The sequence below is a fragment of the Salmo salar genome, chromosome 26 (genome assembly GCF_965601325.2).
Source record: "Salmo salar chromosome 26, fSalSal1, whole genome shotgun sequence".
Lineage (NCBI taxonomy): Eukaryota > Metazoa > Chordata > Actinopteri > Salmoniformes > Salmonidae > Salmo > Salmo salar.
This window is the reverse complement of record NC_138316.1, coordinates 45,907,540-46,051,718: the sequence shown is the minus strand read 5'-3', so window position 1 is coordinate 46,051,718 and position 144,179 is coordinate 45,907,540. Positions and strand designations below refer to the sequence as shown.

Genomic DNA, 144,179 nt, shown 5'->3' with positions numbered 1-144,179 from the left:
ACGTGATTAAACGTTCACATGGAATTTGACTGCCTTCCTGACTCGTGACAAGCTTGGCACAAAGGCACTTAGTTTTGGTTTGGGGCTTACTCATAGAAAATTGTGTGACTGACGGGTAAGGGTGTGACTGACAGATAAGGGTGTGACTGACAAATAAGGGTGTGACTGACAGGTGGACAGTGGAGATGGAATGATACTGTGGTAAAATACAGCATCCGAGAGGAATTCACCACAGACAGGGTGCTTGTTTCAGAACATGCAATCATTTAGAACTGGAGATAAGATGGTGCCTATATTTTTGGCCTGTTTTCCCAGACCCAGATTAAGTCTAATCCTTGATTAAACCTAGTCCTTGATTAAGCCTCTTGAGGATACCCTAATGCCACAGCGCATTTTGAAAAAAAATCGTTCCCATTTTCAACGGCCTACTAATCAAACTCAGAAGCTAGGGCATGCATATACTTATTATATATGGATAGAAAACACTCTAAAGTTTCTAAAACTGTTTGAATGGTGTCTGTGAGTATAACAGAACTCAAATGGCAGTCAAAACCCCGAGACCGATTGAAACAGGAAGTGGAATTCTGAATTGTGGACTCGACTTCTCATCTTTCCCTATAAATAACACCGTTAACCATGGTTCAGTGAGCACTTCCTATTGCTTCCACTAGATGTCGCCAGTCTTTTCACAGTGGTTTGAGCCTTATAGAGTCAAAACTCAGTGAATGAGACGAGTTGGAAATTGGTCACAGGGGATGGGCCATCACCATTATGACGCCGGCGGCCATGTCTGCCCCCACCTTTGGAAACGGTTTTAAAGGCCATGAAATCATCCCCCTCGAATCTTATTGGCTCTCTTGGTGTTACAGGCCCTGAAGATGAATGTTTTACAACGTTTGACATGTTTGAACGAACCTACAGGCGGGAGAATCTCATTTTATCCGGAACTTCAGCCCTGCGCTTGGAGAGAGCCATAGGACGCGCTACCAACAGCAGGCTAATGGAACGTGAAGTATGGACTTTTTGACCGAAAATACATCTGTTGTGGACCTGGGATGCTTTCTGATGAAGACAACTAAAGGTAGGCGATTATTGACAATATTATACAAGATGAGATGTGACATGCGGTTGTTTCCAAGATGGCGCCGAGCTCTGTATATTAGCTCATTTTCTGAGTATCGCATCTCCTTTTATCGCAAAGTGTGATTACCCAGTAAAGTTAATTTAAAATCTGGTATGACAGGTGTTCTCAAGAGACATTCATCTATAAATGTTAGATTAACAATATAAATTTAAAAAATCGTTATAGGATAGTAATTTTGGGAAATGTAGCATTGTTTACCGGGACGCATTTGAGGGGAAATTATTTATTCAACGTCAGACAGAGATGTAAAATGCTATTTTTATATATAAATATGACCTTTATTGAACAAAAGAATGCATGCATTGTATAACATGATGTCCTAGGGGTGCCATCTGATGAAGTTTGTAAAAGGTTAGTGCTGCATTTAGCTGTTTTTTGATTATATGTGATGCAAGTGGTTGGTCGGAAAATGGCTATGAAGCTGCTTTTTACGATGGACTCATCTAACATAATCTAATGATTTGCTTTTCCTGTAAAACCTTTTTGAAATCGGACGACGTGGGTCGATTCAGGAGAGGTGTATCTATTAAAAAAAAATATATATATTATTATTATTTATTTTTTTATTATGATTTTTTTTTAATGCTAATTGGCGATATGATTTTTCGCTGGATTTTGATCCCGCTGACGGGATGAGACGCTGAAGAGGCTAGTCCTTGATTAAGCCTAGTCCTTGATTAAGCCCAGTCCTTGATTAAGCCCAGTCCTTGAGTCCTTATTCTTAATGGAACATCTCCGTTGAAAGGGTTTTAAGGCCAGGACAAAGGCTAATTTATGTTGGGGGACAAGGGAAGATATGAGTGTTGTGTGGTAAGTTTAGATTTGTGTCTTTTCAAAATAAAAGTATCTATTAAGTCTATATTCAGTGCCGTTAGAAAGTATTCATACACCTTGATTATTCCAGATTTTGTTGTATTACAGCCTAAATGTAAAATGCATTTTGATTTTGTGTCACTGGCCTACACACCATAATGTCAACGTGGAATTACGTTGTTAGAAATGTTTACTAATTAAGAAATAATGAAAAGCCAAAATGTTTTGAGTCAAAAAGTATTAAACCCCTTTCTTATGGTAATCCTATATAAGTTCAGGAGTAAAAATGTGCTTAATAAGTCACATAATAAGTTGCATGGACTCACTCTGTGTGCAATAATGGTGTTTAACAGGATTTCGGCACCCTACATACAGTACCAGTCAGAAGTTTGGACACACCTACACATTCCAGGGTTTTTCTTTCGTTTTACTATTTTCTACATTGCAGAATAATAGTGAAGACATCAAAACTATGAAATAACACATGGAATCATGTAGTAACCAAAAAAGTGTTAAACAAATTCAAATATATTTTATATTTGAGATTCTTCAAATTAGCCACCCTTTGCCTTGATGACAACTTTAAACACTCTTGGCATTATCTCAACCAGCTTCATTAGGTGTTGGAATGAATTTCAATTAACAGGTGTGCCTTGTTAAAAGTTCATTTGTGGAATTTATTTCCTTCTTAATGCATTTGAGCCAATCAGTTGTGTTGTGACAAGGTAGGGGTGGTATACAGAAGTTAGCACTATTTGGTAAAAGACCAAGTCCAAGAACAAGAACAGTTCAAATAAGCATAGAGAAACAGTCCATCATTACTTTAAGACATATGAATGTCAGTCAAGAACTCTGAAAGTTTCTTCAAGTGCACTCGCAAAAACCAGCTATGAGGAAACTGGCTCTCATGAGGAACGCCATAGGAAAGGAAGACCCAGAGTTACCTCTGCTGCAGAGGATAAGTTCATTAGAGTTACCAGCCTCAGAAATTGCAGCCCAAATAAATGCTTCACTGAGTTCAAGTAACAGACACATCTCACTATCAAATGTTCAGAGGAGACTGCGTGAATCAGGTCTTCATGGTCGAAATTCTGCAAAGAAACCACTACTAAATGACAGCAATAAAAACAAGAGACGTTCTTGGGCCAAGAAACACGAGCAATGGCCTGAAATCTGTCCGAAAACATGATTTTTTGTTCCAACCACCGTGTCTTTTTGAGACGCAGAGTACTGTAGGTGAACAGATGATCTCTGCAAGCGTGGCTCCCACCGTGAAGCATGGAGGAGGAGGTGTGATAGTGCTTTGTTGGTGACACTGTCTGTGCTTTATTTAGAATTCAAGGCACACTTAACCAGCACGGCTATCACAGCACTCTGCAGCGAGACGCCATCCCATCTGGTTTGTGTTAGTGGGACTATCATTTGTTTTTCAACAGGACAATGAACAAAACACACCTCCAGGCAGTGTAAGGACTATTTGACAAAGAAGGAGAGGAATGGAGTGCTGCATCAGATGACCTGGCCCCCACAACCACCCGACCTCAACTCAATTGAGATGTTTGGGATGAGTTGGAACGCAAAGCAAAGGATAAAAAGCCAACAAGTGCTCAGCATATGTGGGAACTCCTTCAAGACTGTTTGAAAAGCATTCCAGGTGAACCTGGTTGAGAGAATGCCAAGAGTGTGCAAAGCCCTCATTGTAAGAATATTCCTCCAAAAATGGGGCAATCACACATCAGCTGATGCAATCCATACATGATGATTGATGAAGATTGATACAGGGGTGTGGATAGGCTCATTTGAACAACCTATTTTAGGCCTAGATGTTATTATGCAACTTGACTCTACATTGAACATTTCTGAAGGGAAGGTTACGTGACAAATTAGACAACTGCAGGGATCTACAGTTCAGAGCCTTGCTATATGGAATACAAAGAAACATTGGTGTGGAACTGGATATGGAACCAGTGTGCTTGCCAGGTGTTGCCCCACCTTGCCCAAAACAATATCCCATCAAATCATTAAAATCCAGACAGAAAATATTTACACAAGAAGCAACCTATTATCACACAGGTTAAGTTTTGTATGACAGATATTCATAAAACACATCAGACAGTAACTGCTATGTCAACAGGATTAATGGTATAGCTCAGTATCTGGTCTCCTTAGAACCGTCCCTCCCTGGTACGGTATTGAACAAAAACACCATTTCATCCAATGGCATATATCAATTGTCAACTCTAGATACTCCCATCTCAAGCAAACCCCCTCTTGACCCTACTCCTGGACAGGCTCACTGGGGAGTGAGCCTCTAGGCCATATATTATCACAGGATAAGTGTGAGATTTAAGAGAGGACATACAAGGGTCCAGATACTGCCATTAACCTCCCCACAATAAACAAAAGGAGGGAGTGACTTGCTCACAGACATTGTGGAGCCAAGTCATTGGTTCCCCATTAATCAGCCATCCCTTCCCATGGTTTAAGCATAGGTAAAGAGACATTCACATATAAAGACAATATTTCATTCTGTCCTCCTCTCTTGCTGATATTCTGCAGAGCAACAGAGACAAGGAAAAGACAAGTCTGACCTCTCCCCTCTCTGGGCCCCAACTGTCTGAGTCCCAGCTAAGGGAGACGTGCAACTGAAAAACACCAGAGTCCAATGGACACTTTCTAATGACAAGTACATCAAATAAGCATATTATATTAATAAAACATCTTAATTATCTATGTTACCCAACTAATTCGGCCACGACACCGGTCACCATCGTTACGCGTGTCAGTGCCTCATGACACTCACCTGGACTCCATCACCTCCTTGATTACCTGCCCTATATATGTCACTCCCCTTGGTTCCTTCCCCAGGCTTCATTGTTTCTGTTTCATGTCTGTGCGTTGTTCTTGTTTTTTGTTTTCATTTATTTATTAAATGATTCACTCCCTGAACATGCTTCCCGACTCCCAGCGCACACATTACAGGCATGTTACCTGCAGGGACATCAGCACAGGTGGCGGAATTGGTGACTTTCACAGAAGCATGTTGTGGTAAACCGTGGTGTGTTGGGTTGAGCGTGCAGAGATTGACACAGAGAGGCTTTAGTCTGCAAAAACAACTTTACCAAGACAGAAAATAAACATAACAAAGAAAATCCCTTAGGTTTGGCTCGGTCCTTCTTCTCTACTGTGGCTTGGTGTCGGTCTTTCCCAGTTCTCTCCCGCGGTGTGCCACCGTGCTCCTTTTATTTGGCCTCCACGGCTGGTTGGCACTTTCCTCTAATTACCCCCACTTAGAGCTTTCCATGTCGGGGTGCCCAGCTCCCGTATTCCCAGCAGAGGGAACCAACATCGCCTCATGTACCTCCCCATAATACCATCCCCCAGGGTAGACCTCCTGGCATACACCCCCCCCCCCCCCCCCCCAGGGCTAGGTTTGCATCCCTCCTGGATAGGGCGTCCGCATTGCCATGTTGGGCCCCCGACCTGTGGATGACAGAATCGCTGTACCTCTTGCCATCCACACAAGGGGGGCATGGTCAGTGATCAAGGTGAACTTCCTCCCGAGGAGGTAATACTTGAGGGTGTCCAGTGCCCACTTCACGATGAGGCACTCCTTCTCGACAGTCAAGTATTTCTTCTCCCTCGGGAGGAGCTTCCTGCTGACATATATGATGGGGTGCTCCTCGCCTTCCCACTCTTGGGACAAAACAGCCCCTACCCCTGTGTCAGACAGGTTTGGACCAGAACGTTTTTTTTAGAAGTCTGGGATGATGAGTACCGGGTGCAAACATAACGCATCCTTCAGGGCCTGGAATGCCACCTCTGGTGTAGTTGTGCCTTTGTTAAGTCTGTGAGGGAGAAGCTATTGCGGCAAAGTTGGGTACAAATCTACCCTAGTACCATGCTAACCCCAGGAATGACTTCACCTGCCTCTTGGTTGGGTTACAGGCCATCCCCTAATGGGAGCAATTTTTTTCTTGGAGTTTCACATTTCCCCTCCCGATCTGATAGCCCAGGTACTCCACCTCGGCGTAGCCCAGCTTGCACTTGTGGGGGTTCGCGGTCAGACCTGAATCTTTTAGCGCATCAACCACGGCCTGTAACCTACAAATATGTGACTCCTGTCACAGGCCGGCTCATAGCCTGTGGCAAAAATGAGAGGACATCAACAACCGGTATAGGCCAATTCAAAAAGTTCTTTATTCTAAAACAAAACTATTAATTCTAAACAAAGAAAATGGAATGAGGTGTGGAAATGTCATAATGTAGGGTGTATGTAGGGTGCATGGATGCGTGAATATGTGTGTGTAAACATTACTGAGTGGAAACTAAATAAACCAACAAAGGAACAAACAAAACAGGATCATACCTGGAGGAGCAGGGAGAGAGAGAGCAAGCCAAGCGAGAGAGAGAGTTTAGTGGAGCAGTTTGTTAAATACCCTGAGCCCAGGTGGATCCAATCACACCAGCTCCGATCACTAACGACCCTCCTCTGCCTGCAGGAGGAACCACCCCTGCACTGCAGAGGAGGAGCCGTGACACTCCCAACTGTCACTGTGCTCAATTATGTCATCCAGATAAGCAGCTGCATACTCACTGTGTGGCCGCAGGACGCGGTCCATGAGTCGCTGAAAGGTTGCTGGTGCCCCGTGGAGCCCGGTAGTGGTATAGCCCCCCCCCCCCCCCCCCCCCCCGGGTGGAGAAGTCAGTCTTCTCCTGGGAGGCCGCTGCAAGTGGCACCTGCCAGTACCCCTTCGTCAGGTCCAAGGTGCTGACGTATCTCGCCATCCCCAATGTCATGACGTTGGCCTCTTTGGGTACAGGAAGGACAGTTGACCCCCTCCCCTTTGTACCATTCCCCAACCGACCTTCCCCCCCAACCCAGGCCCTGTGTGAAAGGGTTGTAAAAACCCTAAGAGGAGAATCTCCTACCACATGTTTCATAGAGAGACAAAGGAAATTCTTCCAACTCATAGAATTGGAGAACCGAGCGACATGTGTGTTCTGGAGAAGGTATGGAAGATTGGTGAAGAATCCAGCTACGAACTGGTCCGCTTGGTACAATTTTGTGATACTCAGAAGAGACAATATAGCCATATTACCATAAAACTGTTTATATAATAGCCTCAGCTTGAGACTTGCATCATAATTGTTGTATAGAATGTATTAATAAGGATAAAGCTTTTATAATACATTGAGATGCTATGTACTGATGTTAATGTGATAGAATTGTATTTCTGTAACCAAGTCTAACTCAGTCATAGGCACGCCCCCAGGGACACATACAGGACCAGGCATCATTTGACAAACCTGTTCAAGGGTCACTATAAAACCCACCCTGATTTACATTTCTCCAGACCAGGCCTCCACTCCATGGCCAATAGGTTTTACCATCCAATTCCTCTACTGAAAGTGAACCATACCACGTGGTTAACTTTTAGACTATTGATACCGACAGAATAAGAACAAGTCTTTGATATTAATTATTAGTCTGCAGCTAAGTAAATTATATCATCGAACGCGAAGACCAACGAAACATCCATTCTATGACGACATTAATGAATGTCGCTTTGAAAGATCCATTCTAACCGAGAGAGAGAGAGAGAGAGAGAGAGACAAAATTCTCCACAGAACGACGCTCCAACAAAGAACGACGACACATGAGCGTAAATATATATTGATTGCAATTGTTCCCGAATGAGCGAGCCTTCAATTGTCAATTGTTAATATTAATGAACTCTGTGTACCTTCTCAGCTGACCGTTTATGACCCATTGTCTAACAGACCAGCCATGCCTGTTAGCCATTAGCGCACATTACTATACCAATCCTTTGTGACGATAATTACTGTTTGTATGTTTTCTGTTAATTACTTAGTGTAGTAAATAAATGATTTTAAGACCATTGATGTATGGATGATTTTAGTAAAGACTGGGTTCGTGCAGATACAACAATTTACGACGTTTGGAATGAGACTGAACACGAGATAAAATACACCATTTAAACCAGAAGATAATCGGCCTATATTATAATAAAGGAAAGTTATATTAGGAAAATTATAACTTTGTAATCTGAATATTTTCCTTGGTGCCCTGATCTCCTAGTTAATTACAATTAAACTATTAATTAGTTTAATCGCGTGATAATAATTACAGGGAGTTAATTGATAAACATGTCTTCAGTTTAATGGTACCCCAAAGACACGACACCAAGCAGTCGATTAGTTCGTCCACCCGGGGCATGTGGTAGGCATCGAACTTACTGACCTCGTTTAGGCCCCGGAAGTCATTACAGAAGCGGACGGTTCCGTCCGGTTTTGGAACCAGCACTATGGGGCTAGATCACTCACCACTCACAGTGTTCAAATCAAAGTAGGCCTTCTGGGCCTTCCCAGAGAGGTAGGGTGCCAACAGGCTGACCCACTTGGGCTTGGGCCATCATTCCCTCTGTGCCATCCCCTCGAAGGTGCACATATATGACTCCACGCCATCTTCCTCCCTTAACTGAACCAGGAACTGATTCGGGCCAGACTCCTGAGCCCTCCCAACCTTCAACTGGGCTACCTCCACGGTTTTGTTGGTGGTGCTCCTCCAGTGCTTGCTCCTGGAGAGCCTGTTGCTTCTGCTGGCTGAGGATGAACTGAGCCACCAGCTCCTCCATGGTAACCTCCGTACGCTCGACCCCACGGCACCCAAAGTTACTGAGATGCCCGAATTTTGCTCATAATGAGGTCAGCAGTAAAAGTCCAGGGAAAATCACGATGAATACATGTCACTTATTGCAAGGTTGTCCATTTTGATGACAAAGCGGAGCCTGGAGAATAAAGAACTGATTGGCCCCCGATTGCTAATCAATCTCTGTTGAAGCATAGTAAGATGATCAGAACTTGAACAGCTTCTGTGTTGTACACCGCAGTCATCATATAAGGTATATCTAGGTGAAATGTCCAACTTCTTCCTGAAAATCGGGACATGCTTACTTAGAGAAATCTATGTCAAATATCAATTTCACTTGAAACCAGGACGTTACTTTATTTTTTTTGTTTCCTTCGTTACAGGCTATGAGAATCTATCGTCTGAAGATGAAGCAATACCTGAAACGATGCAAGATCACCGGTGAAGTGTTCATTAGAGAAGTCCTTATCCACTAGTGGAAAGGAAGAAGATTTCCGCACTACCGGCAGACTGTCAGAACATCATCTTTAATAGTTATCTATGTGGGACTGATACCAGTGTGGAAGAGATGGTCACTTTTAAAGGACTTGGTGAATGAGTACCTTGCCAATAGGACGATTGAATATTATTGTCTTGTAGACAATCATTTTTTGGGTGAGTTTCCTCCTAATACAGGATGAGGTAGGAATCGTAAAGGACATCATTATTACACCTGTTAATACTTATTTTCTGTAACTTTGTTTGAAATCTATTTCTTATTTCAACAGCAAGTAAAATATGCCCTTTGTGTTTTATAGAAATGCAAGGTGTTTAATGTGAATGACTTTATGATTAGTGCTAATATTTTTTTATACTGTCTATTTCCCCGCCAGTGCATTTTTCGTAACCAATTGGATAAAAATGATTGAAAATTGTCATGCAATATGTAAGAATTGCCGCAGCAAAAATCACAAAGAATGACAGGAATTTCTGGAGGGATTACTTGTCATGACAAACATGTATGTTATGACAATGAGTGGCAAGGAGTGGAATGTTAGCACAAACATAATTGTTTGCATGTTATGTTGGCAAGCAACTGATTGTAAAGCATTTAATTAAGTGAACAATACCTGTTCCAGTAAACACTGTCAAAATACCTTTGCTAGGAAACGATGTCAATAGATTGACATGATTTACATCGCTTACCTGAAAATGTATTTTGACACCTCACTGGAACAGGTACTTCCTTGTGCATCCAAGAATAGAAAAGGTTGTCCCTCACTCTCTCTCTATCCCTCACTCTCTCTCTCTGTCCCTCACTCTCTCAATGCCATACAACACTTCTTCCGTGGCCTCCAACTGCTCTTACAGTTTTTCTCAATTGCTAAAACACTAAAGCCCATTGGCTGAACAAAGTTCTCAGTTGACTGGACTCATTTAGTTAATTATGCAGTCTGTTGTCAATACCTTAAACCATTTCACATGGTAAAACACAATTTGCAAATCTCACTTAGACTTTTCAGCAAAACTCTAAACACATTCTCATTCTCAAAACACATTCTGCACTCTAATGCACATGTCATCCATACTGGTAAATACAAGTGGCAACAATCAAATACAAATACAAATTGAACACAACCACTCAAAATTGATTTAACCTGTTTCAAATGATGCGACACAACCAATATAAGCCAGTTCAGTATTGTATACTGTAGTACAGTGCATTGTAGGCTGTATGCTGTACAATGGACAAATTGTATGGCCCTGAACATTGTGCTTTCCATTTATTAACAGTACTGATTGCTCAATAGATTTTGACTGGTTGCAGGTTCATATCAACAAAGAACAAGAATTACAGTATCACAGAGACAAAGGACAAGTTTGTGAGATGCAGGGTACTGTACTGTAAAAATAGGGGTACAAGGAGGAGGAAGAACAAAAAACCAAAGAGCAAAGCAGAGTAGTAATTTCTGATCAATTTTGAGCTACTATGATAGAACATGTTTTCGTTCATCAAAAGACAATGACGGAAAAATATGAATATTTTTTTAGATTAAAAATGTACTTCTCCCTGAGAATTGTATGTTTTGAACAATGTGTTTATCTATTTTTCGGTGTATTGTTTACTGACTGCTTGAGAGTGTATATCATTTTGATCACTTTGTTTATGATTTGAGAGCAGTGTTTGATTTTGAACACAGGTAAAACTGTTTTGAGGCGAATGTTTCATTTTGCGAGAGGAGTCAGAGGTTATGTAAATAGTGCTTGAACATGAGGTTTTGTGTTTAATGTTTTCAGGAAATGGAGCAAGGTTTCAGAAATTGTGTTTTAGCATTTGAGAAAAACTGTAAACGCTAGTAAAACCAAATGCATGCTTTTCAACCGTTCGCTGCCCGCACCCGCCCGCCAAACTAGCATCACTACTCTGGAGGGTTCTGACCTACAATATGTGGACAACTATAAATACCTAGGTGTCTGGCTAGACTGTAAACTCTCCTTCCAGACTCATATTAAACATCTCCAATCCAAAATCAAATCTAGAATCGGCTTTCTATTTCACAACAAAGCCTCCTTCAATCACGCCGCCAAACTTACCGTAGTAAAACTGACTATCCTAACGATCCTCGACTTCGGCGATGTCATCTACAAAATAGCTTCCAATACTCTACTCAGCAAACTGAATGCAGTCTATCACAGTGCCATCCGTTTTGTTACCAAATCACCTTATACCACCCACCACTGCGACCTCTATGCTCTAGTCGGCTGGCCCTCGCTACATATTTGTCGCCAGACCCACTGGCTCCAGGTCATCTATAAGTCTATGCTAGGTAAAGCTCCATCTCAGCTCACTGGTCACGATAGCAACACTCACCCGTAGCACACGTTCCAGCAGGTATATCTCACTGATCATCCCCAAAGCCAACACTTCATTTGGCCGCCTTTCCTTCCAGTTCTCTGCTGCCAGTGACTGGAACGAATTGCAAAAATCGCTGAAGTTGGAGACTTTTATTTCCCTCACCAACTTTAAACATCAGCTATCTGAGCAGCTAACTGATCGCTGTAGCTGTACATAGTCCATTTGTAAATTGCCCACCCAATCTACCTACCTCATCCCTATACTGTTTTTATTTTATTTACTTTTCTGCTCTTTTGCACACCAGTATCTCTATTTGCACATCATCATATGCTCATTTATCACTCCAGTGTTAATCTGCTAAATTGTAATTATTTGCTCCTATGGCCTATTTATTGCCTACCTCCTCATGCCTTTTGCACACACTGTATATAGACTTTCTTTTTTTCTACTGTGTCATTGACTTGTTTATTGTGTTATTGGCTTGTTTATTGTTTACTCCATGTGTAACTGTTGTAAATGAGAACTTGTTCTCAACTAGCCTACCTGGTTAAATAAAGGTGAAATAAAAAAATAAAACAATTATAAAAAATAACCTAAAACACAAGGTCAAATATACACTGGTGTTGCTTACCAAAACGATCTTGAATGTTCCTGAGTGGCCTAGGGACAGTTTAAAGTGGCTTGAAAATCTATGGCAAGACTTGAAAATGTCTGTCTAGCAATGATTAATAACCAACTTGACCTAGCTTGTACAATACTAGTGTGCAAAACTCTTAGAGATTTACCCAGAAATACTTGCAGCTGTAATCGCTGCCAAAGGTAATTCCAACATGTATTGACTCAGTGGTGTGAATACTTATGTAAATTAGATATCTGTATTTCATTTTCTATACTTTTGTAAAACTTTTCTAAAAACATGTCACTTTGTCATTATGGGGTATTGTGATGTCATTATGGGGTAATGTGTGTAAATGGGTGAGAGAGAGAAATCAATTTAATCCATTTTGAATTCAAGCTGTAACACAAAATGTGGAATAAGTCAAGGGGTATTGGGATGGAAATATTTATGTTTGTTCTTTTCTAATAACCAATATCTGTGTTCATGCAAGTGACTGATTAAACATGCCTGGGAGAAATCTGCACTGTAGTATCTGCAATTTGGCAGTATCCCCAGACCCTTGTTTTGAGATCAATATCTTTGTTTCAAGGTCTCAGCTTGGAGAGAAGAAGCCTCGTGAGGTATTGGTCGGTCATATGATTACGAACAACGAATAAGCTAAATCATGCAAATATTACTTTCTGTGTAAGTATACAAGAGAACTGCTGATGGACATATGTACTTGGTGCATTGAGTTGGTTAGAACCTCTCTATCGCACTGATAATAAAGGACGATTCATTTACAATTGACTTTGAGTGTCCCTGTGTAGAATTTCCACGACAGTATGAATACTTTCTGAAGGCGTGATTCTTTGAACAGTAAAGCGGAAGCATTTAAAGTATGCTGTCCTTTTCTTATTTGCCTGCATGTTGTCCTCCTACGATGGTCCATCCTCTAGAGTGAAGGGTGAAATTCCTCTTCAGATCTTTTCTTGCCTCAAAACTCCCCACTCAAGGGCTCACATTACTGCAGGTGTCGCTTAACTATGTATTCAAGTTTCTGTTATTTAACAGTTTTGGTGAATTAGTGTTTATTCCCGTGGCACTTTTAACATAGTCATTTGAATTAGAATATTTACAGTATTAGCAGACCAGTGGTAGAAAAAGTACACAACAGTTATACTTGAGTAAAAGTAAAGAAACCTTGAGAAAACAACTCAAGTAAAAGCGAAAGTCACCCAGTAAAATACTATTTGAGTAAAAGTATTTGGTTTTAAATATACTTAAGTATCAAAAGTAAATGTAATTGCTCAAATATACATTAAGTATCAAAAGTAAAAAATAATTTCAAATTCCTTACATTAAGCAAACCAGACGGCCCAATTTTCTAGTTTTAAAAAATTTACTGATAGCCTCACGCTCCAACACTCAGACATCATTTACAAAAAAAGTTTGTAAATTTGTGTTTACTGAGTCCGCCAGATCAGAGGCAGTAGGGATGACCAGGGATGCTCTCTTGATAAGTGCATGAACTTGACAATTTTCCTGTTCTGCTAAGCATTCAAAATGTAACAAGTCTTTTGGGTGTCAGGGGAAAAATTAGGGAGTTAAAAGTACATTATTTTCTTTAGGAATGTAGTGAAGTAAAAGTATAAGTTGTTAAAAATATAAATAGTAAAGTCAAGTACAGATACCCAAAAATCTTACTTAAGTTGTACTTTTAAAGTATTTTTACTTAAGTACTTCACACCACTGTAGCAGACTCAGAAACAAACCAATGGCGAGAGTGGCAGATAGTAGAGGTCATGACATAAACAAACAAATTCAGAGCTTGGGACTAAAACGCTCTACCTGCATAAAGATGATTCTGAGATAATTGGCTTTACATTTTCCTCATTGGTTTAAATGGTGTCAGCTATTTTGTGGGCCAAATGCTCACAAAGTGTAGATCACTTGACATATCAAGTCAGAGGAACTGGAAGTGGAATCATCTCTGTAATTACACTGTAACAGCCTGGTAACTGAGGTCATTTAAACCTGCCATTACAATAATGATGATTAAACACAAGTCATTCCCTCATTTTCCTGTCTGTCAATTGTAAACAAGGGCTTAAAACCTCTTAAGGACCGAACCCTTTTTTTAAATTTTCTACCTGAAATGACATACCCAAATCTAACTGCCTGTAGCTCAGGACCTGAAGCAAGGATATGCATATTCTTGGTACCATTTGAAAGGAAATACTTTGAAGTTTTAGGAAATGTGAAATGAATGTAGGAGGATATAACACATTAGATCTGGTAAAAGATAATACAAAGAAAAAACATGTTTTTTATTTTTTTATTATTATTATTATTCCAGCCCAGGCGCAATGTAGTTTCTGGCCACTAGATGGTAGCAGTGTATGTGAAAAGTTTTAGACTGATCCAATGAACCATTGTATTTCTGTTCAAAATGTTGTATCAAGACTGCCCAAATGTGCCTAATTGGCTTATTAATAACTTTTCAAGTTCATAGCTGTGCATCTATCTACAACAGGCAAAACTATGACGGAAGATGTGCTTCTGCATTGTTAAACATGCTAAATGGAGAAGACCAGGCTCCCTGCCCCTGTTTTGGTAAAAAGCTGAGGGACAGGGCTGGAGATATGTAACCACCCTCAAATTCATAGACGGAGCTATAGATGCAAGGATCCATAGCAAAGAAACATGATTTGAGGCTATATAGTTTGTTTATATTTACTTTGTTTAAAACATTGAAGTAAAACAAGCTTATACTTTGGGTTCTGATGGGGGTACAACACTTGAACTAAACTCATGAGGAATTTATAAATATTCAAGAATCAATAAATATCATTCATTTATTAGTCATAAAATGATTGCCCTTTTAAAGCAGTTAATCATGTTTGAATGAGTGGTGAGGCAGAGAACAATAAAAGAGGACTTTTGCCTAAAATGTATTTAATAAATACAGACTTATTTGCATAACAGGATTCCCAACAACAAAACATTTCTTCCACTTTCTTGATTCAGGAGTATCAAACAGTTGATCCAAATGTGTATATCACAGAAAAGTGAATAAGAATGAACCAAGTACATTTGTGTAGTAATGTTACCATATTCAGTATGTAAACAAGTGTTAATTTGTCTAGTTAATGTTACCGTATTCAGTATGTAAACAAGTGTTAATTCGTGTAGTTAATGTTATTGTATTCAGTATGTAAACTAGTATTAATTTGTGTTGTAATGTTACCGTATTCAGTATGTAAACAAGTGTTAATTCGTGTAGTTAATGTTATTGTATTCAGTATGTAAACTAGTGTTAATTTGTGTAGTAATGTTACCGTATTCAGTATGTAAACTAGTGTTAATTCGTGTAGTTAATGTTATTGTATTCAGTATGTAAACTAGTGTTAATTTGTGTTGTAATGTTACCGTATTCAGTATGTAAACTAGTGTTAATTTGTGTTGTAATGTTACCGTATTCAGTATGTAAACTAGTGTTAATTTGTGTAGTAATGTTACCGTATTCAGTATGTAAACTAGTGTTAATTTGTGTAGTAATGTTACCGTATTCAGTATGTAAACTAGTGTTAATTTGTGTAGTAATGTTACCGTATTCAGTATGTAAACTAGTGTTCATTTGTTGTTTAAAGTAAATCTGATTGTAAAACTAAAAGAAAGGTGTGCTTTACTTTTGGTAAACCAGAAGTGCGTTCAGTCACATGACCCTGGTCAGGCACAGCACAAATCCAGCTCCATTTCTCTAATCATATGCAATGAGAGCCTTGTGTTCTTCAGCTCTGCTCTTCTTCAAAAAATAGACCACGACCACAGCCAGCAGCATCAAGGTCATGATGAACAGCCCGGCGAAGACTATGGTTCCCATGTCCGATCTGAGAAAATGTGTAGCTTCCACATCTACAACAGGAGCGGCAATCAACAGCAAAAACAACCAAATAATGTCATCAGAGTAATGGGAGTTTATATTTGTTCATTTAGGAAAAAGCAGGCAAGGAAAGGCAGTCATGAAAAAGTATTGGGACACAGTCCATCCAGTCAGCAGGTTTAGGGTTATGTTTTAGGTCTGGTTAACCCTATAACCTAATCCTAAATGCTTCAACATAATTGTCTGGGACATACTGGTGTTTCTCTGGTCTAATCCTGATCAGAATGAACACTTTACTAAGAGGGTGAACGTTATTTATAATAACGTTTACATGGAGAAAATCAGACCACTCTGAAATGAAAATGGATGGCCCTCCATTCAGCAAAATATACACTACATGGCTAAAAGTATGTGGACATCTGCTCGTCGAACATCTCATTCCAAAATCATGGGCATTAATTTGGAGATGGTACACCCTTTGCTGCTACAACAGCCTCCACTCTTCAGGGAAAGATTTCCACGAGATGTTGGAACATTGCTGCGGGGACTTGCCACAAGAGCATTAGTGAGGTCGGGCACTGATGTTGGCCTATTAGGCCTGGCTCGCAGTCGGCGTTCCAATTCATCCCAAAGGTGTTTGATGGGGTTGAGGTCAGGGCTCTGTGCAGGCCAGTCAAGTTCTTCCACACCAATCTCAACAAATCATTTCTGTACGGACCTCACTTTGTGCACGGGAGCATTGTCATGATGAAACAGGAAAGAGCCTTCCCCAAACTGTTGCCACAAAGTTGGAAGCACAGAATCGTCTAGAATGTCATTTTATGCTGTAGCGTTAAGGTTTCCCTTCACTGGAACTAATGGGCCTAGCCAGAACCATGAAAAACAGCCCCAGACCTTTATTACTCATCCACCAAACTTTACAGTTGGGACTATGCATTCAGGCAGGTAGCGCTCTTCTGGCATTCTCCAAACCCAGATTCAACCGTCGAACTGCCAGATGGTGAAGCGTGATTCATCACTCCAGAGAACGCGTTTCCACTGCTCCAATGGCGGCGAACTTTACACCACTCCAGCCGACACTTGGTATTGTACATGGTGATCTTAGGCTTGTGTGTGGCTGCTCGGCCATGGAAACCCATTTCATGAAGCTCCCAAAAAACTGTTCTTATGCTGACGTTGCTTCCAGAGGCAGTTTGGATCTCGGTTGTGAGTGTTGCAACTGAGGACAGACGATTTTTACGCGCTTCAGCACTCGCCGGTCCCGTTCTGTGAGCATGTGTGGCCTACCACTTCCCTGCTGAGCCGTTGTTGCTCCTAGATGTTTCCACTTCACAATAACAGCACCTATAGTTGACCTTTAGCAGTGCAGAAACTTGACGGACTGTCTTATTGGAAAGGTGGCGTCCGATGACGGTGCCTCTTCAGTAAGATCATTCTACTGCCAATGTTTGTCTATGGAGATTGCATGCCTGTGTGCTCGATTTTATACATCTGTCAGTAACGGTGTGGCTGAAATAGCCGAATCCACTAATTTCAATGGGTGTCCACATACTTTTGTACATATAGTGTATTTTCAACAATTTCAGTTATTTTACTGAGTTACAGTAAATCAGTCAATTTAAATAAATTCATTACGCCCTAATCTATGGATTTCACGACTGGGCAAGGGCAGAATCTTTGTGCTCTCTTTCTCAAGCTGAACAGAACATAGGCTATAGGCTAGTCTGACTGCAAGTTGGTGCATTTGTTGGACTAGGCCTAATCAAAGGAAGCCTTTGACTCGCTTCCTGAACTGCCACCATAGGCTAACAGAGCACAGCCATTGGTTAGGCAGCACACCATTTTTAATTTGGGGGGGGGGGGGGTGTCAACAAGAACAGAGCAGGCCGGGGCTCAGGGTTGGAATATCCATTGCAGTGGGTAATGTGTAATGCAGCCCAGTGTTATTTATACACTCCCAGCAGTGATCTGAGAAATAGAACTTTGCTCTGTGCTTCTCTGAGCATGCACTTCGTAGCCTACAGGCTATGGATCATTTGATTGAGACCACTCTAAACAGCCTATAGGCTCACTTGATTTTCCGTGTCCAGTGGAGAATCAGAGATGAGGGGCGGCATCGGGCACATATCCATATATAGCATAATAAGAAACTCATTCTAAAACACTGAGAAATATTTACATTTCACCAATTACATGACCCTCCCCTGGACTAGATGTCAAAAATCTTCCCCTTGACTGAAATTGGAAAAGCATAACCCTCCCAATTTTCCTCCATGTACCAATTCTGTACATTTTGATCCATCCCTAAGAGCGGGGTAATTACCTCCACGGGTCTTTTCGCCTGCACCTGTCTTCTGGTCTGCACTGGGCTGGGCCTCTCTGACCACACGGAAAGGACCCTGGGTTATGTAGTGCCTGTCTGTCTCTCCGTTGGGGAGATCTCGCCTGCGCCTCCGCGAGGCTGTGTTCAGGCAGCCCTGGCCACACCTAGAGTTGGGGTTTCCCTCCTCACACAGGATGACGGTACAGGTGAGATACACCTAAAGGAGGGACATGGGATGTAAAAGGGAGGTGACCATCCAAGAAGATTTTCCTAATACTGGATCAACATCCACAATCAACCATTTGAATTGATATTTGTGAAATAAACATTTAGGTTGAAAACTGTGTCTTAATAAGACCAAACCTGTGCATCTTGATGTCTTCAGGTGAATTCCACATTGATGCAACATGATAATACTCTAATAAAGTCAGTAAATATAAGAAAGAAAGAATGTGAAGACAAGTCATTTGGATGTTAAGTTTTACCTGGTCGTAGCTCCCAGTGAATTTGAAGGCCTGGACCTCAAAGTAGAATTGGGTTAGGTTACCGGGATAAACCTTGACCGTCTCGTCCTTTAGACAGCTTCATTGTAAAAGAAAGAAAGAAAGTACATTTTACTGAGACAGGATGGAGACAAACGAACTCATGATTACGTTTGTGTAATCTCTCAGTCCCATTTGAAGCTTGCCAATAGCATTATGTGCTGCTCTTCTTCAATAAAGACTGATAGACAAACAGCAATTGTGGAAAACAAAACAAATAATTAGGGAAAACAAAACAACATTGTTTACCATTTTGGAATACAACATTATGTTGACTGTTACCTGTTGTTTACCATTCTGGAATGTGACATTATGTTGACTGTTACCTGTTGTTTACCATTCTGGAATGTGACATTATGTTGACTGTTACCTGTTGTTTACCATTTTGGAATACAACATTATGTTGACTGTTACCTGTTGTTTACCATTCTGGAATGTGACATTATGTTGACTGTTACCTGTTGTTTACCATTCTGGAATGTGACATTATGTTGACTGTTACCTGTTGTTTACCATTCTGGAATGTGACATTATGTTGACTGTTACCTGTTGTTTACCATTTTGGAATACAACATTATGTTGACTGTTACCTGTTGTTTACCATTTTGGAATACAACATTATGTTGACTGTTACCTGTTGTTTACCATTTTGGAATACAACATTATGTTGACTGTTACCTGTTGTTTACCATTTTGGAATGCGACATTATGTTGACTGTTACCTGTTGTTTACCATTTTGGAATACAACATTATGTTGACTGTTACCTGTTGTTTACCATTCTGGAATGTGACATTATGTTGACTGTTACCTGTTGTTTACCATTCTAGAATATGACATTATGTTGACTGTTACCTGTTGTTTACCATTCTGGAATGTGACATTATGTTGACTGTTACCTGTTGTTTACCATTTTGGAATACAACATTATGTTGACTGTTACCTGTTGTTTACCATTTTGGAATACAACATTATGTTGACTGTTACCTGTTGTTTACCATTTTGGAATGCGACATTATGTTGACTGTTACCTGTGGTTCACACATTCTTTACTCTTGCAGGTGAACAAAATAAGATTTGCATTTCAGGCCACATAATGCACCCTGGGTGTGTATTTCCTATGCTGCCTTGAGTGTGTAATTGTTTGTCATGCAGGGCTCCCTTGTAAATGAGACCTTGGTCTCATTGGGACTCCACAATGCCTAAAGAAAGGTTCAATATGTAACAAATACAGTACAACGGCAGATTCCTGCAATTCCTCTTTCACAGCTTCAAGCCCACAGCCCTTTGCGGGACCCCTCCTCACCCGTCTTTGATGAGGTCGTAGAAGAGACTGCTGCTGGCGCTGTCATCCGGAGTGGCTTTGCAAGACTCCACCAACAGCTGTACCTTGGGCAGATCGGACTGGGCCTGGATGCCCATGTACATCCTGTCCATTAGCTTCACATTCACTGGGTAAGCACTGGGATCCACCTTCTGGCTGAACTTACTGTCCTTGAAGACCTCAAAGGTGTAGCCAAAGCTACCAAAGTTGGACTCTGTGAACATGTAGTTGGAGCTGTGGATCTGGTAATAGTTGGAAATGCTGACAGTCTTGGGGTACCGGCAGGAGAAGCCGATGTTGATCTGGTTACGTCGCGTGATGGTCGCGTTGACCGCGTCGAAGGAGTTTATTTCGTTTTTGAACACCATGAAGTCACCTGCATCCTAGATAGAGGCGGAGAGAGAAACCAGATTTAGGAAGATAAGAAACAAAACACAAGAGGGGAGAAAGAGATGGCACACCTCCAAGTATGTGTGTGTGTGTTTGAATGTTTCTCATACCTCCATCTTTGTGCCACAGCTGTTGAGTGACATGGTACCCATGATGTGTGTTTGGTTGGAGGTTAGGGAGCAGGATGAGTCGGCTAGCCGCAGCCACTTCATGTCCACCTCAGGCAGATAGGCCTTGATCACGGCGATGCTGATCCTATTCGCTGTGCACGAAACATTCGCCTCACCTGTATACAGAGGAGATGACGTGTTATGTGTGTATCATCACGTTAGGATTGGATCTTACCCTATAACATACATGGAAGTCTATCTAGCAACAGTGCAAAGATTGAAGGGGTGAAAATCAACTAACCTGTAAGTGCGAGGGCTTTAACCACCACCACAACCACACATCTCATCTCTGATTGGCTGAAATGAAGAACAAATAAGAACAACAATGACCACAGAACGACAACAACAACAACTACTGTAAACATCCCTTCAATGTACCTCTCGTTTGTCTCGGCAGTGAAACAGATGGGAACGTTTTGTTTCAGGTGTCTTTCCTGCGGGGTCCAGCCCAGGAAGAGCCTCGTGACACCAACGCCCTCATCCTGGATCTTCTTGGTCATGTTGGAAGGGCCGCTGACCTGGAAGTCAAATATCCTTTGAGGAAGCAGAAAGACAGAAAAGTTACAACTCCTGGACAAGCGCGAGGAACTCTGTTCATCTCATTAATTTTCATGTGCTGTTCAAGCTGGTTAAAAAATGAGCATTGCTAAGTGTTGTGGTCTCTGCAGTCAGTCCAGACGTAAAACAACGGGGGAAGTGAATGGAGTTTTGGACAGTAAGGTGATATTGGTGAGAGAGGTACTCTTACTTGGCATGGGCGGTTTTTACTCGGGCTTCGAGCTGGTACAGGTGACCCACAGCAGCATGATGGACATCCCCATGTGAAGGTGTCGGAGTCAAGAACTGTGGTCGTATGTAGCCAGGGAGACAGTTGGATAGAGCTGGCTGGACTAAAACAACAGAAAGGACAGGTTTTAGATACAGTACCACTCATTCAAGGGGTTTTCTTTATTTTTTACAATTTTCTACATTGTAGAATAATAGTGAAGAGATCAAAACTATGAAATAACACAAATGGAATCATGTAGTAACCAAAAAAATGTTAAACAAATGAAAATATATTTTATATTTGGGATTCTTTGCACACTCTTGACATTCTCTATGTAGCCAGGGAGACAGTTGAGCAGAGTTGGCTGGACTAAAACCACAGAGAGGACAGGTTTTAGACATCTAGTGGGTGTGTTAATAAAGGGGCATTCTGGGATTGCTACATCCATTATTATACTATAAAATGAATGATATATAGACATTGATTCTTCAATACTATAACTTATTGAAATGCCTCTTGAGCTTAGTTCAACTGTCTTAATAAATCACTACCTAAAATACAAGCTTGTTTTATTTAATCTAATGTTTGTATAGCTTCATAACATGGTTAAAGCTATCACTTTGATCTCATGGATAGTCAGTCGTTGTATCCATAGCTATCATTTTGATCTCATGGATAGTCAGTCCTTGTATCCATAGCTATCATTTTGATCTCATGGATAGTCAGTCCTTGTATCCATAGCTATCATTTTGATCTCATGGATAGTCAGTCCTTGTATCCATAGCTATCATTTTGATCTCATGGACAGTCAGTCCTTGTATCCATAGCTATCATTTTGATCTCATGGACAGTCAGTCCTTGTATCCATAGCTATCATTTTGATCTCATGGACAGTCAGTCCTTGTATCCATAGCTATCATTTTGATCTCATGGACAGTCAGTCCTTGTATCCATAGCTATCATTTTGATCTCATGGACAGTCAGTCCTTGTATCCATAGCTATCATTTTGATCTCATGGATAGTCAGTCCTTGTATCCATAGCTATCATTTTGATCTCATGGATAGTCAGTCCTTGTATCCATAGCTATCATTTTGATCTCATGGATAGTCAGTCCTTGTATCCATAGCTATCATTTTGATCTCATGGACAGTCAGTCCTTGTATCCATAGCTATCATTTTGATCTCATGGATAGTCAGTCCTTGTATCCATAGCTATCATTTTGATCTCATGGATAGTCAGTCCTTGTATCCATAGCTATCATTTTGATCTCATGGATAGTCAGTCCTTGTATCCATAGCTATCATTTTGATCTCATGGATAGTCAGTCCTTGTATCCATAGCTATCATTTTGATCTCATGGACAGTCAGTCCTTGTATCCATAGCTATCATTTTGATCTCATGGACAGTCAGTCCTTGTATCCATAGCTATCATTTTGATCTCATGGACAGTCAGTCCTTGTATCCATAGCTATCATTTTGATCTCATGGATAGTCAGTCCTTGTATCCATAGCTATCATTTTGATCTCATGGACAGTCAGTCCTTGTATCCATAGCTATCATTTTGATCTCATGGATAGTCAGTCCTTGTATCCATAGCTATCATTTTGATCTCATGGACAGTCAGTCCTTGTATCCATAGCTATCATTTTGATCTCATGGACAGTCAGTCCTTGTATCCATAGCTCCGTCTATACATTTGAGAGTGGTTGCACCCATCCCTCAGCTGTTTACCAAAAAAAGTGGCACGGTGTGCGCTTTATTGTTGTTGGAATCCCAGATTGCCCCTTTAGAGGATCCACAGCGGCATACATGTCTGTAAACAATGATTGACAATGCTTTGGACTAAATTGTTGTCGGATTATATTCTCAGGGGCAGTAGGGTGTTTGTTTTTAGCTAGATTGATAGAATTTTGTGCTGCTCTCAGTAAATAGAGGTACATTGTAATTAGGGAGATTAAAACCATGCAGATTGCCATTTTGGAATGCACCATCATCTTTACTGTCATTCCACCAGGTGAACAAAACTACATTTGCATAAACAAACAAAGTTCAATTTTCAATTTTGAAACCTATACCACTTTTACCAACATGCAACTCAAATTCTGTTTTATTTTTTGACAAATGACTATACGTCACTAATCTATACATATTATACGACTAGACAAAACGCAATACAAATCCCATTTAATTAAATTGATTGGTTGGTTCCCTCTGCCAAAAGGAAGCATTCAACTGTGAGACATGCTACTTACTCTCCACGGCAAACTGCAAGGGCACCTGGCTGAACGGGGTTGGAGTCGGGTTATTAACATAGGACTCGTTCAGGGCCTTTCTGCTATAATTAGATTTATATCCCGTCATGTTGACGTCTACAGTGGGGTGGTCCTGCAGCAGCATCTCAAATACATGCAACCCTTCAGCCAACAGGCCCGTGGCATGCAGAGTGCACTGGACCTGGAGGAACGAGAAGATAGTGAATAAACTGCTGATCTAGGAACCGTTTCTCCCTGTCCATGTAATCCTATTCATTATGATCTGAAAAGGAAAAGCTGATCCCAGATCAGTGCATCTACGTCATGTTGGATGTTAATTGTGCTGAATTGGATTGAATGTTTATAATAAATAATAATAAACAAGGGTCTTTCACACTAGACCAGGGATCTTCAACATTATCTTACCCAAGGACCCCATCCCAGGCAAACCGGCAACCCAGGGACCAACATCATACAGTTAGCAAAAACGTTTTTTTTTCTTCTTCACATCAGGTAAATGATAATGGAAAGGAGAAGTAATCAACATTTTAAAATGAAAATATTTCCTAGATAGTTTTCATTATTTTGATCTCCCCACATTATAATTGGAAGCGGAAGTGTAAACTCTAACATAGACTATTAGCTAGAAAGGTAACTCCAAACACATTTTTGCTAAGAGCAACTGTTTATCTGGTTAAACAAAGGTCAGCCATGTGTTGGCAAAACATTATGTCCAAGTCAAGAAAGCTTACCAGCAGCCAGCGGCACTGGCAGCCTATGCCGCATTCACATGCTATCAGAGTTATCAGAAGTGGGAATGAACTTCCAAGTCGGAGTTACAAGCGGGAAACTTGTTGTTACCCGAGTTGCCATGTAGCGACACTTCACCACTGACCTTTCACCTTTTCGACCAACAGATGACAACAAATCCCTTTTTGACAATTAAAACGTTATCAATGAGGATAATGTAGCTAGTTTGACCATATCGTCAATGTTAAGCAAGCTAACTTTATAATTAGCAACGTTAGTTAGCTTATCAAGCTAGCTAAAATCGTATTGGTTAAAGAATTGTTCTAACTTCAAAGGCACGTGAACACATTAATGTCAGACTTACCACTTCCAACTTCCCAGTTTCCCATGAGCACATGAAGCCACCCCTATTCGCGTGTGCTTTATAAAATCCTAAATCAGATACTCCAGTGAGTGTAATTTGCTCAATATTCGGAGTTGGGAAATTAAGCTGACATCATAAGAAATAAGATATTCTCCTCTTTTCTACTGTGGGTATGTAATAAGACATGTGTTTATTCTGTTGTTGCTAGCGATATTCATAAAAACATTGAGAGAGGGGACCCCCTGCAGTACCTCCGCGGGGATTGTTCACGTGCCTTTGAAGTCGGAACAATTATTCAACCAATCTGATTTTAGCTAGCTTAATAATACCCCATGTACTAAACCGTTAATAAACGGGCTTGATTGCATCTACATCAATCTGCAGGGAGGGACATTGTTTATTTTATTACCATGTCAAGTGTAACGTTGGGGTGTGTGACGTTCACAGAGAAGTGGCACCTCACGTCATCTCCATCCGGGTCATAGGCCAAGAGAGGCAGAGTGGAAAAGCAGTTCTGAGGAACTCTACTCATGACATCACAGAGAGAAACAAAAAACACTTTCATTAGTAGATAATAATCCCAGATAACAGCGACATGACTGTAGTGTTATGTAGATGTAGAATAAAACAGAATGTATTGTTTAACCATTTACACCACAATAGAATTCTAGAATGCTGCAGTAGATGACTGAGATGGTCGCTATGGGTTCTAAAGGGCTCAGGTTGAAATATGCCACTAAGTTTAGTATGCGGTTGTTTGGCAGAAGCTCTTTTTGATACATTCAGTTTGCTTCCCTCATGGTCGTACCGCAGGGTTGGGACAGTTGCTGTGACAGGAGGTGTGTTTTGTGTTGGAGGCCCCGGGCTGACCCGTAACCCCAAATCCACCTCGGTGTGTATTGTCCAGTTGGTCTTTCCATTGACATTGGAGCCCCAACAGCAACCTGAGTCACTGAAATGACAAGTTGAATCAGTGTATTGAAGTGTTAGATTAGCATGACATCATTCTGAGAGATACACGTATTTTCATGTGACTCCATCCACATCATCAATATAATTGTTATTTCCACAGTGCTCAGATTGCAATGTGATGGGATCTTTCCAACATTAAAATCCAGCAAAATGTTGTTTGATGGGATCGGAGCACAACAGACACAGCAACAGTAACTATACAGGGTTTGTGTCTGTGTCGGGGGGGGGGGGGGGGGGGTCAAGATGCCTGGTTGATGTGCTTATTACTCTTCAAAACAGCATTCAACAGATGACTTCCTGTCTCTAACACCCAGAGGCTGGCGTCAACCCCCCGCCCCTTCCTCCACCACACCCAGAAAATCCAAGTTTACCTCAGGGTGTAGGATTGGGTTTTCTGGTCCCTAGTGAAGTTTCTAGTGAAGTGTCCCTCCGACTGGCACCAGAGGTTTTGGCCGGACTGGTCCTTGTCGGTGGTTTGCACGACAGGTCCTTGTCGGTTGGCACTGCCATTACAGTAGCCGCTGGTGCACTCCCAGGAGAACTGCTGTTCACACCTGTCCCGGCCATTCTCACGATAGTGGAATTGTACCTGCCAGCACACAGGTTAGGACCCATTTTCACAGACAGTCTCAGAGTAGGAGTGCTGATACAGATCAGCACTACTACTCTGATAAGCTTTTTGAATATAGGACCTTGATCCTAGATCAGCACTACTACTCTGATAGGGGAGATAGTTCAGGTTGCATTAAGAATGTTAAGAAATGGTTGCATCAAGACAGAAAGAATTGTTGCATTAAGATAGAAAAAATGGTTACATCAAAACAGAACGAATAATGGTTGCACCAAGACAGAACAAATAATGGTTGTAATATTGTCCCATGAATCATGTTATTTATCAACTTGAAGATCTTTCCCCCAATTTCTCCCAGCACAGAGTTTACATAGAGAAACTGCTAAATACATTTCCTCCATCACCTAGTTTATGTAGAAAAGCTGTTAAATGAATTTCTTACTTCATTGGATGTGGAATTGATTCGGAGTGTTGTTTTCATTTTTCGTAAATTGCACCTAAGATTTTCCATTTGCAAATCTACTAACAGGAAATTACTTGGAATTGACCACAAACTACACTGTAACCCCCAAGGCATTTTTAACTCAAATACTACTAGTAAGTTGAACTCAATGAAAAGTCATTATTATTTTAAATGTTTATGTAGTACTGACTCAAAACTAAATGATAAGTCACATCAACTCAAATTGTTTTAACAATAAATCGGGGAATTTGGGGAAAGTAACCGGAATTTTACAAACCTACTTGCAGGCCTTACGTGGCCTGTAAACCATGAGTTTCAGGCCAATGTATCAAAGTAAAGCTAGGATTCATAATAAGGCCTTATGAGATACGTAATGTATTGTCATAATGACTTTTATTATAATGATAACATTCACCTAGGAACTCACTTGGTGAAGGCCACAGGACTGAAGATGAACGAATTCAACAACCATCTCTGTCACTAACAAATACAGTCATGGGTGGTATCTCTACACTTCACTCTGAAAGGCAAGGCATGCTGGTAAATTATATTGGAGGTGTGGCTTAGTGGGGGCATTACTCTAAATATTCAAGTTGATACAACTCAAATCTGGACTCCTACACGGTCATGATGACAATATCACTTTAAGTAACTGTACTGAGATACAGCAGTGGAAAAAATACTAAATTGTCATACTTGAGTAAAAGGAAAGATACCTTAATAGAAAATGACTCAAGTAAAAGTAAAAGTCACCCAGTAAAATAATTTTTGGTTTAAAATATACTTAAGTATCAAAAGTAAATGGAATTGCTAAAATGTACTTTTAAGCATCAAAAGTAAAAGTATAAATAATTTCAAATTCCTTATATTAATCAAACCAGACGACACAATTCTCTTTTTGTTTTTAAATGTATGTATTGCCAGGGGCACACCACAACACTCAGACATCATTAACGAATGAAGCGTTTGTGTTTAGTGAGTCCACCAGATCAGAGGGAAAAGGGATGACCAGGGATGTTCTTTTGACAAGTGTGTGAATTGGACAATTTTCCTGTCAAAATGTAACAAGTACTTTTGGGTGTCATGGAAAATGTATGGAGTAAAAAGTACATTATTTTCTTTCAGAATGTAGTGAAGTAAAAGTTGCCAAAAATATAAATAGTAAAGTAAAGTACAGATACCCCCAAAGAATACTTAAGTAGTCCTTTAAAGTATTTTTACTTAAGTACTTTACAACACTGCTCAGATATATTAAGTGCAATGAGTTTCCTCACAAGTTTTGAGTAATGACAGCACATCTGGGTTTACAGTGTACTGTTATCAACCCTAGCTTTATTGTCCATTCTCTCTTCCTCCCCCTCCATCTTCCATTCTCTCTTCCTCCCCCTCCATCTTCCATTCTCTCTTCCTCCTCCTCTATCTTCCATTCTCTCTTCCTCTTCTATCTTCCTTACTCTCTTCCTCCTCTTCTATCTTCCTTACTCTCTTCCTCCTCTTCTATCTTCCATTCTCTCTTCCTCCTCCTCTATCTTCCTTTCGCTCTTCCTCCTCCTCTATCTTCCTTTCTCTCTTCCTCCTCCTCTATCTTCCTTTCTCTCTTCCTCCTCCTCTATCTTCCTTTCTCTCTTCCTCCTCCTCTATCTTCCTTTCGCTCTTCCTCCTCCTCTATCTTCCTTTCTCTCTTCCTCCTCCTCTATCTTCCTTTCGCTCTTCCTCCTCCTCTATCTTCCTTTCGCTCTTCCTCCTCCTCTATCTTCCTTTCTCTCTTCCTCCTCCTCTATCTTCCTTTCTCTCTTCCTCCTCCTCTATCTTCCATTCTCTCTTCCTCCTCCTCTATCTTCCATTCTCTCTTCCTCTTCTATCTTCCTTTCTCTCTTCCTCTTCCTCCTCTATCTTCCATTCTCTCTTCCTCTCCCATCTTCCTTTCTCTCTTCCTCTTCCTCCTCTATTTTCCATTCTCTCTTCCCTTCTATCTTCCATTCTCTCTTCCTCTTCCATCTTCCTTTCTCTCTTCCTCCTCCTCCATCTTCCTTTCTCTCTTCCATCTTCCATTCTCTCTTCCATCTTCCATTCTCTCTTCCATCTTCCATTCTCTCTTCCTCTTCCTCCTCTATCTTCCATTCTCTCTTCCTCCTCCTCTATCTTCCTTTCTCTCTTCCTCCTCCTCTATCTTCCTTTCGCTCTTCCTCCTCCTCTATCTTCCTTTCTCTCTTCCTCCTCCTCTATCTTCCTTTCGCTCTTCCTCCTCCTCTATCTTCCTTTCGCTCTTCCTCCTCCTCTATCTTCCTTTCTCTCTTCCTCCTCCTCTATCTTCCTTTCTCTCTTCCTCCTCCTCTATCTTCCATTCTCTCTTCCTCCTCCTCTATCTTCCATTCTCTCTTCCTCTTCTATCTTCCTTTCTCTCTTCCTCTTCCTCCTCTATCTTCCATTCTCTCTTCCTCTCCCATCTTCCTTTCTCTCTTCCTCTTCCTCCTCTATTTTCCATTCTCTCTTCCCTTCTATCTTCCATTCTCTCTTCCTCTTCCATCTTCCTTTCTCTCTTCCTCCTCCTCCATCTTCCTTTCTCTCTTCCATCTTCCATTCTCTCTTCCATCTTCCATTCTCTCTTCCATCTTCCATTCTCTCTTCCTCTTCCTCCTCTATCTTCCATTCTCTCTTCCTCTTCCTCCTCTATCTTCCATTCTCTCTTCCTCTTCCTCCTCTATCTTCCATTCTCTCTTCCTCTTCCTCCTCTATCTTCCATGCTCTCTTCCTCTTCCTCCTCTATCTTCCATGCTCTCTTCCTCTTCCTCCTCTATCTTCCTTTCTCTCTTCCTCCTCCTCTATCTTCCATTCTCTCTTCCTCCTCCTCTATCTTCATTTTGCTCTTCCTCCTCCTCTATCTTCCTTTCTCTCTTCCTCCTCCTCTATGTTCCTTTCGCTCTTCCTCCTCCTCTATCTTCCTTTCGCTCTTCCTCCTCCTCTATCTTCCTTTCTCTCTTCCTCCTCCTCTATCTTCCTTTCTCTCTTCCTCCTCCTCTATCTTCCTTTCTCTCTTCCTCCTCCTCTATCTTCCTTTCTCTCTTCCTCCTCCTCTATCTTCCTTTCTCTCTTCCTCCTCCTCTATCTTCCTTTCTCTCTTCCTCCTCCTCTATCTTCCTTTCTCTCTTCCTCCCCCTCTATCGTTCTTTCTCTCTTCCCCCCCTATCTTCCATGCTCTCTTCCTCTTCCTCCTCTATCTTCCATGCTCTCTTCCTCTTCCTCCTCTATCTTCCTTTCTCTCTTCCTCCTCCTCTATCTTCCATTCTCTCTTCCTCCTCCTCTATCTTCATTTCGCTCTTCCTCCTCCTCTATCTTCCTTTCTCTCTTCCTCCTCCTCTATGTTCCTTTCGCTCTTCCTCCTCCTCTATCTTCCTTTCTCTCTTCCTCCTCCTCTATCTTCCTTTCTCTCTTCCTCCTCCTCTATCTTCCTTTCTCTCTTCCTCCTCCTCTATCTTCCTTTCTCTCTTCCTCCTCCTCTATCTTCCTTTCTCTCTTCCTCCTCCTCTATCTTCCTTTCTCTCTTCCTCCCCCTCTATCGTTCTTTCTCTCTTCCCCCCTCTATGTTCAATTCTCTCTTCCTTTCTCTCTTCCTCCCCCTTCTATCTTTCTTTCTTTCGCTCTTCCTCCCCCTCTATCGTTCTTCTTTTACCTGATACTCCACCAATCAATAAAGATTGGTCAGACATCTGTTTTACATGTCTGAACAGTTTTCTTTAACAGTTGCTAAAGAAAAGGCATGGATGAACACCTTCTGTGGCTTTCAGAATCAGAGCTCGTTTATAGATCATTGTATTTCTTGGATGTGCATGCCAAACCTGTATGATCACATGTTCTCCTGACATTCATTTTCATTTCCATATTAAATTTTTTTTTTTAAATCTTCCCCAAAAGTGATAAATTAGGCTACATCATTTCAACTGTTTTATTCCCAAACATAGAAGCAAGACAGAAATTGTGTGTTTCTTTCACCTCCAGAAACGGTAAATGTACCTTGTGAAATTGGTTATGAGCAGTGGTGTAAAGTAACTAAGCAAAAACAGTGTTTTTGTTAAAGTGTAGACAGTCAGCTTGAGTGAGAAAGATGCACAAATATCATGATTCATTCAGGATTATCCGTAATCATGGTAGCATCCACAGTAATGTAGAAGTGTTCAGAAACATATTATATTCTTATTACAATAAAAGTGACTCCAAAATGACACCATTTTTTTCCCATTTCCCCTGTAAAGAAAATATGAACTTTTTCCTCACTTACATTTTCCTTGACACTCAAAAGCACGAATTTCGAATGGTTAGCAAGACAGGAAAATGGTCGGTTCGGGAACAAGCGGTCATCACTACTGCCTCTGATCAGGCGGACTCCTTACACGCAAATACTTCGTTTGTAAATGATGTCTGACTGTTGGAGTGTGCCTCTGGCTATCCATAAGTAAAAAAATGTGTGCTGTCTGGTTTAAAAAGGAATTTGAAATGATACATAGCATTTACTTTCACTTTTGATACTTCAGTATATTTAAAACCAAATACTTTTATTACTTTTACTCAAGTAGTATTTTATTGGATTACTTCACTTGAGTCATTTCTATTTTTACTTTTACTTAAGTACGACAATTGGGTACTTTTCCCACCACTGGTTATGAGTGTTAGAGTATTAAAGGCACTGGCAGGTTTGGCATGTACTTTGTAGACTATTTATTGCAAATCAAGTTATGTACTCATAGGAACCTACCTCCCCTGTCCATTTAGAGTCTGGGGGCATGTATCCCGGTACTGTAGAGCGCACAGTCCCACCATAGTACGTCGAATCCGTGCTGTGGCAGACGGCACTGCTGAGTACCAGCAGGAGCAGCATACCAAGGTCCATTATGTCTTTCTCTTAGCCTATCTGTCTGTCTATCTGTCTGTCTGTGTGTCTGTCTAATCATCTCCTTCAAGTTCCTCGTTCCTATTCATGTATATGGTGGAGGCGTGGAGTAATTCAATGACTGGAATAACCGGGTTTGTGATACACTTCAAAGTATTTGAAAAAAAAAAAATCGCATTGTTTGATCCTGTGTTGCCTCACTTCATAATTAGATTGCTATAATCATGATATATATATATGTTTTCCTTTGCAATGAAAGGATGCCAATGAGACTGTAATCGTATTGGTGATTTGGTTGTTGTTGTTACAGTGACCTATGAGGGTCACTTGTTTAGACCATACCTACACATTTGAAAAGTATTACCATGTATGTTTTTTCAAAGCTAAAGACTTGTTTTTTCATTTTAATTATGATGAATAATGGCTATTGATACATAATTTGGCTATTGGTATTTAGCCTGTACATATGCCTATTCTTGTGACAATTATTATTTCGGCTTGTACATTTATTTGATATGAACTTTTTAAAATAAGGTCCAATTGTTCAAAAAACACGCACTGAACAAACACACTCTCTCACCTCAGCCATTTTCAAAACGAATGCAATCAAGTTTAACCCAGATTAAACTCCTCTCATAGGGTGAACCGGGCGAGCTAAATTGCAACTTCCTCTGAGTTGGCTTGTCATTTAATAGCGCTACCTTGCGAGCAAAATGCCGCGTTCATCTACCAGTCGGAACAAGAAACATTTCATACTTGCAAACTGGTTGTAGTTATACACGTGCCTCGTTCAACTAATCAGCAACTTTGACATTTTCGAGTTTCCTAGTTCCGACTAGCATCTGAACGAGGCAAAAGGTTTCAGAAAGTTGAACAATTGACCTAATGGCCCTTCTAAGCCTACCAAGATATTTCAATTTGTAGTCTATAATGTTTCAGCTGTTGCCTTCCTACTGAAAACACAAAGAAATTAGGGGTTCAACCAGGACTCTTCTAAGATCCTCAAAGTTCTTTGGAGAACCTTAGGGTTCTTGGCACTGAAAATGGCCCCCAAAAGGGGTTCTTCCAAGAACCCCATAGGAGGTGCGGTTAATCGAGGAACCTCCTTAGTTGGTGGAGGTTCTTGCAGGAACCTAACTGCCCAACTGAAACATTTGGATTTTAATTTCAAAGGACAGCAGGTGCAGGCACTTAACTGAAATATGTAAAGATCTCAATTTAGGGCAATGCTTGACCCTTAGATGATCTAAATTGATATTGTTTTTTGATGATACCATGTACCTTTTCATATCTGTGCAAATCTTTCTAAAACAGAAAATGGACACAATTCAGTGGATATCAATAAACAAGGAGGTAAGAATATGTAAGCTATATCTGAATATGTTGAAGGCTAGCTGTTTTGGGTGCAGATGACTGAATTACTCACTTTTGTGTCTGTAGGTATACAGACGAAGAGGCATACAAAGGTAATGAATATCCCATAGGCCTCTACATTATGGACAAGGTATGTCAATAGGCCTCTACATTATGGACAAGCTATGTGTATGAAAACCATTATCATTATGCGGCAGGTAGCCTAGTGGTTAGAGCTTCGAGCCAGTAACTGAAAAGTTGCTGGATCAAATGCTTGATCCGTGCTTCTACACCTGCGTTGCTTGCTGTTTGGGGTTTTAGGCTGGGTTTCTGTACAGCACTTTGAGATATCAGCTGATGTAAGAAGGGCTATATAAATACATTTGATTTGATGATCAAATCCCAGAGCTGACAAGTTTAAAAAATCTGTTGTTCTGCCCCTGAACAAAGCAGTCAAAGAACCTTTTGGGGTTCATTTTTTAACTAAACCCCATTTTAATAATAAAATGCATAACAATAACAACAATATTTTAGTTGTCAGTGTTTATTATGATTTAGTGGCAAAGCAGAAAGAAAAAAAAAAGTGGTAAACTCCCTGCAGAGCCAAGTCCGGGAATTTGTTCTTAAATGACTTAGTGCCTAGTTAATGACTTAAATGACTAGTTAAATAAAAAAAACTAAAATATTCACCACAAAAACCAAGGTATGAATAGTGTCGTGTGATGTTTTTTTATCATCTGTATAATTACTCTTTTTGGGATATAATAGGAAACCTGTTCAATCACCATGTACTGCAAAATCATTCTGGCTATGGATACGGAGAACATCAACACATGTACATCAACACGCCATTGGACTTGGGGCTGCTGGGAGTTTACCTCATATTAAGAAAAAATGATTCTGCTTTGCCACTAATATCATAATAAACACTGACAACTAAAATATTGTTATGGTTGTTATTGTTCTGCATTTTATTATTAATAATAACAGGGGAGGGGTGGTGTAGTTAAAAAATAAACCCCAAAAAGTTATTTGAGGGGCTCCCGAGTGACACAGTGGTCTAAGCGACTGCGTCTCAGTCCTAGAGGTGTCACTACAGACTCTAGTTCGATTCCAGGCTCTATCACAACTGGCCATGATTGGGAGTCCCATGGGCGGCGCACAATTGGCCCAGCGTCGCCCGGGTTAGGGTTTGGCTGGGGTAGGCCGTCATTATAAATTAAAATCCATTAAAGGGGTTATTCAAAGAACTTATATGGGTTCCCCCACAGTTTCAATTTGGAGAACCCCTAAGGATACTCCAGGAACCTTTTCTTTTTAGAGTTCACCAAACTGGCCAAAATGCGTCGCCAGTGTGTAGAACTGCGGCCAGACAAACAGTCATACAAAAAGTTTAAACAATCAAAGCTCTTACAAAACGGTTTGTTTCCGACTTTACGAGGGGCACATGAACGCAGCATCACCTCTGATCGAACTTCGCGAACAACCCAGCATTTTTTATCCCCACTGGTACCCGTACCTCTAGAAAGGTAGCAAGATGGCTGCGGAGCCGAACAAGACAGAAATTCTGACCATTTTTAAAAGACTACGGTCTATTCCAACTAACAAGGTAACACGAATAAGTGCTTACTGTCTATTCACTAATTTAATGATCCGTTATTGGAGGTGGAACGTAGACCAGAAAAATGATGACGTCCATCCGTCTACAGTAGTAAGCTGGTCTCTGCCTGGGCCTTACGACGGCCAGCAAGAAGCTGACGTTAGCTCACTAGGCTAGCAGAGCGGCTACCTTTTCTTATCTAAATCGGCCACGTATGATATGTATCGTTAACGCGCCTTGTTTTTCTAACCTAGTTAACCAGTCTGGTGACTTGTTTATTTGAGCCAGAACGAGTAGGGCCGGGGCCAATGTCTGAAAGATTGTCTAACGTTAGCACCAAAGCCAACGTAATTGGACTCCTAGCAAACGTTAGCTAGCCATTAGCTTATTTTGCTTAGCTACTATCAAAGTGCAAAATTGCCTAGTTTAATGTACCAAGCTAAATTCCCCGGGTCGACTAACGTTACCTCATCCATAGCCGGGAACGACTGATGTTATCTTCTTCCCAGGGGAACTTTAAGAGCCCGGTACGAGCCCGGACGCTCGGTATGAACTTGAACACGCATCACTTGCGCTACTGTTTTGGAAATAAGGAACCTATCTTTAATATCAGCGATAAATAATTTTCAAAAGGTAAAGTACTACACACCTTTACTATACGTCTCCCCACACGGCCATATCTCCATGTTACAGCGCGTGTTGACGGAAGACTGAGGCGACCACCTGTGCTATTTAGCAATGTAACACAATTCGTGTGTAATGGAAGAAGGCCGCCAGAAACGTTTTGTAACCGAAAAATACTGTCGGCAGCAACTGTGAAGCCGGTTAAAACGGCGTATGTGTATATTTTGCAGATGTGATATGAATTTAGGGCTTTATGTTTCTAGAACCGTATCGCAATTGAGAATCAATTCCCGTTTAGATGGAGTATTTTGCTGTTCTGGCTGCCAGAGCCAGTTAACCTCTGAAAACAACCTACAATGAACAAAAATATAAACGCAACATGTAAAGTGTTGGTCCCATGATTCATGAGCGGAAATAAAAAATCCCAGACATTTTCTATGTACATAAAAAGCTTTTCTCGATTTTTTTTGGCACAAATTTGTTTACATCCCTATTGGTGAGCATTTCTCCTTCGCCAAGATAATCCATCAACCTGACAGGTGTGGTATATCAAGAATCTGATTAGACAGCATGACTATTACACAGATGCATCTTGTGCTGAGGACAATGAAAGGCCACTTTAAAATGAGCAGTTTTGCCACATATGTCTCGTGTTTTGAGGGAGTGTGAAATTGCCATGCTGACTGCAGGAATGAACACCAGAGCTGTTGCCAGAGAATTTAATGTAAACTTCTCTACCATAATCCGCCTCCAACAGTGTTTTAAAGAATTTGTCAGTATGTCCAACCGGGCTCAACTGCAGACCATCTGTAACCACGCCAGCCTAGGAACTCCACATCTGGCTTCTTCACCTGTGGGGGAGTATTTCTGTCTGTAATAAAGCCCTTTTTGGGGTGGAAAAACTAATTCGGATTGGTTGGGCCTGGCTGCCAAGTTGGTTGGCCTATGCCCTCCCAGGCACTCCCATGGCGGCACCCCTGCCCAGTCATGTGAAATGCATTGATTAGGGCCTAATGAATTTATTTCAATTGACTGATTTCCTTATATGAACAGTAACTCAGTAAAATCTTTGAAATTGTTGTTTATATTTTTGTTCAGTATAAAAGGTCACTCATTGGACCTTAAGGACTAACGGTAGGGTTGCCTACACTCTTTAAGAGTACATTCTTGGGCTAGGGGTCGACTGGACCAGAATTGGGCCTTACAGGAGACGTTGATATGGAGAATCTCCTTTAAGCCCAGGAAGCAGGCATTCAACTTGCCATTATTGATTATTACAACTCGCATATAGCGGCTACCAGAGGTTACAGACATTACCCTGGTTCTATGAGTGAAGTGCAATCTTGTTGTTGTTTCTCTCGTGACCCCATTTTTCAAATCAAGGAACCCCTAGTTAGGGAAACGCTGCATTATGTTGACCAGACGGTCGACTGGTCAGTCTATCAATGGAAATACAGTCGTGAGGAGGCGCGATCAGATGGGACCATTCTAGCCAATGAGAGAGGGCAGATACGCGTGTGAACAACAGGCACGATGGTCCTTGCTATCTGGGATCATTGGGACGTCCCAACTCTGACATTACTCCATTGAAGTTGACATTAAAAGGTTACGGTAGGGGTTTGGGCTAGGGACGTCTCAAGGGTACCGGATAGCACTAAACTAGGCACAACTTCAATATAAAGTGTTTTTTTTCCTCAAAGTTGCCGGATGTCACACGTCCTACTTATATCAGTACACTCCTAACAACTTAAGCCTTAGAAAACGTCTATTAGATCAATTAAGGCTCATGTAGCAAATAAGACATTACATTTTTTGTTGACTAAATTCAACTCTCTCATTGACCTTCGACACTCTCAACGCTCGCTTGGTGGGCAAGTTTTTTGTTGAAAATTGCCACCTGATGGAGGAGACAGATTGTTTTTTAGCAGTTTCCCCTCTCGCGTCGCCTCTTCCTCTGATTGGTTGCATCTCAATAGTCTGAAATATCTTCATTTTCTGTGTAATCTTCCTTAATTAAAACAGCTGATTTAAATATGATGGAGCACTATCAGTAGGTCTTCCCCAGCAGTAGAAATAACTACTTATTGAGATGAACTCACGGCCATTTTTATGTTAGCTATGCGTTCACTGATAGCCAAGTTTAAAAAGCAGGAAAGCTATTGAACATCCATTCCTTGAGGCTGCGATCACATGTAGAACCTGAGATCTTGTGTAAATAACCCTTGAGTTTAGTCATTGACAATGAACAATGCTTTATGGTTAATGTACGAGTGTCCCCCATGTCTGTAACTACGTCGCTTGTTCTCTTCCCTGTTTAAGACCACATCCAGACATGTCTGCTGTAGGTATGTAGCTAGCTAACTAGGCAGTGAATTGTGTGTTTGTTTCTGTGCAAGGCGTGCTTTGACTGTGCTGCCAAGAACCCCAGCTGGGCCAGTATACCATATGGAGTGTTTCTGTGCATCGACTGCTCTGGCATTCATCGCTCTCTGGGAGTGCACCTCAGCTTTATCAGGTAGCCTGGCTGTCTGTCTCTCTCACACACACACACACACGTCATGACTCGATAATCACAAGTTTTACTGTCATACACTGTCAAGGAGAACATTTGATACAATCCCCATGTTGTTTTGTTCTTCATCTCAGATCCACTGAGCTCGACTCCAACTGGAACTGGTTTCAGCTGAGATGTATGCAGGTCGGAGGCAACGCCAACGCGGTACGTCAATACGATAACATTCCATTATACATAGACGTTGAACAACACACAACTTTAAACAGGACCTGCTCTGGATCTGACTCTCTCCCCTCTTGTCTGTGTCCTCCTGGTGAAGACGGCCTTCTTCCGCCAGCATGGCTGCTCCACCAATGACACTACCACCAAGTACAACAGCCGTGCGGCACAGATGTACCGAGAGAAGATCCGACAGCAAGCCAACACGGCGCTGTCTAAATATGGGTCTGATGTGAGTATGGGCTGAGAGCGCAGCTTCAACGGTCACCCAAACGTACCATACCTTATGTAGCATGTATGCATGTAACAACTCGCTCTTAACCCAGCATTTTAAACGAGGCTCACGGTGATATATCCCTACTCCCAAGTTGTGGTTGGAACCACTATACCACTGAACATTGAGCTTTTGGAATTACACCATGTTTATTGAGTTGTTTAAATTCCTACTTATATTATGTCTTATGGTTATCTATATAGGTCTATATATTATTATGTCTTATGGTTATCTATATAGGTCTATATATTATTATTATGTCTTATGGTTATCTATATAGGTCTATATATTATTATTATGTCTTATGGTTATCTATATAGGTCTATATATTATTATTATGTCTTATGGTTATCTATTTAGGTCTATATATTATTATGTCTTATGGTTATCTATATAGGTCTATATATTATTATTATTTCTTATGGTTATCTATATAGGTCTATATATTATTATGTCTTATGGTTATCTATATAGGTCTATATATTATTATTATTTCTTATGGATATCTATATAGGTCTATATATTATTATTATGTCTTATGGTTATCTATATAGGTCTAATTATTATTATTATGTCTTATGGTTATCTATATAGGTCTATATATTATTATGTCTTATGGTTATCTATATAGGTCTATATATTATTATTATTTCTTATGGTTGTCTATATAGTATTATTATTATTTCTTATGGTTGTCTATATAGGTCTATATATTATTATGTCTTATGGTTATCTATATAGGTCTATATATTATTATTATTTCTTATGGATATCTATATAGGTCTATATATTATTATTATTTCTTATGGTTATCTATATAGGTCTATATATTATTATTATTTCTTATGGTTATCTATATAGGTCTATATATTATTATTATTTCTTATGGTTATCTATATAGGTCTATATATTATTATTATTTCTTATGGTTATCTATATAGGTCTATATATTATTATTATTTCTTATGGTTGTCTATATAGGTCTATATATTATTATGTCTTATGGTTATCTATATAGGTCTATATATTATTATTTCTTATGGTTATCTATATAGGTCTATATATTATTATGTCTTATGGTTATCTATATAGGTCTATATATTATTATGTCTTATGGTTATCTATATAGGTCTATATATTATTATGTCTTATGGTTATCTATATAGGTCTATATATTATTATTTCTTATGGTTATCTATAAAGGTCGATATATTAATATTATGTCTTATGGTTATCTATATAGGTCTATATATTATTATTATTATTATGTCTTATGGTTATCTATATAGGTCTATATATTATTATGTCTTATGGTTATCTATATAGGTCTATATATTATTATTATGTCTTATGGTTATCTATATAGGTCTATATATTATTATTATTTCTTATGGTTATCTATATAGGTCTATATATTATTATGTCTTATGGTTATCTATATAGGTCTATATATTATTATTTCTTATGGTTATCTAAATAGGTCTATATATTATTATTATGTCTTATGGTTATCTATATAGGTCTATATATTATTATGTCTTATGGTTATCTATATAGGTCTATATATTATTATTATTTCTTATGGTTGTCTATATAGGTCTATATATTATTATTTCTTATGGTTATCTATATAGGTCTATATATTATTATTTCTTATGGTTATCTATATAGGTCTATATATTATTATTTCTTATGGTTGTCTATATAGGTCTATATATTATTATTATTTCTTATGGTTGTCTATATAGGTCTATATATTATTATTTCTTATGGTTATCTATATAGGTCTATATATTATTATTATTATTATTATGTCTTATGGTTATCTATATAGGTCTATATATTATTATTATTATGTCTTATGGTTATCTATATAGGTCTATATATTATTATTATTTCTTATGGTTGTCTATATAGTATTATTATTATTTCTTATGGTTATCTATATAGGTCTATATATTATTATTATTTCTTATGGTTATCTATTTAGGTCTATATATTATTATTTCTTATGGTTATCTATATAGGTCTATATATTATTATTATTTCTTATGGTTGTCTATATAGGTCTATATATTATTATGTCTTATGGTTATCTATATAGGTCTATATATTATTATTATTTCTTATGGTTGTCTATATAGGTCTATATATTATTATTATTTCTTATGGTTGTCTATATAGGTCTATATATTATTATTATTTCTTATGGTTATCTATATAGGTCTATATATTATTATTATTTCTTATGGTTATCTATATAGGTCTATATATTATTATTATTTCTTATGGTTGTCTATATAGGTCTATATATTATTATTTCTTATGGTTGTCTATATAGGTCTATATATTATTACTTATGGTTCTTATGGTTATCTATATAGGTCTATATATTATTATTATTTCTTATGGTTATCTATATAGGTCTATATATTATTATTATTTCTTATGGTTATCTATATAGGTCTATATATTATTATTATTTCTTATGGTTATCTATATAGGTCTATATATTATTATTTCTTATGGTTATCTATATAGGTCTATATATTATTATTATTTCTTATGGTTATCTATATAGGTCTATTATTATTATTATTTCTTATGGTTATCTATATAGGTCTATATATTATTATTATTTCTTATGGTTGTCTATATAGGTCTATATATTATTATTATTTCTTATGGTTGTCTATATAGGTCTATATATTATTATTATTTCTTATGGTTATCTATATAGGTCTATATATTATTATTATTTCTTATGGTTATCTATATAGGTCTATATATTATTATTATTTCTTATGGTTGTCTATATAGGTCTATATATTATTATTTCTTATGGTTATCTATATAGGTCTATATATTATTATTATTTCTTATGGTTATCTATATAGGTCTATATATTATTATTATTTCTTATGGTTATCTATATAGGTCTATATATTATTATTATTTCTTATGGTTATCTATATAGGTCTATATATTATTATTTCTTATGGTTATCTATATAGGTCTATATATTATTATTATTTCTTATGGTTATCTATATAGGTCTATATATTATTATTATTATTATGTCTTATGGTTATCTATATAGGTCTATATATTATTATTATGTTATCTATATAGGTCTATATATTATTATTATGTTATCTATATAGGTCTATATATTATTATTATTATTTGTTATGGTTGTCTATATAGGTCTATATATTATTATTATTTCTTATGGTTATCTATATAGGTCTATATATTATTATTATTTCTTATGGTTATCTATATAGGTCTATATATTATTATTATTTCTTATGGTTGTCTATATAGGTCTATATATTATTATTTCTTATGGTTATCTATATAGGTCTATATATTATTATTATTTCTTATGGTTATCTATATAGGTCTATATATTATTATTATTTCTTATGGTTATCTATATAGGTCTATATATTATTATTATTTCTTATGGTTATCTATATAGGTCTATATATTATTATTTCTTATGGTTATCTATATAGGTCTATATATTATTATTATTTCTTATGGTTATCTATATAGGTCTATATATTATTATTATTATTATGTCTTATGGTTATCTATATAGGTCTATATATTATTATTATGTTATCTATATAGGTCTATATATTATTATTATGTTATCTATATAGGTCTATATATTATTATTATTATTTCTTATGGTTATCTATATAGGTCTATATATTATTATGTCTTATGGTTATCTATATAGGTCTATATATTATTATTTCTTATGGTTATCTATATAGGTCTATATATTATTATTATTTCTTATGGTTGTCTATATAGGTCTATATATTATTATTTCTTATGGTTATCTATATAGGTCTATATATTATTATTTCTTATGGTTATCTATATAGGTCTATATATTATTATTATGTTATCTATATAGGTCTATATATTATTATTATTATTTGTTATGGTTGTCTATATAGGTCTATATATTATTATTTCTTATGGTTATCTATATAGGTCTATATATTATTATTTCTTATGGTTATCTATATAGGTCTATATATTATTATTATTTCTTATGGTTATCTATATAGGTCTATATATTATTATTATTATTTGTTATGGTTGTCTATATAGGTCTATATATTATTATGTCTTATGGTTATCTATATAGGTCTATATATTATTATTTCTTATGGTTATCTATATAGGTCTATATATTATTATTATTTCTTATGGTTATCTATATAGGTCTATATATTATTATTATTTCTTATGGTTATCTATATAGGTCTATATATTATTATTATGTCTTATGGTTATCTATATAGGTCTATATATTATTATTATGTCTTATGGTTATCTATATAGGTCTATATATTATTATTTCTTATGGTTATCTATATAGGTCTATATATTATTATTATTTCTTATGGTTATCTATATAGGTCTATATATTATTATTATTTCTTATGGTTATCTATATAGGTCTATATATTATTATTATATCTTATGGTTATCTATATAGGTCTATATATTATTATTATGTCTTATGGTTGTCTATATAGGTCTATATATTATTATTATTTCTTATGGTTATCTATATAGGTCTATATATTATTATTATTTCTTATGGTTATCTATATAGGTCTATATATTATTATTATTTCTTATGGTTATCTATATAGTATTATTATTATTTCTTATGGTTATCTATATAGGTCTATATATTATTATTATTTCTTATGGTTATCTATATAGGTCTATATATTATTATTATTTCTTATGGTTATCTATATAGGTCTATATATTATTATTATTTCTTATGGTTATCTATATAGGTCTATATATTATTATTATATCTTATGGTTATCTATATAGGTCTATATATTATTATTATGTCTTATGGTTGTCTATATAGGTCTATATATTATTATTATTTCTTATGGTTATCTATATAGGTCTATATATTATTATTATTTCTTATGGTTATCTATATAGGTCTATATATTATTATTATTTCTTATGGTTATCTATATAGTATTATTATTATTTCTTATGGTTATCTATATAGGTCTATATATTATTATTATTTCTTATGGTTATCTATATAGGTCTATATATTATTATTATTTCTTATGGTTATCTATATAGGTCTATATATTATTATGGCTTATGGTTATCTAAATAGGTCTATATATTACTACTGATATTATTATTTCTTATGGTTATCTATATATTCCTACTGTGATATTATTCCTCTGAGAAGGCAACGAACTCCCCCTCTCTCGTCCCTCTCACAGCTACCCATATCAGCTACACATTGGCCTGTTGAGTCACCAGCGAGTGGGCAAACTCCACGTGTGATGTCACCAGCAACATTAATTAATGTCTTGTGGATAGACCACACGATACATAATTACCCACAAACACCATATCTGTTCTTATTGGTGCAGCTGCATGCTGCACTTCCAGGTCCTCACAAGGCTTTTGCAGATACCAATTCAGATTTGAATGTGCTGTGAGTGTGTAGAGGTGTTTCATATTTTAACTCACTAGTTTCAAATCATCAACTATGGTCTTCAGTTTGGGCCAAACTGTTTAAGCAGGTGTTATAGAGCTGAGCTATATTTAAAATGGGAAATCAAAACGTCCCCTATGACCAGCATATTCCTTTCCCAAAACTAGTGGGTATAGACTTATGATGTTTATATCTATAGAGGCCAGGGGTTGATTTGGCTCTGGGCCATCTAAATCAAATGTATTTATAAAGCCCTTCTTACATCATCAGATGTCACAAAGTGCTATACAGAAACCCAGCCTAAAACCCCAAACAGCAAGCAATGCAGATGTAGAAGCACGGTGGCTAGGAAAAACTCCCTAGAAAGGCAGCAACCTAGGAAGAAACCTAGAGAGGAACCAGGCTCTGGTGGCCAGTCCTCTTCTGGCTGTGCCGGGTGGAGGTTATAAGAGTACATGGCCATTAAGGCCAAATTGTTCTTCAAGATGTTAAAACGTTCATATTTGACCAGCAGGGTCAAATAATAATCACAGTGGTTGTAGAGGGTGCAGCAGGTCAGTACCTCAGGAGTAAATGTCAGTTGGCTGTGTGAATGGCGTCCGTTAACCCTTCCTCTTTCTCTCTCAGCTGTGGATTGACCCATCCAGTGTGAGTAGCCAGCCTGCAGCCCCAGAGAAGAGACAGACAGACTTCTTTGCTGAGCATACTCAGGTAGGCCTGAGGTCTACTGTTCAAATCACACCAATCACACAAGTGTTTTGTGCTTCTGTGTTCATTCTGTGTGTGCAGTAGTGTTGGTTCTGTGTGTATGTGTTGTGTTATTTAATGTGACTGAATTTGTATGTTTGCAGCCTTCAATCAGCTGGGACGTGACGGCTACTTCCCTGACAGAACACAATGGAACCCTCACTCCTCAACTATTGGAGGACACACCTAAAGTCCCCCACACCGCCAGCACTCGTGAGTCTCACACTCACACACACACACACACACACACACACACACACACACACACACACACACACACACACACACACACACACAGTCCCCCCTCTCCTATCCTTTCGTCTGGAGCTTTCCCATATGTTTCTGAGGTTGAATTATACAGTTGATCTGTGATTGTATTTGACATTCTCAGAGCTGGAGGAAGGGCCAAGCATTGAGGGACTGAGCACTGAGCAATCTCCCAAAGTCACTATAGGTAAGTCATCAGCCAACATCCTGTTCCTCCTCTGCCTCCTTTCACATGACAACGGCTCCTCCCCTCACCTCTCAATGATCTTTGCTGACCTTAAAAACAAGGAATAGGTGATGGTCACAGCCATTTACAGACCTCAACATCCACAGTAACCCCCCCCCCCCCGATATTCTGGCAAGCATGCCCTAATTGGCTCTTCCCAGAATTGGAGACCCCTCCCCCTTATTTAGACGTTTGGACCAGGAACCAAATTGTCCCTACCCCTCCCATACACAGCCCACCATGTAATACAGTCACTGGAGGTTTTCCATATGACCATGGAGTCCTCAGTAACACCTGTGTCTGCTTTGTCCGTAGAGGACTCCATGCGTTTGTCATCAGATCAACCACAGCTACCCAAAGGTGATTGGAACACCTTTTTAAAAGCTGCCGTCAGCCCATTGGCTGGCCAGATTTTCAGGAAGCATGGTTGGTTCTGTGCTTGACTGATACCTCACCTGATTGTGACACGCAAGCTTAAGCCCCTCCCTCCCAGCTCTAAGTAAAATGTGTGACTGCAAAGGCTTTTTTCCTTCTTCCAGTCTCCTAACATTAATACAACAGTCAGACAACCCCTATTCAACATGTAGCCTCGGTCACAGACCTAGCAGGCTTCCAGTGCCTTTCATTCAACACGTAGCCTCGGTCACAGACCTAGCAGGCTTCCAGTGCCTTTCATTCAACACGTAGCCTCGGTCACAGACCTAGCAGGCTTCCAGGGCCTTTCATTCAACACGTAGCCTCGGTCACAGACCTAGCAGGCTTCCAGTGCCTTTCATTCAACACGTAGCCTCGGTCACAGACCTAGCAGGCTTACAGGGCCTTTCATTCAACACGTAGCCTCGGTCACAGACCTAGCAGGCTTACAGGGCCTTTCATTCAACACGTAGCCTCGGTCACAGACCTAGCAGGCTTCCAGGGCCTTTCATTCAACACGTAGCCTCGGTCACAGACCTAGCAGGCTTCCAGTGCCTTTCATTCAACACGTAGCCTCGGTCACAGACCTAGCAGGCTTACAGGGCCTTTCATTCAACACGTAGCCTCGGTCACAGACCTAGCAGGCTTCCAGTGCCTTTCATTCAACACGTAGCCTCGGTCACAGACCTAGCAGGCTTCCAGGGCCTTTCATTCAACACGTAGCCTCGGTCACAGACCTAGCAGGCTTCCAGGGCCTTTCATTCAACACGTAGCCTCGGTCACAGACCTAGCAGGCTTCCAGGGCCTTTCATTCAACACGTAGCCTCGGTCACAGACCTAGCAGGCTTCCAGGGCCTTTCATTCAACACGTAGCCTCGGTCACAGACCTAGCAGGCTTCCAGTGCCTTTCATTCAACACGTAGCCTCGGTCACAGACCTAGCAGGCTTACAGGGCCTTTCATTCAACACGTAGCCTCGGTCACAGACCTAGCAGGCTTCCAGGGCCTTTCATTCAACACGTAGCCTCGGTCACAGACCTAGCAGGCTTCCAGGGCCTTTCATTCAACACGTAGCCTCGGTCACAGACCTAGCAGGCTTCCAGGGCCTTTCATTCAACACGTAGCCTCGGTCACAGACCTAGCAGGCTTCCAGTGCCTTTCATTCAACACGTAGCCTCGGTCACAGACCTAGCAGGCTTCCAGTGCCTTTCATTCAACACGTAGCCTCGGTCACAGACCTAGCAGGCTTACAGGGCCTTTCATTCAACACGTAGCCTCGGTCACAGACCTAGCAGGCTTCCAGGGCCTTTCATTCAACACGTAGCCTCGGTCACAGACCTAGCAGGCTTCCAGTGCCTTTCATTCAACACGTAGCCTCGGTCACAGACCTAGCAGGCTTCCAGTGCCTTTCATTCAACACGTAGCCTCGGTCACAGACCTAGCAGGCTTCCAGTGCCTTTCATTCAACACGTAGCCTCGGTCACAGACCTAGCAGGCTTCCAGGGCCTTTCATTCAACACGTAGCCTCGGTCACAGACCTAGCAGGCTTCCAGGGCCTTTCATTCAACACGTAGCCTCGGTCACAGACCTAGCAGGCTTCCAGTGCCTTTCATTCAACACGTAGCCTCGGTCACAGACCTAGCAGGCTTCCAGTGCCTTTCATTCAACACGTAGCCTCTGTCACAGACCTAGCAGGCTTCCAGTGCCTTTCATTCAACACGTAGCCTCGGTCACAGACCTAGCAGGCTTCCAGTGCCTTTCATTCAACACGTAGCCTCGGTCACAGACCTAGCAGGCTTACAGGGCCTTTCATTCAACACGTAGCCTCGGTCACAGACCTAGCAGGCTTCCAGTGCCTTTCATTCAACACGTAGCCTCGGTCACAGACCTAGCAGGCTTACAGGGCTTTTCATTCAACACGTAGCCTCGGTCACAGACCTAGCCGACTCAGTGTCATAAGTTTTCACTCCCATTGGACTTCTTCATGTTGTATTGTGTTATAAAATAAAAAATATTACATTTAAATACATCACTGATCTACACAAAATAGTCTCATGTCAAAGTGAGGGATAAATTCTGTACAGACTTCCTTCGACTGTCATTTAGATCAGTATTGTGGAGTGTTGTTGAGCCATCCTTAGTAGAGTAGATCAGTATTGTGGAGTGATTACAATGTGGTTGAGCCATCCTTAGTAAATCAGTATTGTGGAGTGACTACAATGTGGTTGAGCCATCCTTAGTAAATCAGTATTGTGGAGTGACTACAATGTGGTTGAGCCATCCTTAGTTTTGTCCCATCACAGCCGTTAAACCCTGTAGCTGTTTTAAAGTCACAGTAGGACTCATGATGACATCACTGCACGGTTCCCTTCCCGTCCAGCAGCTCAGTTAGAAAGGCAGTCTGTATCTTTGTTGTGTCTGGGTGGTTTGATAAACCAGCCAAAGCTTAATTAATAACCTGATCATGCTTAAAGGGATATTCAGTGCCTGCCATTTTTTTTTACCCATCTACCAATCGCTGCCCTTCTTTATGAGGCATTTGAAAAGCTCCCGTTGGTTGAATCTCTGCTTGAGATGCAGTACTTCAACCTAGTCAGTGGTACAACTGAATGTATTCGACTTAAATGTGTCTGACCTTACAGAGGTTGTATGTTTGGGGTACCAAGAAAGGGTCATTCAAATCATGTTGACCCCTATTATTTCACACACTGATGCCATGCAACTTATTGTGTGATTTGCTAGACAAATGTTTTCTGCTCAACAATCAATATATTTTAGTTATTAATTTTTCTTAATTTGTGAACATTTTATATAATTTTATTTTCAGTTTGACATGGAGTATTTGGTATGGATCAATGATTTGGTGCGTATCATTTCACTTCTGCTTCGTATCAAAATGTGAAAGTCCAATGGGGTGAATCCTTATTGTAGTATCTGTATGTCCCATAACTTTAGAATAACGTAAACAAATGAAACTATTTCTGTCAGGTGTATGACAATGGTGCTGTCCTTCAGCTGCAGTGATATAACACTGCTGATTGTAGCACATTGCTTGTCTTGAAACTGCTCTGACTGGATAAAAGGACTGTTGGAATGCTATTTCTCACCTGAGTGTGTTGACATGTTCTTTGTGTAGCGTCTGCTAAGGGTACTGAATGTTTGCACCTTTTAACAGAGGGGAAACGTACAACGGTTTGTGCATTCACATGTATGGGGGCACGGCTATGCATTGGTGTGTGCGACTTGCAATTCTTTTTCAAAGTTATGCAGAGCGATTACAACTCGTGAGTCCATGGCCTGTCGCTGTCCACCAGTGTTCTAATGATGATCTTTGTGTTACAGATGTGAAGCAATCCATCATTGGGAAAAAGAAGCCCAGCACTACTAAGAAAGGGGTAGGTTACAACCCCTTCAGCATTCAGACAGGGGGCTCCGCATGAGGAGCAGGGTTTAGGCTGGTCACGTGATCTGACTAGGAAACACGTGGAGCCCTAGATCTGGCATGTAGTTAGGGCTCGGTGTTGTTCCTGGATAAGTCACGTTGACCAGAAAAACAAATGTCCCAAATCAGAACCACCAAACCTGGCTAATGAATCAAGTGCGTTGATCAAACCATGAATGTAATACTACCACTTGTCCACTGGGGGGGCAGTCATTTCCTCTATCTGTCCCCAGCTGTGTGTAACCATCTCCTCTGTGCTCCTCTCCCTCCAGCTGGGTGCTAAGAAGGGCCTGGGGGCCCAGAAGGTGAGCAGTAAGAGCTTCTCGGAGGTGGAGAAACAGGCCCAGGTAGCTGAGAAGCTGAGAGAGGAGCAAGCAGCGGATGCTAAGAAACAGGCAGAGGAGTCTATGTGAGTGAACCAAAGTTTGACAGTCAGAGAGCATGGAAACACCTCCGCCCCACATTCTGCTGTTTAGTGTTTACACTATATTAATATTTGCTGTCTTCTCATGGTCAGACTGTTCAGAGGTTGGTTAAATCAGGCTGCAAATAATGCAGCCTACTTCTGCGTACAGAAAGTGAAAAGAGGTGATCCTTGAGGACAGCAAGTAGTGACATCGGCTGGCGCAATAATTGTATTATCGTGTAACCGACAATTATGGACCATATAAAAATTGTCTTAATATATTTAACACACTGAGGGTAATGTTGGTAATCATTTTACGAGGAGAACGACATGGTCGGGAGGAGAATTTCCGAAAAATTCCAAGTGGGCAAAATTGTTGCAAATTAATGTAGAACAATTGACAAATGTCTCTTTTTGCAGTGTGGCCTCCATGCGCCTGGCCTACAAGGAGCTGGAGATTGACAGGAAGATGGACAACAAGAAGATGCAGAACATGGAGGGTAAGAAGAGAGAGCAGGCTGAGAGACTGGGCATGGGCTTCGGCAACCGCAGGTAATCAAGTTATCAGTGTTCAAACCATGTTTTCAAAGAACAGTAATGTTTCTCTCATGGAATAAGCGTTCCTTGAGCACTACAAATAGCAAATGAGTGCTGCCTGTTTGCATGTGCTACTGTAGGCTATAGTATTCCTGCTTAAACGATACTTCAGGATGTTGGCAATGAGGCCCTTTATCTACTTCCCCAGAGTCAGATGGACTCGTGGATACCATTTTTATAGTCCGTGTCAAATTTGAAGGACGTTAGAGAGAGTTTTGTGAGCCAATGCTAACTAGCGTTAGCGCAATGACTGGAAGATACCATTGACTTCCAATCATTATGCTAATGCTAGTAAGAAATTGCGCAAGGGCTAGTTAGCAACTTCCTTCAAACTGCACGCAGAGACATAAAAATGATATCCAGGAGTTGATCTGACTCTGGGGAAGTAGATAAAGGAGTTGATCTGACTCTGGGGAAGTAGATAAAGGAGTTGATCTGACTCTGGGGAAGTAGATAAAGGAGTTGATCTGACTCTGGGGAAGTAGATAAAGGAGTTGATCTGACTCTGGGGAAGTAGATAAAGGTCTTAATTGCCAAAAATCCCAAAGTATTCCTTTTAATTATTTACGCTTTTGGTTGGTGTCCTACTCTTTGATGGGATGCCATGTTACAGAGTGTGGCTTTAACTTCAGTGGTGTTTGTGTGTTTACGGTGTCTGTGTGTGTGTAGATTGTGTTGCAGTACATTATTGTGTGTGGACATGACTTAAGTGTGTGTGTATTCTGCGTATTCCAGCACCATATCTCACTCAGTGATGTCAGAGATGCAGGTGATTGAGCAGGAGACGCCCTTGGGGGCCAAGTCCTCGCCTCGCTCCAAACTGGACATGTTGGATGAGCCGGGCTTCTCCTCCGGACCCCCTAAGTACGTCACACCCCAAACAGATCAGAATGTCTTCTCCTAAGGAGTAGTAGTTTTTTCCCAAGATGGCGTAGCAGTTCAGACGTCCTCTACCCTCCTCTTGTCGTGTCCCGTGTATATATATATTTACATATTATTATTATTTTTTTCTTCACTTATCTTTTTATATATATATTTTTTTAATTCTAAAAACTCAACCTCAAAGCACTCTCCTGCAACCCGCCTCACCAATTTAAAAAAGAAAGTATTATTTACCTCATCTGAATTCCACAACAGAAGCTAGCAAGAGGTTAGCCATTTTCACTGGCTAACGTTGAAGTTCAGCTAGCCACGGTTAGCTGTCCTCAGCTATCCATTAGCTCGAAAAGCTATCGCCAGTTTTTGTACAGCGCGACTCAGACCAGAGCATACCGGACCTTACCAACGCATACCAACGCCTTTCTAAGGTCTTCGAAAGCCAAGTCAACAAACAGATTACCGACCATTTCGAATCCCACCGCACCCTCTCCGCTATGCAATCTGGTTTCAGAGCTGGTCATGGGTGCACCTCAGCCACACTCAAGGTCCTAAACGACATCGTAACCGCCATCGATAAGAAACAATACTGTGCTGCCGTATTCATTGACCTGGCCAAAGCTTTTGACTCTGTTAATCACCACATCCTCATCGGCAGACTCAGTAGCCTTGGTTTCTCAAACGATTGCGTCGCCTGGTTCACCAACTACTTATCTGACAGAGTTCAGTGTGTCAAATCGGAGGGCCTACTGTCTGGACCTCTGGCAGTCTCTATGGGGGTACCACAGGGTTCAATTCTTGGGCCAACTCTTTTCTCTGTATACATAAATGATGTCGCTCTTGCTGCTGGTGAATCTCTGATCCACCTCTACGCAGACGACACCATTCTGTACACTTCTGGCCCTTCTTTGGACACTGTGTTAACAACCCTCCAGACGAGCTTCAATGCCATTTAACTCTCCTTCCGTGGTCTCCAACTGCTCCTAAACACAAGTAAAACTAAATGCATGCTCTTCAACCGATCGCTGCCTGCACCTGCCCGCCTGTCCAGCATCACTTCTCTGGACGGTTCTAACTTAGAATTTGTGGACAACTACAATTACCTAGGTGTCTGGTTAGACTGTAAACTCTCCTTCCAGACTCACATCAATCATCTCCAATCCAAAGTGAAATCTCGAATTGGCTTCCTATTTCACAACAAAGCATCCTTCACTCATGCTGCCAAACATACCCTCGTAAAACTGACCATCCTACCAATCCTCGACTTCGGCGATGTCATTTACAAAATAGCTTCCATTACCCTACTCAACAAGCTGGATGCAGTCTATCACAGTGCCATCCGTTTTGTCACCAAAGCCCCATATACTACCCACCACTGCGACCTGTACGCTCTCGTTGGCTGGCCTTCGCTTCATAATCGTCGCCAAACACATTGGCTCCAGGTCATCTACAAGACCCTGCGAGGTAAAGTCCCCCCTTATCTCCGCTCACTGGTCACCATAGCAGCACCCACCTGTAGCACGCGCTCCAGCAGGTATATCTCTCTGGTCACCCCTAAAGCCAACTCCTCCTTTGGTCGTCTCTCCTTCCAGTTCTCTGCTGCCAATGACTGGAACGAACTACAAAAATCTCTGAAACTGGAAACACTTATCTCCCTCACTAGCTTTAAGCACCAGCTGTCAGAGCAGCTCACAGATCACTGCACCTGTACATAGCCCATCTATAATTTAGCCCAAACAACTACCTCTTCCCCTACTGTATTTATTTATTTTATTTATTTTGCTCCTTTGCACCATATTATTTATATTTTATCTCTGAACTTTCTTCAAACTACAAATCTACCATTCCAGTGTTTTTCTTGCTATACTTTATTTACTTTGCCACCATGGCATTTTTTTTGCCTTTACCTCCCTTATCTCACATCATTTGCTCACATTGTATATAGTCTTATTTTTTTTTCTACTGCATCATTGATTGTATCTTGTTTTACTCCATGTGTAACTCTGTGTTTTTGTATGTTGTCGAACTGCTTTGCTTTATCTTGGCCAGGTCGCAATTGTAAATGAGAACTTGTTCTCAACTTGCCTACCTGGTTAAATAAAGGTGAAATAAAAAAATTAAAAAAAAAGTAGTGGAAAAACGGGTTTCTGTCCGATTCCAAATGGACTTCCAACCCCAAGCTAGCTACCTCCCAGGCACTGGTGTTAGTGTATACAGCTGAAAGGATTGGATTGGTATTAACAATATGGTAATGGATCCAACTTGCCTTCAGATAGGCTTGATATACTTGTCTTCATCTTGCTAAGACACCTATCCAATCATTTCAGAATTATCTAAGAGCCTTGGGTCTATGGGTTAAGGGTAGAGCCTTGGGTCTATGGGTTAGGGGTAGAGCCTTGGGTCTATGGGTTAGGGGGTAGAGCCTTGGGTCTATGGGTTAGGGGGTAGAGCCTTGGGTCTATGGGTTAGGGGGTAGAGCCTTGGGTCTATGGGTTAGGGGGTAGAGCCTTGGGTCTATGGGTTAGGGGGTAGAGCCTTGGGTCTATGGGTTAGGGGGTAGAGCCTTGGGTCTATGGGTTAGGGGGTAGAGACTTGGGTCTATGGGTTAGGGGGTAGAGCCTTGGGTCTATGGGTTAGGGGGTAGAGCCTTGGGTCTATGGGTTAGGGGGTAGAGCCTTGGGTCTATGGGTTAGGGGGTAGAGACTTGGGTCTATGGGTTAGGGGGTAGAGCCTTGGGTCTATGGGTTAGGGGGTAGAGCCTTGGGTCTATGGGTTAGGGGGTAGAGCCTTGGGTCTATGGGTTAGGGGGTAGAGCCTTGGGTCTATGGGTTAGGGGGTAGAGCCTTGGGTCTATGGGTTAGGGGGTAGAGCCTTGGGTCTATGGGTTAGGGGGTAGAGCCTTGGGTCTATGGGTTAGGGGGTAGAGCCTTGGGTCTATGGGTTAGGGGGTAGAGCCTTGGGTCTATGGGTTAGGGGGTAGAGCCTTGGGTCTATGGGTTAGGGGGTAGAGCCTTGGGTCTATGGGTTAGGGGGTAGAGCCTTGGGTCTATGGGTTAGGGGGTAGAGCCTTGGGTCTATGGGTTAGGGGGTAGAGCCTTGGGTCTATGGGTTAGAGACTTGGGTCTATGGGTTAGGGGGTAGAGACTTCATCAACCTCTGTTTCCTCAGATCTAATCCATTATGAATGTGTCCTTGTGTATCCCTACCTGACCAACATTGGATCTATCCCTGCCTCTGTGTGTGTGTGTTTTGTTGGGACAGGTACAAGGACAACCCGTTCACGGCGGGCGACGGCTTCGGCTCGCGGTGGGACTCTGATGGGGGCGTGGCCTCCTTCACCTCCTCCTGGGCCCTGGAGAAGGAGGAGCCTAAAGAGGAAGTGACCATCTCCAGCATCCAGCCTATCGGAGAACGGCCCAGTCGGCGGAAGGCAGAGGAGGCGGCGCCCGTGTCCGAGTCGAGCGAGGCCCGGCAGAAGTTTGCCAACGCCAAGGCCATCTCTTCCGACATGTTCTTCGGCCGCGAGAGCTATGCCGAGGTAAAGTTACACCGCTGTATTACCAACAAATACCAGCCACCTGTCAACTGAATGGAAACCTGTAGAGCAAGGCAGGCCGCATTTAATAACACAACCGCTGCTCTGGTCTAGTATGGTGTTGTTTAATATTGTGTTGACTAGTATGGTGTTGTTTAATATTGTGTTGACCAGTATGGTGTTGTTTAATATTGTGTTGACTAGTATGGTGGTGTTTAATATTGTGTTGACTAGTATGGTGGTGTTTAATATTGTGTTGACTAGTATGATGTTGACTAGTATGGTGTTGTTTAATATTGTGTTAACCAGTATGGTGTTGTTTAATATTGTGTTGACTAGTATGGTGTTGTTTAATATTGTGTTGACTAGTATGATGTTGACTAGTATGGTGTTGTTTAATATTGTGTTGACTAGTATGGTGTTGTTTAATATTGTGTTGACTAGTATGGTGGTGTTTAATATTGTGTTGACTAGTATGGTGGTGTTTAATATTGTGTTGACTAGTATGGTGGTGTTTAATATTGTGTTGACTAGTATGATGTTGACCAGTATGGTGTTGTTTAATATTGTGTTGACTAGTATGGTGTTGTTTAATATTGTGTTGACCAGTATGGTGTTGTTTAATATTGTGTTGACTAGTATGGTGTTGTTTAATATTGTGTTGACTAGTATGGTGGTGTTTAATATTGTGTTGACTAGTATGATGTTGACTAGTATGGTGTTGTTTAATATTGTGTTGACCAGTATGGTGTTGTTTAATATTGTGTTGACTAGTATGGTGGTGTTTAATATTGTGTTGACTAGTATGGTGTTGTTTAATATTGTGTTGACTAGTATGGTGGTGTTTAATATTGTGTTGACTAGTATGGTGGTGTTTAATATTGTGTTGACTAGTATGGTGTTGTTTAATATTGTGTTGACTAGTATGGTGGTGTTTAATATTGTGTTGACTAGTATGGTGGTGTTTAATATTGTGTTGACTAGTATGGTGGTGTTTAATATTGTGTTGACTAGTATGGTGGTGTTTAATATTGTGTTGACTAGTATGATGTTGACTAGTATGGTGTTGTTTAATATTGTGTTGACCAGTATGGTGTTGTTTAATATTGTGTTGACTAGTATGGTGGTGTTTAATATTGTGTTGACTAGTATGGTGGTGTTTAATATTGTGTTGACTAGTATGGTGGTGTTTAATATTGTGTTGACTAGTATGATGTTGACCAGTATGGTGTTGTTTAATATTGTGTTGACTAGTATGGTGGTGTTTAATATTGTGTTGACTAGTATGGTGTTGTTTAATATTGTGTTGACTAGTATGGTGGTGTTTAATATTGTGTTGACTAGTATGGTGGTGTTTAATATTGTGTTGACTAGTATGGTGGTGTTTAATATTGTGTTGACTAGTATGGTGTTGTTTAATATTGTGTTGACTAGTATGGTGTTGTTTAATATTGTGTTGACTAGTATGGTGTTGTTTAATATGGTGTTGACTAGTATGGTGTTGACTAGTATGGTGTTGACTAGTATGGTGTTGACGACTAGTATGGTGTTGTCTAGTATGGTGTTTAATATTGTGTTGACTAGTCTAGTATGGTGTTGACTAGTCTAGTATGGTGTTGACTAGTCTAGTATGGTGTTGACTAGTCTAGTATGGTGTTGTTTAATATTGTGTTGACCAGTATGGTGTTGACTAGTCTAGTATGGTGTTTAATATTGTGTTGACTAGTCTAATGAGATGGTGTTGACTAGTCTAATGAGATGGTGTTGACTAGTCTAATGAGATGGTGTTGACTAGTCTAATGAGATGGTGTTGACTAGTCTAGTGAGATGGTGTTGACTAGTCTAGTGAGATGGTGTTGACTAGTCTAGTGAGATGGTGTTGACTAGTCTAGTGAGATGGTGTTGACTAGTCTAGTGAGATGGTGTTGACTAGTCTAGTGAGATGGTGTTGACTAGTCTAGTGAGATGGTGTTGACTAGTCTAGTGAGATGGTGTTGACTAGTCTAGTGAGATGGTGTTGACTAGTCTAGTGAGATGGTGTTGACTAGTCTAATGAGATGGTGTTGACTAGTCTAGTGAGATGGTGTTGTCTAGTGAGATGGTGTTGACTAGTGAGATGGTGTTGACTAGTCTAGTGAGATGGTGTTGACTAGTGAGATGGTGTTGACTAGTCTAGTGAGATGGTGTTGACTAGTCTAGTGAGATGGTGTTGTTGGTGTTGACTAGTCTAGTGAGATGGTGTTGTCTAGTGAGATGGTGTTGACTAGTCTAGTGAGATGGTGTTGACTAGTCTAGTGAGATGGTGTTGACTAGTCTAGTGAGATGGTGTTGACTAGTCTAGTGAGATGGTGTTGACTAGTCTAGTGAGATGGTGTTGACTAGTCTAGTGAGATGGTGTTGACTAGTCTAGTGAGATGGTGTTGACTAGTCTAGTGAGATGGTGTTGACTAGTCTAGTGAGATGGTGTTGACTAGTCTAGTGAGATGGTGTTGACTAGTCTAGTGAGATGGTGTTGACTAGTCTAGTGAGATGGTGTTGACTAGTCTAGTGAGATGGTGTTGTCTAGTGAGATGGTGTTGACTAGTCTAGTGAGATGGTGTTGACTAGTCTAGTGAGATGGTGTTGACTAGTCTAGTGAGATGGTGTTGACTAGTCTAGTGAGATGCTGTTGACTAGTCTAGTGAGATGGTGTTGACTAGTGAGATGGTGTTGACTAGTCTAGTGAGATGGTGTTGACTAGTCTAGTGAGATGGTGGTGTTGGTGTTGACTAGTCTAGTGAGATGGTGTTGACTAGTCTAGTGAGATGGTGTTGTTGGTGTTGACTAGTCTAGTGAGATGGTGTTGACTAGTCTAGTGAGATGGTGTTGACTAGTCTAGTGAGATGGTGTTGTCTAGTCTAGTGAGATGGTGTTGTCTAGTGAGATGGTGGTGTTGGTGTTGACTAGTCTAGCTAATGTAGGGCTGTCCCCGTAAAATAAATACAAATATTGGTCGACCGAGAGTCGTCTGTTCTTTCTACCAGAAGATACTTTTTTTTTTAAGTAGAGGAGTGGATCAGGAAACCAGTCAGTATCTGGTGTGACCACCATTTGCCTCATGCAGCACCACACATCTCCTTCACATAGAGTTGATCAGGCTGTTGATTGTGGTCTGTGGGAAGTTTCTGGATATTGGCGGGAACTGGAACACGCTGTCGTACACGTCGATCCATAGCATCCCAAACATGCTCAATGGGCAACATGGAAGAAGTGGGAAAATATCAGCTTCCAGGAATTGTGTGCAGATCCTTGCAACATGGGGCCGTGCATTATCATGCTGAAACATGAGGTGATGGCAGCGGATGAATGGCACGACATTGGGCCACAGGGTCTCGTCACGGTGTCTCTGTGCATTCAAATTGCCATTGATAAAATGAAATTGTGTTCGTTGTCCGTAGCTTATGCCTGCCCATACCATCCCCCCACTACATGTGTGGGGCACTCAGTTCTCAACATTGACATCAGTAAACCGCTCGCCCACAAGACGCCACACACGTGGTCTTCGGTTGTGAGGCAGGTTGGACGTACTGCCAAATTCTCTAAAACGACGTTGGGGCGGCTTATGGTAGAGAAATGAACATTCAATTCTCTGGCAACAGCTCTGGTGGACATTCCTGCAGTCAGCATGCCAATCGCACGCTCCCTCAACTTGAGACCTCTGTGGCATTGTGTTGAGTGACAAAACTGCACATTTTAGAGTGGCCTTTTATTATCCCTAGTACAAGGTGCACCTGTGTAATGATCATGCTGTTTAATCAGCTTCTTGATATGCCACACCTGTCATGTGGATGGATTATCTTGGCAAATGAGAAAGGCTCACTAACAGGGATGTCTACAGATTTGTGCACAAAATTTGAGAGACATTTCTGGGACCTTTCTTGTTTTGTCCAGTGTAATACCAGAGGCTCTTCTAATGAAACTGATTCTAAATCCTTTATTAAAGCATAGCAAAGTTTTATTTTTTTAATTTTTTATTGCCTAATTTGTACAATTGCTGTATCCGACATTTTGTGATTAGACAATTAAGGCAAGGGCTGTTTCCTCGTCTCCTCACTCCACTGCTGTCTCCGCCGCATTGTTCTCAACACCACTATGCTGGTTAACTCTGCTATTATCCACATAGCAACATGGTTTAGGAAAAGGCGCCAATTCAACAGCGCACTGATGTTTCAGAACCACGGACAGCGACCGCTATCCAAGCACATTATTTATAAAATAATATTTTTATTAGTGTTGCACCATTGTTCTTATGTAACCATATAGAATTTCAGTAGCACATGTCTTAGAAATGGACTGTTCCATCCCCACAGCCTCTACAATGGATCAGTCCAATCAGACAGGCGCCAATCAGACAGGTGTCTTGTGCACCATTTCATTTTTTAAATAATATTGTGACTGACTGCTCAACTAAAGAAATATCGGTCGACCAACAGCATATCGACCAAACAATGGAGCAGTCTAAATGGGTTCAACCCTAAACTAATGACATTGTGTCGTTGGTGTTGACTAGTCAAGCGAATGCGATGGTGTTGTCTAATGAGATGGTGTTGTTCTGTCATTCCCCAGTATGAGGCCAAGACACGTCTGGAGGGCCTGTCTGGCAACACGTCCATCAGCTCTGCTGACCTGTTTGGGGACGGGAGTGACCGTGACACAGGTAAGGGTTCATGTTGTGTGTTTGAGTATTTGTTAGTGTGTGTGTGTTTGATCTCTCTCTCTCTCTCTCTCTCTCTCTGTCTCTCTCTGTCTCTCTCTGTCTGTCTCTCTCTGTCTCTGTAGGGGCAGCAGGTTATGAGAGTGTGTTTGAGTATTTGTTAATGTGTGTGTGTTTGTGATCTCTCTGTAGGGGCAGCAGGTTATGAGAGTGTGTTTGAGTATTTGTTAATGTGTGTGTGTTTGTGATCTCTCTGTAGGGGCAGCAGGTTATGAGAGTGTGCTGCCGACGGGGCCAGACATTGCTCAGTTCAAACAGGGGGTGAAGACTGTGGCGGGCAAGATGGCCGTGCTGGCCAACGGCGTCATGAACACCATACAGGTGACAGGACCAGACACCTCAACACAATACAATTACACATACAGAGAAACTCTATTGTCCTGTCTACTGTCTAGTAGGACACACAACTGAAAACATAAATTGAGCATTTGTATTGAACAAGTCCAGGTGGTCTCTCCCTGTTTGTCAGTTTTCTTCAGTTTGGTTCCTAATGATCACCACTCTGTTCTCTAGTATTGGTAGGAAAACATACCGCTCTGTTCTCTAGTATTGGTAGGAAAACATACCGCTCTGTTCTCTAGTATTGGTAGGAAAACATACCGCTCTGTTCTCTAGTATTGGTAGGAAAACATACCGCTCTGTTCTCTAGTATTGGTAGGAAAACATTACTAGATGGATGTTAATGTGCTGACCCAGCTTGTTGTGTTTGTGTTAGGATCGCTATGGAGCTTACTGAAGAGACCAGGACGACCAACACACAGCTGCAGGGGAGAGGGAGCCATGACGTCATACTGACAGAGAGCGGAGGAGGGGGGCCAGAGAAAATCACTACTGACTGGTATCTGTAGTGAGAGAAGGGAAGAGAGATTGCATGAATGGAGGGGGACCCAAAACCCCCCCCCCCCCCCCTAACCCCGTTTCTGTCCATCCACTTTTTAGAGTGAGACAAAGTTTTATTTTCAGCAAAGAAAGCTCTGAAAGGTGTAAAGTATTTTTTGTTCTGTTCTAACTAGTCTTGTTTTCTATAATGTTTTGGTCTCTGATTTCAACAAATATTAATGATATAAAGTATTCTCTAAGAATGATATGATAACCAATCCTCTCTGTTGATCTATGCTTTTTGACATTGTTTTTACTGTGTGTTTTCAACCGTCTCTCACTATTTTAACAGACAGAGCCGCATATGTTTAACCATTCAGCATTAACATCATCAAAGGGAAGCAGTAGTCCAGTACAGTTGATTTATCCGTTACCATGACAATGGACCACAACATTCTCTGGTCGAATGGAGTGGAGTTAATCACACCAAGTTAAATTGTAAGAATGTTTTAACTGAACTCCACACAGCCGGAATCAAACACAACACCTCCACTCTGAGTGATGCCATCTACCAAGGTCAGGAGATGGACGGGGAACAGAGGAGGTGTACTTTAGGAACATAATGACCTAGTCCATCTACCAAGGTCAGGAGATGGATGGGGAACAGAGGGGGCATACTTTAGGAACATAATGACCTAGCCCATCTACCAAGGTCAGGAGATGGATGGGGAACAGAGGGGGCATACTTTAGGAACATAATGACCTAGCCCATCTACCAAGGTCAGGAGATGGATGGGGAACAGAGGGGGCATACTTTAGGAACATAATGACCTAGCCCATCTACCAAGGTCAGGAGATGGATGGGGAACAGAGGGGGCATACTTTAGGAACATAATGACCTAGTCCATCTACCAAGGTCAGGAGATGGATGGGGAACAGAGGGGGCATACTTTAGGAACATAATGACCTAGCCCATCTACCAAGGTCAGGAGATGGATGGGGAACAGAGGGGGCATACTTTAGGAACATAATGACCTAGCCCATCTACCAAGGTCAGGAGATGGATGGGGAACAGAGGAGGGTATACTTTAGGAACATAATGACCTAGCCCATCTTGCAGTGCAATATGAGTTCTTCACCAGGGTCTGAAAGGTTTTCAGTCGGGTCAGAAGGTTGGCTTTCAGCCTTTTTCAGCAGAAAGAGTTCAGTGTGTGTTTATTAGGAATGATCGGGTGCTTCGACTGAATGGCGATACTGGTAAGAATGTGGATGGTGGTCTCCTTCAGTCTATGCTTGTCCAGTCACTGGGTTTACACAATCACACCACACAAACTTTGGGAAGCCATATTAACCTCTGATGTTGAGAAACACACTTGTATAGAATTCATGAAGACCTGGATCTGAGTTCACACCTACGGTCTTTTGTTTCTACCCTAAGATAAGTTACTTAGACATGGGGGGAGAACGCAACTCAGCTGTGTTTCTGCATAATGCTCTTTTCTATTGAGTTTCTGTTCTAAATGGGACTTTGATCCCTCATTCTGTACTAAATGGGAGTTTGATCCCTCATTCTGTACTAAATGGGAGTTTGATCCCTCATTCTGTTCTAAATGGGACTTTGATCCCTCATTCTGTACTAAATGGGACTTTGATCCCTCATTCTGTACTAAATGGGACTTTGATCCCTCATTCTGTACTAAATGGGACTTTGATCCCTCATTCTGTACTAAATGGGACTTTGATCCCTCATTCTGTACTAAATGGGAGTTTGATCCCTCATTCTGTTCTAAATGGGACTTTGATCCCTCATTCTGTACTAAATGGGACTTTGATCCCTCATTCTGTACTAAATGGGACTTTGATCCCTCATTCTGTACTAAATGGGACTTTGATCCCTCATTCTGTACTAAATGGGACTTTGATCCCTCATTCTGTACTAAATGGGACTTTGATCCCTCATTCTGTACTAAATGGGACTTTGATCCCTCATTCTGTACTAAATGGGACTTTGATCCCTCATTCTGTTCTAAATGGGACTTTGATCCCTCATTCTGTTCTAAATGGGACTTTGATCCCTCATTCTGTACTAAATGGGACTTTGATCCCTCATTCTGTACTAAATGGGACTTTGATCCCTCATTCTTTTCTAAATGGGACTTTGATCCCTCATTCTGTACTAAATGGGACTTTGATCCCTCATTCTGTACCGTCTTGTTGAATGGCAGGAGTAATGACTAATGGAAGGCATGCTAATCAGATTGTTGTAAAACCTGTGACTGGACAGAGCCTGGCTGCCACTCAGTCCCTCGTCGTTTTATGTTCATTTCTGGTGACCTGCCTATCAAAACGAGAGAACGGGTAAGAGGAGCCTACCACCCTTGGTCAAATGGAACCCGGGGGGTAAATTCAGTGAAGTGTAACGTCTAGAACAGGGGTACCTCAGTACTATTTGAGACAGTCCGGTCACTAATGTCTTATGTGGCAAAGAAAATGTATGAATGGATGTAACAGGTAGAAATGCTATATAATACATATAGAGGTGACGTGATTACCTCTTGTTCCTGACTAGTGTATGTTCTACACAATACATTTCTATCTGATATCTCATCATGAACAGACAGGGTGTCTGGTATTAGAGCCTGGAAGGTGGAATTGCATTATACCAACGGTTGGTGTTCCAGGATGTCTGTTTTGCAGTTGCGCTGTGCATCTCAGAAGATTGATATATAGATTGAGATATATATATCTCAATCACTTGTTCTCCGACTACAAAAAAAAGATGACCTTGAATGTCTCCATTGGCAGGAGTAGCAGTGGTTGATCTAGCACCTTCCATAGCACTAGATATGGCACTTGGTTCAGTCATTTCATGCAATTGTCTGTTTTGTATGGAGGTCCCCTTTCCATTTCATGGTTTCTGTCTATTTTATTGGTGCTTGCTGAGATTAATACAGAGTTGAGGCTCTCATTCCTGGGATGCATCGCGGCAGCAGTAATAGACTGGAGAAGGTTACACCCTCCTGGACAGTCCCCTGATGGCAGCAGTAATAGACTGGAGAAGGTTACACCCTCCTGGACAGTCCCCTGATGGCAGCAGTAATAGACTGGAGAAGGTTACACCCTCCTGGACAGTCCCCTGATGGCAGCAGTAATAGACTGGAGAAGGTTACACCCTCCTGGACAGTCCCCTGATGGCAGTAGTAATGGACTGGAGAAGGTTACACCCTCCTGGACAGTCCCCTGATGGCAGCAGTAATAGACTGGAGAAGGTTACACCCTCCTGGACAGTCCCCTGATGGCAGTAGTAATGGACTGGAGAAGGTTACACCCTCCTGGACAGTCCCCTGATGGCAGTAGTAATGGACTGGAGAAGGTTACACCCTCCTGGACAGTCCCCTGATGGCAGCAGTAATAGACTGGAGAAGGTTACACCCTCCTGGACAGTCCCCTGATGGCAGCAGTAATAGACTGGAGAAGGTTACACCCTCCTGGACAGTCCCCTGATGGCAGCAGTAATGGACTGGAGAAGGTTACACCCTCCTGGACAGTCCCCTTAGTTTGATATACACCACAGGAGGTTGGTGGCACCTTAATCAGGGAGGACAGGCTCATGGTAATGACTGCAGCGGCATCAGTGGAATGGTATCAAATACATCAAACGCATGGTTTCCAGGTGGTTGAGGCCATTCCATTTGCTCCGATCATTATGAGCCGTCCTCCCTCGGCAGCCTCCACTGATGGACATGTTAGATGGTTGTCTATTGACATGGGAAGGACATTGAAAAGGCACCTGCTTCTCTAACAGCCGGGTGTTAGTTGGGGTCAGTGTTTTACGGTAAGCTTCTCTGTAACAGCCGTGTGTTAGTTGGGGTCAGTGTTTTACGGTAAGCTTCTCTGTAACAGCCGTGTGTTAGTTGGGGTCAGTGTTTTACGGTAAGCTTCTCTGTAACAGCCGTGTGTTAGTTGGGGTCAGTGTTTTACGGTAAGCTTCTCTCTAACAGCCGTGTGTTAGTTGGGGTCAGTGTTTTACGGTAAGCTTCTCTGTAACAGCCGTGTGTTAGTTGGGGTCAGTGTTTTACGGTAAGCTTCTCTCTAACAGCCGTGTGTTAGCTGGGGTCAGTGTTTCACGGTAAGCTTCTCTAACAGCCGTGTGTTAGTTGGGGTCAGTGTTTTACGGTAAGCTTCTCTCTAACAGCCGTGTGTTAGCTGGGGTCAGTGTTTTACGGTAAGCTTCTCTAACAGCCGTGTGTTAGTTGGGGTCAGTGTTTTACGGTAAGCTCCAAACTTGATCCTGGGGCCCCGTTTTGGTTTTTGCCCTAACACTACACAGCTGATTTTAAAATATTCAAAGCTTGACAAGTTTTTTTATTTTTATTTTAATCAGCTGTGTAGCGCTAGGGCAAAAACCAAAACGTGCACGGGGCTGCCCAGGACTGAGTTTGGGGGAAATCTCTGGACTATACCACCACTGACCTGTTGACATTTTGTCATTATTTTTAAGGCATGACTGTCACCATTGGTATGGGTTTGAGTGTATTCACCCATGCCCTCATGTGGCCCGGTCTGTCCCCCTGGATGTCCCACTAGTGATGAATAAAGCCTGAAGAATGGCTATCCCAATGACCCATGAAAACAAAAGTAATTTATTGTAGGCTACAAAAAGTTAGATTTGTGTCAATAAAGATTGAAATCCATCACTATGGTTGCCCACTGTTAAGTTCATGGACTGAATCCTAATTGTTTACACATGCTGATCTTTTTCCCACTAATTGGCCTATCGCAGAGCTGATCTCATTGGTCAAAAAAAAATCTGATTTCTACTGTGTGTGTAAACGCAGCCGTAGTAGCACATTACATAACAGCAAATGAATACCTACCTAAAACAAACACAATGACTGGGTGGTACCAGATTATTACTCTGGTGATTTATTCAACACATTTATAGGATTCATAAATAAAAACATTTGCACAATTTTAAATAAGTACATTAGAGATTTCCTTTTTCCTCTGGTAAGTCAACTTTTGAAAGGCACTCAGAGCCACAACATTCCACTTCCCCCAATCATCAACACTTTTTTCACACAGGGAAAACAACCTGGTTTCAATGTATTTCCAGATAGTTGTTTTCAAGTAGTCTGGATAAACTACGAAAATCGATTCTTAATTCTCAACCCCAATTAAGTAACAATTAGATGGAACGGCAGGTAGCCTAGTGGTTGGAGCGTTGGGCCAGTAACCGAAAGGTTGCTGGATCTAATCCCTGAGCTGACAAGGTAAAAATCTGTCGTTCTGCCCCTGACCAAGGCAGTTAACCCACTGTTCCTAGGCTGTCATTGTAAGTAAGAATTTGTTCTTAACTGACTTGCCTGGTTAAATAAAGTACCTCTACTAGAACAGCACAATTAGGTAGTTAATACCAATAATTGAGAATACAGCATATATTTAATATACAAATGTTAGATTCCATATCATGGTCACATACATTGTTCATTTGTTTTTCTACCCAATCTGACAAACATAAGGGTTATGGCCCAATTCTCTCCTTCCTCCAATTAACGTTCCTTCACAGATTTGAAAGGAATTGACTAGTATATGAAATATGGTGGAAACTCCCACTAACCCATGCCAATCTAGATTTGTGGGAAGGAGTGAACAAGTGCACACTTTGGGAGAAATTAGATATTGGGACAGCCCCATAGAGAGAACTTCAACCAGCCTCAAAAGTCATTTGATGTAATGCTGTAGGACCAACTGCACAGAACCCATCAGGGCTAGCTGTAGTGGGTTGTTTAACTGGAGACATTTAGGAGGGATTGTTCCCAGTGACAGACAGCAAAACTGACTGACTAGATGGTGATCTTCACCAGCGGTGCCAAAGAGATCTCATACCACTCGGTCAATAACACCACTAGGTAATGTATAGTTTACAAAAGGAGAACTAAATCACACAATCAATTCATCATATACTGGTTCAAGATCAGTCTGATGGAAGATATGACAGAAATCACTCAGATTACAAAAATAAAGAACAAGGAGGGAATGCAAAAGGCAAGGATCCGTAAGATACTATGGCATGCCCTAGCAACAGACTGGAAGGATCCGTAAGATACTCTGGCATGCCCTAGCAACAGAACGGAAGGATCCGTAAGGTACTCTTGAATGCCCTAGCAACAGAACGGAAGGATCCGTAAGATACTATGGCATGCCCTAGCAACAGAACGGAAGGATCCGTAAGATACTCTGGCATGCCCTAGCAACAGAACGGAAGGATCCGTAAGGTACTCTGGCATGCCCTAGCAACAGAACGGAAGGATCCGTAAGGTACTCTTGAATGCCCTAGCAACAGAACGGAAGGATCCGTAAGGTACTCTTGAATGCCCTAGCAACAGAACGGAAGGATCCGTAAGATACTATGGCATGCCCTAGCAACAGAACGGAAGGATCCGTAAGATACTATGGCATGCCCTAGCAACAGAACGGAAGGATCCGTAAGATACTCTGGCATGCCCTAGCAACAGAACGGAAGGATCCGTAAGATACTCTGGCATGCCCTAGCAACAGAACGGAAGGATCCGTAAGATACTCTGGCATGCCCTAGCAACAGAACGGAAGGATCCGTAAGATACTCTGGCATGCCCTAGCAACAGAACGGAAGGATCCGTAAGATACTATGGCATGCCCTAGCAACAGAACGGAAGGATCCGTAAGATACTCTGGCATGCCCTAGCAACAGAACGGAAGGATCCGTAAGATACTCTGGCATGCCCTAGCAACAGAACGGAAGGATCCGTAAGATACTCTGGCATGCCCTAGCAACAGAACGGAAGGATCCGTAAGATACTATGGCATGCCCTAGCAACAGAACGGAAGGATCCGTAAGATACTCTGGCATGCCCTAGCAACAGAACGGAAGGATCCGTAAGGTACTCTTGAATGCCCTAGCAACATAACTGCATGTTGGATCTTATTTGAGGGTCCCAGCTGAAATAGAGCAGATTAACCAGCACAGGTTTTCTAGTGAGTCTGTGGGGGACTTGTGTCTCTGGCTCTGTATTTTACTGAGGGTCTCCCTCTTTAGTGTCGATCCCTATCCAGCTGGCCAGGTGACCTTCAACCACCTCTTGCCCTCAGCCCCAGTTATAGAAGTAGATCTTCTGCCAGACAGGTAGGTAATCCATTAGAGGGCCTGGAAGGACAAGTGGAGGATAAGGTTAAGCCAATCAGGACAATGAACACATTAACTGACAAGATGCAGTCTGGCAGAACTTGGAAGCCACAGTGCATGTCAGCAGACAGTGGACCACCAAAAAGGTAAACAACGGAACAAATGCATCCCATGCCATTTTCAGATACTTGGTTTCTATAAAAAGTAAACACTTACGAGCAACCAACCCGACGCCGGGAACGTTGTCTGCCAGAAATCGGAGTAGGAACAGGATCTTTGTCCTACGTGAAAGAAAATGGAAAGGTTTAAAAAGCAGCACACATGATAGAAAACATGCCATGTTCCAATGGTCATTATAGTAAAGAACTTCTCTAGCAGAGAATCTGTTGCAGTTCTGATTCTACTAACTCAATCTGTTGTAGTTCTGATTCTACTTACTCAGAGAATCTGTTGTAGTTCTGATTCTACTTACTCAGAGAATCTGTTGTAGTTCTGATTCTACTAACTCAGAGAATCTGTTGTAGTTCTGATTCTACTTACTCAGAGAATCTGTTGTAGTTCTGATTCTACTTACTCAGAGAATCTGTTGTAGTTCTGATTCTACTTACTCAGAGAATCTGTTGTAGTTCTGATTCTACTAACTCAGAGAATCTGTTGTAGTTCTGATTCTACTTACTCAGAGAATCTGTTGTAGTTCTGATTCTACTTACTCAGAGAATCTGTTGTAGTTCTGATTCTACTTACTCAGAGAATCTGTTGTAGAAAGGGGAGCGGAGCAGGTAGTACAGAAGCAGAAAGGCTCTCCTCCTCACCTCCGCCCTCTCCCGCCGGTTCAGAGATTTAGTGTCACTCATCAAACCAAAACTGTGGAGAGAACAGACCAGGGGATACCTCTTTATCCTACTCATGTTTCAGTGCCTCCTTCATGACACTGCTTTTAAATGGCCTGTATAGAAGAGTATGTCTATGGCTATTTTGATTTAATAGTGGAACACATATGCATATCATGTGCCCAGTCAGTGTGTGCATTTATTTTGTGATTACTCTTAGCACATGTCAGTGTAAAGAGAAGAGATCATGGTTACCTGGTCATTTCCATGGCTCCAGATATGAGCCACGGTTTCCAGGAGCCTCTCCCACACATTCCCAGGCAGAGCACTGCGTTTGGGAGCAGCGTTGAGGAAAACATACATACCCTCTGAAGTAACACATTCCAAAGTATAGACTGACTGGAGTTAGAATGAGAAATCCTTGGTTTCATTTACCACTGATTTGGTCAAATACTAGTATACTGTATATACAGTGCAGTGATGTATTCCACTAGTAAGGGATGTGCTGTTAAGATGAACAGAATGATTCTAGACCATACAGAGGTATATGGAATCATGCAACCATTTCAGCCAATGTATTTTATAGCTGCTGTACCGGACCAGAATCTATAGAGGCAGTAATCATGTGATGACATTGTGCACATTTAATTCTCTAGTGTCTGGCAGAGTCCCAGAGTAGGAAGGATACAGTGTACCAGCGGGCGTCCGATGTACATGGACTCTGCTATGGTCTCCTGGACCCCCAGGGCAGTGGGACTAGAGGTCAGATCCTCCTCCACAGCACACCTCTTCTCCCTACTGGGGGCTGCCCACAGACGGGCCTGCAGAGAGGGAGCTGAGAGAGAGAGAGAGAGAGAGAGAGAGAGAGAGAGAGAGAGAGAGAGGGGTAAGGGACAGATAGTCCATTCCTGATAAATAGTATTGGCACAGTCCTGAATGCAAACATTGCACTGGAACATGTGTAGTCTTACCATTGCCCAACGGCCTCATCACCCTCCCTGACCGCTGGCCCACGAAGGAGCTGTCATCCTGGTGGTCATCATGGTCCTCATCTGTAAGGAGGGAGAGGTACAGAAATATATTTATGTCCAGGTAGTAGTTCCAGGTTGTCTAGATTGTAAACTCTGCAGTATATGGTCCGGTCCTGGTGCAACCCAGGACATTGGCACATTGGTTATAGCCAATGAGATAGCAGAACAAGGACACAAAACTGCCCCAAAGTTGTATTGAATCAAATGAACAAAGAGTGTCATGTTTAAGTCGTATTGTTTGGATACAGCGGTATCTGCCAGACACCCTGCATTATAAAAAATAAAAAAGAGTTCAACATAAAATATGTCCGACGTGCAAACTGTTGACCTCTGTTACCGTTGCCTCCCTGTGCCTCCCTGTCCAGTGGGGTAATAGGAGGGGAAGTCTGCATGCCAGATCTGTACCAGAAGAGCAGTAGGAAGCGCAAGACGGCTCTGGAGAAATGTTGGACAGAGAGAAAAAGAACAGAGAGGGAAGTGAGGTGGAAGGAGAGAAATGGAATGGAACACCATGCAACATAACATCCTAGTAACCATGACGTTTTTCAACAGAGACAATCTAAAGAAAAGCACAGTTTATAATATTAGACCTACAGGCTGACATTGTCTTTACTAATCCATGTATCACTGAATATCTCATTGTCTTTACTAATCCATGTATCACTGAATATCTCATTGTCTTTACTAATCCATGTATCACTGAATATCTCATTGTCTTTACTAATCCATGTATCACAGCATATTTGTTTTACTTTGCACACAATACAGCATGTTGTAGATCGATGAAAAGGGATCCAGTTAAAGCGTTGGTTAGATATCGCTCCACGAGGGGCTCCTTCATTCCTTACTTAGTGATCTGGATGAGCACTATGACCAGCCAGCGACCTCCCTCCCCCCACAGCTTGGTGGCCCCCATCTCCAGGAACACCTCCAAGTACTCCACCACTGACAGCCAGGTGAGAAGCCTCTGCTGAGAGAGAGACTGAACAAACACAACCGTACACACACACACACACACACACACACACACACACACACACACACACACACACACACACACACACACACACACACACACACACACAGGGATTGCAGTCAGTTCTGATAGCACTTCCCTGTTTCAGAGTGTTTTCTTCCATTTTGTGCCCAATGAACACAACCCTGCACATATTTAGACTATTGTGATTGACCTGGTGGAGGTGGACCTCACCATGGGTAAGGTTAGACTATTGTGATTGACCTGGTGGAGGTGGACCTCACCATGGGTAAGGTTAGACTATTGTAATTGACCTGGTGGAGGTGGACCTCACCATGGGTAAGGTTAGACTATTGTAATTGACCTGGTGGAGGTGGACCTCACCATGGGTAAGGTTAGACTATTGTGATTGACCTGGTGGAGGTGGACCTCACCATGGGTAAGGTTAGACTATTGTGATTGACCTGGTGGAGGTGGACCTCACCATGGGTAAGGTTAGACTATTGTGATTGACCTGGTGGAGGTGGACCTCACCATGGGTAAGGTTAGACTATTGTGATTGACCTGGTGGAGGTGGACCTCACCATGGGTAAGGTTAGACTATTGTGATTGACCTGGTGGAGGTGGACCTCACCATGGGTAGGGTTAGACTATTGTGATTGACCTGGTGGAGGTGGACCTCACCATGGGTAGGGTTCGACACAGCCCTTTGCGCAGAATGCCATCATTAAGCAGCACCAGCAGGTTGGAGGCAGAGTACACTGCAAAAACACACAACAACAAACTGATCCACCAGTTGAAGTTCCTGAATGCTTCTGGTTCATGGTTATACTGCAGTCAATAAAACTTTAACTGTGAGGTAAAGTGGGGTCCTAACCTACCCAATTCAGAGATTTCGTGGGAGTCAGTGAAACGCCCTGTGAAATAGACACAAAAACACTTGAGGACTGATGGTATGTCAAACTAATGTAATGCTGTTTCAACAGAGAACCAATCAAAGAACTTGGCTAAATATTTCAGATAATAATTACATTTCATAAGGTAGAGTTATGCCTGCCATAGGCCATGCCAGACTCTACACAGGACTACTGACAACACGATGTAACAAATAGTTATATTTAACGATTGAATCATGCACCAGATGCATGGCTGTGACTGTTTTTCATATGCTGAATTAGAGAATAACATTCCTTTGTTTTCATGATCAAACACGAGATTGTAGTGTTGAGAGGAACATCAGGCGATGCATGGTCAATGTTTTGGCAAGAGGTGTAGGCAATTAACTTGGCAACTTAGATTCGTTTTAGAGGATGCTGCATTCAAACAAATGGGAACTCAGAAATCTCCCACTTCGACTTCAGTGCGTTCAAAACAAATGGGACCTCGGAAAACAAATCGAGTTCCGACTTGGAAAAACGTTTTTGAACGGTCATCCAACTCGGGAATTCGTGCCTCTTTCTGCAGCTCTGACTTTCTGACCAAAATATCACTGACGTCATGATCTGACCTCGTATTTTTCCGAGTTCCCAGTTGTTTTTGAACGCAGCAAGCCATCCGCTCTGGCTTTCACTTTTAAACTCACCCGAAATGAGGTACGACAGCGTTCTTACGGTGCTCTCCAGTTGTCCAGTCGCTGCAGGGTTCTTCGTAACGTACTCCCGATACCGCTCGTAGAGCCGGGTCAGTTTCTCTGTGTACAGTTTAGACATTGCACTAAACTGCTAAATCAAAACATGTACTGAACGAACACCTACACATCATACTTCCGCAACTGAAGTCTGCTTCCTGTGACGATAAAACACCGGAAGTAACTTTTTCGTATTATGTTAGAATCAACGTAGCCGGTTATGAGACTATGGTTAATGTTTGGAAAAGGGTTAGGGCACATATCTGTATAAGATTGTTATATCTGTGGTTAGGGTTGGCGAAAACACTCTAATAACCTGCTACGATAATCACTTCCGGTCGAAGCTTTATCGAAGGGGCGTGAAAATATTATGTTCCTTCTTGTGACAGGGAGAAAACTGACTGCAGAGGGCGACGAAGGTAAAGGTTTTGAGTGTGTTCGAGCAGTAAGCCTAGCGAAGCCGACTGTAGACAAGTCGGCGAGTGGAGTCAGGGAGGTGCATCTCCGACAGGCAACAGTCGGACACTGTAGTGGTTTTCCAACGGCAGGGCTCAGATCAACTGGTAGTGTCAACATAGCGGCTATTGTTTATAAACGTTTTTCTGTTTACATGTCAAAATAAACTTATTTTGTATTCCCCGTAGCTTTATAAAGCAGTAAAGTTGTTTCCTGTTTCTTTCAAGTCTTTGGCAACGTTCGCGTGGATCAAACAAAACACAAAATGATTGGTTTGCACATAGTGCCTCCCACAATGCAGGTGGCTGCATGGTGCAGTTGGTGAGAAGCAACTTCATAAATAAAAACGGCATGACCTTTGATCATATTATTTTTGTAAAGTTCATGCAGTCCACATGTAGGTGCAATTTGGTAATATTTGTATACACATAATGCAACACACTGAAAGTTGGTGATCAACATAGGTCAACATCTTGACAAAGGTGATCTACTCATGTGCTGAAGACAAAAGAGACAGGCACAGGGGTATATTAAAGACCGGCTGTGGTCTCATGGAATTTAAAATTGAATGATGGGAAGTTATTTTCAGAAGTCTGACATTTTGGCTTATGCTACAATTCCCATGTCTATTTGGAGCCCTAGAAACGTTCCTCCCAGGCAGTCTTGGAAAAAGTACCCAATTGTCATACTTGAGTAAAAGTATAGATACGTTAATAGGAAGTTACTCAAGTAAAGGTGAAAGTCACCCAGTAAAATACTACTTGAGTAAAAGTCTAAAAGTATTTGTTTTAAATATACTTAAGTATCAAAAGTACATGTAATTGCTCAAATATACTTAAGTATCAAAAGTAGAAGTAAAAGTATAAATAATTTCAAATTCCTTATGGCACCATTTGGCAAAGCAGATGGCACCATTTTATTGTTTTTAAAATGTACGGATAGCCGGGGGCACACTCCAACACTCAGACATTATTTATAAGAGATGCATTTGTGTTTAGTGAGTCCGCCAGACCATAGGCAGTATTTTGATAAGTGTGTGAATTTCACAATTTTCCTGTCCTGCTAAACATTAAAAATGTAACACGGACTTTGGGTTGTCAGGGAAAATGTATGGAGTGGAAAGTTTAATATTTTCTTTAGTAATGTAGTGAAGTAAAAGTAAAAGTTGTCAAGAATATAAATAGTAAGTTACAGATACCCCCAAAAACTACTTAAGTAGTACTTTAAAGTATTTTTACTTAAGTACTTTACACCACTGCTCCCAGGTGGGCTTCAAGTCATTAAGAGAGTGTGGAAGTAACATGTCGTATATATGTTAGCCTTATGTCTTAATTCTAATAAAGCTGATAAAATAGGTTATGTTTTGCTGTATCAACATCAACTGATTTAAATGGTTGGTATTTAGTGAGGCCCCCAAAAGGCTCTGACTGCATGTGGGTATGGATTTGGGTATACAGACCCGCGAGACATTGCGCTCCTCATGATGAGTTCAGATTTTTTTGTGACCCCCATCCCTGGTCTAGCTCGTCCCCACACACATCCTGACAGACCAGCAGACCTTTACACCCGGCCCAGGACCCCGGTAACAATTCACAGAAGTAAATCAATGTTCCCTTTTATAGCAGAGCATGTTTTGTTGTGACAGAATACATTTAGAAAATCTTTACTGACTGAGGTTGTATATCCTGAGCGGTTTTTGTTAGATTGTCAGAGTAACCATGTTGGGAAGAAGCAATATCGTTAACTTAGCCTACAATACGAACAGTGGCGATTTTAGCATGTACATTTTGGTGTGGCAAAAAAAAAAGTGGGATGCATACCTGCATAGCCACTACACAACACAACACTAAACAATACATTAATTGCACTATAACAGTGGCAAACGGTGCCCACAAACTGTTAGGGCCTACATAAATCTGTCCCAACAGCAGAGTCCCAACAGCAGTCCCAACACCTTACCACTGCCAGAACTGGCTATCAGCGGAGCCTTGTCTGGCAGCGAAACAGTTCATTCAGCCTCATTTACTGCCTTTAAAAAAACATAGCTGATATGGCTGACTTGCTTAAACAAATGTGGTTTCAACTGACAATTGAGATGTACAAACTATGTCATAAAGGAACGACAAGCAGATAAGAGGCAATCCGTAATTTCGATTAAGACATTAATGAGCGAGCTAGGACGGACATGGTCAATATAACAATTGAGAAATTAAGAGGTGAAAATAGACCAAATTATTAGGGTGAGGCACATAGGCTACTAACAGCTTACTACACAACATACACATAGCATTACTTTCTTAGCTACAGTATACATACAGTTGAAGTCGGAAGTTTACATACACCTTAGCCAAATACATTTTAACTCCATTTTTCACAATTCCTGACATTTAATCCTATTGAAAATTCCCTGTCTTAGGTCAGTTAGGATCACCACTTTATTTTAAGAATGTGAAATGGCAGAATAATAGTAGAGAGAATGATTTATTTCAGCTTATATTTCTTTCATCACATTCCCGGTGGGTCAGAAGTTTACATACACTCAATTAGTATTTGGTAGCACTGCCTTTAAATTGTTTAACTTGGGTCAAACGTTTCGGGTTTGGGTCAAACGTTTCTCTTCATATGACAAGGATTAAAAATGATTTGCCAGTAGATTGTGAACTTGATTCATGATGTCATCATCTAGCTAAGATTTTGACATTATGATGTTGACATGATCAATCGAATCAAAGCTACTGTTGATATAATGTAATTTGACATTTTATCTGTGGCCAATGACCTTGAGGCTTCTTGGATGGGCACTTCTAATGTAACTCTATGGCAGCACCCAAGGGGCTTGAATTTCTGAGCTCTACCCTTAGACTTGGCGGTGACATAGTGTCCCCATGAGTGACAGAGCACTGATACAATCACGGTACAACACCAGCTATTTTCTGCTGGCTTGCCCCACCACCACAGAAAGCACTGAGCTAGGCAGTAACACCTGCATTTTGGAGCTCCCTTACTCAAGAAAACTAAAAAGAGACTATGTTTGTATGCGGCTTTATTAACTCAAATATATATATATTTGTTTACATTGTTTGCAAACTGATATGTGCCACGTATTAATGCCAAAATAACATAACAATAACAATATAAATTTTTTGCTAAAAATGTGGGGCTCAAAACAGGTGAGGCTCTGCCCCACCTGTCCTGAATGACGAGTCGCCATTGAATATGAACATAGTCATTCTCAACAATGATGAACTTTAACCAACTCAACACTTGTCACATGTAAGCCTACCGGTATATGACGACCTAATAGGAAACTGAGATTTAGTAGTCACGTCACTTGCGGTTGTGTAAAGTGGGAGGACTCTCATGTGACGAGTTAGCTGTGTTTCACCAATGGGTGGGTTAGCTGGGTTTCACCAATGGGTGGGTTAGCTGGGTTTCACCAATGGGTGGGTTAGCTGGGTTTCACCAATGGGTGGGTTAGCTGGGTTTCACCAATGGGTGGGTTAGCTGGGTTTCACCAATGGGTTGGGTTAGCTGGGTTTCACCAATGGGTTGGGTTAGCTATGTTTCACCAATGGGTGGGTTAGCTGGGTTTCACCAATGGGTGTGTGGGTTAGCTATGTTTCACCAATGGGTGGGTTAGCTGGGTTTCACCAATGGGTGGGTTCGCTGGGTTTCACCAATGAACTTCTGGTTGAGAAGTCAGAATAAAAGTCCACTACTGAAACTAGAGGAAAATTAACAAATTAATAAAAAATACAGAGCAAGGTCACCTACTGAAAAAACGTGTTATTTGAAGAATTGAATATAGTTGAACAATATGGCAATTCATTGAATTTCAATGAGTTCATCATGAATAGGAAGGTCTATTATCTATGGTCTTTATCCTATATCCCACCACTTTCTCACACACACACACACACACACACACACACACACACACACACACACACACACACACACACACACACACACACACACAGGGAGTTTGGAGGAATAGCACAGGGTCAGCGCCCCTGGAGCATTTAAAAGGTTAAGTGCCTTGCTCAAGGGCACAACAGCATGAGTTCACGAGAGCTTTTATTTTGAAGCCTGACAACAGGAAGTTCCGTTTTTGTGCTGCCGGCAAACATATTACATCCTCTAAAGATCAAAGTACAAGAACATAGGGAAATATTATGCGTGAGAAATCATTCCTAAAGTTAATCCTTAGGAATTGCTTTATTGAATGAACGATGGAGTTTGAGCGTCACCTTTCTTTTCCGGTGGGGCGCTCATAGTGAAATCAACATCTGCATTGGTAGTAACGGCAGGAACACTTTTGACGGATCTATTATGCATTTATAAGAAATTCGTCTTCAGATAAACAAAGGTAAGTGCATTTAATCTCAATACTTGACAGCCACAGTGTCGGCATTATATTGTCTTATGCCGTTGTTTGTTATTTCATCATTTATTTATCCGTGTTCCAGGTTTTCCAGGAGGCTATTGTATTCAAGACGGTGGACCGAATTGGGTTTAGGTTTAACGTTACAGTAAGAATGTCACGAGTTAAATCAGACTCACCCACCGCCGTTACCGATGTACATACAGGCTCAAAGATGCAGAGAGTAATTTACGTTACTTACCTCATAGCTGTCCTGGATATCACATGGATGTTTTTACAGTTTTCCATCACTCCTGTAAGTATTTGTGTTTTAATGTATATTCTATTCTAGTACCCACGTTACAAAAGTGGTTGTTTTTGTTGTTATATGATTAGCCTATATTGATAGAGATGAGAAAGAAAACAATGCAATTTATTTCAATACTTTCGATATCAGAATGGCTACAAAAAGTAGGCTACGTGTGCTATGCATTCATTTGCTGTTATTCAAATGTATTGTAAATATTTGCCATTTGCTAATAGGTTTGAACAGTTATAAATGGCCTTGGGATTGTTGACATATTTGACATAGGCCTACACCTAAAAATATATAGACAATGGCCTTACCGGGGCCTTCTTGAGGTCACCATCGTTTTTGATAGAGGATTGTGACTATGCGCTTTGAAAGCAGTATATCTATGACAATCTAATATGAATTAATTACAGTGGCGATTTTATGATGTAAATCTTGGTGGGGACAAAAAAAAGAATGTTGCTTGCATGCCAGCAAAGCCACTACACAACACTAAACAATACATTAATTGCACTATAACGGTGACAAACGATGCCCATAAACTGTTAGGGCCAACAGAAAGCTGTCCCAACAGCAGAGTCCAAACAGCAGAGTCCAAACAGCAGAGTCCCAACAGCAGAGTCCCAACAGCAGTCCCAACACCTTACCACTGCTGCACCTGCCTATCAGCGGAGCCTTGTCTGGCAGTGAAACAGTTCATTCAGCCTCATTTACTGCCTTTAAAAAAGCATAGCTGACGTCTCCCTGGAAAATCCAGGCTGACTTGCTTAAACAAATGTGGTTTCTACTGACAATTGAGATGTACAAACTATGTCATAAGGGGACGACCAGCGGATAAGAGGCAATCCGTAATTTCGATGAAGACATTAATGAGCGAGCTAGGACGGATTGAAGCAATCATTTTAAACTAGGAAAAGAGACCCTTAATCTTAAACTTGGGACCACACAGCCACTGCACTGAATAGCAGGCTCATGATTGCTTTGCAATGCTTGCAGTTAGCCACTGATTCCTTCCAAACAACTCATTGTTGAATTTGCGGCAATCACGGCTCAACGCTCTGTATTTTCCACTGGCTGCCCCACCACCACAGAAAGCACTCAGCTAGGCTGAAACACCTGCATTTTGGAGCTGTCTTACTCAAGAAAGCAAAAAAGAGACCATGTTTGTATGCGGCTTTATTAACTCAATAATATATATTTTTTTCACATTGTTTGCAAACTGATATGTTACACGTATTAATGCCAAAATAACATGCAAAACAGGCAAGGCCCAAAAAATAAAATATATATATTTTTTTATTATTATATTTTGCAAAAAATATGGAGCTCAAAACAGCCCTGAATGACGGGTTACCACTGATTAATTATTATAATAATACAAATATGTATATGAATTTAAGTTTGACCTCTCACCATTCAGTATTTGGCGAAGAAGCTGGGATTTGACACCCTATGGATTGGCTATTTGCAAACCATGGTTGGTGTCATCCAATTGTTGGGAGGCCCGATATTTGGCAGGTGAGCAAAACTCTGTTGAATGAAATACATAATCTGTTACATAACCACAGTCTGTATCTTTATTCTCCAACCCTGGTCAAAGACGCACAATCTGCTGCTGGCAAATTGAGCTTTAAAGTGCTGTCACTTAAATCTAATTGAGTTATGGTTCAATGACTTAGGGCAACGAACCATACATAGAGGGCTTATCAGACCTGAATCCAGACACAAGATCACAGCTGTTATGTGTTGGTGGCCATATGTAGGCAAATGTCAATATAGATCAGTGTTATTTTTCTGTTGTCGGTAGGTTTGCAGACCTTTTTGGGGCCAGGGCAGCAATGTGTCTATCCTGCGCTGCCTCTATAGTCTACTATGGGTTACTAGCGATAGCTGACAGTCCTCTCATGCTCTTCATCCACAAACTCCCCGCTGTCTTGATGCATGGCTTGCCTGGTAAGTGCTACACTGCCTATTGTTTATTTAACCTTTATTTTAGCAGGGAGTCCCATTGAGACCAAGGTCTCTTTTTCAAGGGAGCCCTGCATGACATGATCAGCAGCAATTACACAATCACAGTTAGAGACAAATATACTAACTGTTGTTCCCTTCATACTCAAACTCCCAGATAAGTCCCCAGCATATGTACCTTGCCTAGGACCTACTGTACTAGACAGCTCTCTAACAGATCCTATAGGATCTATTGTACTAGACAGCTTTCTAACAGATCCTATAGGACCTACTGTACTAGACAGCTCTCTAACAGATCCTATAGGACCTACTGGACTAGACAGCTTTCTAACAGATCCTATAGGATCTATTGTACTAGACAGCTTTCTAACAGATCCTATAGGACCTACTGTACTAGACAGCTCTCTAACAGATCCTATAGGACCTACTGTACTAGACAGCCCTCTAACAGATCCTATAGGACCTACTGTACTAGACAGCTCTCTAACAGATCCTATAGGACCTACTGGACTAGACAGCTCTCTAACAGATCCTATAGGACCTACTGTACTAGACAGCCCTCTAACAGATCCTATAGGACCTATTGTACTAGACAGCTCTCTAACAGATCCTATAGGACCTACTGGACTAGACAGCTCTCTAACAGATCCTATAGGACCTACTGTACTAGACAGCCCTCTAACAGATCCTATAGGACCTACTGTACTAGACAGCCCTCTAACAGATCCTATAGGACCTACTGTACTAGACAGCTCTCTAACAGATCCTATAGGATCTATTGTACTAGACAGCTCTCTAACAGATCCTATAGGATCTATTGTACTAGACAGCTCTAACAGATCCTATAGGACCTACTGTACTAGACAGCTCTCTAACAGATCCTATAGGACCTACTGTACTAGACAGCTCTCTAACAGATCCTATAGGACCTACTGTACTAGACAGCTCTCTAACAGATCCTATAGGACCTACTGTACTTGACAGCTCTCTAACAGATCCTATAGGACCTACTGTACTAGACAGCTCTCTAACAGATCCTATAGGACCTACTGTACTAGACAGCTCTCTAACAGATCCTATAGGACCTACTGTACTAGACAGCTCTCTAACAGATCCTATAGGACCTCCTCTACTAGGATCTATGTGTATAAGTCTGACTTGTTGTGCTCCTCTCTCCTCCTCTCCCCAGGATAAGTCTGACTTGTTGTGCTCCTCTCTCTGCCTCTCACCAGGAGCCCAGATGGTAGTGACTGACCTGACAGAACCTGACAAGCGGGCAGATGCCCTTGGCAAGCTGGGCCTATGTTTTGGCATTGGCATGGTTGCCGGCTCCACCTTGGGTGGTACACTCAGCACACGCTATGGGTGAGTGAAGCACCTCAATGCTCACCGATTCTAGTCCAATCCAAGAGCTGGAATCCGATTCTAGTCCAATCCGAGAGCTGGAATTTAGCCGTGTGACATCCCTGCTCTGGCTTTTCAAGGGAGACATTTGCTGCTTGTGTAGCTGCTGGAGGGAGCTTCATCAGCTTCCTGTTGGTTTGGACGTTTATCCCTAAACACACTAAGATACAAGCTCCACAGGACAACACAGACAGTAAGACTCTACACCTACCTCACAACACACTATTCACTCTCTAAAGGGTTTGTGTGTGCGTGTGGTGCAAAAAATAACATTTGTGTTTTATCTGACACTTACTGTGGCCTGTGTGAAGTGGGGACATCCATGATGTGTGGTATTTGACACGTGACTTCATATGTGAGTTGCTTGTGACATATTTTCCTGGTCCTGCAGAGAAGAGCAATGCCAAGTCAGTCTTTGACCTGGGTGAGATCACCAGACTGATGAAGTTCCCTGGTGTGGCCAAAACCTTCACGGTCAAGATCATCTCAGGTCTGCCATCAGGTGGGTGTCTTCCACTGTTACCTATAAGAGTTGTTTATTCTCCACCTATGAGGATGTCTTAGTTTAGACTCATCTGAGGGAGAACTAAACTCTTAGCAGGAATGTGTTGCTGTAGAAGTGGAATTAGTGATGTAGTGAAAGGGTAAAAGCACGTAACACAGTTTACCTACAGATTTTATTTGGAGAATAGCATTTATGCACACTTAACGCAAACCAATGTTCAGCGTTTAACAATCTTAATAAAAACTACAACACCCATCTCAACCAATGTTCAGCATTTAACAATCTTAATAAAAACTACAACACCCATCTCAACCAATGTTCAGCATTTAACAATCTTAATAAAAACTACAACACCCATCTCAACCAATGTTCAGTGTTTAATGACCTTTTTATTTCTATATATAATCTATATTTGTTTTTACAGGTTATTGTGTTTTTAGTGTTTCTGCCTGTGTTTGCATGGAGTCCTTTTTAACAACCTCAAGGGATTCTGTGTCAGGTATCTTTCAGGTCATGTTTTCTGTTATCGCCATGAACTTCTTCCAGCTGGCGCCAGAGCAGAATGGCTACCTTATGGCCTACTTTGGGATCGTGTCAATGGTATGGAGCAAGGATGCTTACGACATATACATTTAGTCATTTAGCAGACGCTCTTATCCAGAGACACATTACATTTAGTCATTTAGCAGACACTCTTATCCAGAGAGACTTACATGTTAGTCATTTAGCAGACACTCTTATCCAGAGAGACTTACATGTTAGTCATTTAGCAGACACTCTTATCCAGAGAGACTTACATGTTAGTCATTTAGCAGACACTCTTATCCAGAGAGACTTACATGTTAGTCATTTAGCAGACACTCTTATCCAGAGAGACGTACGTTAGTCATTTAGCAGACACTCTTATCCAGAGAGACTTACATGTTAGTCATTTAGCAGACACTCTTATCCAGAGAGACTTACATGTTAGTCATTTAGCAGACACTCTTATCCAGAGAGACTTACATGTTAGTCATTTAGCAGACACTCTTATCCAGAGACACTTCCATTATATTTAGTCATTTAACAGACACTCTTATCCAGAGACACATTATATTTAGTCATTTAACAGACACTCTTATCCAGAGACACATTATATTTAGTCATTTAACAGACACTCTTATCCAGAGACACATTATATTTAGTCATTTAGCAGACACTCTTATCCAGAGACACATTATATTTAGTCATTTAGCAGACACTCTTATCCAGAGACACATTATATTTAGTCATTTAGCAGACACTCTTATCAGGGACACTTCCATTATATTTAGTCATTTAGCAGACACTCTTATCCAGAGACACATTATATTTAGTCATTTAGCAGACACTCTTATCCAGAGACACATTATATTTAGTCATTTAACAGACGCTCTTATCCAGAGACACATTATATTTAGTCATTTAACAGACACTCTTATCCAGAGACACATTATATTTAGTCATTTAGCAGACACTCTTATCCAGAGAGACTTACATGTTAGTCATTTAGCAGACTCTCTTATCCAGAGAGACTTACATGTTAGTCATTTAGCAGAAACTCTTATCCAGAGAGACTTACATGTTAGTCATTTAGCAGACACTCTTATCCAGAGAGACTTACATGTTAGTCATTTAGCAGACACTCTTATCCAGAGAGACGTACATGTTAGTCATTTAGCAGACACTCTTATCCAGAGAGACTTACATGTTAGTCATTTAGCAGACACTCTTATCCAGAGACTTACATGTTAGTCATTTAGCAGACACTCTTATCCAGAGAGACTTACATGTTAGTCATTTAACAGACGCTCTTATCCAGAGACACATTATATTTAGTCATTTAGCAGACACTCTTATCCAGAGACACTTCCATTATATTTAGTCATTTAACAGACACTCTTATCCAGAGACACATTATATTTAGTCATTTAACAGACACTCTTATCCAGAGACACATTATATTTAGTCATTTAACAGACGCTCTTATCCAGAGACACATTATATTTAGTCCTTTAGCAGACACTCTTATCCAGAGACACTTCCATTATATTTAGTCATTTAGCAGACACTCTTATCCAGAGACACATTATATTTAGTCATTTAGCAGACACTCTTATCCAGAGACACATTATATTTAGTCATTTAGCAGACACTCTTATCCAGAGACACATTATATTTAGTCATTTAGCAGACACTCTTATCAGGGACACTTCCATTATATTTAGTCATTTAGCAGACACTCTTATCCAGAGACACATTATATTTAGTCATTTAACAGACGCTCTTATCCAGAGACACATTATATTTAGTCATTTAGCAGACACTCTTATCCAGAGACACATTATATTTAGTCATTTAACAGACACTCTTATCCAGAGACACATTATATTTAGTCATTTAACAGACGCTCTTATCCAGAGACACATTATATTTAGTCATTTAACAGACGCTCTTATCCAGAGACACATTATATTTAGTCATTTAGCAGACGCTCTTATCCAGAGACACATTATATTTAGTCATTTAGCAGACACTCTTATCCAGAGACACTTCCATTATATTTAGTCATTTAGCAGACACTCTTATCCAGAGACACTTCCATTATATTTAGTCATTTAGCAGACACTCTTATCCAGAGACACATTATATTTAGTCATTTAGCAGACGCTCTTATCCAGAGACACATTATATTTAGTCATTTAACAGACACTCTTATCCAGAGACACATTATATTTAGTCATTTAACAGACACTCTTATCCAGAGACACATTATATTTAGTCATTTAACAGACGCTCTTATCCAGAGACACATTATATTTAGTCATTTAGCAGACACTCTTATCCAGAGACACATTATATTTAGTCATTTAGCAGACACTCTTATCCAGAGACACATTATATTTAGTCATTTAGCAGACACTCTTATCCAGAGACACATTATATTTAGTCATTTAACAGACACTCTTATCCAGAGACACATTATATTTAGTCATTTAACAGACACTCTTATCCAGAGACACATTATATTTAGTCATTTAGCAGACACTCTTATCCAGAGACACTTCCATTATATTTAGTCATTTAACAGACACTCTTATCCAGAGACACTTCCATTATATTTAGTCATTTAGCAGACACTCTTATCCAGAGACACATTATATTTAGTCATTTAGCAGACACTCTTATCCAGAGACACATTATATTTAGTCATTTAGCAGACACTCTTATCCAGAGACACATTATATTTAGTCATTTAGCAGACACTCTTATCAGGGACACTTCCATTATATTTAGTCATTTAGCAGACACTCTTATCCAGAGACACATTATATTTAGTCATTTAGCAGACGCTCTTATCCAGAGACACATTATATTTAGTCATTTAGCAGACACTCTTATCCAGAGACACATTATATTTAGTCATTTAGCAGACGCTCTTATCCAGAGACACTTCCATTATATTTAGTCATTTAGCAGACACTCTTATCCAGAGAGACTTACATGTTAGTCATTTAGCAGACGCTCTTATCCAGAGAGACTTACATGTTAGTCATTTAGCAGACGCTCTTATCCAGAGACACATTATATTTAGTCATTTAGCAGACACTCTTATCCAGAGACACATTATATTTAGTCATTTAGCAGACGCTCTTATCCAGAGTGACTTACAGTTAGTGCAGTCATCTTAATATATATGTGGTTGTCCCACCTAGCTCAGTCATAGTAAGTACATTTTTCCTTAGTAAAGTAGTTCATCAGCTGTTAGTGTTAGTAGGAAAAGACAAGTATGAGTGTTAGTTTGTTTCTTTTATACGCTCATTGTGGCCCTAGCCTCTTTTTATTTTGTGGTATTTTGCACCTGTGAAGCTAAATTAGCGATGACGTTGTTTGCGCGTCAGCTCGACTGGCTATCAGTGTTCACCATGTTATTTGACCACTACATTCCTGGTTAGGACAACACAATGTATTTACAGTAATTAAAAGTTTAGATGGCTAAATTCTCCTGAAATCTCCAGGATATCAAATCCCCACCCCCGTGGGAACAGGATTTAATAGAGCACCTTGGTGAGAAATGAACTTTTTTGGTCAAATTTTTCCAGGTAATCCAAGGGGGAGTGATTGGCCGGCTGACCTCAAAGTACTCTGAGAACTCACTGCTTCTCCTCTCCATCGGCATGTCAAGTCTGGTGGGCCTGGCTCAGGTACAGAGGATTCATTTCATCTTGTGATAAATGCAGGGTTGTATATATTCACCGTAGCAAAATGTTCAGCAAAAAAAAAAAAAGTGAAAAAAGCACTTGGACAGTTTCAATCCCTCCTCGTTTCAGTCGTTTTATTTCCGTTTGGTGCCTAATGAATATGACCCTTTTGTAAAACCTTTGATCTTAAAGGTTAACGTTTCGTTCTCTCCTTGGCAGGTCTTCATGGCTAACGTGTTCCAGTTCTGCTTCATCGTTCTCCCCATGATGTTCTCTCTCAGCGTGTTCAACGTCATCACTGACAGCATGCTGACAAAGACTGTGCCTTCCTCCGATACCGGTGAGACAATTAAGCGTTTCAAACACATATGTTGAGAAATGTGAAGGGGGGCATCAGTTAAACAGTAAATCATTGGCTAACATAACAAAACAAAAACACTTCAGAGAAAGAATCACACTTGGTGTTGTCGTAACATTCTGAAAGAAACAGTTTAGCATTGAAGTGCAACTTCTGCCTGTTCTGGACATTTTTCTGATTGGTTCTCTTCACTCTTCTGCAGGCACGATGCTGGGGCTGTGTGCCTCTGTGCAGTCTCTACTCCGCACCATCGGCCCCACGATTGGAGGCTTCTTGTATCACAACTACGGAGTGGCTTCTTTTGGGTTCATCCAGTTTGTCGTGAACATGGTCGTGTTTGTGTTTATGCTTAGAAACATGGTCAACAGCAAAGATGAGCACAGAGAATGACATTCCACAGAGTTAAATACATAGGGCATTTTAAAAGTGACCTAAATATAATTTTATATTATCAGAGAATTTAATTAGATTTCTATAATGGACAAAAATATAAAATGCAACATGCAACAATTTCCTAGATTTTACTTACTTAGTTCATATAAGGAAATCAGTTGATTGAAATATATTCATTAGGCACTAATCAATGGATTTCACATGACTAGGAATACAGATATGCATCTCTTGGTCAAAGATGCCTTTAAAAAAAGGTAGGGACGTGGATCAGAAAACCAGTCAGTATCTGGTGTGACCATCATTTGCCTCATGCTGATTGTGGCCTGTGGAATGTTGTCCCACACCTCATCAATGGCTGTGTGAAGTTTCTGGATATTGGCTGGGAACTGGAACACTGTCGTACACGTCGATCCAGAGCATCCCAAACATGCTCAATGGGTGACATGTCTGGTGAGTATGCAGGCCAGGGAAGAACTGGGACAATTTCAGCTTCCAGGAATTGTGTACAGATCCTTGCAACATGGGGCTGTGCATTATCATGCTGAAACATGAGGTGATGGCGGTGAATGAATGGCATGACAATGGGCCTCAGGATCTCATTACAGGCATCTTTGTGCATTCAAATTACCATCGATAAAATGCAATTGTGTTCATTGTCCGTAACTTATGCCTGCCCATACCATAGCACCACGGGGCACTCTGTTCACGTCAGCAAATCGCTCACACACACGCCGCCATACACATGGTCTGCGGTTGTGAGGCCGGTTGGATGTACTGACAAATTCTCTAAAACGACATTGAGGCGGCTTATGGTAGAGAAATGAACATTCAATTCTCTGGCAACAGCTCTGGTGGACATTCCTGTAGTCACATGCCAATTGCACACTTCCTCAAAACTTGAGACATCTGTGGTATTTTGTTATGTAAAAAAAAACTGCACATTTGAGTGGCCTTTTATTGTCCCCAGCACAAGGTACACCTTTGTAATGATCATGCCGTTTAATCAGCTTCATGATGTCACACCTGTCAGGTGTATGGATTATCTTGGCAAAGGAGAAATGCTCATTAACAGGGACGTAAACAAATTTGTACACAACATTTGAGAAATAAGCTTTTTGTGCATATGGAACATCTCTGGGATCTTTAATTTTAGCTGATGAAACATGGGAGCATCACTTAGTGTTGCGTTTATTTTTGTTCAGTGTATATTGCCGACAGCTTAGTCTTACATTTTTTTAAATATACAGTATATCTGAATATTGTACTTGTGATTTGATATTCAATAAACAGGAATGTTCAGAAGAACAGTTGTTTACTGGAGATGCTACTTACATATAACATCCTTTGTTGATTCTGCAGATGTGATTTTTGTGTTTCTGTCAAACAGAAGGTGTGTGTGTGTGTGTGTGGCAATAAACCCAATCTATTAGTAACTAGTAGACGATCACTGCTGTAGTTGTGTTAGCTCTACAGAATCTCAACTTAATATTTGCTCAACCATTTCAAAAACTGAAGATACAAAATAAATGGTTGGTTTAAAATCTTTTTAAAAAATGTTTATTTCAAGGTCTCACACATTCCATATTCCTATAAAAGATTTCTCATCCCTCTGCTATCGTTGCAACATGCCTAACACCTGCTCAAACCATGTTATTTTGTCATGTAAAAGACCAAAATCCCAAGCCTCTGTAACACATGTTTCTGTAATCATCTCTGCATTGCAATCGTGCATTAATTCAACTTCACTGTCCTCTGTCATAATAAAAAAAGGAATGATATGCAGTCATGATGGAGAGAGGGAAATGGACGGCTGTCTGACACTGCCAACCAATAACAGCACTGAATAGCACTGCAGTGGAGAGCTAAAACTATCATTGTGTGACTAGTCAATCTACAGCACATGGAAGCCTGGGCCAACAAAGGCTTTCAGAGGACTAATTTTCCCTTTCAATAGACAAACTGTTGCCTACAGGGATAGTTCACCTGAATGTCATCATTTTTTCAGCTTGCAAGTTGTTGTCGGGCCAGGGAGTGTCTACAACTACAGATAGTAGGTTATTATTACTTTGCTAAAGCAACCACAGACACACTTTAGCATCGCTATCGATCACCCCCAGGCGTGGTTTTACGCAGAGTTCATTTTGGCACGTAATTTAGTTAAAGCTAAAACAAGTGAAACAGGTTATCAATACCAATCTTAGCAGGTCGTTGCTGTAGGAAAGTAACTGAATCCGAACCGTAGTTGCAGTCAATCACAAAAACAAACTAAATGTATCAATTACTGATTTTGATTGAACCAACCCTTTAAAGTGACCCCATGGAGTGCAGTGCAAAGGAGCCCAGGTTTTGTCCCAAGGTCTTAAAAACACTGGGAGAGTGGCTGCACCTCAATAGTCTAATGTGGTTTCATCTCCTCACCCTTCACCTGCTCTAATGTGAAAGAGGTGGAGAGGAGAAAGAAAATAACCCTCCACCGTCCTGACTTGTCAACTCAGGATAAGAGGCTAACATAAAGACGAGGAGATCATTCCTTAGACTACTGAAACACACCCAGGGTCTCTCTGGCCTCAGCATCACCAATAGTCAGGCCCTCCAGGAATTCACAGTGATTTCTTTTGTGGAATTTGCTGAGAGAAAAAAATAAGCTTTATTTTGCTGCTGTAATTCTGCATGAGGGAAAAGTTTTGTCGTGTGGCTTGAATGAACTATATTATGCGGTAAATGTGAGATGATTGGTTGAAATTGCAAGCGCTCTTTTTGTACTGCGGTGATGGGTACATTTTATGCGATAATATTGCGATGATTTTGACTGCTTTATTCTGAAATAGTGCAGTGATTGGTCAAATTTGCAAGTCCTCACATAATATGCAGGGAATTGTTGATTTAGCAAAAACATTATTGGAGGAACTGAATAACGACAAATGAGGACAGAACTATCACTATGGGCGGAGCAGCGTCCTCCAGGGGGCGCGTTCAGCAGGACGTTTCGGAACATTCAGATAGAAATATGCTATGTAGAACAAACATGCTTCTCTGATTTGTAGATTAAGGAATCGTGTTGGCTCCAATAGTGGCGTAACTATCTGCAACATTCGAGAACGTTTGGCAACTGAACGTGGCCCAGGACTCTCAGCAGCCATTCTGATTGGTCTGGAGATAGTCTTGGTGCAGTTTCTCCTGGGCCTCGTAGAGTTTCCGCAGCTTCTTGGTCTGTCCCTTACTGAGATCCTTCCCCTCCACATCATGCGTGGGGAAACCCTGTTGGAGCAGAACGTGGCTGTTAAAACACTTGATATTCTATAAAGCCTTGTAGCCACTCAAGATATCAAGGAGGTATACAATTGTTGTATATTTACCGTTTCATCAAAGCCGGAATACTTGTCGGTTTCAGAGCGGAACATATCGCACGGGGAGATTTTCATCTTCGCAAGTTTGGCCAACTGTGATGAAACAACCATGAACAGAGACATCAATATACCTACATGTAGACATGAGGCTGATAACATCAGTATTACTGCTCTCAGATCAGTTAGCAGAGGGGACACATCAATATACCTACATGTAGACATGAGGCTGATAACATCAGTATTACTGCTCTCAGATCAGTTAGCAGAGGGGACACATCAATATACCTACATGTAGACATGAGGCTGATAACATCAGTATTACTGCTCTCAGATCAGTTAGCAGAGGGGACACATCAATATACCTACATGTAGACATGAGGCTGATAACATCAGTATTACTGCTCTCAGATCAGTTAGCAGAGGGGACACATCAATATACCTACATGTAGACATGAGGCTGATAACATCAGTATTACTGCTCTCAGATCAGTTAGCAGAGGGGACACATCAATATACCTACATGTAGACATGAGGCTGATAACATCAGTATTACTGCTCTCAGATCAGTTAGCAGAGGGGACACATCAATATACCTACATGTAGACATGAGGCTGATAACATCAGTATTACTGCTCTCAGATCAGTTAGCAGAGGGGACACATCAATATACCTATATGTAGACATGAGGCTGATAACATCAGTATTACTGCTCTCAGATCAGTTAGCAGAGGGGACACATCAATATACCTACATGTAGACATGAGGCTGATAACATCAGTATTACTGCTCTCAGATCAGTTAGCAGAGGGGACACATCAATATACCTACATGTAGACATGAGGCTGATAACATCAGTATTACTGCTCTCAGATCAGTTAGCAGAGGGGACACATCAATATACCTACATGTAGACATGAGGCTGATAACATCAGTATTACTGCTCTCAGATCAGTTAGCAGAGGGGACACATCAATATACCTACATGTAGACATGAGGCTGATAACATCAGTATTACTGCTCTCAGATCAGTTAGCGGAAGACAGTGCCATTGAGGGAATTCCACCAAAGATGAGTCCTCTATCCATCTCTATGGTTCTACTAACCTCCTGCTCCTGCTTCCTCTTGGCAGCCTCCTCTTTCTTGTTCTTCTTCTCGTCCTCCATCTTCTTTTTCTCATTCCTCTCCCTCAGCAGGGTCTCTTTATCCACCAGCTTCACCACAGTGGGAAGGCCTAACGATGACAAGACAACACAGCCAGTCATCACTGTGGCCAATACTAGTTCTCACTGATCTATAGAGTGAGTGTGTGTGTGTACATATTGTGGTCAGTGCATGTACCTTCATGGTCTTCTAGACGCACCCCCAGCTCAGGTAAGGTGTCATTACGGACCACGTCACACAGCTGTAGCACCTCTGTCACTGAGAACACAGAGTCAGTCACCACGTCTACAAGCCTCACATTTCTAGCAGCAGGCAACTGTGTTCAATTCTTCTTATTATTGTTGAATAACTTGGGAGGGAGGAAGTATTTACCATTCTGTTCTCTGGCAATTTTGCGAACAGATTCTCTGAAGTCTGACAGCACCTTCAGATAGGGCATCACTGTGGTCTCCATCTGCAAGCAGCCTCAGTTAGCTTGACTAGAAACTTCCACAGAATCACAACGTCTACGAGAACACGGACATAATAATATGATTTATTTTAAAATACAAAGTGACACAGACAGACAGACAGAGACAGACAGACAGACAGACGATCCCAGACGAACCCTCTATCCTGGCGTTGCAGACGACATACACAACCAACTGAGCGACAGAAGACCACTCCAAACTGAGGAGAAATGGTGGTGGCCAATCCCAACAGTATATCATGTTGAAAGCACCTCGACTGCCAAGAAGCAGCCTGGTATCTCCAGGACAATACTTACATCCACATGGTGACCATCTCCTCCCACTGGGAATCCAATAGGCTCGGACCCTTCAATGGCCCCAAAGGTCTACAACACAGACAGGGTTAGAATTTCATCAGAACAAAGGATGTGGTCTCCTGATAAGTAAAAGGACTGAATAGGTTACTATCATACCACTTAGCTATAGTGGTGTAAATATCATGTGACCCGGTTTCACTTTCTACATCTCGTCTCATTTTTAATACTGAATGTATTCACGAGATTTATGTGATGGCACCGTTGTTTTGTCATGCCATTCAAAATGGGTTTATCTGGCACAGCCCACTTCAGCTCTGGTCTTGTGAGTGTAATACTGGGGTGTATTCACTAGGAACCAAATGGAACCAAACAAAAGCAAACGTAACGAAACAGGGAGGAACTGAATTTGTCCAATAGAAACTCATTTTGGTGGCAAAACATTTTTTGCTATGGTGCAAAACATTTTGCAACGGTGTGCAATGAATGAATACACCCACTGGTATGCTGCACAAGCTCTCCCTCACCTTGAGCATGTCAGTCAGGTAGAGAGCGATGCTCTTCATCAGCATGCGGTTGGGCTGCAGCTTGGAGCTCTTCCTACTGGCTATGTAGGTGTTGCTCTGGGTCACCAGCGCCCTCATCTCCTCCATGGTGCTGCGCGTGTCCATGTTGTCACACAGCGCCTCGTGGACGACTGCCTTCCTCTCATAGAAACTACAGACAGGGACAATAGAGGAGTGGGCGGGGTTTACTCTCATAGAAACTACAGACAGGGACAATAGAGGAGTGGGCGGGGTTTACTCTCATAGAAACTACAGACAGGGACAATAGAGGAGTGGGCGGGGTTTACTCTCATAGAAACTACAGACAGGGACAATAGAGGAGTGGGCGGGGTTTACTCTCATAGAAACTACAGACAGGGACAATAGAGGAGTGGGCGGGGTTTACTCTCATAGAAACTACAGACAGGGACAATAGAGGAGTGGGCGGGGTTTACTCTCATAGAAACTACAGACAGGGACAATAGAGGAGTGGGCGGGGTTTACTCTCATAGAAACTACAGACAGGGACAATAGAGGAGTGGGCGGGGTTTACTCTCATAGAAACTACAGACAGGGACAATAGAGGAGTGGGCGGGGTTTACTCTCATAGAAACTACAGACAGGGACAATAGAGGAGTGGGCGGGGTTTACTCTCATAGAAACTACAGACAGGGACAATAGAGGAGTGGGCGGGGTTTACTCTCATAGAAACTACAGACAGGGACAATAGAGGAGTGGGCGGGGTTTACTCTCATAGAAACTACAGACAGGGACAATAGAGGAGTGGGCGGGGTTTACTCTCATAGAAACTACAGACAGGGACAATAGAGGAGTGGGCGGGGTTTACTCATAGAAACTACAGACAGGGACAATAGAGGAGTGGGCGGGGTTTACTCTCATAGAAACTACAGACAGGGACAATAGAGGAGTGGGCGGGGTTTACTCTCATAGAAACTACAGACAGGGACAATAGAGGAGTGTGCGGGGTTTACTCTCATAGAAACTACAGACAGGGACAATAGAGGAGTGGGCGGGGTTTACTCTCATAGAAACTACAGACAGGGACAATAGAGGAGTGGGCGGGGTTTACTCTCATAGAAACTACAGACAGGGACAATAGAGGAGTGGGCGGGGTTTACTCTCATAGAAACTACAGACAGGGACAATAGAGGAGTGGGCGGGGTTTACTCTCATAGAAACTACAGACAGGGACAATAGAGGAGTGGGCGGGGTTTACTCTCATAGAAACTACAGACAGGGACAATAGAGGAGTGGGCGGGGTTTACTCTCATAGAAACTACAGACAGGGACAATAGAGGAGTGGGCGGGGTTTACTCTCATAGAAACTACAGACAGGGACAATAGAGGAGTGGGCGGGGTTTACTCTCATAGAAACTACAGACAGGGACAATAGAGGAGTGGGCGGGGTTTACTCTCATAGAAACTACAGACAGGGACAATAGAGGAGTGGGCGGGGTTTACTCTCATAGAAACTACAGACAGGGACAATAGAGGAGTGGGCGGGGTTTACTCTCATAGAAACTACAGACAGGGACAATAGAGGAGTGGGCGGGGTTTACTCTCATAGAAACTACAGACAGGGACAATAGAGGAGTGGGCGGGGTTTACTCTCACAGAAACTAGATAGACAAGCCCAATGTGAGTGGGGTTTCCCTCTCGTCTACACAGGGAGCTGCCACCAGGGGGCAGTCATTCACAACAGATGATTAAGTGGTACACTGTTTGAGTACTCCCTCACACCTGCAACACAGAGTTGTCATAAAACATGACATGGAATGACAAATGACTACTAAGGTCATATCAGCACTCTTTACCAAAATCCTGTTAGGAAGCTTGAAACACTGAAACCTTATTGAAGCTTTCAGATGTTTAGATGTGTGTGCCATGCCTCATAAGAGAGGTTTCAAAAAAAGGTCATTCCAGGTAACAAGCTCCAAGGGACTTTAACAACCCCATAACGAAGGCATTATTACCAAACTTTCAAAACGAAGTCGATTATTAACACCAGGCTTGTGACGCTTCTCCTCTCACCTCTCGTTGAGCTCCATCTCTGCTGCCTCCCACTTCTCAAACTGTCCGGTGACGTCACAGGGAGCTCGGAGAATGTCTTTCACGTTGAGGAAAAACTCCTGTTGAGGAGAGGAAGACTAAATGAAAAAGAAAGTCTCCTTGTGGTCAGCGGACTCAAACAGGTGCACTTTGAGTCCTCCGAGCCGGAGAGTAGAAGGAGAAAAACTAAAATAATGTCATGAAAATAAACACTCCTACACCAACATGCTAGCTGCTCCTGTAAACGTGCAGTCATTGCACTAACGCTAGTCGGCGATGGCCCTATCAGAGCTGGCGCCAGAATTAATCAGTTGGACAGGCATTTGACTTCCACAATTGACAGAGACGAGCGCCAACAAACAGCCGAGCGAGCGAAACAGCGCCCCTCTGTCTCAGTATGTGTAGCCCATGTATCTGATGCTATCTGGCCAAAAACAGTATGGCATGTCATCATTTTTTTAAATGGGTTTTATAGTAAAGAAATGTAATTTAACTGAAAACATGCATTACCTTCAATGTGGCATGAACACAACCAGTCATGTTTTCATCCAATTGTTAAACAAATCACTTTAAAAAAGTAGGTTACCTTTGTGCATTCGTCCCAAATAATTACAGCATCCGAACAGTGCACCGGGAAACTTTCCTTCAATTCATAAGTGTCTGAAACTATCTCACCGGAGAAAGCATCCCAGTAGGCAAAGCAGCGCCTTATTATATGTAGCCCAGGTATCTGATGCAGTCTGGCCCAAAAAATGATAACATGGGCCACACATACTGAGATAGAGGGGCGCTGTTTCGCTCGCTCAGATGCTTGTCAGCGTCCGTCACTCAAATAAATATTCAATATTGAAATATTTTATTTAGAGACGGGCAAGGAGGTACGATAGTGTGGGCCAAGCCCCCTAAGACCTGCCCATAACGCAGGCCCTGGGCTCCAGAAACTACCTTCAAACTGCAGAGACATAAAAGGACTTGATGCCAAAATGTGGACCTACCCGTTTAAGACTACAGAGAAGCTCCTCTGGGCTATATTATCACTTACATTCAGGAATTTCTCATAGTGGACAGCTGACTCCATGGTGTTGGAGGAGTAATCCAGGGTGTCCTTCCAGGAATGCATCAGGAAGGCTAGACGGAGCTGCCGAGCTGAGGGGAACACACAGAACAGCTGTTAGCTTGCACGCAGATGCCACGCACACACACACGCACACAACATAATGCTATTGTTTTAATGGCTACTGAGAAGTTGCTTCACCTGTGTTCTTCGCCAGGGCATCCTTGATGGTGATGAAGTTCTTGAGAGATTTGGACATCTTGCAGCCTGCGATGGTCAGGTGACCAGTGTGCAGGAAGTAGCGAACCCAGTGGTCGTTCTCAAAGTAAGCCTGTGTGGACAAGTATCCTGCTTGTTATTCAACTTGAATACTACGGTTGCATTCCAATTCCCTATCTTTCTCCCCGAAGTGTACACTCATTCACTTGCCCTTGTGGACTTTGCTGCTACTATAGGCCAATGCTTTCAAATCCTAGAGGGGGAGTGAACAAGTGCACACTTGGGAGCACACAAACGGACCACCGTCCCTGTCATAGAAACAGATCACTTGAGAATAAACCCTTACCTCGGACTGAGCCAACTCATTATCGTGATGGGGGAATCGGAGGTCAAACCCTCCTCCGTGGATGTCCATAGACTCTCCCAAGATGGAACCAGCCATAGCGGAACATTCGATATGCCAGCCAGGCCGTCCCTTTCCCCAGGGTGAGTCCCAGGACGGCTCCCCCGGCTTAGAGGCCTTCCACAGGGCAAAGTCATTCTGCGACCTCTTCTCACTGAGCTGGTCTGCTGAGACACTCAGATCTCCTGCAGGACACAGCAGACAACCAATAACTCACATACATTGTAGCACTTTGGGTTTTTTAAAAGCGCTTTATAAATTATTCATATTATTACCCTCTCCCTCCTGCAGAGCTTTCATGTCACCGACCGCTTCAGGTACCAGCTTGCCGTACGCGTGCTTCTGGCTGGTGTCAAACTTTGCTGTGTCAAAATAAACTGAACCGTTGGACTCGTACCTGCCGACGGGAAAATAAAAAGAACCCGACAGAGATAGAGGGATGAACAAAGAGCCGTTTTAAAACTAATTAGAGGAGAGGGGCCTGAATCCCTTACCCGAAGCCATTGTCTAGAATCTTCTTCACAAAGTCCACGATCTCTGGGCAGTACTCACTGACGCGGGTGAGTACATCTGGGGGAAGGACCTGGGGGTTGCACACAGAATAGGTGGGGGAATCAGTCATTCTAACAATCATCATCAGATTGGCACTAGAAATGTAGTACATTTTAATAGTAAAATATGATTAACAATTAGAAATATTAATGTTATATTACTGCTAAAATACTGTATGGTTTATGTGATAGGGCCCCATGCTTTTGCATAATCGTGTGACATAAGATTTGATCCTGTGTTTTAACTCTTATCCAGAAATGAGAAGAAATGATCTGAGGATGGTGCTGGACCATCTGACATAAAAAGAAAAGAGGACAGTTTGATGAAAACACTTTAAATAAAAAAGGTTCAAATTCAGGTCATGTGACATAATAGTTATGTGTGCTTCCACCTACATTCCAGATTACTCATCTGATAATGAGCACTGACACTAGAAAAGGTCATAGTAAAATACAATTCATTCTAAATATAAATGTTATATGAATGATAAAATCTGGGTTGTTTGTGCTTCCACCTACATTCAAGGCGTCCATGTCGTTGTGGTACTCCCCTTCCCAGAACTTTGGAAGAAGAGAGAAGATGGAGTTCTCGGTCACTTGACTGCCAAATTGAGCATCCAACCAATCAGACAGCAGGTCTTTGGCCTTCTCCAGTAACACCTTCGAAAAGAACAAAAGAACACATTTGACTTCTGTTGTCTCTGGTTTTCTTTTTCGTAAAGTGCGTCGCACGGGAGGCTGGTGGCACCTTAATCAGGGAGGACGGGCTCGTGGTAATGACTGGAGCAGAATCAGTGGAATGGTATCAAATATGTCAAAAACATTGTTTCCAGGTGTTTGATGCCATTCCGTTCCGTGCTTCTACACCTGCATTGCTTGCTGTTTGGGGTCTTAGGCTGGGTTTCTGTACAGCACTTTGAGGTATCAGCTGATGTAAGAAGGGCTTTATAAATACATTTGATTTGATTTATGAGCCCTTCTCCCCTCAGCAGCCTCCACTGGACTGTGTCGAGACAATCAAATGTGACTTGACTAGGTAGCTCAGTCCAAACCTCTGGAAGTGTATTAGACTTGTCAGGAAGCGTAGAGATCCATGTTATACAGCAGAGAGGAGATGTTACCTGAGCCAGGTGTTGAATGTCAGCCTCCCCAGCCTTGCTCTCCACCGCCCCCTGCAGGGGTCCCAGGGCAGCAGCGACGGCAGAGTCCAGCCTCTCCAGCATCTGTTTCTTGTCTGGGTCTGTGGTCTCGGCCAGCTTGGCCTGGAAGGGCTGCAAATGATATGGAGTGAATGGGATGTTAGATGTGGTAATGTGACATCCAGAGCCAAAGCTCACCACTCTCTCTATATATGGAAGGGTTCATTCTCACCCCCCACACAGGGGTGAACTTTACAACCTGAGAGTATGCCCAGGACATGCCACTGTTCCACAGATGACCAATCACGCAGCCACACCTGTAAATAATGACTGATTCATTTGTCATTAACTTTGTAGACACTATAAAACGTTTGATGTCTTACCCCTCTGGCACTAAGGACATCCTGCAGTATCTGGGCAGCCGCTGGCTTCTTCTCCCTGTACTGTTCCAGGAGGTAGTTCTGTCTGGCCCGCCTGATGATCTGACAGACAGACAAATGATCACTAACCATTCAGCCAACTGTTCACTTTTCACAACATGTTGTTTTGTACCACTGCTGGTTACCTTGTCATCGATGTCCGTAATGTTCATGCAGTAGAACACGTCATATTTGAAATAGTTCATCAGAATCCTTCGGAGGATATCAAAAGATATGTAAGATCTGAAAAACAAAAAGGAATCAATCATTTGATTTGGACACATCTTAACATTCAAATTGAAACTGATTTAAAGGTTCTACAGCAGGAAATAGTCTTAGTTCTAGACTATTCTTTTCCAGAACAGTTATTAGTCAGGAAAGTGTGACCCTTGTTCCATCAAAATGTAATCATTAAAGATGCACTATGCAGAAATCACTCCCCCATTTACTGGTTGCTAAAATTCGAATAGTTCGCCTAATTTCAGTTTATGTGACAAAACAAACAAGTGTAGTGTAGAGACTCATTGTACCATCTAAACCACTGAAATATATTTCCCATAATCACAAACGGTTGTATTTTCAGCTGTTTGAAGCTGGTTTACAAAACCTAAAGTAAAAGATGCAAAAACAAAACTTAAGAACGGCAGCATAGAAATATCACACATAGAAAAATTGTCTAAGAAGCGGTAGATCTGTTCTATGTGAATTTGGTTGGGTCGGTCAGGTACATACTGCACCTTTAAAATAATTTAAATGCCAGTTAGGTGAGCCCTTATTAGGTTTGCCACCTCACCTGCATTTTCATGACATATTTCTGGTTTCTTCTTCTATTTGTGACTACTGGACTAAACCTATTGGACAATACCTATTGGACTATAGACTACACCTATTGGACTATAGACTATACCTATTGGACTATAGACTACACCTATTGGACTATAGACTACACCTATTGGACTATAGACTACACCTATTGGACTATAGACTATACCTATTGGACTATAGACTATACCTATTGGACTACACCTATTGGACTATAGACTACACCTATTGGACTATAGACTACACCTATTGGACTATAGACTATACCTATTGGACTATAGACTATACCTATTGGACTATACCTATACCTATTGGACTATAGCCAGAAGCCTGAATCTAATGTGACCAGCTAGTACCATTTATGGTTATTTCTACCGTATTACTGGAAAAGGTTGAATTGCGCTTTCGCAATGAATGTCATCTTTCACTGTACCCATCCGGTGTATGTGACAATAAAACATCTATTATTATCCTCAGAACATGAGTCATGACAAGCGCTGGAGACAGTAGCTATGAGCATTCTGTGAAAATAGTAATGACCGTGGTGTACCGAGCATCACGAAGCCAACAGTACAACGGTCAGGACTATTTTCTATTGGACAATATACTAAACCTATTGGACTATAGACTTTACCTATTGGACTATAGACTACACCTATTGGACTAAACCTATTGGACTATAGACTATACCTATTGGACTATAGACTATACCTATTGGACTATACCTATTGGACTATAGACTTTACCTATTGGACTATAGACTACACCTATTGGACTAAACCTATTGGACTATAGACTATACCTATTGGACTATAGACTATACCTATTGGACTATACCTATTGGACTATAGACTTTACCTATTGGACTATAGACTATACCTATTGGACAAAACCTATTGGACTATAGACTATACCTATTGGACTATAGACTATACCTATTGGACTATACCCATTGGACTATAGACTATACCTATTGGACTATAGACTTTACCTATTGGACAATACCTATTGGACTATACTTATTGGACTATAGACTATACCTATTGGACTATACTTATTGGACTATAGACTATACCTATTGGACTATACCTATTGGACTATACTTATTGGACTATACTTATTGGACTATAGACTATACCTATTGGACTATAGACTATACCTATTGGACTATAGACTACACCTGTTGGCCCTGTCCGGGGGTATCATCGGATGGGGCCACAGTGTCTTCTGATCCCTCCTGTCTCAGCCTCCAGTATTTATGCTGCAGTAGTTTATGTGTCGGGGGGCTAGGGTCAGTCTGTTACATCTGGAGTATTTCTCTTGTCTTATCCGGTGTCCTGTGTGAATTTAAATATGCTCTCTCTAATTCTGTCTTTCCCTCTTTCTCTCGGAGGACCTGAGCCCTAAGACCATGCCTCAGGACTACCTGGTATGATGACTCCTTGCTGTCCCCAGTCCACCTGGCCATGCTGCTGCTCCAGTTTCAACTGTTCTGCCTGCGGCTATGGAACCCTGACCTGTTCACCGGACGTGCTTGTTGCACCCTCGACAACTACTATGATTATTATTATTTGACCATGCTGGTCATTTATGAACATTTTAACATCTTGACCATGTTCTGTTATAATATCCACTCTGCACAGCCAGAAGAGGACTGGCCACCCCTCATAGCCTGGTTCCTCTTTAGGTTTCTTCCTAGGTTTTTGGCCTTTCTAGGGAGTTTTTCCTAGCCACCGTGCTTCTTTCACATGCATTACTTGCTGTTTGGGGTTTGGGGTTTTAGGCTGGGTTTCTGTACAGCACTTTGAGATATCAGCTGATGTACGAAGGGCTATATAAATAAATTTGATTTCATTTGACTAAACCTATTGGAGTAAACAGCTCTTTGCGGCGCGGTGTGGCTGTCACAAACTGCTCGTCTTGTTACTTCCTGAAGTGAACTTTACCTGGCATGTCCCATGTGAGAGGCATCATAGACAGTGGGTCCGCAGCAGTACCACGACACCTTGTTTCCATTCTGGGGAACAAACAACTCCTGCAATAATAACAGTCTGGTATTAATAATAGTACATTTAGCAGACACTTTTATCCAATAATAACAGTCTGGTATTAATAATAGTACATTTAGCAGACACTTTTATCCAATAATAACAGTCTGGTATTAATAATAGTACATTTAGCAGACACTTTTATCCAATAATAACAGTCTGGTATTAATAACAGTACATTTAGCAGACACTTTTATCCAATAATAACAGTCTGGTATTAATAATAGTACATTTAGCAGACACTTTTATCCAATAATAACAGTCTGGTATTAATAATAGTACATTTAGCAGACACTTTTATCCAATAATAACAGTCTGGTATACATAATAGTACATTTAGCAGACACTTTTATCCAAAGCGACAGTCATGCATACATTCTATGTATGGGTGCTCTTTGGAATCGAACCCACTACCCTGGTGTCACATGTGCCATGCTCTACCAACTGAGCTACAGAGATGGGATCAAAATGTAAACCTTTATGCGTACATTGACATTCAGTGTCTTTCTTTCCTATTTGATCATAAGGATTCAGCCACCCAAAATGGCACTCAAACGAGCAAAACAAAAGAAGGTCAACATGTCACCTTGGTGCGTGTGAGGCTGTTGTAGAGTCGCAGCTTTGGCAGGTTGGACCCGGCTGGGGCAGACCAGGAGGGCTGGACCCTCTTTCCTTTTACTAAAAAACAGAGGACACATTTAATAAGAACATTAGTCAAACGTTTCTCTGAAGAGGGCATGCTGTTAAATGGTGTCACATTTAAGGTCAGGCAAATTATCGAATTGAATTCCCTCAAATCTCTGGATTCACCAATTAAAACGAAGACATTTTAGTGATTTGAGCAGGCAACTGTCTGAGGGTATGCAAGCCACCACTCTATTCTGATGGCAACCACCCCTGGTCTCCAGAGTACAGGAACACAATGCAGTCTGATGACAACCACCCCTGGTCTCCAGAGTACAGGAACACCATGCAGTCTGATGACAACCACCCCTGGTCTCCAGAGTACAGGAACACCATGCAGTCTGATGACAACCACCCCTGGTCTCCAGAGTACAGGAACACCATGCAGTCTGATGACAACCACCCCTGGTCTCCAGAGTACAGGAACACCATGCAGTCTGATGACAACCACCCCTGGTCTCCAGAGTACAGGAACACCATGCAGTCTGATGACAACCACCCCTGGTCTCCAGAGTACAGGAACACCATGCAGTCTGTGGGCCTTCATCAAAGATGCAGGCCTGCTACCAGTAGACTTAGTTTGAGTGGGGGGAGGGATGGAAAGCAACACACTAGCTAGCCCTCAAAGTGTGTGTGAAAAACAAACACAAAACCCACACAGGAAGGAACACAAGTGTGATGATTTTTTTTTTTAATAATTCAGGGATGGGAAATAGTCCAATGAAACAACCAAACGGTGGTCCTCCTGCCACCAGCCTTTAACACGGTTGACAAATGAATACAGGCCTGAAAATAAGTTACAGACTTCGATGATACCGAAATGCTAATCATGCAAATGTTATTATGGGTCCATATTGAACAGGGGCTTGGGCTATATCTGACACTATGGGTCCATATTGAACAGGGGCTTAGGAAATATCTGACACTATGAGTCCATATTGAACAGGGGCTTGGGCTATATCTGACACTATGAGTCCATATTGAACAGGGGCTTGGGCTATATCTGACACTATGAGTCCATATTGAACAGGGGCTTGGGCTATATCTGACACTATGAGTCCATATTGAACAGGGGCTTGGGCTATATCTGACACTATGAGTCCATATTGAACAGGGGTTTGGGAAATATCTGACACTATTAAGCTTCTATGAAGCTCTTGCCCAATGTATTGCTCCTGAAATAATGAAGGATAGGCCCACCAGCTTTAATGTAGCATCTCATTTTAGAGGGTCTGTCAGCAGAACACCAGGGTATAGCCAGAAGCCTGAATCTAATGTGACCAGCTAGTACCATTTATGGTTATACTACCGTACTACTGGAAAAGGTTGAATTGCGCTTTCGCTTTCACAATGAATGCAATCTTTCACTGTACCCATCCGGTGTATGGGACAATAAAACATAACAAAACACAAGCGCTGGAGACAGTAGCGATGAGTATTCTGTGAAAATAGTTGTGACTGGTATACCGAGCATCACGAAGAAAACAGTACAACGGTCAGGACTACTCTCACAGAACACTCTTAGCTACGGCCACCGTCTCCAGGACTACTCTCACAGAACACTCTTAGCTACGGCCACCGTCTCCAGGACTTGTCATAACTCATTTTCTGGGGGAAAAAACTAATGTTGTATTGTCACATACACCAGATAGGTGCAGTGAAAGATGACATTCATTGTGAAAGCGAAATTCAACCTTTACCCACAAACCACTCCAGCCCCTCATGATGAGATGGTGCCCATCCCGGATTTAAATATATTCGGGAAGCCTGATCATAGGTAGAAGAATGCAATTAATTTAATTGACTATTTAAATAGCTAGCCTCCTTACCGTAGCCGACATTCCAAAGTGACCCTGCACTATCGGTCTAGTCTAGGTGGGGGTGCCATGACTGCCCTTATGCAGTGGGCTACTCTAGTCTAAGGGGAGCATCCCTATCCTGTCCATGGGCCCTGGACTCTACTCACTGCTGCTATCTGGGCTGGGGGTGTCCCGCTGCAGGGCTGCTATGTGCCTGTACCAGCGCAGAGCGTGCACGTGCTGCGGGGCCGGGGGCCTGTGCAGGAGCTCAAAGACCTCCTGGTCCACCCGAGAGGGGCTGAACCCAGCCAGGTAGCTGCGGGAGCTCAGGTACTCATTCAGAGCCACAGTGGCTGTGCCCTCCTCACTTGTGTGCAGCAAGAAGCCATAATCAAAGGCTGTGGAAAACAAGACGGCACACATTCACCCACAGACAAGACACCATTGAAAAACCCAAACTAATTTGGGATTGGTTTCGTTCGTCTCTAGACAAGGCAAAGAATTGATGCCCAAGAACGTTGTGCTGCTGTATTTGTTAATCAACCCTCTTGCTGATCAATGCCATCTGAAAGTTGACAACTGGCTAAGAGCTTTGGCTATTTCATCTGATTTGGTGTATTAACTTAAAGGCCCAAGCTATCATTTCAACAACCTGACCCTGCCACTTTGTTTGGTGAACTGGGGGATGGAAGTCTAACCTGTCAAATTCATAAATGGAGTTACAGGATGCAATGAGATGTGCATTATATACAGTATATTCATTGTTTATTTACAAATACTCAAATGACAACATAAACAATGTTGTATTAACCTTAAATGTTGGTGTTTTGACCACATCATTGGTTATGTTATGACACAGCTGTACTAAGATCATAACAGTGCAGGAGGAAATCTTAATGTGTCCCTTTAACCCTCCTGTTGTGTTCGTTTCATGTTAATTCATTCTGTGTTCCCGGTCCAAAATGACCGCCCCATTATAGCTGATTATAAACCCATAATAATACATATATTATCACCTAATGTTGTGTTAGATCTTTTTATCAAGTTCTTTTGAACTTCTATTTGCTATTTTTATGGCCTGTAGGCCTCACAGACCTGAGCTCATACAACTCGGTTTTGAGTTTAAAAAAAAGCATAATGTATGGATTATTTTGACTATAACAAATACTCAGATGAAACATATTGTGCTATTTATCACAGACTACTTCATGTCAAAGTTTAACAAGGACTCTCCTCCTCACCAGTGTCATGATCAAAGATATGATCAAGAGTCTCACATACAGTATATTGTTTGGTCATTGTCCTGCCACAGAATCTATTGTGAGCAAGGCCTCAAAAAAGCTTTATATACCAGAGCTGCTAGAAAAGCTCTATATATTATTGAAACAATGTTGTGATTGTTTGTGAGAATGCCATGTGGTTCCCGTGGGGGAAAGGTTCCCGTGGGGGTTGCCATGGAACCAAGAAGGGGAGTGAGGTGTGTGTGTGTGCTCAAACACACATCCATGTGGGGGTCTGGGAGATGGAAGTGTGTCCATCTGAGGAATTGACATGTGCCTGAACTAAATTCTATACACTAATTGTAGTCTCACCCATTAATGTCTAATGACCAGTCATTTTTGACCAGGAACACCACAGGTGTACAAAAGTTAAATAAAACACCCAAAATGTAATGAAAATCATCAAAATGTCTTTGGTGTGTTCAGATGCCGTGTGGACAAAATCATGGAACCTTATGACAATCAGATTAAATGAACTACATTTGTCAGAGAGAAAACTTGTATATCGGTCCAATTCGACCGGAATACAGCAGGAGGGTTACCAATGGAGAGATCTCAATGTCGAGAGACTGTAGACGACTACTAGCTCGCAGTAGCAGCAGATATTTTCACAAGCCATCTAGCTAGCTTGTACAATTGATTGCTATTCTACAGTATTCCTGGAAAAGGTTGAATTGAGCTTCCGCTTTCAAAATGAATATCCCTTTTCACTGTACCTATCCGGTGTATGTGACAATACAGAACATTTTCTTTCCAGCACACGACCAATGTCAAGCGCTGGAGACAGTGCCAGTAAGCTATGAGTATTCTACTAAAATAGTCGTGACCGGTGTACCGAGCATCACGCAGCCACAAGTACACCGGTCAGGACTATTTTCACAGGATACTCATATCCAACGTCACTCTCCAGCACTTGTCATGACTCATGTTCTGGACATTCACTGTGAAAGCGAAAGCTTGATTCAGCCCTTTCCAGTAATACGGTAGTATAACCATTACTAGTACTACTCGCTGGACGGCACTTTGATTTAAATACATTCGTGCCGCTTGATCACACCGACAGTGTAACCAGAATGGCCGTTGCAGTGCGTTCTGTGCGATGCACACCTCGGATTTATCGAATTTATGCATCAAACTGTATGCGTAGACGGCTTGACAGAAATGGTAGCAGAAGGTGAATGTTTAACTTTTGTTGCACACATCTCCAGATGATGCTGCGTACCATTTTGCACAATGACGCTATAGATGTGTAGAATGGCATTCATTTCATTGACTATTAAAATAGCTAGCCTTACCGTAGCCAACATTCAATATCCTGCAATAATTTATATTCTCAGAACGCGCATCAAATTATGAATAAACGCATTTGTGCCTTCAAGAGCATGTGCTGATATTTGGAAACATTAAAAGCATACATCGATGTCAATACTTACCTAACTCTCCCGAGCTTGACATGTCAACAGTCTGCAATTTCTGATGCAACAATAACGTGCCCGGACGTACACTCTGTAGTCTAGACCAATGACTGTATTCTGTAGACATCCGCGTTGCCTCACGGCTTTTATGGTCGTCACTAGTTACCACAGCCACAGAGTCAGAAGGCTCAACCAATCAGATAAGGGAGTGTGATGACGCGTGTTCCGGTTAACGGGAACTGCCTCATTTTCGAAATGGAATATATTATGTTCAAGTTTGAACCAAATTACTAAAAGACATTCGGCAACACGAATTGGCAATGCCACTAAAATGCATAACATTGAGAAAGGACAAAGGTTTTGGGCAAATGGGTTGGTAAGTTGCACAAAGATGAATGCCACCAGGGGAAAGACAAAAGCCAAAGAGAAGTATGCTGCTGAAATGAACAAGGCAGTAAGTTCAAAGACAGAGCACTAATTTATACCATACACTTTTACAACATTCATTTCATTTTAATAACGTTGGAATACTACACTAACAATGGAATGTTTCTCAATAAAGCTGAAGATGAGACTTTGAAACGGGTGTTCTAACTCTGTGGTCACTAAAGACCCTGTGGCCCTTATTGCAAGAGTATGTCATGATGAGTATCATTTAATATGTAATGTGTAGATCAAACTGTATTCCTATCATGTAATACTGTCTATACAAGTACCATGTATGAATAATGTATTTGTAACAATATCTGCAAAAACAAACATTTCAAACAAAGTTACTTTTGTCCTCCAAAGAGGGGGGTGGATGGGCCAATAATTATATATATTTTTTAAATAGTATATAAGTGGGGTTAGGGTGTTGAGTTTCCCCTTACACTATAAAGAGCTTTGGGGGTCTATAAAAGTGCCATTTAAATCCAATCAATTATTAAATGTTTTGCCAACTTAATCATATGTTTGACATCTTAAATGATAGTGCCCCAGGTTCTATGAAAAACCACATTGATATGGTCTATAACCACCACAGTTACAATACCAGAGCTAGTGTTATGTCTTGTAAAATCCCAAGAGTAAACAGTACTACGAGGAGCACGTTTTTCTATACAGGCATTTGTCAATGGAATAGCCTCTCCTTAGAGGTCAAGCAAAGAAAAAGTAGAACTGGCTTTAAAAAGCAGGAAAAGGTTTTCATTTGGAGAAGGCTGTCTAAGTAAGAGAAACCACTCCACTGCCCCTTGTGCCCCCTACTGCTGGCCAGGTGTATTCATTTGAATGATAGGTATGATGTGTAATTAATAGATTGTTTTAATGTGAAATTAATATGGTTAATTTTTAAGGTTCGGAAAAAGTGCTGTGAATAGTGCCACTTTTTAGGATGTCAATATAAATGAATGTATTTATGGTTGTTTGCAATTTTGTCTTGCCTTTTAATCATTGCATGTGTTATTGTTTTTACCATCGAGGACCACTTTGGAAGCAAGCGTTTTAATTAATACTTTCAAGTGATATCCTCTGGGTCCACATTGTACATTTTGTTGTATATGTCTTTTACCCCAAATAAATTAAATGTACAAAAAAAAATCTTCCATAGCTTGAAGACCCTGCCTTTATATAGTTTGATTGGCAACAGCTAGTCTTACTGAGGTCTGACACATAACGAAAAACACAGACAAAATACTTTACAATTTACATATATTTAAAAACATTAACGTGTGTGTGTGTACGCATCTATCAGTTACACATACAGTACATGTCATAACATACACACATCAAGTAGGCCACATGGAGGAGAGGCGTTGTGCCGTGAGGTGTTGCTTTATCTGTTTTTTGAAACCAGGTTTGCTGTTCACTTGCACTATAAGATGGAAGGGAGTTCCATGCACTCATGGCTCTGTATAATATTGGACGTTTCCTAGAATTTTTTCTGGACCTGGGGACTTTGAAAAGACCCCTGATGGCATGTCTGGTGGGGTAAGTGTGTGTGTCAGTGCTGTGTGTAAGTTGACTATGCAAACAATTTGGAATTTACAATGTTTCTTATAAAAACAAGAAGTGACACAGTCAGTCTTTCCACAACCCAAGAGAGACTGGCATGCATATAATTTATATTCGCCCTTTGATTACAATGAAGAGCAAGACTGTAGTTGCTAATGCTTATAAGTTTGAATTATCAGCATACATGGACACATGCTTTGTTTAATGCCAGTGGCAGGTCATTGGTAAAAATAGAAAAGAGTAGAAGGCCTAGAGATCTGCCCTGTGGTACACCACACTTTACATGTTTGACCTTAGAGAAGCTTCCATTAAAGAAAACCCTCTGAGTTCTATTAGAGAGATAGCTCTAAATCCACGATATGGCAAATGTTGAAACGCCATAACACATACGTTTTCTCAACAACAGGTTATGGTGGGGGCGGCAGGTAGCCTAGTGGTTAGAGCATTGGGACAGTAACCGAAAGGTTGCTAGATTGAATCCCCGAGCTGACAAGGTAAAAATCTGTCGTTCTGCCCCTGAACAAGGCAGTTAACCCACTGTTCCTAGGCCGTCATTGTAAATAAGAATTTGTTCTTAACTGACTTGCCTAGTTAAATAAAGGTTTAAAAAAAAAAATGTACAGCTCCCACAATATTCTTATTATAAATTTCATTCAACCAATCATCAGTCATTTGTGTCAGTGCAGTACATGTTGAGTGCCCTTCTCTATAAGCATGCTGAAAGTCTGTTGTTAATTTGTTTACAGAGAAATAGCATTGTATTTGGTCAAACACATTTTTTCCCCCAACAGTTTGCAAAGAGCTGGCAGCAAGAAAGGTACACGTTAGAACCAGTAAAGGCCGCTTTACCACAGTGATGGAAACTGGTCCAAAATACCAAAAAGGCGGACTGCACGGCTATGTTGACTTAAATAAATGTTTATAGTATGTACCTAGGTGCCAAATAAAGTAACAGGGTTGAAGTTTATCTTAAATCAGCCAATCAATAAAATTGACATTTCTGTGAAACTGTGTTTTATTTGTGGATTTTGAAAATAAAGACACAAAATAAAGGTGTCAATTTGTTTGTCTACATGTCATTTTAAAAACAATGATGATATTGGACTAAACCTACAAATATGAGTAAAGGCAAACATCATAAGCTTGCAAGCTGAGTTTTAATAAGACATCCGATTACCACTTTGCAATAAGAACGGTTGGTTTTATTATAGCTAATAAATAACCAAATCATTGATGGTTCAATAGATAAAACAAATGCACGTCTCTCATCTGCCCCTGCAGCATACGCGTGCGTCATCACACTCCCTCATCTGATTGGTTGTTTCCCACTAACCGTAAACCGGCATACGCGTCATCACACTCCCTCATCTGATTGGTTGTTTCTCACTACCTGTAAACCGGCACACGTGACATAACACTCCCTCATCTGATTGGTCGAGTAGGTGGGACTTCTGCCTTTGGCTGTGGTAACCAAAGACTATGCATATACTGACAAGAAACATGTCTCTCCGCCCTAACAATGGGAGTCATTGTCCTCAAAGCGGCATCTGCGGGCTGTCTAGCTCCCACCTATCCTTTCTTCGGATTGGTGGATACATCTCTTTATTGTAATCCTTTTTTGAATATTCGATGAGGGTTGATGACATCAACCGCCTATATTCAATGGAGAGAGATGCTATTTTTACTAGCCTCATGCCATATGCATAGCCATCTCGAGACAACTCCGACATAAAGTGTTTTTTCAAAGTTGCCAGGATTTCACGTGTCCTACTTATATCAGAACACTCATAACTTAAGCATTACGAAACTTCTATTAGATCAAATAAACCTCACCGAGCAAATAAACCATTCATTTTTTTGTTGACCAAATTCGACACTTTCATTGACCTCAATTCAAAAACTCCTTGCTTGGTGGGCGAAACAACAATACACCGCCACCTGCTGGAGGGAGACAGATTTTCCGCCGAGTTGGAGTTCTCTCTTCCTCTTCGGTGGTAAATAGTGAAGACTTTTTATACCTCAATGGTTGCCTCAAACAATTTTCAAATAGGGCTCCGACAAAGATGATCTATTATATTGACAAGACGGTTGAGTGACCGCTATAACAAAGGAAATACATGTCCTCAAAGATGGAAGGTAGGGAGAGGAGGCGAGATCAGGTGGGACCATTCTAGCCAATGAGAGGGCAGATACGTATATGAACAAGAGGCGCAACTCCGATATATAGTTGCTTTTTTCAAAGTTGCCAAAATGCCACGTGTGTCCACTTCTATCAGTGCCTCCTTAACAACCTAACCATTACACAACATATATTCAATCAAATAAGGCTGACATAGAAAATTAGCAATTCAATTTTTTGTTGACCAAATTCACAATCTCTCATTGACCTCCATACAAAAATTCCTCACTTTGTGGTCTTATTTTTGTGGACACAGTTTGGGCGGAGTAATCCCTCTCGCTTCTTCTCTGGCTCTGATGAGAGGTTCCGGAAATGGATTCTCAATCCTTGTAAATGCAGTGGTGGTCGGTGCCGTTTAGGATGTGGGAGGACGATTATTGTTTTCATGAGCATGTCCTTATTTCTATTACACCATATTGGATGACTGTCATTCATATTCCATTCCCCCGCGCAATGTAACATCAATAGGTTTGGCTACTACATGATACTCAAATTTTCCCTAAACCCATCATGAGGTTGCTACAACCTAGCCTTTAAATTAACGTTTACAAAGTAGGTGCACAGGTCGAGAGAAAAATGTGAGTAATCAAGGTGACAGACAGTGACACATTCAATACCACCTTGCACACTCTTGCCTGCATCTAGCTGATACAGGGTGTAATCTTTAGTCCAACAATTGCAAACAAGAGTTTCTATTGGACAAATTCAGGTATGTTTATCCCCGTTTCGTTCAGTTAAGAAACGTTCAACAGAATCGGCGGAATAAATACACCCGATTACACGCAAATACAGTTCACTTTCATAGCAGCCACACACAAACAGCATGAACATTTTGCTTTTTGCATAATTCCTTTTCACATCTACATGCTTTCCTCCTCTCACCTTTTCAGTTTGCTTGTGGACTTCAGTGCACAACACATCAGCTGTCTGTGACCAGGTGAAAAAAACTTCCAAACCTTCATATCATAACCGCTAACAGCTACACACAGCCTACATCGTTGTCACCATATTAGCTAATAACGTCATAGTCAACATAGCTACTAGAACTAACACGTTAGTTAACCCTTTCCAATTATGCAGTAACAGTGTACAGTTGGCAAGCAGTTACACTGGCGGCCCCGGTGGCAATAAATTAATAAAACCAAAAGCTTACTCTTGGAAGAGTTCCAGTGTTGGATAGCCATAGCCAGCTAGCTAACATAGCATCCCTCTCTGTTTGAGCTGGGTGTTGGAGTAGGCTAAACTAGCTAGCTGCATTCGCTAGCTTAGTGAAAAGAATACAACTAAATATAGCTAGCTCTCTTTCTCTCGCTCTCTCTCGCTTCTACTTCATTTTTAAATAAATAAATGAGTTCAAAACTGTTCAACTATTGTCTTTCTCTCTCTTAGAGTCAACTATTCACCACATTTTATACATTGTAGTGCTAGCTAGCTGTAGCTTATGCTTTCAGTACTAGATTCTCTGATCCTTTGATTGGGTGGACAACATGTCAGTTCATGCAGTAAGAGCTGTGATAGGTTGGAGGACATCCTCCGGAAGTTGTCATAATTACTGTGTAAGTCTATGGAAGGGGGTGAAAACCATGAGCCTCCTAGGTTTTGTATTGAAGTCAATGTAGCCAGAGGAGGACGGAAACTAGCTGTCCTCCGGCTACACCCCGGTAATACCCTACAGAGTGTTGTTTAGGCTACTGTAGATCTTCATTGCAAAACAATGTGTATTAATCAATTATTTAGTGACGTGAATATATTTAGTATAGTTTTATGTAAAAAGGATAACTTTTTTAATGTTTCACTATTTAAAAAAAAAAGAAGAAATTCACTGAGGAGGATGGCCCTCTGAGGAGCCTCCACTGAACCCGTGGTGAGGTAAAATATTAGCAATAGCGATATTACTGTGCAATGTACACATTCGATTTTCTGGATAGATATTTTAGGTATCAGCCAACCACATCGTGTTGTCAAGAGTAGTAGGCTAAGGCCCAGTTTTCTGGGACATTTTAGTGACAGAGGGCATGGGTAGGAAGGCCCCACTTGCATACAACCACACACACACACACACACACACACACACACACACACACACACACACACACACACACACACACACACACACACACACACACTCATGAAGAAGTTTCACATTCACTTACACACAGAGCACAATGAAGAATGAACATTGAGAGGGAATTGACATCGATTAAAGAAAAGAAGAAGAAACTAATTGGGACTAGAATTTTGTAAAATAATAATGTAAATGTTAAATATGTTAAATGTTAAAGGTTGAAAACATGGGGAAATATACAGTGGGAGATATTAAAGGGTGATTAGGGAATATACAGTGGGAGATATTAAAGGGTGATTAGGAAATATACAGTAGGAGATATTAAAGGGTGATTAGGAAATATACAGTAGGAGATATTAAAGGGTGATTAAAGTAATTAAAGCAATGAGATGTTATAATGTTTAAAATATTAGAAGTTTAGGATGTAAGGGGGGTTAGGAGTTAGGTAGGAGTTAATAAATTAGATTGGAGTGAGATTATAATTGAGTGGAGTAAGGAAGGTTGTTTAAAAATGTATGTTTTAAAAGTTAAAGTTAATGAAGTATATAAAAGGGTGCTAGTTTGATCCAGAAAGGTCAGAGCAGCCAGGAGGTTGAACCATACGTCCTGCTTAGGTGAGAAAACGGCGGGGGTTAGGGGGTGCTGAAAAAACAACCTTTTGAGCAATGCCCGCTTTGGGTGTGACCCACTGAGTGCGTAATTTGAGCATGTGTTAGCCACAAAGAGTTAGCAGAAAGGAAGGAGATTAGCAGGCATGCTAGAAGAACCGGTCACCTGCAGGAAGAAGATATTTGCTGTAGCTTTTTAGCTTAAATTATATCTAGATTTTTATTGTATTCATATTTTTATTGTACTTAGTTAAAGTAAAATTATAGGAGGAATTCTTAAGGTTACCTCATTGATAGAAGTGTGTTAAAGTAGTTGTTAGAGGGTTTTTTTACACCGTCTGAGGGACTGATCATCCTGAGGCGTGAGACAAAAAACTGTTTATGAAGTTGTAGAAGGTAGGAAACCGGTTTTCTTGTTATTGAAAATTGTAATAGACCACAAAAAAAATTGGGTTTAGTTACGGGCACTGAAGGTGTATATCAAGTTAATTCACTGTTGATTTTCGTCACAGAGTCTCACTAAACACTCACTAAACCCTAAACCCCAACTCAAATTTGTAATAAATAATGTGGAAATTGAGGAAGTTGAGATGACTAAACTGCTTGGAGTAACCCTAGATTGTAAACTGTCATGGTGAAAACATATTGATGCAGTAGTAGCTAGGATGGGGAGAAGTCTGTCTATAATAAAGTGATGCTCTGCACTATCTACAAGGCAGGTCCTACAGGCCCTGGTTTTGTCGCACCTTGACTACTGTTCGGTCGTGTGGTCAGGTGCCACAAAAAAGGACTTAGGAAAATGGCAATTGGCTCAGAACAGGGCAGCACGGCTGGCCCTTGGATGTACACAGAGAGCTAATATTAATAATATGCATGTCAATCTCTCCTGGCTGAAAGTGGAGGAGAGATTGACTTCATCACTACTTTTATTTATGAGAGGTATTAACGTGTTGAATGTACCGAGCTGTCTGTCTAAACTACTGGCACACAGCTCGGAGAACCATGCATACCCCACAAGACATGCCACAAGAGGTCTCTTCACAGTCCCCAAGTCCAGAACAGACTATGGGAGGCACACAGTACTACAAAGAACTACATGGAACTCTATTCCACATCAAGTAACGGACGCAAGCAGTTATTTTAGATTTAAAAAAACAGATGAAAAAAAACACCTTATGGAACAGCGGGGACTGCGAAACACAAACATTGGCACACACACATACACATGGATTTAGTACTGTAGATATGTGGTAGTGGTGGAGTAGGGGCCTAAGGGCACACAATGTGTTGTGAAATCTATGAATGTATTGTAATGTTTTTAAAATTGTATACACTGCCTTAATGTGGCTGGACCCCAGGAAGAGGAGCTGTTGCTTTGGCAGCAGCTAATGGGGATCCATAATAAATACAAATACAAGTGCATGGCATTTTACTCTAGGTTTCTGAAATAGACTTGATTAATTGAGGATTTTTAGCATCTGGTTAACTAGTCTATCGGGAACCCGAGTGGTTGGTATAAAGTAACCTAACCGGAGACCCAACTAGAGGTACTAAGTGGTAGGAGTCATAGGTGTCTCAGGGCTAAAATGTGTAAAAACCTGTTTTTGCTTTGACATTATGGGGTATTGTGTGTAGATTGATGAGGGGAAAAAATGATTTAATCAATTTTAGAATAAGGCTGTAACGTAATAACATTTTGAAAAAGTCAAGGGTCTGAATACTTTCCAAATGCACTGTACTTTGCCAAGGTGTACGGCCTGTTGGACGACCTGGCCAATCAACTGTGGATAGTGCTGCAGCACGCCATGGGCAAGGCTGGAGGCCGCAGCGAAGCTGGTGCAGTGCTTCCCAACACATTACAACACCTTGACAGGTTAATCAAGCTCTACCACAACACTGTGTCCATGAGGGTGCAGGAACTGGCTGCAGAGGACATGACGGCCAACAGCATTGTGTCCCTTCTCACCTGGTTCCTCAATTAATACTTACAAAAGTAAGTCTATACTACCCTCTCTGTGACTCGTACAGACAATTGTAAATGGTTTAGATAAGATTTTACATTAATCAAAGGGCAGTACAGAATAAAGCCAATGTCAAAGCAAAATAAATGATTTTCTTAAAACTCCAGATCTAACTGGGTGATCAGTAAATCATGGGATTTATGTCTGTTACTAGGTCTTAGCAGGTGAATGATTTATTTTCAAATGATTATACTAGCTAGCTATGGTCCATACAGAATTAAGCTAGCGTTTTGATAGCTTAAAGATAGCTTGCAAAATAACTTTACTTAATCGATTTTGGGAGCTAGTATCAGACTACAACGTTAGTTACAAACCCTTAATAACAATGACTTGGATAATAACTTGCCTAGTTAAATAAAGGTTAAAAAAAAAACATATGCTTCCAAAATGTATTACAAAGAAGAAAAAAAGACTTGCTACCTAGCCATAAAAGAAAGGCATTTAAACGTACCCACTATGACAGCTAGGATTCATTGGTGGACATTGGACAATCAGTCTGTGGTAAACTGGTGACGCAGGTCGTGATTGACAGGTGGTTGCGCTAGACAACACGGCCCGTGTGAGCTGTCACCAACCAACCAACCAGTGTAGAGTATGCTGGTCTATGAAAACCAAATCTAATTGGTTATAAGAAACAGGTCCCACCTCTCAGAGCTTCTGCTCCTCTCTCCTTACTTGCATATCTACAAATATGTTTGTCACAGTAGGGCGCTAAAGTACTGCCAAAAGTCTGAGTGTGCAAAATTGACATGCGCAGGTGTAATTATTGTTTACAAATATTATCTTACAAGTTAGCGAATGCGATTACAACTACACTTTTCCCCCCTTCATGTTCACAACTCATCAGTTACACACTTGAAAATTGTGTTTACAACTACAAATCTATTGTACATGCTCAAATCATTATGTCAATGATTTACATCCATACAGGTTTATCTGCCCAGCTTAGACCACTGAGGTATAATAACAACTGGAGACTGCGTCCAAGATGTCCAACCTTAGTTTTTCAAGGTAATCTACTAGCGTTTGTATACGCCGATACATGGACTGTCTATATCTGGGTTGTATCCAGGTTATAAGGAGCAACATCTCATGTGCACTAGCATCAAGTTCCGGTCATAGCAACTTTGATCAAGGGTGGAGGAAATGGCATCCCTTGAGAGGGCAAGAACGAAATGTATGTTAGGAGAAGTGCAATATTATCACAAGGAGATGTATACGTGGAATACCGAGGAAGAATGGAAGGAAAGAGGTAGAGGTTGAAGAGAGTGAGGGAGGCAGAGGGTGGGATTGAATCTGTTAAAGATGTTGGAGAAAAAAGGTAGATGTTTGGTCGAAGGAAGGCTGGTGGCAAGTGCAAACAGAGTGAGCCGTACGCCGGATCCAGTTCCGGAGGCGAAATGGAAGCGAATGAGGGCGAATTACCAGAGGTGGCAGGTTTGGTGAGGTTCTTGGAGCCCGAGCCTTGCACCGATGGTCAGGATAAAGATGAGTCTGTGATGGTAGGAGTAACATTTTTGGAGAAAGTGGACCCCTGCCTTTAGGCTGATTCATATGTGGTTTCAGGGTGCGTGAAAATGGAGTTGGGTGCTGAGGAGTCGGTTGAAGGTAACCGAAGTGGGCTTGTGATAATTGTTTGTGTTTCTGTTGGTCAGAGGGAGTCGGCGCTCTCCGCCACACGAATAAGGACAAGAGCGGTGACTTTTTTTTCTGTCAAGAACAGGGCGCCATTGAAAGGAGTGATTACTGGGGTAGCAGGACATGTGAAGGTGGACCAGATGAAGGGGAAGATTCCCGGTGTTTGTGATGCACGTCGTTTGGTGCGACGCAGACAGCGTGGCGTGAGTATTGAAACAGAAGAGTCATTGTCTGTTCTTTTGAGTTTTGATGTTGAGTCTTTGTCCGACAAAGTGATGTTAAGATATTTCAGTTATCCCGTACGAGATTTTGTGGCGAATACATTACGTTGTTACAGGTGTCAAGCTTACGGGCATGTGGCAGCAGTGTGTAGGAGGGTGGTTACCTAGGTGTGTAGAAGGGCATGAGACAAAGGAATGTGTAGTATAAGTAGAGAAGCAGTATATGTTAATTGTAGGGGTGCTCATGGTGCAGGGAATCAGAAGTGTCCAGTGCGAGAGAGGCAGGTTGAGGTTACCAGGGTTAGAGTAGCGCTGAGTAGCGTCGTATGCTGAGGCAGTGAAGAAAGTAGAGGAAGATGGGTCAAGGGTTAGGGATCCTGAGAGGATTTGTGTGAGTAGCAGATCTGTGCCAACAGATGGCCAATGAGTGACATATGCTTAAGTAAGATTGGCTTCTTAGCATTTATAGCAATGATTATCAACTGTACCGCAGGGATGGAACGGAAGTCGCAGAAAATAAAGGTTGTGGTTGCAGCTGCAGAGAAGTATTTGGGTGTAAGAAATTTGACTTTAAAAGAGTAATGGGTGTGTTGAGAGGTGGTGTCCCGTCCTCCCAGGCCGTTGGCCTCACCGAAGAAGAAGTGCACTAGCACCAGAGGGGAAGAGAGAGGCCCAACTCGGCAGAAAGTCTGTCTCCCTCCAGCAGGTAGCAGTGTTTCGTTGTTTTGCCCACCAACTAAGGAGTTTTTGTATGGAGGTCAATGAAAAATTTTCGATTTTGGTCAGCAAAAAAAATGTATGTCTTATTTGCTTGGTGAGGTTGAATAGACATTTCGTAATGCTCAGGTTGTTACGAATTTACTGATATAAGTAGGACACGTGGTATCCCGGCAACTTTGAGAAAAAACACTTTATATCAGAGTCTCAAGATGGTTATGCATATTTATAAACTGGGTGGTTCAAGCCCTGAATGCTGACTGGCTGACAGCCGTGGTATATCAGACCTTATACTACGGGTATGACAAAACATGTATTTTTACTGCTCTAATTACGTTGGTAACCAGTTTATAATAGCCATAAGGCACCTCTGGGGTTTGCGGTATATTGCCAATGTACCACGGCTAAGGGCTGTATCCAGGCACTCTGCGTTGCGCGTAAGAACAGCCTTAAGCCTTGGTATATCAGCCATATACCGCACCCCCTCATGCCATATTGTTTAAAAATGGCATGAGGCTGGTAGCATCTCTCTTCATTGAATACAGGCAGTTGTTTTCAACAACCCTCATCAAATATTCAAAAAAGAATTACAATAACGAGATGTATCCACCAATCCAAAGAAAGGATAGGCAGGTGCTAGACAACCTGCTGTGCCGCAAACAGCGACTACGTCATCCAAAAACATGGCAGACATTGGATGAATATAACATGTTAATATCTTTGGCTGTGAGTGATACTTAAAAAAAAAAAAAATCTGCCTCAGTGACAATTATTTGAATAATTCAATGGATGTTTTGTGCACAAAGCTGATGACTAAAGTGCAGTTCTTGACTTAGGTTCCGGTACAAACTTTAGGTGCAGGAGCTCCACAATACTTTTTGAGCTAATATTCTATAAGACGAACAGGAGCTCAAGCAGTAGAATATGTGAGGTGCTGGTACTCATCTCTGGTGAGATCCTGCCCAAGTCAAGTAATGCTAAAGTGTCTTTATTATGCATTTTCAAATCTGACTTCACTATGTGGTCGTGTATGGAAATTCGCTTTCTGGGACGGATGTCAGTTAAACTGCAGTACCGAAGCCAAACTATAGGAGCAGTCGAAACCGTGATTCTAGACCGGAACCTTGGCCCCTTGGGATAGACAGTCAGCCTTGAATATGCCCTATCTATGCAACCTGGAACGTGCCAGAGCGTCCGACGTAGCCCACTACCCAGCGTGTAGTAGCTAGCTAACTTGGTGTCGTTGAAATAGCTGCTGAAATGTTTTTTGAAGTAAAATATATTTGAAAAGGAGCCATTTGAAGATACTACGTGAGTTTGATTGTTGATTTCACCTGATATCAAACGATTTAGCTAGCTAGCTAACGTTAACATAGCTAACTAGCCGGCGCTTCCCACAATTTGCTGCTAGCTAACGTTAGCTAGCTAACTAGTTCGCTAATGGCAGTATAAGCGGACAGTTAACGGATGAATGTCACAACTAGCTATATTAACCAAACAAGGCAACTGGCTAGTATCTTTCTGTCTTGGAATACACAAAGTTGATCCGGCATTAACGTTAGCTAGCTAGCTAGCTAACGTTAGCTGACATCAAAGATATTTATAACTAACCCCTTCTGTCTGTGCCGTTATCTTGCTTGGAGACCATGATTCAGGTTGGTTGCGTTTCAGGCTGTGTTTTATGCAGTCGTGCTGCGCATCTGTCATTGGCCAAACTCAAATAGCACTGCTTTATCACACCATCACGTTACTAGATTTTTGCTCACTGAATGGAACAAATGTTTCCCACCCACTTGTCACGTCTGTTTGAGAGAAGGTCCTTTCTAAGTATCTCATGAGAGTGGGTGGGTCCTTTCTACCTAAGTAGCTTACGGGAGAAGGTCATTTTATTCTAGTGTGCTTCAGTTTTTATCATGTGATGATGTTTTGGTGATGTTTTGTCATGCGTTTTCGACTGTAGAGTACCTCTGGCAGAGTCATGGCAGAAGCTCACCAGGCTGTGGCGTTCCAGTTCACCGTCTCTCCAGACGGCATTGATCTGCAGTTGAGCCACGAGGCCCTGAGACAAATCTACCTGTCTGGCCTGCATTCCTGGAAGAAAAAGTTTATCCGCTTCAAGGTGCTCCAACACTTAAATTGTATTCAAACTTTGTCTCAAGGGAAATTTGCCACCAGGCATACCAATATCAAGTTATACCAGACATTCAACAACATCAGATAACGTAAATACAACCAACAGTGACGTTGATGTGTCAAACAGCTGAATATATTTTCCTCTACAGAATGGGGTGATGACCGGGGTGTACCCTGGCAGTCCCACCGGCCTGATGTTAGTGGTGGGGCTGTACATGGGGAGGGCAAAGTACGTCCAAGCTGACCCTTCCTTGGCACTGTTCACCAAAGTGGGTGCTCACCTGCCTGTTAGGTAAAGTCTCAACTCACTATCCAGTGATGCTGACTAAACTTTGAAAAATATAGAATCACATAGATAAAATTACAATTGATGGATGTTTATGGCCAGTAAGTGATGCTTTGCCTCTCTCCTTGCAGTCGCTACATGTCCTTTGAGAACCAGCAGGTGGTTGGCGGTGTACTAGTTGGCACAGGGCTCTGGGTGGCCATTTTTTTCACCATGCGAACTTCACTCAAGTGGCTGCTCTCCTGGCATGGATGGATGTATGCCCGTCACGGCACTGTGCCATGGAGGACACGCATCTGGCTGGTGAGTCGACTGCAAACGACCATGTCACGTGTTGCCTCGTGGGAAACCAATGCCGGGTAGAGGTGGGGGCTACAGAAATATTATACCTAGAAGGTTCATATCATGTCAGAAATATTTTCCCCAGACCAAATAAACAAAAGACTGGTGGGAAAAAAAATATATTTTATATATGATCCTTTTTATTTGAAGGTAGACTTCCCCTTTAACAGACCAGCCCATAATTGTGAGTGCAGGTACTGGTGAAAATCTTCTCCGGAAGGCGGAATCCCCAGTTGTACAGCTTCCAGACATCGTTACCACAGCTCCCTCTGCCTTCGGTGAAAGACACCATCAATAGAGTGAGCAACAGAAACAAAACACATTTCCGCTTAACCATCTTTTTTCCCCAATGGATTAAAACCGTTTACGAGAGGGGTACAATGTGACTGTTTATTGAACTCCTGAAGGTGTGAATGTTAGATTGTCATACATGTTTCCTCTGCTAGTACCTTGAATCTGCCCGTCCGCTCATGGACGACGAACAGTACTTGAGGATGGAGGGCCTTGCCAAGGATTTTGAGAAAGGCCTGGGTCCTAAACTTCAGTGGTACCTGAAACTCAAATCCTGGTGGGCTACAAACTATGTAAGTCACATTTGAATTAAATATTGTTTTCATCAGATTTTCTTAGATAGCTTCATTAATTTTCCAAAGCTTTTCGTATGATTCCGAAATGTCCATCTTCCTGCTTGTCTTGCTGTTCTCAGGTCAGTGACTGGTGGGAGGAGTACATCTACCTAAGAGGCCGTGGACCAATCATGGTCAACAGCAACTACTATGCAATGGTAAGAGTCAGAACTAGCATTATATATAATCAAGCTGCTAGGAATGTAATAATATCACAGACTTACTGAACCCAGGGGCGCAACATCACAAGACTTCCAGGAACGCTTGTGAAACAGACCAGACAGACCAGGCCGGGGTTTGAGAAGTGAAAGATTATTCAGAAGTTATTTATTTTCTCGAAATGTAAAGGCACAACCTAGATTAGAGCCAATGTCTTAAGTAGTTGAACATGTTATTACTCCAACCTCGTGAAACTGACACATTACATTTTTTTGTCAAAAACCATTAAAACATACAATGTACCCGCAGTGAAGCCGCTTAACATTTACATTACATTCAGTCATCTAAAAGACTCCCATCCAGAGCAACCCACAGGTGCAACCAGTCGACAGATCTCCCAAAACGGGGACATGAACCCGCGACCTGCGACCTATCGGCCACCGGCCCAAGCCCCCAACCGCCAGGCCACCAACCCTCCAAGAACCCCCAACAGTTGCTGAGAGCTGCCCCTCAACCATCCAAGATCCCCCATAGTCCCCACCCTCTGAAAAAAAACAACCTCTCCCACCATTCCACACACCCAAAACCCCCTCAAGCCACTGTCCCCCAATGCCCAAACCAACAAAATGAACAATAGAGAAAACCAAAGGAAAACAACAGACATCAAGGACAACAGTAATCTAAACAGCAAGGCCAACTGGATAAGTTTCAGTGCATGTGTGGCAATATTTCCGTGTGTGTGCACGTGTGCATTTGAATGCGTGCGTGTGTATATGCATGTGTACAAGCACCTGCACGGCATCAGCCTCAGGCAATATCATTTTTTACTTTTGTCTTTGACTGTCATTCTATCCCCCACTCAACAACTCCACTCCCACTTGTCTCCAGTTCCACATCTTAACCCTCAGCCCCTCCCACCTATCTCTGCTGGCCACCCTCTTCAGATTTCTACGCACCAAATATCTTTCAACTATGTTGTGATTTCTAACACACTTTGAATCTATCTAATCAAATAGAATCCACAGATTGCGAGTTGAAGATTAGTAATTGACTGACCTGGTCTCTCCAGATCTCCCAAAAATGCTATTTCTAGGGTAAATTTTAGATTAATGTTCTGATTTTTCAGCTCTTCCTGAACCTGAGACCAGAAACAGGCTACCTGAGGGCAATACCAAAACAAATGGTCTATTGATTCTGTATCCTCACAACAAAATCTGCAGAGCTGCGATGATTGTATGCCCCAAATATTCAACATTTTGTTGGTTGCAAGAATTCTGTACAATAGTCTTGAATCTTGCATTGTTTTATATACTCTGTGCCATGGAATTTTGTACATCAACAATCTCTTCCCAGCTATTTTGTAATCTGTATGGCAGGTGCTGGCGAGAGCAGTGATACTGGCGAGAGCGGTGGTGCTGGCCAGAGCGGTGGTGCTGGCCAGAGCGGTGGTGCTGGCCAGAGCAGTGATGCTGGCGAGAGCAGTGATACTAGCGCACTGCTGGCGAGAGAAGTGATGCTGGCTAAGGAGTTCATCAGGTTGCTGGCGAGAGCAGTGGTACTAGCGAGAGCAGTGGTACTAGTGCACTGCTGGCGAGAGAAGTGATGCTGACAAAGGAGTTCATCAGGTTGCTGGCGAGAGCGGTGATGCTGGCAAGAGCGGTGATGCTCTCTGTGATGCTGGCGAGAGCGGTGGTGCTATCGAGAGCGGTGGTGCTATCGAGAGCGGTGGTGCTATCGAGAGCGGTGGTACTGGCGAGAGCGGTGGTACTGGCGAGAGCGGTGGTGCTGGCGAGAGCGGTGGTGCTGGCGAGAGCGGTGGTGCTGACTAAGGAGTTCATCATGGTGCTGAAGAGAGCAGCGATGCTGGCAGGAGCAGTGATGCTGGCTAAGGAGTTCATCAGGTTGCTGGCGAGAGCAGTGATGCTGGCGAGAGCAGTGATGCTGGCGAGAGCAGTGATACTAGCGCACTGCTGGCGAGAGAAGTGATGCTGGCTAAGGAGTTCATCAGGTTGCTGGCGAGAGCAGTGGTACTAGCGAGAGCAATGGTACTAGCGCACTGCTGGCGAGATAAGTGATGCTGACAAAGGAGTTCATCAGGTTGCTGGCGAGAGCAGTGATGCTGGCAAGAGCAGTGATACTAGCGCACGGCTGGCGAGAGCAGTGATGCTGGCGAGAGCGGTGATGCTGGCGAGAGCGGTGATGCTGGCGAGAGCGGTGATGCTGGCGAGAGCGGTGGTACTGGCGAGAGCGGTGGTACTATCAAGAGCGGTGGTGCTATCGAGAGCGGTGGTGCTATCGAGAGCGGTGGTGCTGGCAAGAGCCGTGATGCTGACTAAGGAGTTCATCAGGGAGCTGAAGAGAGCAGCGATGCTGGCAGGAGCAGTGATGCTGGCTAAGGAGTTCATCAGGTTGCTGGCGAGAGCAGTGATGCTGGCGAGAGCAGTGATACTAGCGCACTGCTGGCGAGAGAAGTGATGCTGACAAAGGAGTTCATCAGGTTGCTGGCGAGAGCAGTGATACTAGCGAGAGCAGTGGTACTAGCGAGAGCAGTGATGCTGGCGAGAGCGGTGATGCTGGCACACTGCTGGCGAGAGCGGTGATGCTGGCGAGAGCGGTGATGCTGGCGAGAACAGTGATACTAGTGCACTGCTGGCGAGAGCAGTGATGTTGGCGAGAGCAGTGGTACTAGCGAGAGCTGTGATGCTGGCGAGCAATTTTCCCATAAATAGACAGGTATTTACCTCTCCATGTTTGCAGGATCCTGTCTATTTTTATTAGTTTTCTTTTGAAATTCATTGTGGAGAGCTCATTTATATATTTTGTGATATGAATACCAAGTATGTCTACTTCCCATTTTATAGGTAAACTGCAATGTAAAAGATCCACTATGTAATATGGTAGGTCCACTTATCATAATTAGGATTTAGTCCGGAGAGGCCAGAAGAGTCATCTGGATCTTCAATGAGACATTGCAGGGATCTAGCTTGCGGACTTAATATAAAAGCAATTCTATATTGAAGGCCGATACGTATAGCTTATTAAAGAGCAGTGATGCTAGCGAGGGCAGTGATGCTAGCGAGAGCAGTGATGCTAGCGAGGGCAGTGATGCTAGCGAGGGCAGTGATGCTAGCGAGGGCAGTGATGCTAGCGAGGGCAGTGATGCTAGCGAGGGCAGTGATGCTAGCGAGGGCAGTGATGCTAGCGAGGGCAGTGATGCTAGCGAGGGCAGTGATGCTAGCGAGGGCAGTGATGCTAGCGAGAGCAGTGTGCCGGTTTCTTCTTTTTTCTCATCTTATTCAACTGTCACCATGCACCTGCAACAAAGACAGCTCAGATGTGCGAGTGGCGTTTTTAAATGTTATATGGAAGGAGTGCTTTTGATTTGACAGCCTGCACATGCTCAGTTCGGCGCGAGATGACCGTTAGACCCGATGACGTGTTTCTACGCATGAGCTTAACTAGCCAACGCCTCCATGACATCGCCTACAAGTATGATCAGGGATTTCTATTGGAGAAGCACTTTTAGCCTATTTTCATACTGTACTGTCTTTGATAAGTATGTGTTATTAATAATAATATTTGTTTATGGATGTTTACCAATTTGGCAATTCATCAGACTCTATTTGATCAGATTCTCTTGGCAATATTTCTCTTTATCAATTGTAGATTTATTTATCATTCATTCAGTGATTGTCAGCTTTTTCTCCATTCTCACTCCCTCTCTCTTAGGACTTCCTGTATGTGTTTCCCACCAGTCTGCAGGCCGCTCGGGCAGGCAATGCTATCCATGCCATCATGCTGTACAGGAGAATGCTGGACCGAGCGCAGATCAAACCGGTAAATAGCCTTCACTTTTGGTCACTGCTTCTTATCTATTTGCTTTATGACCATAATGTGTGTTCCTCTTCCCTCTGTATTTCATACCAAATGACATAAATATGGTTGTTTCTGTTTCACACTTGCGGACGGGATGTTTTCTCTGGTGCAGCTCTTTGCACTGGATAAAAGAGTTCCTCTTTGCTCCGCCCAATGGGAGCGCTTGTTCAATACGTCCCGCCTCCCAGGCCTGGAACGGGGTAAGAGGAGGGAGCGTTATTGTCACAGACCAACTTTGGATCCAGCTCACCCCTTATTCCTCCCCCCCATTCCTGTCCCCATGGAATTCCCGTTTCACCAGCATGTTCCATAAAAACAAACTCATGTATCACCCATTTGGCCTGCATTCATAACTGTTTGGTAGTCTGACACTGTAAGTGATTGTAAGTCCTTATTGGAATGACTGTTTTTGCACCTATTGTACAGAAATATAGTTTATTTTGACCCAGACAAGCATATTTCTCAAGTCTGTAACATGCTGGTGAAATAGGATCAGCTATCAAACCCTTCCCCATCCCCTCCAATCATTCCCTTCAATTTGTTGTATTTTTTAAAATCCCCCACCCATCTGTCTGTCTTCTCTTCTCTTCCGTGGGAGAACTTTTCCCGTGAGCCGTTCTGGTTCCTCCATCCCCCCCGTAGCTCCCCTCCTGTCAGTTTCTAGGAGAGCAGGCTTTCGTGCTTTGGTCATTTTTCATTTTTTTCTATTTTCCTTTTTGCCTTTCAGCTCATGCTTCAAAATACCATTCCAATGTGCTCAGCGCAATATGAGCGTATGTTCAACACCAGTCGTATCCCAGGCGTAGATACAGGTAGATGGCCACTTCTTCCTCCCCAGCCTCTCAATCACACAGACTAAAGCAGTTCTAACAACCATAGAACGGGTGGAACCAATTGCAGATTGAACAGATTATTTGATCATTCTATTATTTAGCAATGTGTACATTAAATGTACGCAGACTATGCACAAATATATCCAATCAATGTGCACTTTACAGGTCAACTGGCATCGCAGGATGGAGCTGTTTTCTCAGTGCCAAGTTGACATAACAGATCGGCTATTTGTTTTAGGCTACAAAGTGTCCTGAATTAGACCTCCATAGACTCCCATGATTCATTGCAATCCTCTTCATTGTGTGTTTTTAACTTTTGTTTCATGCCAAAGAATCCCACTGTAGTTGCTTGGAAATGACATCAACCATAGTTTGTGCTTTAGAGCACACTCTCCCAAGTCTTTCGCTTGAAACAACAGTTCAAAGCACATTTAGTCTCTCCAAGGTATCTGCTTGATACGCTGTCTTAGTTGCTAGAAAACCCCTTTTTAGACATGTTGTAGTACTGCAGTTTCCACCTTTTTTTTTGTTGTTGTGCTAATTCTTCAGTAGGTCCAAATTATGTGAATAGTTTAGTTTATCAGAGTTCCTTTTTATCCATAATCATATTCTGGTTTAGATTTAGTTGGAAGTTACACAAAGTTGTCCCTCCCTACCCTTGTGCTTGTCCAGACACCATCCAGCATATGAAGGACAGCAGGCACATCGTGGTGTACCACCGGGGGCGCTACTTCAAGGTGCCCATGTTCTACGACGGTCAGGTGCTGTCGCCCAGGGCCGTAGAGCAGCAGATGGAGCGTATCCTGGCTGACCCCTCTGAACCCCAGCCGGGGGAGGAGCGCCTGGCCGCCCTCACTGCTGGGGACAGGTACGCTAACGCTACACATGTAATGTATGCCATTTAGCAGATGCTTTTATCTAACGTGACGTGTCCATCTTCCTATGGTTAGCCCAGCTGGAATGGAACTGCCCGTTACAAGCGCCATGCTCAACCAACTGAGAGACACCTTAACAAACACCCACCATCTCAGATTGTTGTGAAATCGTTTGAGAAATTAACTTAAATGATTGTACCCGAATTGGCAATTTTTAAAATTTTTGGATTCATATAATATTCAATAAATATAGTACATTTGGATCCAACAATGAGTAAGACATGAGGATTTCACAGAAATGTAAAAAAATCCCCCTCAGGCCCCCCCATACCCCTCGCCCCCCATACCCCACGTCAATCCCAACCCACAAACAGACCGAATTGGATCAACCCAAATATTGAAGGTGGTGTAAAAATCCACTGTCTGTAATAAATAATTTTATCAAAAAGTTTCCCCAATGGTATGTTCACCCTACCTGGCAGAGTGCCCTGGGCGGAAGCCCGCGAGGCCTACCTGAGACAGGGCAGGAACCAGCAGGCCCTGGACACTGTGGAGAAGGCTGCCTTCTTTGTGACCCTGGACGACACAGAGCAGCGTTACAAGGCTGAGGATCCTGTCCGATCCCTGGACAGCTATGCCAAGTCCCTGCTGCACGGCAAATGTTACGACAGGTGAGACCAAGGGCTCCAATCCTTCATATTATGCACAGGGAGTGTGGGAAATGTGCTCTACAAATGAAATGTTATTATTATCTACCTGAGCCCTCATTTATTACCCTTTACAAAAATGTTCAAAAATAAGCTGTTTTAACTACTTATGAATGTTACTGAATGTTTATAAATTGTTTAGACATTTTCATAAATGTTATGAATGCTTATAAATTAAATCACTTTTAAATACTTGTATAATAAAAAATAAAAAAATTCTATAATTAAATATTAGAGTTTGTATCTTACTCCATGCTCAAGCACTGGTTTGTGTTTGTCTTTTTCCTGTAGGTGGTTTGATAAGTCCTTCAACCTCATCGTGTTCAGGAACGGGACCATGGGTCTGAACGCGGAGCACAGCTGGGCAGATGCCCCCATCATAGGGCACCTCTGGGAGGTAGCTAGCAGAGTAGAGCCCTTCTGCTTCTTTAGTTGTGTTAATGTTTACAGTGTGTCTGTATAGGTTATCAGGAATAGATAGCTGGCAGAACAAATGTCTCTAAATGATGTTATTGTCTAATTGTAGCATGTGCTGTCGATGGACCCTGTGAAGCTGGGTTACACAGAGGAAGGCCACTGCAAAGGAAACCCTCACCCCTCCCTCCCAGGCCCTCAGAGGCTGCAGTGGAACATCCCAGCTGAGGTAGCCTACCACAGGGGGTTTGGGTTAAACTACAATGTTGTAGGGATGTTCCCCTTTTCAAAAGTGATTTATTGTTTTCAGAATTATCATCAATTAATGCGCATCAGTAATGCACACACAGGCCTTTCCATTCTGTTTCATTGTTATAATGATCAAATCTGATCCCCAGTGATCCTGTCTGTTTGGTACAAGTGTGATAATAGATTAGACAGTAGAAATACCTTCAGATTTCACATCTTTAAGCCACCTGAGCTCTAATCTTTCTGAGGACCCCCCCCCCCCCCCCCCCCCCTCAACAGTCTCATCTCAAATCTTCAAATGAAATGTAGAACTGAGGCTCTTTGATCAAATGCATCAGAGACCCCAAGTGAAATGGGCTGATTCAGTGTCTTTGTTCCCCGTGTGCGGTGCTTCAGTGTCAGACGGCCATCGCCAGCTCTCTGATGGTGGCCAAGGCCCTGGCAGACGACGTCGACTCCCACATCATCCCCTTCAACTGCTTTGGGAAGGGCCTGATCAAAAAGTGTCGTACCAGCCCCGATGCCTTCATCCAGATCGCCCTGCAGCTGGCTCACTTCAGGGTAGGGTCCTTATCTCTGCCCCTGTTGACTGGCAACAGTAAAGAGAATCAGCTGATTGCCCCGATGCCTTCATCCAGATCGCCCTGCAGCTGGCTCACTTCAGGGTAGGGTCCTTATCTCTGCCCCTGTTGACTGGCAACAGTAAAGAGAATCAGCTGATTGGATTAGTCCATTGGCTGATTAGCCAACTAGGCAATTGGAAGGAAGGAGGGTAGGATGGATATATGAAAACCCAGGTTGGGAATGTAGCTTCCTTAGGACATGTGAATGAATACCAGTGTTAAGGGATGGTGCTGTCAACAATCTGTAGTTTGATGAGATAAAAATCCTCCTTAATAAGGACGATAGCTATAACAAACATACTTTTATTATTTATTAACCAAACAAGACTAAAATGTGCCAGCAAGAAAAATCTGTAATGCTTTAGCCGACAGTTATAATGCCTTGTTACTTAAGCATTTATGGGCCTTTATTATGTCTTATACTACTGTATGTGTAATAATATGTTATAACCACAAATGACAGAACGGTTAACTGAGTTTTTACTCTAGTTATGTTATAACCACATTACAGGACTGTTAACTGAGTCTTTACTCTAGTTATAATATGTTATAACCACATTACAGGACTGTTAACTGAGTCTTTACTCTAGTTATAATATGTTATAACCACACATTACAGGACTGTTAACTGAGTCTTTACTCTAGTTATAATATGTTATAACCACATTACAGGACTGTTAACTGAGACTCTTGTTATAATATGTTATAACCACACATTACAGGACTGTTAACTGAGTCTTTACTCTAGTTATAATATGTTACAGGACTGTTAACTGAGTCTTTACTCTACGGTAGTTATAATATGTTATAACCACACATTACAGGACTGTTAACTGAGTCTTTACTCTAGTTATAATATGTTATAACCACATTACAGGACTGTTAACCGAGTCTTTACTCTAGTTATAATATGTTATAACCACATTACAGGACTGTTAACTGAGTCTTTACTCTAGTTATAATATGTTATAACCACATTACAGGACTGTTAACTGAGTCTTTACTCTAGTTATAATATGTTATAACCACACATTACAGGACTGTTAACTGAGTCTTTACTCTAGTTATAATATGTTATAACCACATTACAGGACTGTTAACTGAGACTCTTGTTATAATATGTTATAACCACACATTACAGGACTGTTAACTGAGTCTTTACTCTAGTTATAATATGTTACAGGACTGTTAACTGAGTCTTTACTCTAGTTATAATATGTTATAACCACATTACAGGACTGTTAACTGAGTCTTTACTCTAGTTATAATATGTTATAACCACATTACAGGACTGTTAACTGAGTCTTTACTCTAGTTATAATATGTTATAACCACATTACAGGACTGTTAACTGAGTCTTTACTCTAGTTATAATATGTTATAACCACATTACAGGACTGTTAACTGAGTCTTTACTCTAGTTATAATATGTTATAACCACATTACAGGACTGTTAACTGAGTCTTTACTCTAGTTATAATATGTTATAACCACATTACAGGACTGTTAACTGAGTCTTTACTCTAGTTATAATATGTTATAACCACATTACAGGACTGTTAACTGAGTCTTTACTCTAGTTTTAATAGTTATAATATGTTATAACCACATTACAAGACTGTTAACTGAGTCTTTACTCTAGTTTTAATAGTTATAATATGTTATAACCACATTACAAGACTGTTAACTGAGTCTTTACTCTAGTTTTAATAGTTATAATATGTTATAACCACATTACAAGACTGTTAACTGAGTCTTTACTCTAGTTTTAATAGTTATAACCACACATTAGACTGTTAACTGAGTCTTTACTCTAGTTATAATATGTTATAACCACACATTAGACTGTTAACTGAGTCTTTACTCTTAAAAACATCTGAACCTGACTTTCCTTATTCACCCCTGAGTGGATAAATAAATGTTTTATGAAATTTGATTAAATTGAATTTGTCTTCCAGGACAAGGGGAGGTTCTGTCTAACGTACGAGGCGTCCATGACACGCATGTTCCGAGAGGGTCGCACAGAGACGGTGCGTTCCTGTACCATGGAGACCTGTGCCTTCGTCCGCTCCATGGTGGAAGACAACCCGGTAAGGATCCTGTGATGGTGGATCTGTGAGCATTACAGGAACTGAAAAGTTGTGGGTCAGTCCTCATGAAATATATATACACACACACTATTTTTTTAAATTTTATTCCCCCCAAAAATGCTTCAACCAACTATTTCCTTATCTTTGCTCATGGGAGAAATGGTTAGATTGTGAGATCTGGATGTGATTGGCCAAAAGAGACCGATTCCACCTTTTACTTCGTACCCCTTTACTGCTCTGTTTCAGAGGGGTTGGGTTGAATACGGGAGACACATTTCGGTTGAATGCATTCATTTGTGCAACTGACTAGGTATGCCCCTTTCCTTTCATATTGTCTCCTTGTTTCTTCCTACCATTACTTGTCTTCTTTTAGAGAGAGCTGCGACTGAAACTGTTGAAGGAAGCTGCGACGAAACACCAGCAGCTCTACCGGCTGGCCATGACTGGAGGAGGCATCGACCGCCACCTCTTCTGTCTCTACGTGGTCTCCAAGTACCTGGGGGAGGACTCGGCCTTCCTCAAAGAGGTCACATGCAGTATTTTGACTTGTGGATGTTACTATTCATCTTTAAAGTGGAATGTAGATCTTTGTGTGTTTTTCGTTTTTATACAGTTTGTTTTCCTTTGAGAGGTTTGTATGTTAAAGCGTGTGTGTGTCCTCTCATAGGTGCTGTCGGAGCCCTGGAGGCTGTCCACCAGTCAGACTCCCCTCCAGCAGGTGGAGTTGTTTGACCTGGCCAGACACCCGGAGTACGTGTCCAGCGGGGGAGGCTTTGGTCCGGTGAGTTCCCTGCCTGACCTCAATTGGGCTCTACTCAAAATGAATTAGGCTTTAAAGTAGCATTAAAGATTGTCAGATGTTTTCAGACCAGATTCGGGAGTGTAATGTCGCCTTAAAACATAATCGCACGATCTTATTGTCTGTGTTCTTCATCCCGGTGCTCAAAAACCTTTATGTAAAACAACAACATACACTGAATATAAACGCAACATGTAAAGTGTTGGTCCCATGTTTCATGAGCTGAAATAAAAGATCCCAGAAATGTTCCATACGCACAAAAAGCTTATTTCTCTCAAATGTTGTGCACAGATTTGTTTACATCCCTGTTAGTGAGCATTTCAAGATAATCCATCCACCTGACAGGTGTGGCATATCAAGAAGCTGATTTTAAACAGCATGATCATTACACAGGTGCACCTTGTGCTGGGGACAAAAAAAAGGCCACTCTCAAATGTGCAGTTTTGTTACACGACACAATGCCACAAATGTCTAAAGTTTTGAGGAAGTGTGGAATTGGCATGCTGACTGCAAGAATGTCCACCAGAGCTGTTGCCAGAGAATTTAATGTTAATTTCTCTACCATAAGCCACCTCAATGTCATTTTTAGAGAATTTGGCAGTACGTCCAACCGGTCTCACAACGTGTATGGTGTCGTGTGGGCGAGTGGTTTGCTGATGTCAACATTGTGAACAGAGTGCCCCGTGGTGTTATGGTATGAGCAAGCATAAGCTATGGACAATTAACACTATTGCATTTTATCGATGGCAATTTGAATGCACAAAGATACCGTAACGAGATCCTGATGCCCATTGTCATGCCATTCATCCACCGCCATCACCTCATGTTTCAGCATGATAATGCACAGCCCCATGTTGCAAGGATCTGTACACAATTCCTGGAAGCTGAAAATGTCCCAGTTTTCCATGGCCTGCATACTCACCAGACATGTCACCCATTGAGCATGTTTGGGATTCTTTGGATTGACGTGTGTTCCAGTTCCCAGCCAATATCCAGAAACTTCGCACAGCCATTGAAGAGAAGTGGGACAAAATTCCACAGGCCACAATCAACAGCCTGATCAACTCTATGTGAAGGAGATGTGTCACGCTGCATGAGGCAAATGGTGGTCACACCAGATACTGACTGGTTTTCTGATCCACACTCCTACTTTAAAAAAAAAATATATATTTAACTTATTTATTTAAATAAGAACAAATTCTTATTTACAATGAAGGCCTACCAAAAAGCAAAAGGCCTCCTGCGGGGACGGGGGCTGGGATTAAAAATGAAAATAAATTAAATAAAAATATAGGACAAAACGCACATCTTGACAAGAGACAACACTACATAAAGAGAGACCTAAGACAACAACAGCACGGCAGCAACACATGACAACACAGCATGGCAGCAACACATGACAACACAGCACGGCAGCAACACAGCACGGCAGCAACACAGCACGGCAGCAACACCACATGACAACACAGCACGGCAGCAACACCACATGACAACACAGCACGGCAGCAACACCACATGACAACACAGCACGGCAGCAACACCACATGACAACACAGCACGGCAGCAACACCACATGACAACACAGCACGGCAGCAACACCACATGACAACACAGCACGGCAGCAACACCACATGACAACACAGCACGGCAGCAACACCACATGACAACACAGCACGGCAGGAACACCACATGACAACACAGCACTGCAGCAACACAACATGACAACACAGCACGGCAGCAACACAACATGACAACACAGCACGGCAGCAACACAACATGACAACACAGCACGGCAGCAACACCACATGACAACACAGCACGGCAGCAACACCACATGACAACACAGCACGGCAGCAACACCACATGACAACACAGCACGGCAGCAACACCACATGACAACACAGCACGGCAGCAACACCACATGACAACACAGCACGGCAGCAACACCACATGACAACACAGCACGGCAGCAACACCACATGACAACACAGCACGGCAGCAACACCACATGACAACACAGCACGGCAGCAACACCACATGACAACACAGCACGGCAGCAACACCACATGACAACACAGCACGGCAGCAACACCACATGACAACACAGCACGGCAGCAGTACAAAACATGGTACAAACATTATTGGGCACAGACAACAGCACAAAGGGCAAGAAGGTAGAGACAACAATACATTACGCAAACAGCCACAACTGTCAGTAAGCGTGTCCATGATTGAGTCTTTGAATGAAGAGATTGAGATAAAACTGTCCAGTTTGAGTGTTGTTGCAGCTTGTTCCAGTCGCTAGCTGCAGCGAACTGAAAAGAGGAGCGACCCAGGGATGTGTGTGCTTTGGGGACCTTTAACAGAATGTGACTGTCAGAACGGGTGTTGTATGTGGAGGATGAGGGCTGCAGTAGATATCTCAGATAGGGGGGAGTGAGGCCTAAGAGGTTTTTATAAATAAGCATCAACCAGTGGGTCTTGTGTCGGGTATACAGAGATGACCAGTTTACAGAGGAGTGTAGAGTGTAGTGACGTGTCCTATAAGGAGCATTAGTGGCAAATCTGATAGCCGAATGGTAAAGAACATCTAGCCACTGGAGAGCACCCTTACCTGCCGATCTATATATTATGTCTCCGTAATCTAGCATGGGTAGGATGGTCATCTGAATCAGGGTTCGTTTGGCAGCTGGGGTGAAAGAGGAGCGATTACGATAGAGGAAACCAAGTCTAGATGTAACTTTAGCCTGCAGCTTTGATATGTGCTGAGAGAAGGACAGTATACCATCTAGCCATACTCCCAAGTACCGTAATTTCTGGACTATTAAGCGCACCTGAATATAAGCCGCACCCACTGAATTTAAAAATATATATTATTTTGAACATAAATAAGCCGCACATGTGCCGCAGGTGCCTACCGGTACATTGAAACAAATGAACTTTACACAGGCTTTAACGAAACACGGCTTGTAACAAAAATAAATAGGCTTTAACGAAACACGGCTTGTAACGTGCAGCAGCTCTATTTCCTTTTCCAACAGCCAGATCAATCGCCTTCAACTTGAAAGCTGCATCATATGCATTTCTCCGTGTCTTTACCATGATGAGGGTGACAAAATGACTACCGTAATCAGAATGATGGGAAGTTTGAGAGCGCTCGATTTAATCTAAACAGTAAACTAAAAAGTTGTTTGACCTTAACCCGTTCGGCAATTTCATTGGTCTAATGAAAGCTTCATGCCGGCAAAAAAACTGAGCACGTCACAGAATGTTTAAAAAAAAAAATTTGAAAGCGGGAAAAATCCATATATTAGCCGCGTCATTGTTTAAGCCGCGAGGTTCAACGCCTGGGAAAAAAGTTGCGGCTTATAGTCCGGAATTTACGGTACTTGTATGAGGTGACTACCTCAAGCTCTAAACCCTCAGAGGTAGTAATCACACCTGTAGGGGCATTCTTCTTACCAAAACAAACCACAACCACATTTTTTAAGGCATCTTTGATGGGAAATCCATACATTAGGGGCCTATTGAATTTATTCCAATTGTAACTCAGTAAAATCTGAGAAATAGTGGGGCAAAACCTGTAAAAACAAATCTAAAAAAAAATAACATTTTAAAAGGCCCAAGTTTTCTCAAATTTTAGCAATTGAAAATCCAGTAGGATATAGTGTGATTATCTCTGTGCTGCCGTGTAATCCTCTTTTCCACACGCTGATTCTGTTTCTCTCTTTGTGTGTCAGGTGGCAGATGATGGATATGGTGTGTCCTACATCATCTTGGGAGAAAACCTCATTAACTTCCACATCTCCAGCAAGCACTCGAGTCCTGAGACGGTGAGTTGGCTGATCCACATGGCCTATCTTTGAATGTTGCTTTCAATCAGCTGTCCTCACTTGAAACAAAGACATCGCTATCGCCTGGGTAACATACAGACCTGAATTTCACGGCTGACCAGCCACTATTGATACCAACTGCATATCCATATAGGTTATTTTGTATCAGTTTGCCTCAGAACGTGTCCATTCTAAAGTTCTTTTGTATCAGTTTGCCTTAACTTTAGAATGGACACGTTCTATTATATCAGCTTGTTTTAGAACGTGTCCATTCTAAATTGTTTCCTCTCTGTCCAATAGGACTCTCATCGCTTTGGAAACCACATCAAACAGGCCATGCTCGACATCCTGGCCTTATTTCAGCTCGATGCAAATGCCTTGGCGTGATTTTCTCCCCCCCTACCAGAAAACCTCAACTTGAACTCTTCCATAGGCTTACTCAGATGAAATTCTGTGTTATGATTTTAGAATGCGTTTAAAAATCATATAATATTAACAAAATAAGAGTGTATAGGAATGACTAGGGGTGTTTTTGCCATTTGAAGTTGTGTATTGCATGCTAGCTCACAGACCCATGCTGCCATGTGTTGTCCTATGTTAAGGTTACGCTCAGCTCATTTCAAAGTGCTGGTGTCTTAATGCACTGTGGTAGTTGAAGTGAGATTTGGAGAGTGAAGTGACCAAATGGCCGTGAACATTTCAGTCAGCGCTTACAGTACACCCGCTGTCTTGCGTGAAATTCTTTTGAGCTGCTAGCTATGTATTTTGAACTGCGCAAAAGTATTTTGGTTTCTGGGTTTTAATATCAGTTGTTGTTTTAACCATTGCTCTGTGTACCACCAAGAAAAGGACTGTTGGCATGGGTACGGTATCCATTTTAGGACAACTTCCATGGACAGGTGATGCTGTCCTAAAATGGACACCGTAGCAGCCTAGAGTCTGACACGTTTCAATAGTATGATTAGTGACAGTTGAAGGATCATACTTAAGGCCCGGTTGCCCAGACACGGACATAAGTCCTGGACTAAAAAGCACTTTATATGGATATTCTCCTTTCAACATGTTTTTCTTCCCAGGACTATGCTAAATCTGTGTCCAGGAAACCGGCCCTCTATGTTCTACAGTATTAGTACCGTTGGTAAAGTCTTAAAGGCATAGTGCTACATTTTGGCAATTAAGCCCTTTTTCTACTTACCCAGAGGCACATGAACTCATGGATACCATTTGTATGTCTCTGCTAGCTGTACCTATATACTTCCAGTCATTGTGCTAACGCTAGTTAGCAATGGCTCACCGAACTACCTTCAACTTCCTTCAAACTGCACCATGAGGCATTACACGTCACATTTTGTTTGTTAGATGTAAAGTATAATTACAAATATTTAAACTTGATTCATTTGAATTTCAAAAGTATTTGAAATATCATATAGAAATGTCTGCTGTAGAAGGTATTCCTTTGTTGCTGAGGCGATAGCGTTACATGTTTCGTTATAATTATGTAAAACAGCATATATATACCAAAATAAAAGTGTATGTTATCAGTGGATTAATAGTTGTAAACTTGTTTTGACATTTTTGCTGCACTGTTAGGAACTAGTAACACAAGCAATTCACTGCACCCGCTATAAAATCTGATAAACTGTGTACACTACCAATACACTTTGATTTGATGTCAGCCCAACTGCCATAGCCGTTGTAACCCAGGAGATGGATCTCTTTCATTACAATACCAGTACATTCACTTTGGCCTTTCTCCTGTGTCCTCTTCACCCTGACGCTGTAATCTACTAGAAGCCTGGTAGGTATGCCTTGACGGGTCATAGTCCACAGCTGAAAAGCACTGCACTACCACACTGCTAAGGTCCTGAAACATTTTCTGTTGTGGCTTTCCACGTTGAAGACTGATGATTCGTATCCACGGGCTGAACTTAGAAGTCTCCCCGCAGCGCAACTCATATCTACTGTTACTGCTCTACTCCGAGCTTTTGAAGTCATTACAAACACTGTCTAACTGCCTTTAGAAATGTATATGAATATACACATTCATTATTAACAACGATGTTAAATATGCATTCATGTATCCAGGCTTAAACCAGTCCAAGGTGACACGATGACAAATATCTCATTTAGTTTGCTGTTTACCACATCGTTGTAGATGAAGTGAGCATTTTTATTTAAGATATTTACAAATAAAACAAATATAATTTAATGCAAACACAGCATAGTCTGTCTCCACCTGCTGTCTCATTTCTCTCCCCTTCTTCCTCAGTCGCTGAACTGTCTGACCTGATAGCTAATCAACATAATACTAATAACACACACAAGGCTATGCAGATGAGTCATCAAAATGTCAAAAAGGACTTGGCCATATGCGATTGTCTGGATAGAGCAACAGGGATTACATTACCCACAGGAAATAAAACGTATGAACTCTGTTGTGTAATTACACAGGGACAGGGATTACATTCTGCACGTCGTCCTCCAAGGCCAGCTGTCTGGACCTCATGGTTTCATCCAGCATTAATGGTCAACATGCTGTCATAGTGAGTTTGTGAATTTGGTTTAAAAGTATCTTGGGACACAAACCATTCATACAATTATACATAAAAGTCACCATCATTAGGAAGCATGTAGAAAGACTCAATCCTACTCATGGGTTGGTGTCCTGTATACTGCCACGGGTTGGTGTGATGTATACTGCCACGGGTTGGTGTCCTGTATACTGCCACGGGTTGGTGTCCTGTATACTGCCACGGGTTGGTGTCCTGTATACTGCCACGGGTTGGTGTGACGTATACTGCCACAGGTTGATGTGACGTATACTGCCACGGGTTGGTGTGACGTATACTGCCACGGGTTGGTGTGACGTATACTGCCACGGGTTGGTGTGACGTATACTGCCACGGGTTGGTGTCCTGTATACTGCCACGGGTTGGTGTCCTGTATACTGCCACGGGTTGGTGTCCTGTATACTGCCACGGGTTGGTGTCCTGTGTACTGCCACAGGTTGGTGTGACGTATACTGCCACGGGTTGATGTGACGTATACTGCCACGGGTTGGTGTGACGTATACTGCCACGGGTTGGTGTGACGTATACTGCCACGGGTTGGTGTGACGTATACTTCCACGGGTTAGTGTCCTGTATACTGCCACGGGTTGGTGTGACGTATACTGCCACGGGTTGGTGTGACGTATACTGCCACAGGTTGGTGTGACGTATACTGCCACGGGTTGGTGTGACGTATACTGCCACGGGTTGGTGTGACGTATACTGCCATGGGTTGGTGTGACGTATACTGCCACGGGTTGGTGTCCTGTATACTGCCACGGGTTGGTGTGATGTATACTGCCACGGGTTGGTGTGACGTATACTGCCACGGGTTGGTGTCCTGTATACTGCCATGGGTTGGTGTGACGTATACTGCCACGGGTTGGTGTGACGTATACTGCCACGGGTTGGTGTAACGTATACTGCCACGGGTTGGTGTGACGTATACTGCCCCGGGTTGGTGTCCTGTATACTGCCACGGGTTGGTGTCCTGTATACTGCCACGGGTTGGTGTGACATATACTGCCACGGGTTGGTGTGACGTATACTGCCACGGGTTGGTGTGACGTATACTGCCACCGGTTGGTGTGACGAATACTGCCACGGGTTGGTGTCCTGTATACTGCCACGGGTTGGTGTCCTGTATACTGCCACGGGTTGGTATGACGTATATTGCCACGGGTTGGTGTCCTGTATACTGCCACGGGTTGGTGTGACGTATACTGCCACGGGTTGGTGTGATGTATACTGCCACGGGTTGGTGTGACGTATACTGCCACGGGTTGGTGTGACGTATACTGCCACGGGTTGGTGTGACGAATACTGCCACAGGTTGGTGTCCTGTATACTGCCACGGGTTGATGTCCTGTATACTGCCACGGGTTGGTGTGACGTATACTGCCACGGGTTGGTGTCCTGTATACTGCCACGGGTTGGTGTGACGTATACTGCCACGGGTTGGTGTCCTGTATACTGCCACGGGTTGGTGTGACATATACTGCCACGGGTTGGTGTCCTGTATACTGCCACGGGTTGGTGTCCTGTATACTGCCACGGGTTGGTGTGACGTATACTGCCACGGGTTGATGTGACGTGTACTGACACGGGTTGGTGTCCTGTATACTGCCACGGGTTGGTGTCCTGTATACTGCCACGGGTTGGTGTGACATATACTGCCACGGGTTGGTGTGACGTATACTGCCACGGGTTGGTGTGACATATACTGCCACGGGTTGATGTGACGTATACTGCCACGGGTTGGTGTGACGTATACTGCCACGGGTTGGTGTGACGTATACTGCCACGGGTTGGTGTCCTGTGTACTGCCACAGGTTGGTGTGACGTATACTGCCACGGGTTGATGTGACGTATACTGCCACGGGTTGGTGTGACGTATACTGCCACGGGTTGGTGTGACGTATACTGCCACGGGTTGGTGTGACGTATACTTCCACGGGTTAGTGTCCTGTATACTGCCACGGGTTGGTGTGACGTATACTGCCACGGGTTGGTGTGACGTATACTGCCACAGGTTGGTGTGACGTATACTGCCACGGGTTGGTGTGACGTATACTGCCACGGGTTGGTGTGACGTATACTGCCATGGGTTGGTGTGACGTATACTGCCACGGGTTGGTGTCCTGTATACTGCCACGGGTTGGTGTGATGTATACTGCCACGGGTTGGTGTGACGTATACTGCCACGGGTTGGTGTCCTGTATACTGCCACGGGTTGGTGTGACGTATACTGCCACGGGTTGGTGTGACGTATACTGCCACGGGTTGGTGTCCTGTATACTGCCACGGGTTGGTGTGACATATACTGCCACGGGTTGGTGTGACGTATACTGCCACGGGTTGGTGTGACGTATACTGCCACGGGTTGGTGTGACGTATACTGCCACCGGTTGGTGTGACGAATACTGCCACGGGTTGGTGTCCTGTATACTGCCACGGGTTGGTGTCCTGTATACTGCCACGGGTTGGTATGACGTATATTGCCACGGGTTGGTGTCCTGTATACTGCCACGGGTTGGTGTGACGTATACTGCCACGGGTTGGTGTGACGTATACTGCCACGGGTTGGTGTGACGTATACTGCCACGGGTTGGTGTGACGTATACTGCCACGGGTTGGTGTGACGAATACTGCCACAGGTTGGTGTCCTGTATACTGCCACGGGTTGATGTCCTGTATACTGCCACGGGTTGGTGTGACGTATACTGCCACGGGTTGGTGTCCTGTATACTGCCACGGGTTGGTGTGACGTATACTGCCACGGGTTGGTGTCCTGTATACTGCCACGGGTTGGTGTGACATATACTGCCACGGGTTGGTGTCCTGTATACTGCCACGGGTTGGTGTCCTGTATACTGCCACGGGTTGGTGTGACGTATACTGCCACGGGTTGATGTGACGTGTACTGCCACGGGTTGGTGTCCTGTATACTGCCACGGGTTGGTGTCCTGTATACTGCCACGGGTTGGTGTGACATATACTGCCACGGGTTGGTGTGACGTATACTGCCACGGGTTGGTGTGACATATACTGCCACGGGTTGATGTGACGTATACTGCCACGGGTTGGTGTGACGTATACTGCCACGGGTTGGTGTGACGTATACTGCCACGGGTTGATGTGACGTATACTGCCACGGGTTGGTGTGACGTATACTGCCACTGGGTTGGTGTGATGTATACTGCCACGGGTTGGTGTGACATATACTGCCACGGGTTGGTGTCCTGTATACTGCCACGGGTTGGTGTGACGTATACTGCCACGGGTTGGTGTCCTGTATACTGCCACGGGTTGGTGTGACGTATACTGCCACGGGTTGGTGTCCTGTATACTGCCACGGGTTGGTGTGACGTACCCCCACCTGGGGGTAAATGTATCCTCCACCTGGGGGTAAATGTATCCTCCACCTGGGGGTAAATGTATCCTCCATCTGGGGGTAAATGTTTTCTCCACCTGGGGGTAAATGTTTTCTCCACCGGGGGGTAAAAGTTTTCTCCACCTAGGGGTAAATGTAGTCTCCACCTGGGGGTAAATGTATCCTCTACCTGGGGGTAAATGTATCCTTCACCTGGGGGTAAATGTATCCTCCACCTGGGGGTAAATGTATCCTCCACCTGGGGGTCAATGTTTTCTTCATCTGGGGGTAAATGTATCCTCCACCTGGGGGTAAATGTATCCTCCACCTGGGGGTAAATGTATCCTCCACCTGGGGGGTCAATGTTTTCTTCATCTGGGGGTAAATGTATCCTCCACCTGGGGGTAAATGTAGTCTCCACCTGGGGGGAAATGTATCCTCCACCTGGGGGTAAATGTATCCTCCACCTGGGGGTAATGTATCCTCCACCTGGGGGTAAATGTATCCTCCACCTGGGGGTAAATGTAGTCTCCACCTGGGGGTAAATGTTTTCTCCACCTGGGGGTAAATGTAGTCTCCACCTGGGGGTAAATGTATCCTCCACCTGGGGGTAAAAGTTTTCTCCACCTGGGGGTAAATGTAGTCTCCACCTGGGGGTAAATGTATCCTCCACCTGGGGGTAAATGTATCCTCCATCTGGGGTTAAATGTTTTCTCCACCTGGGGGTAAATGTACTCTCCACCTGGGGGTAAATGTAGTCTCCACCTGGGGGTAAATGTTTTCTCCACCTGGGGGTAAATGTTTTCTCCACCTGGGGGTAAGTTGCCAGAGGATGTTCTCGTTTAGGTTTATTTGTAAGTCCACTAAATGTTTATACCTCCCAGTCAGAGATGTTGATGACGGATAGACATAGGAATAGTCCCAGTACATAAAGGTCTCTGTGACATTTACTATGCATTTGGCATTTACATCTGAGGAGATCAAACAAATGATCTACCGGACATGCAGTAATAAGCTCTGGATGTAACATTTGGTGTGCGAGGCAGTTCACTTGTTAAATGTCAAATGGCAGTACTTGTCAGTGCTGTTGCGCTGGTATCATTATGAGCTTTTTAAATATAATGGGTCCAATGATTCCTATTACAATAGGCCTTACGAACATTTCCATAACATCTGTGGGTGTGGGGAAATTACAGTGTCGAGTGAAAGTAGAAACATTTTGTTATACAGTTTCATTATTCTCCAGCTGCACAGTTAGGAGAGATGACCTGATCTCCACAGTGTCTGGGTGATATGATCGTCAGTTAGGAGAGATGACCTGATCTCCACAGTGTCTGGGTGATATGATCGTCAGTTAGGAGAGATGACCTGATCTCCACAGTGTCTGGGTGATATGATCGTCAGTTAGGAGAGATGACCTGATCTCCACAGTGTCTGGGTGATATGATCGTCAGTTAGGAGAGATGATGCAAACCCTGGAATACATTTCAATAACAAAATATGAAAACTATGCAAAGATGTAAATACTTTCACTAGGCGGTGTACAGTAATACATTCTAGGATGTGAATACTTTCACTAGGCAGTGTACAGTAATACATTCTAGGATGTGAATACTTTCACTAGGCAGTGTACAGTAATACATTGTAGAACGTGAGATCATGATAGGAAATCAGATTCCATCAAGATGATCTAGTGGTCCAGATCTGTCTCTGCTATCTGAACACCTCTCCTGAATACATACTCACTATCAACATCTTAAATCTAGATCAATCCCTGATCATGTATCAGTGTTAACCCTTTTTATTTGATTTATTTCACCTTTATTTAACCAGGTAGGCCAGTTGAGAACAAGTTCTCATTTACAACTGCGACCTGGCCAAGATAAAGCAAAGCAGTGCGTCACAAATAACAACACAGAGTTACACATGGGATAAACCAATGTACAGTCAATAACACAATAGAAAAATCTGTATACAGTGTGTGCAAATGTCATCCTAGGACATTTCTCTCTCGGCCCATTAAAAGAGTATGTTTGTATATGATCCCTCTTCTCTTCACACCTGCTGGTGTCAACGTCATCCTTCACCAGGACCAGAGCAGGGTCAGTATCTATCAGAAATGGAATAAAGCTGGCACCAAGTCCCAGTGTTGTTTAATCTTGGCAGTACCTGAGCACAGACAATGGCTTGGGCAGGCTGTTCCCTGTGATTCAATTTGCTGTTCCACCTTGGCTGTGATACAGAGATTGCATCCACCCTGTAATGAGGTCATTCATTTCGCTTTGATGCACTGGGGCTGTCCAGTCTGAGAACTAAAGGAGGCTGCCGGCAAAGGGTGCCTGAGTAACACACCATACACAACACACCATACTCAACACACCACACCCTACACACCATATACAACACTACACACCATACACAACACACCATACGCTACACACCATATACAACACAACACACCATACTCATCACACCACACCCTACACACCATACACACCACACCATACTCAACACACCACACCCTACACACCATATACAACACAACACACCATACTCATCACACCACACCCTACACACCATATACAACACAACACATATACAACACAATACCATATACAACACAACACACCATACTCAACACACCACACCCTACACACCATATACAACACAACACACCATACTCCTCACACCACACCCTACACACCATATACAACACAACACACCATACTCATCACACCACACCCTACACACCATATACAACACAACACACCATACTCAACACACCACACCCTACACACCATATACAACACAACACAACATACTCATCACACCACACCCTACACACCATATACAACACAACACACCATACTCATCACACCACACCATATACAACACATCACACCATACGCAACACACCATACACACCACACACACACCCTACACACCATACACAACACAACACAACATACTCATCACACCATACGCAACACACCATACACACCACACACACACATCACACAACATACACACCACACAACATACACAACACACCACAACACAGCACAGGACAATACAAAGCAACATAAAAACCACAAACACACTGCAGAAATGACTGCTACGTTGTCATCTGTTCCTCAATGTCTGTACCTCTGTCTCACTATGTCCTCCAGCATCCTGTCAGTTTGACTTGTTGATAGACTTCATTTCATTTCCCCCCAGAGAAACAAGTATATATCTCAATAAAGGAGAACAATCAAAGCACAAAGAAATAATATGTATAGACAAGTAGAATGAATGAGTGAATGTACAAGGTTTCAAGTAGACTATGACATTATTTTCCCCCTGAAACACTGTCTGGAGAAACACTGAAACTGAAACATTATGCATGGTGATTATACAGGATTTACACTATTACCCCAGATCCAATTTCCATATGCAAGCAGACTGGAGCCATGTTGGGGGGGGGGCTGAAAAGCAGCTGCCTAAAAATATCATAAGTGTTGTTTGTCTAACAAACTGTTGGACATATGTTACCAGGGACTTGGGTCTCATATGGGAGCTGCTCAACTGTCATGTTATTCCAATGGGACAAGATGCCTTTTGGACGAATACAGCTTTATTAGAGAGAAGCTGGAGAAAGTCTGGATTCCCACAGTCTCCTGGGGGGGATTGGACAAAAGATCAGGATTTGCTGCAGGTGGCAGTCAATAATGAATGGCTTTGTAAGACT

At 41.9% G+C, this 144,179-nt stretch overlaps 6 protein-coding genes across 15 annotated transcripts; 3 read left to right on the top strand and 3 right to left on the bottom strand.

Annotated features, from left to right (window-relative positions):
- Positions 1–15,002: 15,002 nt before the first annotated feature.
- On the bottom strand, positions 15,003–31,801 carry LOC106595248 (ZP domain-containing protein). 2 transcript variants are annotated; one of them, XM_045689607.2, is made up of 13 exons: positions 31,595–31,801; positions 26,182–26,399; positions 25,647–25,790; positions 25,248–25,362; positions 23,725–23,926; positions 21,447–21,588; positions 21,077–21,232; positions 20,940–20,995; positions 20,639–20,814; positions 20,121–20,521; positions 18,759–18,855; positions 18,274–18,490; positions 15,003–15,982 (listed from the first exon to the last, which is right to left on the bottom strand). In XM_045689607.2, exons 1-13 carry the CDS (start codon positions 31,727–31,729, stop codon positions 15,828–15,830), a joined length of 2,214 nt encoding a protein of 737 aa, XP_045545563.2. In that variant the 5' UTR covers positions 31,730–31,801; the 3' UTR covers positions 15,003–15,827. The 2 variants fall into 2 exon arrangements, with proteins under 2 accessions (XP_045545563.2, XP_045545564.2); XM_045689608.2 differs by lacking the exons at positions 25,248–25,362; positions 25,647–25,790; positions 26,182–26,399; positions 31,595–31,801 and adding an exon at positions 24,839–25,199.
- A 2,744-nt stretch (positions 31,802–34,545) lies between these two features.
- LOC106587908 (ADP-ribosylation factor GTPase-activating protein 2) lies at positions 34,546–60,191 on the top strand. 4 transcript variants are annotated; one of them, XM_082969751.1, is made up of 16 exons: positions 34,546–34,691; positions 37,703–37,821; positions 37,953–38,025; positions 38,141–38,272; positions 44,460–44,543; positions 44,684–44,792; positions 44,971–45,033; positions 45,388–45,432; positions 48,828–48,880; positions 49,200–49,336; positions 49,754–49,885; positions 50,666–50,794; positions 54,068–54,344; positions 58,947–59,037; positions 59,294–59,415; positions 59,810–60,191. In XM_082969751.1, exons 1-16 carry the CDS (start codon positions 34,620–34,622, stop codon positions 59,828–59,830), a joined length of 1,659 nt encoding a protein of 552 aa, XP_082825877.1. In that variant the 5' UTR covers positions 34,546–34,619; the 3' UTR covers positions 59,831–60,191. The 4 variants fall into 4 exon arrangements, with proteins under 4 accessions (XP_082825877.1, XP_082825878.1, XP_082825879.1 ...); XM_082969752.1 differs by lacking the exon at positions 45,388–45,432; XM_082969753.1 differs by lacking the exons at positions 59,294–59,415; positions 59,810–60,191 and adding an exon at positions 59,160–59,230.
- A 4,617-nt stretch (positions 60,192–64,808) lies between these two features.
- LOC106587909 (peroxisomal membrane protein PEX16) lies at positions 64,809–71,715 on the bottom strand. 2 transcript variants are annotated; one of them, XM_082969755.1, is made up of 11 exons: positions 71,498–71,715; positions 70,797–70,832; positions 70,600–70,676; positions 69,788–69,921; positions 69,268–69,374; positions 68,880–68,960; positions 68,597–68,743; positions 68,164–68,236; positions 67,823–67,942; positions 67,295–67,359; positions 64,809–67,099 (listed from the first exon to the last, which is right to left on the bottom strand). In XM_082969755.1, the coding sequence occupies exons 1-11, from the start codon at positions 71,622–71,624 to the stop codon at positions 67,041–67,043; spliced, it is 1,026 nt and encodes a 341-aa protein (XP_082825881.1). In that variant the 5' UTR covers positions 71,625–71,715; the 3' UTR covers positions 64,809–67,040. The 2 variants fall into 2 exon arrangements, with proteins under 2 accessions (XP_082825881.1, XP_082825882.1); XM_082969756.1 differs by having other exon boundaries at positions 69,277–69,374.
- Positions 71,716–76,097: 4,382 nt separating this feature from the next.
- Positions 76,098–86,827, top strand: LOC106587911 (solute carrier family 22 member 18). The gene is made up of 11 exons (XM_014176570.3): positions 76,098–76,367; positions 76,468–76,677; positions 78,095–78,192; positions 78,482–78,627; positions 79,875–80,007; positions 80,127–80,239; positions 80,438–80,548; positions 81,051–81,151; positions 84,673–84,774; positions 84,991–85,111; positions 85,332–86,827. Exons 2-11 carry the CDS (start codon positions 76,537–76,539, stop codon positions 85,517–85,519), a joined length of 1,254 nt encoding a protein of 417 aa, XP_014032045.2. The 5' UTR covers positions 76,098–76,367; positions 76,468–76,536; the 3' UTR covers positions 85,520–86,827.
- A 236-nt stretch (positions 86,828–87,063) lies between these two features.
- Positions 87,064–118,402, bottom strand: cars1 (cysteinyl-tRNA synthetase 1). Of its 3 annotated transcripts, XM_045708586.2 has the most exons (21): positions 105,260–105,392; positions 102,714–102,944; positions 100,650–100,741; positions 99,962–100,050; positions 97,340–97,436; positions 97,158–97,256; positions 96,757–96,906; positions 96,155–96,295; positions 95,579–95,667; positions 95,360–95,481; positions 95,028–95,269; positions 94,664–94,793; positions 94,451–94,554; positions 93,391–93,488; positions 91,321–91,510; positions 90,797–90,865; positions 90,403–90,484; positions 90,208–90,288; positions 89,973–90,100; positions 88,879–88,962; positions 87,064–88,780 (listed from the first exon to the last, which is right to left on the bottom strand). In XM_045708586.2, exons 1-21 carry the CDS (start codon positions 105,366–105,368, stop codon positions 88,652–88,654), a joined length of 2,556 nt encoding a protein of 851 aa, XP_045564542.1. In that variant the 5' UTR covers positions 105,369–105,392; the 3' UTR covers positions 87,064–88,651. The 3 variants fall into 3 exon arrangements, with proteins under 3 accessions (XP_045564542.1, XP_045564544.1, XP_045564543.1); XM_045708588.2 differs by lacking the exons at positions 102,714–102,944; positions 105,260–105,392 and adding an exon at positions 118,294–118,402; XM_045708587.2 differs by lacking the exon at positions 102,714–102,944 and having other exon boundaries at positions 105,260–105,412.
- Positions 117,824–136,073, top strand: LOC106587782 (carnitine O-palmitoyltransferase 1, liver isoform). Of its 3 annotated transcripts, none has more exons than XM_045708589.2 (19): positions 117,824–117,993; positions 118,643–118,801; positions 118,965–119,107; positions 119,233–119,404; positions 119,638–119,742; positions 119,890–120,027; positions 120,150–120,227; positions 123,958–124,065; positions 124,217–124,304; positions 125,610–125,805; positions 126,295–126,483; positions 126,811–126,916; positions 127,046–127,162; positions 127,579–127,743; positions 129,764–129,895; positions 130,269–130,421; positions 130,563–130,676; positions 134,435–134,527; positions 134,828–136,073. In XM_045708589.2, the coding sequence occupies exons 2-19, from the start codon at positions 118,661–118,663 to the stop codon at positions 134,912–134,914; spliced, it is 2,325 nt and encodes a 774-aa protein (XP_045564545.2). In that variant the 5' UTR covers positions 117,824–117,993; positions 118,643–118,660; the 3' UTR covers positions 134,915–136,073. The 3 variants fall into 3 exon arrangements, 2 of the variants coding, with proteins under 2 accessions (XP_045564545.2, XP_045564546.2); XM_045708590.2 differs by lacking the exon at positions 124,217–124,304 and adding an exon at positions 124,832–124,916 and having other exon boundaries at positions 117,825–117,993; XR_006762197.2 differs by lacking the exons at positions 130,563–130,676; positions 134,435–134,527; positions 134,828–136,073 and having other exon boundaries at positions 127,579–127,847.
- Positions 136,074–144,179: the final 8,106 nt, after the last annotated feature.

Excerpts from the sequence above, each read along its gene's own strand:
- LOC106587782 (XM_045708589.2), top strand. The coding sequence starts at position 118,661 with ATGGCAGAAGCTCACCAGGCTGTGGCGTTCCAGTTCACCGTCTCTCCA. Across the intron at positions 118,802-118,964 it reads AAAAGTTTATCCGCTTCAAG|AATGGGGTGATGACCGGGGT; the intron begins GTGCTCCAACAC and ends TTTCCTCTACAG. Across the intron at positions 119,743-119,889 it reads TGAAAGACACCATCAATAGA|TACCTTGAATCTGCCCGTCC; the intron begins GTGAGCAACAGA and ends TTCCTCTGCTAG.
- cars1 (XM_045708586.2), bottom strand. The coding sequence starts at position 105,368 with ATGTCTACAGAATACAGTCATTGGTCTAGACTACAGAGTGTACGTCCG. Across the intron at positions 94,555-94,663 it reads TGCCCTGGCGAAGAACACAG|CTCGGCAGCTCCGTCTAGCC; the intron begins GTGAAGCAACTT and ends TGTTCCCCTCAG. Across the intron at positions 90,101-90,207 it reads GCGTCTAGAAGACCATGAAG|GCCTTCCCACTGTGGTGAAG; the intron begins GTACATGCACTG and ends TGTCATCGTTAG.
- LOC106587909 (XM_082969755.1), bottom strand. The coding sequence starts at position 71,624 with ATGTCTAAACTGTACACAGAGAAACTGACCCGGCTCTACGAGCGGTAT. Across the intron at positions 70,677-70,796 it reads CCACGAAATCTCTGAATTGG|TGTACTCTGCCTCCAACCTG; the intron begins GTAGGTTAGGAC and ends GTGTTTTTGCAG. Across the intron at positions 68,961-69,267 it reads GGGAGGCAACGGTAACAGAG|ATGAGGACCATGATGACCAC; the intron begins GTCAACAGTTTG and ends CCCTCCTTACAG.
- LOC106587908 (XM_082969751.1), top strand. The coding sequence starts at position 34,620 with ATGGCTGCGGAGCCGAACAAGACAGAAATTCTGACCATTTTTAAAAGA. Across the intron at positions 44,793-44,970 it reads CCCCCACACCGCCAGCACTC|AGCTGGAGGAAGGGCCAAGC; the intron begins GTGAGTCTCACA and ends TGACATTCTCAG. Across the intron at positions 49,337-49,753 it reads AAACAGGCAGAGGAGTCTAT|TGTGGCCTCCATGCGCCTGG; the intron begins GTGAGTGAACCA and ends CTCTTTTTGCAG.
- LOC106587911 (XM_014176570.3), top strand. The coding sequence starts at position 76,537 with ATGTCACGAGTTAAATCAGACTCACCCACCGCCGTTACCGATGTACAT. Across the intron at positions 80,008-80,126 it reads ACACTCAGCACACGCTATGG|GGAGACATTTGCTGCTTGTG; the intron begins GTGAGTGAAGCA and ends TGGCTTTTCAAG. Across the intron at positions 80,549-81,050 it reads CATCTCAGGTCTGCCATCAG|GTATCTTTCAGGTCATGTTT; the intron begins GTGGGTGTCTTC and ends ATTCTGTGTCAG.
- LOC106595248 (XM_045689607.2), bottom strand. The coding sequence starts at position 31,729 with ATGGACCTTGGTATGCTGCTCCTGCTGGTACTCAGCAGTGCCGTCTGC. Across the intron at positions 25,791-26,181 it reads ACCCAATCCTACACCCTGAG|TGACTCAGGTTGCTGTTGGG; the intron begins GTAAACTTGGAT and ends TTGTCATTTCAG. Across the intron at positions 23,927-25,247 it reads CCAACGTTACACTTGACATG|GTCCAGTGCACTCTGCATGC; the intron begins GTAATAAAATAA and ends TCGTTCCTCCAG.